The following is a 101,631-nucleotide window of genomic DNA, read 5'->3' as shown; positions in this document are numbered from 1 at the left end:
AAGAGAAAATAGACATACCATAATACAAAAGGGGCTAACACCCACTTTGGGGCGGATGAGACTGGGGGCGACAAATAGGGACTAGATAGGGGCGATTACGGGTGGTGATGAGATGGACAGTGGTGAAAGGTAGCAGGGGGAACATTGGCGATGGGTGAGGTGGGGGTGGACAGTGAAAAGTGCAATTGTTGCGTGTAGCGAGTGGGAACATCAGCAATAGGAGAAAAGGGGACGAGACATTGGTAACATGCGGCTAGGAGAATGACAATGGCAAGTAAGAGGACAACGATGAGGAGGAACCAACAGTGGACAACACCCGACTAACATTGATGGTGACAAGGAAACATGATGAGCGAGAAAGAAAGGAGGTAGAGGAGACTAGTGAGTGGCAAAGAAAAAAAAGAGAGAAGGAGATGAGACGAAGGGAAAGAAAGCTTTAGAATAAGGAGAGAAGAAAGAGTAGGGATGGAGAAAAAGATCTATTGATGATGAGTGCCAAATTATAAAATTGCAGCAGAGCTAGGGCCGATGCATTGAAGACTTAAAAAAGATTTAATTTTCATGGGGAAAACATGAATATTTTATTAACTAGTGATGAAGATTTGATTAGAAGAAGGGTTAAGTTATAATTTTCTTCGTCTTGAAAATAATAAAAGATATTAAAATAGAAAAACCAAATTTTATTAGATCTCCTGCCATCCTGCCGTCGCAGTAGAGTTTAAGTTTAGATAAATACAGAAAAGGAGTAGTTTTTGTCAAAAATGAAGGGGCTAATTTTCCGAAAATGTTTCGGTTTCTAAATATATCCCCAGGACGATTGTGATGCGTTGAGATCCGTCCGACGTTGATTGGATACAAAAGTAACTCGTATTCGAAAGACATCGCATCATCATCAGTGGTCCAGGGAGCTTTCTCTTGCCATCTGAAGTCTGAACAAACATTTGCTATATCGCGTGTTCCCTTCGCGGTGTGGTGGCCCACCTCTATTTATACTGTCTGCTGCGCTCGGATCTCGCTGTCCTCCTCCGTCCCTCCTCTTCTCCCGCGTCTCCCGTGGTCTTATTCTTCTCCCCGCTGCGCTCACCCTCGTCCCGATCCTTAGGAGTTCCGGCGGCGTCGCCATGGGCACCAGCGATGCGTCCCCACATCGGAGCATGGCGAGTTCCGACCACCTTCGACACGTGGAATCGATGGCCCAGCTTCCGTCGGGCGCCGGAGAGATCTCGCATCTCAACGCCGTCGTTTTGGGGGAATCCCTCGCCTCCGAGGAGAACGACCTCATCTTCCCCAGCCCCGAGTTCTCCCAGCAAGCCCTCATCTCCTACCCCGACCAGGTCAACGCCTTCTTCCTTCATTCCTATCGTACTTCCGTTTATTTAGTTGCGATTTGGTAGAAAGATTCGATTTCGGAATCATCAAAGTAGGTTCAAGATTTGAGCTTTCCCTTCCTCTGGGGTAAAGATCGTCCCCAGGAAAATTTGAAAAAAGAAAAAGTTCAATGACGGAGAGAATGAATTCAGATCGGTGGGGCCGATGATGATGTGATCTGTTTCTTTCTTGAATCAGTATCGAGAAATGTACACCAGGTCGATCGAGGATCCTGCCGGTTTCTGGTCAGGGATTGCTTCCCAGTTCTACTGGAAGGAGAAATGGAACCCAGAAGTCTATTCGGAGAATATTGATGTGAGCAAGGGAACAGTTAAGATCGAGGTGAGTTCCGCATCACAAATTTGAATTTGTTAGTCCGGACCAATAACAGCAACGATTAAGGAAAGCAGAGGTTGATTCTTGTTTTACTCTGGTCATTTGATAGTGGTTTAAAGGAGCGACCACAAACATATGTTACAATGCTGTGGATCGAATTATTGAAGCAGGGAATGGAGGGAAAGTTGCTATGTATTGGGAGGGCAACGAGCCAGGTCAGGATGGTCAATTGACCTATTCTGAGCTATCGAAGAAGGTTTGCCAGGTATGTCTAATTCCCATATTTATTTGTTTTGCTTCTGACCTGACAAAATTTATGTAAGTAGAGATGCTGATATGTCAGTCATTCTTTGCGGCAGCTCTCCAATTACTTGAAACACATCGGAATTGGCAAGGGGGATTCTGTGGTGATTTACTTGCCTATGTTGATGGAGTTGCCCATTGCCATGTTGGCATGTGCCCGCATCGGTGCTGTGCATTCAGTAATGTCCCAAATCATACTCTGGATGTTCTCTTTAGGGCCCACTTATTTTTGAAAGAGATGATTTATTGAGCTTTGTTCAGGTTGTGTTTGCGGGCTTCTCTGCCGAGTCACTTGCACAAAGGATCATAGATTGCAAGCCTAAAGTTGTCATTACTTGCAATGCTGTGCGAAGGGGCTCCAAGCCAATCTTTCTTAAAGAAATAGTGGACGCTGCTCTGCTTGAGTGTGCTAAGAATGGAGTCCCTGTAGGTATGAAAGTAGAACCTGGTTTGATTACAAGCATAAGGACTTCTATTTGTTATTACATTTCTACATTGGAATAATTGGATCCATTTTCAAAGTGTTCATCTTCTGAAAACTTCTAATTGGATATATAACGCTATGCAACTTCTCTTACCATAACTTTTCTCATTTAGAGTATAATTGGAATCCTCAACTCATTTATGTTGTTGAACATTAGTCAATGCTGAAAGAAAATAGCAAATGTTACTACTTGCTCTTCATAGTTCATATAATTGAAGGATACTGTTTAGGCATCTTCTACTAAAATGTAAAAACTTGTAGTACCATGCATAGTTTCTTATATACTTGGCCTTGCCGTGGCAGGCATTATATACTAAGGTCTTGTTTTCTTGTTTCTTATCTCTATATTCTTGAGAAGTTACTTGTATGTTAAACCACAAAACTTGGGAACAAATAAATCTTTCACTTCTATAGGTGTAACTGTGACTCGTTATCTCCCTGACCAGGCCTTTGTTTGACATATGAAAACCAGTCAGCAATGAAAAGAGAAGACACAAAGTGGCAGGCTGAAAGAGATGTTTGGTGGCAGGTTTGTATATTGCTCAACAGGCTCACCTCAATATTTTTCCTCCTATTTTCTTGGGAAGGATGTTCTGTTCAAACTTCAAGGTCCCCCTCGCAAAGTTATTTTAGATTTACTGGACCACATACTTGTCACTAAGTCAGATTAGACAATTGGATAACTGAATATGCTACTGTTTTGACATATTCATGGTTACCATCCTTCAGGATGTTGTCCCTAATTTCCCAACCAAGTGTGAAGTGGAATGGGTTGATGCAGAAGATCCACTATTTCTTTTGTACACAAGTGGCAGCACTGGAAAGCCTAAGGTGTTTCTCTTGATCTCTTTTAATTTGTTTCCCATTTTTCTGGTCAGATATTGATTATTTATGCATATACAGGGTGTCCTGCACACAACAGGGGGATACATGGTATATACTGCAACGACATTTAAATATGCATTTGACTACAAGCCAAAAGATATATACTGGTATGCTGTTATTATTTCTTTATTAATTTATTTTTTGATACTGATTGTCATATAAGCACCACTTTAAAGGAGGTACCTGGTAAAGCTCGTCATGCTGTAACAACCTTGTTCCCTTGTACTTCTGGCGTCAGGTGCACTGCTGACTGTGGCTGGATTACTGGACATAGCTATGTTACATATGGTCCTCTTCTCAATGGTGCCACCATTGTGGTTTTTGAAGGGGTACATGTCTATTGCATTTTTTGAATTTGGGGTAAAATTGTGTCTTACTACAGAAAATAAATGACTTGTGCTGACTTCCACTTCAGCTCATATTTTGATAAAATTCAGTGACCTCGCATATTTGCAATTTTAAGCAATTGTTGTTTGTTGGCAGAATTGCATGAGTTTACTGTTTGAATTATATGCTCGCTCTGACCTGTTCTTTAAATATTTTTTTGCCTATTCTATGTACTTGTTTTATGTATTCACATCTTTGTGACATCTTGTGCTTTGTACTTGAAGGTTCCGAACTACCCAGACTCTGGCCGGTGTTGGGACATTGTTGACAAGTATAAGGTGACTATTTTCTACACTGCTCCAACGTTGGTCCGTTCCCTCATGCGCGATGGTGATGAGGTAGGCAGTTTGGCCTTCATATGGAGCTTTTCCCTAACTTGCTAAAATAGGATCTGCCAAATATGATGAGTCAATTGAAACAAATAATCATGCCAATTATGTATGTAATAAAGTGGCACTTTTATTTAATTATTGGTATATGATATAATTTACACTATTGTGCTTGTATCTAGAATATTCTCCATTACCTACATATACCATCACCTTCATTATTTGATGCTGTTCTACGCTTCTCTTCAGGTGTTAGCTATATGTTTTCACACTTGGTCTACACCATGCTATACTGTAAACTTCTGAAGAAAAGGGAAGATGAAAATAATACTCCGATCATGTCATGATTTTCCTCCATACAAGACTCCAAAATGGACTCACAAAAATTTCTGTTCTCTTCGATAGTTTGGGTTCCCTCACAGTCTGTAATATAAGCAGAACCAACTTAACTATGTCTTCATTCTTGCTCAGTTTCTGCATAAGCAAAACCCTGTGTTTAGGTTATAGCTTGTGACAACTGTTACAAAACTTGACCTCTCATTGTCTATCCTGATTCAACCTACCGACTCACTTGACCTAAACTCAACTTTAGTTTAACAGCCATATGCTGCATAGAGACATAGACAATGTAGATTGACTTGAACATACCCAATAATCATCAATAGATTGACCTGAACATATTCAACAATCAATTGATCATGACTTCGCTTGCTATCACGTCCTTTGAAAGAAGAGAAAAGAAAATTTAAAATGATGATCTTGGATTAGAATATGAAATAGAAACTATAATTTGTTTAATTCACCAGAGTCCCTTGAGGTGAATGAATTTATCTCCTATTTTCTGTATGAGACAAAAATACAATGTCATCTTCAATTTTTTTCATTAATGTTTTCTGATGTAAAGCTTGATTCTAATTGTTATGTAATAACTTTTTTTTTTTGATATTTGACTTTTTTGTGCAGTTTGTTACTCGCTATTCTCGTAAATCTCTACGTGTTCTAGGAAGTGTAGGAGAGCCTATCAATCCTAGTGCATGGAGGTTTATATTTTTCTTCTTGAAGTTCTATATGAGTATGCAGATCTATTACTTACCTGGAGAAGGATCCTTATGTGCTTCTCCTGTATTTTAGGTGGTTTTTTAATGTTGTTGGGGACTCACGATGTCCCATATCAGATACCTGGTGGCAAACTGAGACCGGTGGCTTCATGGTAAATGTCTGACCTGTTCATTAATGTAAAATCATGCCTTTTCTCATAAAATAAAATATAAGCTATCGTAGCATATGTGTGCTATTCTTGCCGGTTTGGAAATATACGCTGTTCCAGTCCTCTGTCCTGTTATGTTCTTTATGATATCACTATCTTTATTTGTTTTCTCAGATTACACCTTTACCTGGTGCTTGGCCACAGAAGCCTGGTTCTGCAACCTTTCCCTTCTTTGGTGTTCAGGTATATTTTGACATAAAATATTGTAAATGTTTTCCTTTTTACCTTCTAACAAACATAGGCAAGCTTTCCAGCCAGTCATTGTTGATGAGAAAGGGAATGAAATAGTAGGTGAATGCAGTGGGTACCTTTGCATCAAAAAATCTTGGCCTGGGTCTTTTCGAACTCTCTTCGGTGATCATGACAGATATGAGACAACATACTTTAAACCGTTCCCTGGCTATTATTTCACTGGTGATGGTTGCAGCAGGTAAATTTCTTGACAAGATCAGTAGGTGTATGGCATCTGAATATTTTGTCAATCGACCTGTGATCAGATTGTGACTCTAGTTTTTAAATGGTCAGGCTTCTTACTTACTGCCAATTCCCTTGATATTTTTCAGGGACAAGGATGGCTACCATTGGCTCACTGGAAGAGTTGATGATGTCATCAATGTCAGGTAGTACATGACTATATGTTTTCTCCTTGATTCCACGTAGTTTTGGGTTCTTGGGCAGTTTCATACTTCCAAAGCCTTTTCATCTTATTCCAGTTGGATTTACTTTTGACAGTAATAGATTTTCTTTGCAGTGGACACCGTATCGGCACAGCAGAGGTAGAGTCTGCCCTGGTTTCCCATCCCCAATGTGCAGAGGCTGCTGTGGTTGGTGTTGAGCATGAGGTAAATTTCCTTTCATCTCTCTTGTGCTATTCCTCAATTTTGTTTCTATTTGGTAAATTAATTAACAATTCCGCATGTCCCAGGTCAAAGGACAGGGTATTTATGCTTTTGTTACTTTGGTGGAAGGTATTCCTTACAGTGAAGAACTCCGAAAAAGCCTCATATTAGCAGTACGCAACCAGGTAAATTTTGCTTATTACTTGTCAGCCTGTTGCAACTTGCCAGTAGTCCTGCTTAGTGCTTACTGCTTACCATGCAAGGGAGGTTATAAGTGTTGGCCAATCTTGTGTTTGGTCAAAAAGAAACAATGCAAATCATCTATATCTGCAATAGTCCATGGCTAAAAGACTCTCAATACAACAGCTAGATCCTTTATGGATGTTAAGCAGTGGCCAAACTTTGTGTGGTTCACAAATAGAAAGGATTTCTGTTTCTTTAACAGTGACAGTAGGGAAAATATCAAGCTATAACAGAAAATCAATCTGGCTAAGTTTATTGTACTAAGTTACAATCTCATACCATTTGACTGTACACCTTATAGAAATTGTGTTGGTCACAATTTATATCCGTCTAGACCTGCCTAAGTATAAAGCGTGCAAGGCAGTTCATTAACATGTACTGCACCAATTTCTTCTAAATATCACTATTTATGTATTGTAGTGAAAATTATCATGGTTTACTATGATTCATGGTGCTGTTTTACTGCATTTCTATAGTAGTCAGTGATTTGTAGTCTATACAAGTTAATGCAAAACTAAGGTTGGATCAGAACATAGATCTACAATAACCAAGTGTTTAATTGAGAAAATAGAAAATAATTTATGGCGGACAGCATTGTGAACATTGAAGCCTAGTGCAGTATGATGTAGATGCAACCTAGACACTTTCTTTTAATAATGGCAGGATAAAAGGAGTCAAGAAACATATTAAGAAATAAAAAATGTAGACTTGCGAGGAATATTGAAAACCTAAACTTACAATCTTTTTCACTTGGGATGGCTATTAGCTTATGTTTCGTGTGTATTGCTCCAATATTTCTCTTCTCTTCCTCTGGCTCTTCCATACTTCTCCAGTTTTCATTCAGGTCCACTCAATTTTTTCACGAACAATTCTAGAGTCAGCACAATAAACTATCTACCGAGATATTTAAGTCCTTGTTAAGCTGACTTTTTCTAATTGTCTGACTAACAATATTGAGAGCTAATCAAATCAGTGAGATATTTTGTAACACCTGTAACATATGAGTCTGAAAGATTACTAGTTTCATTAGTTGTAAGATGAACCAGACCATTGATGGAACTTCAGAGGAGCTTGTGATGGGCATGCCCTTTCTGCTGCTGATAAAGAACATGGTTGAATCTTTTGTAGGAACGTTATGATGGGTGTGCCCTAAATGTCGTTCTGAAATAAAATTTTCCTTTAAACTTGCTTTAATTAGCTTGGCTGAACACATCATCTGGGCATACCAAAGGAAATGACTGCATAATTTGCTTCTTATCCAAAAGAAGAAAAACAAGAAGAGTTGAAAAATGTGGGATCAATTCTACTTAGCCATGACTATAGTTACTAGCAGGAGTTGGTAAAGCTGAGCTTAACCTGAAGAATAGATGATCTAAGATACCATGGTTCTTGTTCAGTGTTGGAGAAATATTTAATATACAACCTCTGGCATCTATAGATATTTCAGTACCTAATGGAAATTGTAATTTTTTTTAGATGTGGCAGGAATTTAGGCCAAATTTGAGTGCAACTATTCATTTTATAGAATTTAATTGCTTTGCCAGATTGGTGCATTTGCTGCTCCTGATAAGATCCATTGGGCACCTGGACTTCCTAAAACAAGGAGTGGAAAGATCATGAGGAGGATTTTGCGCAAAATTGCTTCAAAGCAACTAAATGAACTGGGTGATACAAGTACTCTTGCTGATCCAAGTGTGGTGGACCAGCTGATAGCACTCAGTGATTGCTAGCATCATATTGCAAACTTTGCCCATTATATCACTATGTGCTCTATTTAAATGCCGTCGGAAGTGCTTCTAGATGTTTAGAATCTTAACTTGCTTCACTTTATTCCCTTGCTTACATGTTTCGATATTCTACATGTGCAATAAGTGGTATCGTCAGGTTTTTGGTTGGATTTCATTTGGTTCAGTTTTTTAGGGGCCGTAGAAGAATCTAGCAACTCAGTGGTGTATTTGAGAATTTTTCGAGACCCATTGTCATACAATCTTCCATAAATTTAAATAAATTTGTTGGCAAGAGAAATAATGAGTAAATTTTCGAGAACAATCCTTGTTTTAGAGAGGGGGAGAGAGAGTTAAGGAAAGACGTTCTGCAACTTGTATTAACTATACAACGGTACTAACTGAGCCCTAGGCACTGCAACATAAAATATCGTTTACTTATGGTATACAAAATGAGGCCCAGCCATTTTTCAACCTTCAGAATTTGGTTCAGACCTGGGCCTCATGATCATTATAGCTGTGTAAAGGGTGAGTATAGTAATTGAGCATCCCATGTGAGCCAAAGTGCATCATATGCTGCCACTGGCTGCATCTTGCACCAATCATCAGAAGGATCAACCTCCAATACCGATGACCTTCAACTGTTCAAAATAAACGCCATCATGGGGTCAGACCAAGAATTTCATATTTCCTTTGATGGTGGGTGTGGGAAAGACCTTTCAGCTTCAGCTAAGTAGGAGGAACTCACTAGATTGTTTTGAGGCTTCCTCCAGTAGAATCCCTGAATCATAAGAGGTAGGATGTTGCATGCCAGCAGAACATAGATCATCAACGCATGTATTCCCATCCACTCCACGACAAAGGATGGTCGCCGATAGCCATAGACGTCGACCTGCACAACATACAAAAGCAATCAGTTTGATGATCTTGTGACCTAAGAATTTTGATTTCTCTCCTGCTGGTGATGACAAGCATACGATAGATAGCTTAATTTAAGAAAACAGACCAGCACATAAGTTCCAGCCAGGAGGAGTCCAGCAGCGCCAGCAGTGACACAGGTGTAACTAAGTGTGTATAACGGTTTATTCATACTCATACCTAACATAAGAAGATAAAAGTACATTAGAATGGAAAAGTACATCAGTATATATTTGAATCAGTAGGAGATAACCAGCTTCATACCGTAAAAGTCCAGCGAAAAGGCTAGGACTAACAAGGTAAAGGAAGGGATCATCCAGTGGAAGATCCTGTCCTTGTGATCCTGCAATTTTGGTAGAGAAAATTAATCTATCATTATATTAAATGTTTCCTGAGTTAAGGCTTTTCTTTTTTCTGTAAAAGAACTTGATGTGAAAGATAAACTTTGAAGGATGATACCTTAAAATGTACAATAACATGTCCAAATTGAAGCCCGATCAAGCAAGTAACTATTGCCATCATGGAGCTGAGATGCCAGCATATAATGCCAATTCAGACAGGCAGAATTTTAAATTAATTATGACAGCACTACAAGAACATGAGACAAGACCTGAGGAGCCCTTCAGGATCAAAAGGTGCTTGACACCATGATGGAGCATCTGGTGGAAGTGGGCCATGTTCTGGTGAATTTATGCTGCATTGCTGTAGAGAGAGAGAGAGGGTGAGAGTTATAATCTGTGAACGAGAAGAAGAGGGGATGAGAGATTTAACCAATACACATCTATCCAACCTTTGTCCGTAAATAAACTGGCCTCTTATGAAGATGTTGGAGGCCCAAAATTTTACGGTCAATCATTCCAACAGCATTGCAAGCAGGTCCTGTCTCACCTCTGACACCACATTTCACCTGATGAGCATTACTCATATTAACTTCAACATTTTCACCTCTCATGAATATCACATCCGAAAGCATAACTTGAAAAAGAACTAAATTTCGTTATATATAAACGAACATACTAAAAACAGAGTTTCTTGTTCAACATGATTTTAAGAATGCTAATATATGACATTCTGGAGGACTAGCATTCTTACAAAGAAGGACTTGTCTGTGAATCTTTCTCCTGATATCTGGTACTCCCAATCCGGAACATATAAACCATATAAAAGGACCATATAAGTAGTTGTGAGTATCAAGCCAACCAACCTACATGGAAGTGAATGCAATAAGCAGTGATGTTTATTCCACAAATTGTTATCAGAGAAACCACTGGAAGTTCTCAGGAGAATACATCCCAAAAACAATTAATGTGAACTTGATAATGGTTATAGTTTTACTCACAATTGGCACCGGTATCCCCTCAGTAAGGCATATCCAGAATCTACATCATCATTGGTTTTGAGCCAAATTTCACAAACTGCTACCGCGAGATAGGCTATTGCAATTCTCTGCAGTAAAAGAACCATATTTCAGCGACATTTCAACTGATAGTATTAGAACACAGGAAGTCAGTCCTAACAAAATAAAGATCATTTTGCAGTTTCTGAGCAGAAGCCCACAAGCACAATGGGTGCAGACTAGAGAACACTGGGCAATCTATGTATCAAAAGACAGGATAATCATATAATAATGAGAGTGAAAAGAGGATTATCAAATTTAATAAATCAGTATGCTGAAGGAAAGCAATCATTCAGAGCTAATGTTGATGTTAGTGATATGCATCAGACCATATATAAGAACCAAATTATCTAGCTTCTAATCATGAGGGCGGGAAAAAGATCCACCTGCAGTACACCCATCAACCTTATACTTGAAATATCAACTCCATAAGTTAGATTGTGAAGGCCATGAAAAAAGCCACCTGGAAAGACATGAACTCAAGAGTGTTAAACAGGTTGAATGGAGCTTAATACTCATATATAGAACAATAGAAAAAGATCAGCAAAAGATCTTATACCTTGGAGGACAAGACCTAAAACAAACAGCTTAAGTGCCCGAAGTATAGCCTTTTTAGTCGCTAAACACTTGTTTGTCACTCTCTGCTCAAAATGATAAACAATTAGCCTTTTACTGCTCCAGTTTCATGTGCCACCATAGCGGTTATCATATATTGTGAATTTGATCAAAGTCAAATGATAGATATTAAAGAAGTTCGAAATTGTTTATCATTTGATATTTTGATTTGAAAAGCTTACCTTGTATGCAAGTGCTAGGGAAACTCCAACTATAAATAAGAAATATGGCATGACGAAATCAGCAAGGGTTACACCATCCCAGGGAGAATGATTGATTTCAGGAAGAAATGCACCAGCATCATCGACAAGGATCATGAGCTGCAAAACAAAGATATCTAGATAACCCACTTGAACTTGCTAATTGCAAAATATAATTTCTCAAGTAATTAAGAGAATAGGATCATTGACAAACAATATTGAAAAATAATATTCCAAGGGAGCATATCTTTTTCCCTAACTGTAGCAACCCAAAACAAGCCCAACCTCACATGACGAGTAGAAGGTAAAGATGAAACCATGGCAGTACTCCAATATAAAGATAACATGTTATCCCACTCAGTACCTCCAATAAAAATTTAACCATTTTGATTTGACACTCCTAATTGGAGCAAATAGCATCAGCAAAAACTAAGCTGTTGATGTACATATATCATAATGTATTGTTATATAATGTAATGTCTGAGGGACAACATGGTATCAGTCTTAATTTTTTTTTCTCCCTCTCCTATAGCTTTCTCCCCTTGGCGGCGACTCTCCTATCCAAACGATCTCTCCTCATACAAATATTGCACTTGATGTGCCTTCTAGACCCATAGTATGGTTATGTTGATGCTGCATGCTAATTTTTGAGTTTGATACTTTTTTGGTAGCTGTTCATCCAACTTATGAGTCTGGTTCTTATTAGAAAGCTACTGTTCATCTTGAGCGGCGACGTGCTATGGCTAAAGAGTTTCAAACTTTTAAGTATGCCCAGACACGAGATGTTGTTCCTAACTTTTAAGTATACCCAGACACGAGATGTTGTTCCTTTACCAAGTGGTGTTGAGCTCATCAGATACAAATGGATTTATAATATTAAGCGACAATTTGAGCAGTACAATGCTCATCTTGTTGCTAGGGGTTTTACTCATGAGTATAGACTACATAATTGATTATGAGGATATATCTAACCCTATTGCTTAGAGGACTATTGTTCGTACTCTTTGTAGTTGTTGCGGCCTGTCGTTGGGCCTTATTTTGGAGAATGTGAAGAATGTATTTCTTCAAGATGAATTTTCTGGAATAGAATATATGCCACCTCCACCTAACTTGTTTGTTCCTTTATTTTATGTTTGTCATACATTGAGCTATTTTATGTGCTTAAACAAGTAACTCATGCTTGGTTTGAGCAACTCCATCACATAGTCACCTAAGGCTAGTAATTTTGAGAGTAATATGATCACTCTATTTTTGTGTGATTATCACCATAGGGGCAGATAATTCTCATACTCTATGCAGATGATATGATTATTAAATGATGATGATTTGACTTCATCAGCAGACTAAGAAATCAAGGTGGACTGTTCGGTACCATTTCCTAACGAGTATTGTTAGTTTTCTTTGTATATCTTCTACAAAGAAGATTGTCTGATCTTTTCACTAAATCACATATTTCTCCTTGTCTTACATAACTTAATAGCAACTCGTGCATTTGATCAATCTTGAGTTTGAGGAAATGTATTAATGTACATATATCATGTATTATAATCTTATGTCTGCAGGACAACATACCATGTACCATGAATATATATATATATATATATATATATATAATGAGAACAAATGAGTAAGTTCATTCACCGTCACATAAGCAACAAGCAAAAGAATAATATGCCTATGTTCAGCCTTTTTAGTATTTATTATAACCTAGACTTAGAACAACGAGAATTCAGGATCTTCTTTCGTTCTTCTTCCTTGTAAATTACCATGTCTTTGAAAAACAGCAATTGTTGATGGTCGGTTAACAGTCAACTTCATCAGAGCAACAAGAAGTTGATCTATTCTCTCCTGGTACCATATATCCCATTCCAATAAACCTTTCATCACGAAAGGACCATATTTTACACTTAAAATATCACTTTCAGAATTATATCAGTAAAAGGAAAAATACTGTGCATACGGAAGCCTCTATGAACTTGATAAATGTGGCAGCAACTTGATGGTGGGTGAGAGAGAGAAATCGCCAAGAGGCAATTAAGGCTGGGATGCTGTCACGGAATTAAGTAAGTAGAGAGTTTGAAAGAGTAGTCTAGTGTCTGCAAACATAAAGTATTCCCCTGTTTCGTCTAGCTCCAATTCCTACTACTACTCGTACTACTACCATTGATATCTGATTGGTTGGTCACATGGACTGGTAAAGAACTGACTAATCCTTGTCGCAGTAGGTGAGCTCATCCCAAAACAATGAAACATCAAAGAGATGATTACCTCCTTGCTCGGCATCGCCATTTTAGAAACTACTTTATCTTTTAAAGTTAGTTGGACAGGAAGCTGTCCGAGATGACAAGGCCCACATACATAGATAACATGCACGCCAACACAACCCAACCAAACACGGCAAAAGTAAAGGACACACCCTGCCACCAGGGATCGAGCTGGATTTTACACGGATCATAGATTATAGACACCAGATGCCAAACCCTCCTCCTCCTATAGGATAACTAATATTAGCCTACATTGGCATATAAATAGCCAGCCTCGTAGAGCCCCGTCTCTCTCGAGTTCTTTATACGCCGGTAAAATGCTTAAACTGACTAATCTTTTACTTATAAGACCAACCTACAAGAAAGGCGCTTTTCGCGCTAAATTTATTTTCATCTTCTATTTTAATGTTTTATTAGCGATCTTAAAACATAGACTTCTTTTAATATTAAATTCAGGGTATAGTTTATTTAGATAAATAAAATTTGGTGGAGTATAAGATTGGACCAAAAAAAAAAAAATCCTCACCAGACACCGCCAATATAAAAGCGAACACCAGACAACTTTCCGCGGGAACAGACTCCAACCAAATCAGATACAGACGTGTCAAGTACTCCAAGTATATATATATATATATATATATATATATATATATGCAGCTAAGCCAAATTAATAAAGAGCTTTAAAGAAGGGCACCCTGTGCTGAGACTGAGACAGAACTTAATTGACCAATTAATTATGTGAGTGAATGACTGAATAGCTCAAACATTGAACATGTCTCTGATTAGTCAGCAGTCACTAGTATGATTTACTTTACACGGGAGCAATTAAAAGCAACCGTCTGTCCCTAGACCCTGCTCATCTACGCCTTCAGGAATAGGGAAAAGAACAATTTTAACTTTTGAGAACCCGGAGAAGTGGCTCTCAAGCTTAGCTATAGGCGCTATAGCTACGCATTCATTGTCTTCGATCTATAGTCAGGAGGACTAAAGGAGAAGAATGTGGCATTGCCCATTGCAATACATTTCAGCACGCAAGTAATTCCATTCACCAATCCAATTCGACACGTGCCACATCATAAAGCAAATAGCAAGTTGGGGAACCACGTGCCAAACGAATAGTTTCTTTTCTTGCGGCAATTCAGGCTTATTTATTATTATCGTCCTAAGTTGGAAAAGCTATTTAGAGGTTTTACTAACACAAAATTCAGTTTTTAATTTATAGATTCTATAAAATATATCTTTCAACAACTAAAATGGGTTTATATGCAACATCTTAACATCTAATATTTCATATTTAAAATATAGATGTGGTGTATATATATATGTATATTAAAACACGTGAAACCAAACCTTATCTTGATCTCTCTTTTTTTTTATAATAAACAGTTAACCTAAAAAGTGTAAGAAAAGGAGAAAGGAGTTGAAATCTCCTTGTTTATTGTGGACCACCTTAAGGCTTGACTTGCGTCTTGTGCGCCACGAGGAACCGCAGCCGTCCACTACACCGACGGATGGGAAAAAGAAGCCTGAGTGGTGACATCCGCATCAGGTACTCGATTGCAACCGTCTGCCACATTTCCTACTCTTACTCTTCCATTGCAGATGGGTTAAAAAGAGAAGGAAGACTGAATTCCACTTCAAATTCGACACGGGAACCGACAACTGGACATACATCTGAATTACTTAACCAAATCATAAGTTGTGCAAGTATTTGGTATCAACTTGGTTATATATGTGGCATGCTGTGCTGGAGAGGCTTATCTCTCCTTTTGAACCCACTACTTGATTTTTGGCCAACAATTAGATTCGCACCATCGAATAAACAAAAACAAAAACAAAAAAAAGCCATACCCCCCCCCCCCCACTCTTTGTTTTTTTTTTTTTTAAACTCTAAGAAAAGGATAGGGGGGATTCGACAAAGAGTCTCAAGGTCTCTCGGGAATCAGCATTTTGTTAGATATTTGTTTATGCGAGAAAAAAAGTTACAACCTTTCTCCACCCATAGCCAGAGGGGAGAGAGATATTAAACATATGACCTAATGGCGCCATCATTATTGCAATTAAGAGGGAACTTTATGGCATTCGTTTTGCCAGGTGTGGGTATGAATCCTAAGACGTGGTTGTGTAATCTATATTCTTTAGTTACTTGCTTCTTACTACTGCGAGCATAAGAGGTGGCCTAGAGACAAATTCAAGGGACCACTGGACAGATGGAACTCGATGCCAGAAAAGGAACACTCTGATTACGCCCTCTCACCAAAATAAATCCAACTCAATTTCATCTAGGGGCTAATAAAGACAGATCGAGAAAGATAAATAATACCAAAACCTCACAGGCAATCAAGGGAAAAGGGAGGGCTAGAGATAATGTGCTATTAAAGTGCCCTCCGATCTTTTACCAGAGGCTTTTGGCAGCTCAAGCGCACCCGTTCGAAAAGAATATTTTTCAATCAGTAGAATATTAACAAATCATTTAGGTGCGTGCCGATATGATCCAAATCGAATATGCACCACACAAACATATAGTCGTGTAAAAGGATACGATTCGTCTAAATATAGCATGCAACCACAAAAGAAGGCAGATACAGTAGACTGACCTTCCAATTGCATTGAGTCCAAACTATCCGAGTTAACAAATTTATTCTCAGAACTAGATGATTTGTAATCTACATAGGTGCCATATAAGCACGTAAGAAAATCACTTTTAAAGACAGCAATTTTATTCAGTAAAAATCGTTGATTTGGTGAGTAAAATTTCAATTTTGGTACCTCGTACCCGTAGTAAAATTAGGTTACTGGGTAAACTTAATTCGGCCAGTCATTTATATGCATTTACCCATTGCTATTTGGGCATACCCAAAATCGCGAGAGCGATTTATATTAAATAAAATCGTTTACTTAGATGAGCAATTTTTAAAAGCTGTATAGATTATAATGCAGTGTTATCGATGTAGACTAAAAGTCATCTAATACCGTGAATAAGTTTAGAGTTCACTCATGACTTCCTGAGTAGAATGTTGTGGTGAGGGTACTTCAGATAATGAAAAACGCATGGTATCTTTTTATGTGCTAATCTTTGTGTCAAGTATGAAACTGACAAAATGCAAAAGGAAAGGTAAAACACAAACTAAGGGGAAGAATAATAACAAATGCTAATATAGTTAGAGGCAATGCAGATATAATCACGATAAGATTTGAACATACCGCTACGGTGATTCCGCGGAAGACGTCGAGCGAGACGAGGCGTTGCTGTTTTCCATCAGAGGAGGTGAGAATGGCGGCGGCGGCGGCGGCGCCGGCAGCGGCAGCGGCCTTGGGGATGTCGGATCCCGATTTGCCGGATTCGAGGTCCTTGTTGGGGGAACCATCGTCGACGACGCTGCCCTCGTCGTTCTTGATGAGCTCGTACGCCCCCATTCTCCTCTGCCGAGATCCGCGTAACAGCCCGAATCACAAGATCAAGATCAAGGGATGGGCCGACGCATTTGGCGAGGGAAGAGAGAGCGAGAGCGAGAGCGAGAGCGAGAGAAAGAGAAAGAAATGAAATGGATTTATATGAGGTAAGCAATAAAACCCTAAAATAAAAAATAAAAATAAAAAAGGAAGGTTTTGGTCCCTAAACGCAATCGAATAGGAGGGAATGCACCGAAAGCCTAAAGAAGCAGAAGGGTCCGTCTCCCCTTCCGTAGCTCCTCCGCCACTCACCCTCTTTCATTTTTATAGCTCGCCCTCGCATATTATCATATTGCTTTTGGTGATTCTATTTCACTGGATGCTGTTACAATCGGCAGAGCAATGATCGTATATTTATTATTGTGACTCAGGAATGACAATAAAAATAGCACCTCTTTTGTCTACAAACTTTCGTCCAAAATAAAATTAAATAAGCACCTCTCTTTAATACCTTTATTATTGACTCGTTACCTACTATTTACTATCCCGTCCGGACTCTGGACCTAATTTGAAATGATTTGAACCAGACGTTACTAAATCTAGATCCCATTCACCTACTGCTACTCCTACCAACAGTCTTAACAAGGATTGGGATTCGGGATGGATGGTAACTCCTCCTATGGACTATGGAGTCCGACAGTAAATGTGACGCAGACATGAATTTGTGAGACGGGGACAATTTAGTACGTCGTAGTAGTAAACCTGCACCTCGGACGTTCTTTTTTTTAAAATTTTTTTTTAAATTAATTAACATGTCACCGAAGTTAGTGTATAATTGCGAAGGATGCGGTCTCATTATAAATGTTGCATTAGCCTTTACATGCATCAACTTTTCTCCAAATATATATTGTGACTCATGTTTGACCTGTATTGAATCGGTGAAGACGATTTCGCAGTCGATGGCCAATGGCGTTAGAGAGAAGACACTAGGCTTTTGTGCCATGGCCTGCAAAGTACGAATTTCTTAATCAAGTGCTTAGACTTTTACGCTTCAAGAAATGTGACATGCTTCAGGCCACTCGTGTCATATTCAGAATGGTCGAGGAGCAATGAGGACACATCGTGCCTTCCACCTTCAGTTCTCAAATCTCAACCTCTCCTCACTGCAGATAAAAGGGGAAAAGAGAAAAATTAAGGGATAAGAATATAGTGGTAGATGGCCTTGACGCTTGTGAACCGGTGAAACCCAACCAAAACACACGTACATACAAACAGGACTACAGGAGACCCTTTTATTCGCTTTATTGGGTCGAGCCAATTTCCTGCACCACTACTCCATCAATCACAAAAGAAATTGGTGGGGCAGCATTTTGGGTGGGAGTGGGTCACATAAATTTAAAAAATATATTTAATATTTTAATATATAATTTTATTAATAGCAACAAGGTATGATATCCTCATGTCCGTAAATTTCACCAACATATTAAATTGTCTCTAGTGGAGTTTATTTTCTGATAGTTTTGTGTTATTAATTATTGTCGATGTTCTTGAAAATATATGTTTCATTATTCACTATTTTTTATGTATTTTTCTCTACTTAGTTATATGATCAAACATAAACCGGTAGTCACAACAACAAATAAAACATAATTGTACTAGTTAAATAATTTTTTTTTTAATTGTTACCCCTAATAGATGCCGTCTTTTTCCAGAATTTTATTTTTCATTACATTGAGATGTGATATTTTGTTTCCAACCGGTGATACCAGGTAGGGATAATTTTTCTGCGAGGTGCCACGAATTAAAAATTAAAATTAGAGAGTACAGATAATTGCAAAGGTATAAGTGTGTTTGATGGAGGAATATCGACCTAATGCCACACAAAAAAAACGAAAACAAAAGGATACAAAGCAGTTCATCGAACAAAATCAGGATATAAATACCATCTTCCTGGCTTCTGAATCTCCGGATAGGTTAAGTTCAGCAAGATCAGGAATGACATGACAGGTCACGCTTGATATTACATTATATTTCTCCAAAGATGGAAATGTTACAGGTGAAAGTTAGTTCTCAAACAGTAATTTAATTGATACATAAAACGGTCGTGCGGCAACAGAGTACATCTCAATCACATAATAGTAAGCCAGCCAAAAAATAAACTTTTTGATGTAGTGTTTCGTCGTGCCGTGAGCTTGCAGAGATGGGCTTCCCCTTAATCAACAATCCTTTTACAGAACAATCCCCTGTTTGTTTACACCATAATTATCACCTTACCAGGTCAGCAGTCAAAATGCCATCCAGGGGTAAGGGTATTATTGGTTACCATGCCATTGCCAGGGTAATCAATATTGTCACTTAATAATAGTACACAAATCAATGATTATGTAGAATCCTTGTGCAACTTGAATCCAAAAACCCGAGGCACATATTTCTGGACTGCCTTTGCAGGTTTGGCAGTAGGATATGTCATCAAATACAGGTGTGGGAATGTGGTGCCAATGTACGAACCATCCATATCTGACGAATAATCAAGGAATTATAATACAACGATATGTTTTGAGAAAGTATATCAGTATGTATAAAAATTGGCAACCTCTAAAATGTAGCCAAGAATTGAGTGACATCAAGAGTGAGAACTGATAAATTTAGATGTTAGCAACCATATGGAGTAAATGTAGCAAAGCTCATTATGAAGTTCTTAGAGTCAGTCAGAAAGGAGAAAAAGAAGCAGCCATATAGCAATTGTTCAAAATATACTATGCTCGACTTTTAAGGAGGACAAACATTTTAAGAAATGTTTCGCCTCACATACTTTTTATAAAGCAATAATAGTTCCACATAACCTACGCTAAATTTAATATTGCAAGAGAAACATTTCCATACCCAAGAGAGAGAATAGCCAGATGCAATCCAGGGTGTGCTCCAAAGATAGTAATAGGAGCAAACATGAGGTACCCGATTACATACGACAATGCACTGAGATACTTCATGGAAAACCTGAACAATTACCAAACTGACACCCCACTAGGGACTAACACAGGCAAAACATGTTACCTTTTTTTATCATTGCAGTCAAATCAGAGAAACTTCCAATTCAACTGAACTATAGGATTGAAAATCCTTGTAACTTATATGGATAGTGAGAAAATGGAGCATCATAAGATGTACACATCCATTCCCTTTGCATTCAGAATTTTATACTATCATTACTATTGAATTGTCATCAAAATCTAGTTAGATTCATACTTTTATTAAATAAAACAGGCTCTGAAAGTGAATATTGAAGATGCTAAAAAGTAAGTCTTATTAGTGAAAGAGTTGATACCTAACAAAGTGGAAAAAGTAATCTCTGCAAAGGTTGAATAAATAGAACTAAAAAAGTGAACTTAAGAGTAACATAGGAATCATTCTTTCTTCCTACCACTATTGAGGTGTCTCCTCAACAACATTCCTTTCACTTCTAAACCTTGTCTTAACTCAAAATTTCACACAACTGGGGGCGTGGGGGGCAACTTAGATTTATGTCAAGTGATTATAAGAGTCTTTAAAATAGCATAGAAAATATCTTATGCATAGGTTGATGAAAAGTCTCAGTCTTCAATAGAGATCTGATGACTAGACCAGTGCACCAAAAAAACAAAACAGAAAAAGAAAGAAAGAAGATGAATCTTAAGTTGATAAAAGCATAGTTATCAGAATCGGATTGGATAGGGTAGAAATTGATAAATCAACCACTAAATCGGTTCAATTTTATTATCAGACCGAATAAGTAACTAAGGGATTAAACTGGCCAACCCAGTAGTTGAACTAGCAAGTTTGGCGACTAGCTGAGTATCTTTTGCAAAGTTACCTAATTATCCTTACTTTTTAGTCATTCTATTCTTTCTCGAAAAAATAATTGTCCTAAATTATTAAATGGAAATGTCTCGTTAATGACATATTTCTCTTTTAAATTTTTTGTGATTCTTAAATTAGTAAATGGATTGCCTTCTATAATTTTATTTAATTTATATTTCTTGCTAATAAACTGTATTTATGTGTTGAAGATATTTAGTTAATAGAATATTGTTGTGCTACTATTTAGAAATTGATCAATATGTTGCTGTGTGATATGAAAAACAATAGAAGACAAAGGATTATACAACAATCCGACCGAGTGAACCAACGATGCACCACCGGTTAAATCAATAACACAGTGACTTGACTTCTATCTCAGTCAATATTCAATTCAATTCTGATAACTATGGATAGAAGACTAGCAAAGCAAGGGATATGATTTTTGTAAAATTTCACAAAACATACCTTCCATTTCCCTAGTCAAGTAAGCCACGAGACTTAAGCCACGAGACTTAAGCCACTCGAGCAAGGAACTTCTTTATTGTTAGGGGATGTTTAGAAGAGGCAAAAGAGTAAAAAGAGCATCCAAATAGAGGTCAATTTTCTGCAAACAACCAGAGAAAAGAATGTATACCTGTAAGCAGGTTCAACGTTCAAATGCTGAAGTGAAACTATTAAGCCATCAGTTTCTCCAAGGAAAAAAGCATCTGTCACTTGATCCAGCTTCTGTGATAGGCTATGGACCCAAAAGGACAAGGTGATATTTTCATGGAACAAGCTACAATTTAGTAATTGCTGTATAATGTGTCTCCAAACACCAACATAGCTTGCAAAAGAAATGGAATGAACAAGCAGGACTTTCATCCTTAAAATACATAGAGAAATTCATATAGTCCTTTGTTATGCAGCAATGACCATCCTAATCTCGAGAACAAAAGAAAGATTTTCTTTTCATGAATCTGAAATTTTCTAAGAACACAGAAGAATTATCTGGGCTCAGTATTTAAGGTCTCCACATTTCAAGTTTGTTAGGATTCATGTGGAATGGATGAAGGAATTTCATGTGGGAAGGGTGAAGGATGATATAGGCAAAATTGTTGATTTTGGGGTTCTAGTCAAAGATTAGAAAAGGACATATTTACTGTAATCAAATATCATCAACAGTGTTTCTACCTTTTGGAGCCCTAAATATTATAGGACCTTGGAAACTAAAGGTTTTCAAAATTAGGTTAATAGTAAGTAGATTGAAAATGAAGAAGAAAAGGGAGAAAATAGAAATAAGATGAAAAGAGAGAAAATTCTAGACTCCTTGTAGCTTTTGGACAATTTTAGGACAGTTTGTCTTTACATCAATGGATCGATGGAGGATAGGGACCACAGAGAAGAAAAGGGTCCTGATACTTTGTTTCTTGAAACAATAAATCATACATACAATATTTAGGAGAGACCTCCATCCAATTTTTTGATAAGTGATGGATAGAACTCCTTAGGAATATCAAAATTCCTAATTTAGATAGATAAAAAGAGACTCAATTATCATAAAAAACCTACCAACCACTGATAATTGTCTTAGAGCATCTAAATTCAAGCCTAATCAAGCTAGAATATAAAAGTCCCAAACCAAAGAAGAAAAAGAAAGAAAATTCTGGCCTGGCTCATAATTTTAGAACAATGTCTTTCAATCAATCAGTTAATGGGAGGGCTGGGAAAGCAAAGAAGAAAAGAGACCTGATTTTTGTTTTCTTGAACCAATGCGACATGCACAATTTAGGAGAGACCTCCATCCAATTTTTTGATATGCGATGGATAGAACTGAGATACTGTCTACCATAAACTAAGAAACAACTAATCAGTTGTCCCAGAGCTACTAAAATCAAGCTTAACCAAGGCTGAATATAAGAGTGCAAAAGGCACATAAATATGAGTGAAATAAATAGCAAAATTTCCTATATATGAGACACATAAATGTCTCAAACATGTGAGCTTAGCTAAACGCTAGGCAGGTACCTCCAGCACCTCTAACTGAAGTAATGGCTTGATCATGTACTTGATCAGCACAAACTCATTATGCTGGAATAAAATTGCTGCTCCTGCACTAAAGTGGCTCCTTGGCTCACAATATTAAAGGTCATATTTTAAATACCATAAAGAACTCTGGTGAGTTTCTTGTAATTAAATTAATTAGATAATACTAAATTTTATATCTGAAATGAGATTTTGCAATTAACGAATAGAATAATTTTACTTAGACATTCTAAACTAATGTCAATTTTCACATACATCCCCTGAACTTTTTTTAGTACAGATACTCTCTAAACTGTTGAAAATTTAACCCATTAGTATCTACGAAAAAGATGAAAAGACAAAAATACCTCTCTACGTTAACATTCCTCTTTTTTTTTTCTAGCCCCCAAGAAAATAAGGGCACAAAGGTAAAAAATATAATCATGTGTGAGTCACGTGACAATTTATGAATGTAAAATATAATAGAAAAACTAACAGAAGAACGATTTTAGAGATTTCCAATAGCTTAGGAAGTCTATATGTACCAAAGAAAAAGTTTAGAGAATATACGTAAAATGAGCAATAATTCGAATGGTCTAAGTGAAATTATCATTTTATGAATTAAAAAATAACTAGATGAGGGCAAGATTTATCTATGCAATGAGCTTATGAAGACAGCCTAAAATTTTCACACTTCCACATTTCTAACTAGCCTCACAACTCCATCATTAAATACTAATAATACTAGAAAGGAGTCTTAGTATCAAATACGACCTTGTCAATAGATACTAATAGTTATACCTGTCCATGAGAATTTGTTGCCTGATCATAAAAAATTAAATTTACCATCATGCATTTTACAATGAAAGAAATTAACTAACTGACGATCTCATTAATGAGAAAGTTAGCATGTAAATCCACAGATAAAATGGATTAACATTTGAAGGATATAACAGCTGATTTACCCTACGGAATAACAGATTAAATATGTTCAGCACTGTATAGAAGGATACTGCTCTGGTACTTGCATCTTGGGAAGTAAAGATCCTCACATTTTGGGCAATAGATCTTTACTGAGCCATTACGGGGAATATCTGATGTACCCACTGGCAAGCATGGTTGTCCCCCACAAAAAACTCGAGGGCAGCGACCAAAATCTGCTCTCTTGTACTTTTCATGCTTAAAAGAAAATTATGGAAACAGAATATAAAGGTAAAAAAACTATAGACAATTCATATGATAAGATAACATTTTGACTTTTGACAGAATTATTTACCATGGCATTGAGACCCTTGCTGGTTAAGATATAACGGGCATGTATAAGGCCATATAGTAATTCTGCCGCAGATTCAATCTCACTATGCTCTTCACCGATCTCACCTAGAAAAGAATGCATGTTTAAAGGTACAAGTTGGACAATATAACAAGTGTAAAAAACAACTGAGTTCAGAGAATCATCACTGACAAGGGTACTTCACAAAACTTAATAACAAACATAGTTATTATTCAAAACTTATAAACTTATGATTGAACAAATGAGACATAAAATGGAAGGTGATAATTATATCACATATACGGGAAATATTTTAAGAGCAAAATTTTCTCAGTGAAAAAAGAATTCAAGCAAAGAGCAAGGATATAAATCAGTGTACCACTCAATGAGTCGTTGTCCAAAATCATGTCCAATGCATAATCATAACAGGCAACTTGACCTTGAAGTCCACATAAATTGAACTCATCTTGTATGTAGTCCTCGTCGACTTCACAAAGGAGCTCATTTCCTCGCAAGCCACAGAACCAAGTAATCCATGAGGAATCATCTTCCTCTGAAGTGCTAAGATCTGTTTCCTCGCTTCCTGTATCAGATATTTCTACACAGACGCACAAGTAAAATTAGAGCGAATACATAATATCAGAGCACTTCAAGAAAAGGAAAAAGTATTCTTTGAAATGCATAGATTTGAAGGGATCAGCAAGAAAAGGAAAAAGAAAATCTAAGACAACAGTACACCGAACTACTTCAGATGCAACTAAATCAGTTGATAACTACAAAAGTATTCTTTTCAACATAAAATTGCATGCTAGTAAGAAGTCAAATTTCCTATAGTATTCATATCATACATCTAAACTCATCTGCAACTATCTCGACAATTCTTGGCCTTTTGTGTATTTCCATCCAAGGAACTTTTACTGAATCACACTGGGATTAAAGTTCTCTATTGACGTCAAAAATGTTAAAACAGAACAGTGAGCTGGACGAGAAGAAATGAGTTCCAGCATAATCAACCACTAGTAGCACTATTTATTAAGCGGGCTTCGGAGATTCATAGTGATATAGACAAGGGTTTCACCTGGAGGAGGCTTGGCATCCTTGCTCTTCTGTAACGCCGATGCCGAGGCAGCAGTCCCTTGCTTCTTACCAGTAGCTACTGACGAAGGAACTCTGGAAGATGCCTTGAGAGGCTCAGCAGAGGCCGCGCTATAGCTAGGGTTAATGTTGGATCTCGTCGCGCCACCGCGGGAAGCGGAACTGGGCTTCAACATCTCCATTCTCTCGGGTATTGCTATCGACTCCTCCACTGGTATAGAACTATAAGTAGGAAAGGAACCTGACCTCGCCCGGTCAGGACGACGAAGGATATGAGAGAGAAGCCAGGGGAAGAGGGCACGCCGATAGAGCCATCCAGTTCAGAGCCCCCTCCGGACCCTAACCCTAACCCTAGCCGCCGAGAGGGAAGGGGGAAGGGGTTGCCGGGGGGTCGTAGTTGGGATCTAAACGAACGGCGGATACTACGAGAAGAGAAACTTTTTAACTCCGTCTATCACCTAATCTCCATCCATAACCCAAAAAAAGGAAAGAAAAGGAAAAAGGATGCCAACTAGGATGATAGTAGCAAACAAGAAAAGCAAAAGAAAAATAATACAGTATGAGAGCATTTACATTTACTTCATTTTATCTCGTTCTCTAATCTAAAAATTTAGGATTAATTTTAATTGCACAAAGGCTTTGTATTATCAATCGAAACATTAAAATTTTATTGGTTGGACTATTATTTTGTCCTATCATACTTAATCAAATTATAGAGGATTGGTTTAGGAACGGAATAGAGAATTTAATGTGGATTAGTACTCTCTAAAAGAGGTCATCATAAGAAAATACTGCAAAATCTTTCTGAAATCAGAACAAAAGGTTAATATTCTACACTGTCAAGATGGCCGAGTTGGTCTAAGGCGCCAGTTTCAGGTACTGGTCCGAAAGGGCATGGGTTCGAATCCCATTCTTGACAAGTAAAAAGAGGCTTTGTTTTTTTTCTGTTTTCGAAAATTATGCAATCTCACCATAACAGTGACTTTGGAGTTTTTTTTTTAAAATATATTTAATATTATTTAATATCGAATCCAAACTATTTATGGTACTAGGTCTCTCTCTCTCTCTACGTATGAGAGATTGTGCCAGCTGACCTGCCAATAGAGTTGATCATCTAGCCTAATTTGCCTATGCTTGGGCCAGCCTAAATTGGGCCTGAGCCTGAATTGGCAATGGGCAGCATCGGCCAAACCTTTGCCTACCCGGCCCAGTTCGGCCCAAAAGCCCAACTGATAGCCTATTGCTCTCTTTCTCTCTATATATATCGACCATAAGATAGTTCTTAAACTATAAAATCAAAAGAAGCCAAGGGCTAAAATGATAAACTAACAACTAATAGAACGGAAGAAAAATTTTCTCTTTCTTCTTTCCATGCCTCACCACCAATTCTTCATAGACACTAGTCGTCATCCTCCTCCGGCACAGTCAATCGGTTGCTTATGCCATCGCTCTAGAGATCGCTCACCTTCGTTTTCACGGTCAAGATGAAGAAGGGGCTTGGGCTTAAGTCGTCGTCTAAGAAGTCTTTTCCAGTGAAAAAGTCCGCCACGGTTGGTAAGCTAATGAGGGTGTTAGGTGCAAATGAGGTTTCAGTTTTTTTAAAGCAAATAGACTCACAAATTTGGAGGGGTTCGCTCTAAATCTCACCCAACCCAACCATTAAGCTGGGTCTAGAGATCATGCCGACGAGTGAGTACTCCTCTAGGAAGGGGGGATCGGTGAACCCACTCCTCGCTTCGGTAGAGGAAAGGCTTGGGGAGGCGAGCGATGGGTTCTTGAGGTAATCAACGTAGTTCTCAAGGATGTTGAAGACGATGTTTGACGACTGCAGTAGTGGTGGCTGTAGAGCACGACGTGGAATGTGTTGTCGTTAGCGTAGCCCGTGGCGACAAGGCGTGGGAGGCGACAATGTCGAGGTTCTTAAGACCAACTCGCCTAATAAGATCAGTGAACCCCTCCCTACTCCGACAGAGGAAAGGCTCGAGGAGGTAGGCGATGGGTTCTTGAAGTAATCAACGAAGTTCTTGACGATGTTGAAGACAACTTCGGATGACTCACAGTAGTGGCCGCTACAAAGCACGACGTGGAGGGCGTTGTCATTAGCGTAGCCTATGGCGATAAGGGATGAGAGGCGACATTGTTAAGGTTCTTGAGGAGGAGCTCTTTGATATGCTTTTCTATACAATACCTACACTCGAGCTCATCATGCCCACAAAGGTAAGAATTAAGCCTAGCCCGCCTAGCTCGCTATCTTATGAGCCTATTGGTGATAATGAGCTAGAGTTTTCTAGCCTTAGCTGGTGAACAGAGTACCAAGCTTGGTTGGCCTAATAGGTCAAGCTCGTCCTGTCCAATGATATAAGAGACGCTAAAAGCACGAGCATTGTTATGAGAGAAATAATAGGGATTGTTAATAAAGGTAGGACCACTCATTGGAGAAGTAAGAGAGAGATGAACAAAGGAAGAAAGAGATTAACAATAGATATCTTTCTCCTTTGGAGAGTCCAGTCTTGTAGCGATTTGCGATCACTTGATGGTGCTATGACATTTGCACAATTCAACTATCAATATTTGAAGCTCTAAGTTTAGAGGTAGGTATGTTAGTGATTCACACAAATGAAGACATCGCATATCTCATTTTTTATGCCACTTAGAGAGCGACTATGTGGACTCCTACAGGAAGTCATAAATAGAGGTGTAGGCTTGTGAGAGAGCAGGTTGGTCGGGCTGAGCTTAAAGGACGGGTAGGGTTTTAGAGGCTAGGTCGGGCATGGTATGGCCGATGGCGATGGCTGAGGATTGAGAGCTAATGGTGGTGACTATTCTCCTAGCTCCGCTCGATCGAAGAGCTCTTCTACAAGGGTTAGCTCCTACACCTCTAGCTCTCCCCGAGGATCTCCATGCTCTGCACCCTCCTCGTCCTCCTCGACCTCCTCATCTTTCGACACCGCCACCTCCTCCTCTTCTCTGCTAAAGATGGTGGTAGTGGTGGGGAAGCATAAGAGGGAGGAGTAGAAAAGACACCAATGGTGGAACCCTATGCCCAAATCAAACCCCAATGAAATAAAATGGCATAACCTTTTTCTTCAATGTACAATCTCTATCAAACCCAATGGTAGGGAGCCTATACCTAAAGGAAAGAATAAGCAAAATTTGTTGAAATAAAACACCGTGGGATGATGTCATATGGTAGTAACCGAGTCCAGTGCCTGACCTGTCCGGCAATGATCCAGAGCAAACCGATGGTGCACGATCTCTAGAGACTGGAGGTGAGCGACGGAGGAGGCCGAGGGCGATCTCTGGAATGAAGAAGAAGAGGAGGCCAGCCATGAAAACCCTCATTCTTCTCTTCTATATTTTGTCCATTTTATTTTTTATTAATCATTCTACGAATATTGCTATAAATAGAAAGGTATAAAAAAATAAACTAGGGGCTATTAGGTCGACGACCTATCAGGCTTACAAGCAACAATATACAACAAACTTATGGGCTTACGAGCGGACGGACGAGCGGGTAGACAGTGTTGGGTTAAGTGTGGGCTTCTAGGTCGAGTTGAGCGGACAAAGAGCTAGCCCATGCCACCCATTGGCAATTCGGGCTCAGACTGAGTTGGGCATGTGCGAGTTGCCATATGATCATAAAGATGCTAAAAATTTTAGTGATTCCAAAGTCGTTGGAACCAGAATACTTTAGCAATTTTAACAACATCGACCTCCTCTTGATTTGCCCTTTATAGGGAAGGATTTTGGTAATTTTTGTAGGTTATAATTTTAGCAGCTAGGCACTCTCTCTCCTATGTGGAGAGTGAGAAACCTAAAACTAAAGGACCTGTTCACTTATGGAAAAAGACCAATTTTAAAATAAGTATTCTAGTTTTAATACTAGAAGAAGAGAGTTAATACTAGTATAAATTATTCTATTATTTAGTTAAATGCTAAAATAAGTGGTAATATTTACATTTGAGATGACATAAAGTTGATATTAAAATATTAAAGCATAGTATATTTATATTGAGAATTGTTGATGTTTTATATACCAAATAACAAAAATATCCTTGAATGAATGTAAATAGTAATAATAATATATAAATTTCTAAAATTATAATATTTTTTACTAGAAATGTAGACTTAAAATATTTTATATATCTACATAAGGACAAATACAAATTTATAAATACGCGGCAATGTGAATATATAACCATGTAGTGAGTAATAGTATAGACATATAGCTATATAGTATGTGACGGTGCAGATATATAACTATGCAGTGCAAGATAATGCTGACATATAGTCATGTGGTGCATGATGCGAATATATAACTATGTAGTGCGTAGCAATGCAATATTTATATAGCTTGAGAACTTCTATCATTGTACTGCATTGCATTATGAATATAATAATATATCTATATGATATAACTACCTTTTAAGATAAAAAAAGAGATGAGAAAAAAAATCTCAACAGTAATTAAAATGATGTATAATTAAATGGTATCTAATCTAAAAACAAAATAATAATTACAAGTTATTATTAAATTATTTTTTAATTGTATAAAATAAGATAAGAAAAAATAATAAATTAATATATCAGAAAAAACTAAGTTGCTGTTTAAAAGACTTTATTAAAAGAAAACTATTTCTATTCCACGTGTGAATAGAAGCTAAATAATTCGAACCCACTGTTAAAGTAATATTACATAGAAAAAGTCTTACTTTGGTACACAGAAACCGTACCACAAGAAATGCTAGTTAGCCTATGTATACAGCAGGTTTGGAATATCACCTCCACTTAGAACAAAATTTACACATCCCAGCTGCCTGTTCACCATTTGAGTTAATAAAACATTCATACAGGAACTGGCTTTGCTCATCAAAGCAGAAAAGAAAGTGAAACGAAAAGAAGAAAAGAACAGATGCTTTGCTAAGGAACTAAAGATCATCCTCTCTTGACAATTTAACCCGACTACCCCGACAATAAAAACCATCTATACTAAGAACAATATCCTTAATAACCAAAGAATCTTATCATGATTGAGAATGTCATCTTCTGGAAAATGTATATTATCTTCTGCTACCAAACTGAACCCCATCTTCCTTATGGTGGTCGAACTTGTAGTCTTCTTTACTTCATCCTCACTTGACTCTCATCTGATCTCCAACTTTCATGCTTCGATGTTTAACAGGAGAATCTCTATTCTCAAAGCTACATGGAAAAAGAATATTAGGGTTAAACTTCTTCGGACAGATTTTCCTTATCTCAGTTGACAGCAATAATAGGTGGGATAATATTTCATTTTCATCCTTGTTTTGAAGTGAACAAAAAGCAAATAGTTCATAAAGTTTTCAAACATCAACACACTACAAATTGTCCTAATCTCATTTCAAGAAATAGAGATTACCTTTGAAAGTCCACATTGGAGCTATAATATAATTTTCCAGGTTTATATTGCTCCAAATACCTAGAGAAAAAGATGAAGAAATGCAAATGTGAAAACATTCAAAAGTTACCTAAAGACACAAGAAGATTACCATATACTGTTGATGGCTTTGGCGTGCATGGTCAAAAAGACACCCGGCTCAATTATTCTATCTACCAGGTTTCTCCGCAGTCTGCATACAGAGGTAACATCTTTCAGTCACTAAGACTTCAATATGTATATCCAAGAATCAGATTTCTCAATGTCAGGTAGTGCTATATGCTTTGATTTCTCTTCTTTAATTCTAGAATGCCTTGCATCCTATGATATTTAAATGCTTCTGTTAGGAGCCCACAATTTATTCTAACATGCACAGCACAGCAGTAACTGCCTCACCAAGAGAAGGAAACTGTGAGTTATCATGCTAAATATTTTCACTAGAGAAGAAGTCATCACGCCTGGTGCACCGCAGAATGGTCAGTGCCACATCAGGGCAATGACGTTTCAATAGAATTTGTGCGATCTTTGGATGTATTTCTGGGTCGGCAAACTATGGAAGAAGATGGCCAGTTCCTGCTGTATAAAATAACTAAAATATGCAGGTTAATCCTAATCAGCATTGGAATTTAAAACAAAGATCCTAAAATACTTGCAATAGTAAATCATACCCCTTGTTATGGCATATACCTGAAAATATATAGCAAAGTTACTGTTAATAAAATGAAAGATTTAAATAACAGTACTAACAAAACTTGTCTATACATCCACTACAAAATACCTTTCAAGGTAGCTAATGGTTCTAATTTCACGTTAATCGGATGCTTGAATAAAAAGATATAATTAAAATAGTGGAGTAAGGTCAGAATGGGGTAAAATGGTAAACATCCAATGTTGCGGCAGTCGTCAGAGGGTGGTGCACGGCCGTAAGATAAGATGGCTGCTGGAGGTAATGGTAGCTATGAGTTGGAGATAGAATTCAGGTTTCTAACTTAGATCTGCTCCTAGAAAAATAAATGACTATGATTAACTTCTACTCCTAGATTATCTTACTCTTACTCTTAAAATAAATTCAAGACTAAAATAATTTCTCAATGTTTAAATGCTTGGATTAATAAACAAAAAAATTCAGTTACTATTATATGGAGATAGGATACAATGAGTTCTACTCGAACTTAACCCTAAAAGATTATACAACTCAAGCTAGGACTTGTCTTAGAGGCCTACATGATTTAATTAAACTTGCATTAATGGCTTACATAAGCATAAATCATTTAAAAGATAAATATGCTCAATCCATCGGAGTCCAATATCCTCATGATATGATTTGATCTGACTCAATTCGCATCATTGCTCATAGTGCTTCTGCTTCTATTCTTTAAAATTTAGTACTTAAGTTAATTAGGCAACCTTACTCTTCTTCAAGTTGTGAGAGGACTTGGAGAACTGATTCTTTTATCCATTCAATTAAAAGGAACAAAATAACTTCACAAAGAGCTGAAGATTTCGTATATGTGCAAATTAATCATTGCCCTCTGTCAAGTCTTCAGATTATTTAAAAGAGGAGAACAAGATGCGGGACATTAGGAGAGATTCTTATGATTCTTTTGATGGTGCAAAAATATTAAAGTTTGTCTATCTCTTAATTAATGAACCGGATTTGAAAACTATGAAGATGAATGACCTACCTTATGTTGCCTCCTTACTTCGTAATGATCGTTAGCTTTTAAACTTCTATGGTACTCAGTTACTTAGAAATATTTTATGGCTTGTATTGATAATTCTTATGGCATTTTAGAATTTGTACACTTACTGATTATCTTTCAATCTCTTATTATCTCTAAATTCTTATGAATACTTCTCATGAATACTTCTGACTACAAACTTTTGTTTTAGATTTATCAGTAAACTACATATATTTAATTTACTTTCAATTTCATTCTGTCATGTCTTATGTTGTGTCCGTGTCCGTATTTCATTGGTTAACAGGAGTGCTATACAAATTACAAATTATCCTATATTTCATGAACGAACCAAGCACATCAAAGTTGATTCTAGAGTAATTAAAATTTAAGTCTTTGGGATTGGGAAAAAAATGACTATAGTCTTTGCTCTTCCATGATCACAGCAACATAGTTCTCTCAAGAACATAGTGCATAGAAGAGTATATTTGATGAGTGAGTACTATTTTCATTCTAGCAGGTTTGACAAAGCCCAGTTTTCTGCTTTTCCATTGTATTTTCAGTCAGGTTTGACAGAGTCTAGTTTTCATTTAAATGTTCCAGCATTCTGGATCAACTGTCAGGTTGATGTTTCTTTCTAAACAGAGAGCCATAGAAACAAACAACACATTTTTGTTTAATAAAATTCTAACCAATTAAACCAGCAGACAGCAACCAGAAGACCACAAACCAGCTGTGAACAGTACATGGATGAGTAAGGAATGAATCAGCAGAAGAAAACACTGTAGAAAAAATTCATAATAGTTCTACAACTGTTCATTAGTTCTTACTCTAATGTTCTAACAAGCTCTTAAAATATAGTGGTATAAATGATGCACAGATGATAACATCATGTACAATTGCATCATGTCCATAAATCAAACAAACAGTAGGAAAACAAGAGCAAGTATATATTACCTGTGGAGCCTCAGATATATGATCATCCAGTATATTCAAGTACCCAATGCCTAGTTAGTCCAAAGGTTGCAGAAAAATCATCGATTAGATATTGCCACTCCCTCTTAATATATAGTGGTATAAATGATGCACAGATGATAACATCATGTACAATTGCATCATATTAAATCAAACAAACAGTAGGAAAAACAAGTGCAAGTAAATATTATCTGTGGAGCCTCAGATATATGACCATCCAGTAGATTCAAGTACCCAATGCCTAGTTAGTCCAAAGGTTGCAGAAAAATCACTGATTAGATATTGCCTTTCCACGTCCGGTCTACTCCAAAGTCGATCAAATAGATAGTATAGCAATTGAAGGCAAATTAAGGAAACATTTGGAAAAATCTATAGGCAACAAAATTTGTTCTAGATAATTATGCCGAAGGGTACTGTTGCTTGTTTAGAAACCACCATATCAGACCATGTAAGTAAAGCACATCAGCGACAGCTCGCAAATTTTGAGGATATCCATTTCTGTTGCCCTCATCTATCTTTAGACAAGAAGAGTGATTGTGAATTTTCATCCTGTAAAGGTGAGATATCAACATCGTCTACTCCAGTGTATTGAAAGGTGGCGCGGATTGCAGATGGTCACTCCACTGACTAACACCTTGGCAGAAGGCAAACACCAAGACGGTGTAGTATTTAAATATATAAAAAATTAAAAATAATTATATATGATATACACTATATTCTAATATAGCTAAAAATTAATACTAAGATTACAAGTAGCTAAAATAGAATCATAACTAATCCTTTTTTTCTCATTTAACAATCACTGAGATTCTAAAAAACCTAGAAAATTGAAAGATCCCCATACTACCCTTTAGTACTACTTCAAATGCATTTACTTATAGTAGGGGTAAAATTGGAAACATAGAAAAAAGCTTGAAAAAGAGAGTAGAGAGTGAGAGATAGCTTAGCATCTCGTCGCCGGAGAGAGAGAGAAAGCCGCAGTGGAAGAGCGAGAAGGGCAAGGGATGCAAATGAGCTTGTGTTGCCGCCACTACTTAGGGCAAAAAAGGAGGATCGAGTGAGAGAGAAGATCGAGGAGATCAATATCATTTTTTTTTTAAGTTTGCTAGAACCTGACCCGTGTCTATCGACCTGACTCGTGTCTAGCGAGCCGTTGGGTACCAAAGTGGCCCGCTTCGAGCATTAATGCGGGCAGGCCGCATTGCTACTTTGCGGGGCGGCTAGCGGCCGCCATTACCGCTTTTCAAAACACTGGTCTACTCTTCCCTCAACATTACTCTGCTTTATTTTAAGATTTGCCAATGGTGCTCAATGAAATGTCTGGGATCATTTGAGTCAAAAGAATCTTCATAACTTTTTGAATAGTCAGACCATGCTTGCTTTACAGCTTCTGACTTTCTTTCAAGTATATGCAAGTTCCATTACACAAGATTAAGAAAGCATGATTGTAAACCTCCACATAACTGATGACAAATACAACAAAGCATGACTTTCAAATGCAGTAGAAACAGATTGAAAATGCAGAATACATCATGAGAATTATCAGAATACTTGACTAATTTCCAAATACTAAAACTCTGCAAATACTTCCAAAAATAAAATATCACTATATTAGTTTCTGTATCAGCAGAATAAACATTTGATATGAGTATAAAGTGATTAGTGACATTATGCATGTTAAGAAAAATTAGATAAAGGAAAACATCCATGAAGGGTTAAAGGGATTAACCTTTTTCTGAGAAATTGTGTTTCTCCATCAACACACCTGACCAAACACCATATCTTCTGTTATTCCTCACAATCAATGAAAATGAAGTAATTAACAAACCCAGAAGCAAAAGACCGAACAACTAGAACTTCAATTTTCAGGTTTAAATGAAACCATGAAGTGGAAGGTGCGTAAAAAAAAAATTATGGGCCCTTCACCAAAAAACATTACAATTAGCCAAACCCATGAATGTTCCTTTGTCAAATTTGTTAGAACTTCAATTCACTTTTATCCAGAAGGAGTGTAACTATGACAGCATAAAGAAAAATAACGAAGTACATAACACACGGTAGAAAATGTAGAAATATAAAAGATAATCGTTCTTCCTCCATGAATCTAATCCAACTAGAATAAAAAGTTTCCTCTTCTTCCTCCATTCCTACACCCTAAAAAACTAAATCTATGACTCCTTGACATATTGTTGAACTAGTTGGGTTTGCTCAAATTGCGATGCTTAAATTGCAAAAATGATTGCCAAAACCATAGCATAGAAACAGTGAGCTTCACATGTATGATGCATAGATAATACCTTATTCACAATGCGATAAGCACGCATACTGACTCTTTGGAAAAATGACAACCAAGAAAATCCTACTTGAGCGGATGAGTGGTAGAAACAAACAACAAGAAAGAGAAACACTTTCATCCATTTTCGTCAAGCATCTCATCAACAAATTAATTAAAGATCAGGATCAGGAAGGATATCAGTTAGATATGAAAGAGCAGAGTAACAAAAAATTAATTACCAGAAAGCAAAAGTAGCTAATTAAGCCAAAACCCCTGCTCCTCTCAACACACAGTAAAAGGTAAAGAAGAAAAGAATATATAGAAAGTGATAATGCAATCGGGCTAACGAACAGGTAGCAAGGAAGGATCGACGTCTAATCAGTTGCTGTTGGAGGGCAGAGTTGATGAGGTGGCAGCAGAGATACTGTTGGCCTTGGAAGTGGGGACGGTGATGGCTTTAGCAGAAGAAGATGTCGTGGGCCTGAAGGCTCTCATGGGGCTGGCGAAGGCCCAACCCCATCCTCGATTGCTACTCCGAACGTGGGGAGTCGCACTGGAGATCCTAGTGCTGCTGCTTTCGAGATCGGCTGTGGTGATGCCAAAACCTCCCAAGAATCCAGCGCACTTCACCCTCCGCTGCTGCTCGTCATCCAAATGGAGGATGATCTTGTTGTGCTTCGCCTCCCGGTGGGATTCCACCCTCCTGAGGGTGCAGTCGCCAAATCCCGTTGACAACCTCTCCAGAAAATCCCCCGAGAAGCTCCGGCTCCCGCAACCCACCGATCTTGATCTGGACACCTTCCTCCCAAACGACGGGCTTTCCGCCTCCGCTCCTCCTCCGTGGTCTCTCTTCGGTGTCTTTGCCTCCAACTTATAAGCTACGGCTGCCTCCAACTGTTGCTGCTCATTCTTGACGTCTCGATCCGGCAGGCCGCCCGAGGAGGACGAGATGGACCTCCTTCTAGTACTGGCGTTGCCATTGTTGTGGGCCGAGGAGGAAGAAGTGGCGGCGGAAAAGGAAGAGGAGAGGTAGAGGAAGGACCAGAAGCTCTTCTTCCTGGGGCTATCGAAGGCAGCGGCATCCGCCATGCCGCCGTCCCCGAGCGGCCTCGGCGCCACCGATTTGCTCCTCTTCAATAAGAGGCTCGCCGAGGAAGAGGTCACACTAGAGGTTGAAAGCGTGCTGCCGCCGGTGGCCTTTTTATTGTGATGGCTGCTGGTGGCGCCGAGGAAGCGGATCTTGCTCCGGCTGGCGACACCATTACCGGAACGAGCTGGGCCGGGGATGGGTGCGTCGGAGCGGAAAGAGTGCGGAGAGGATGGCGAGGAGGAAGGAGGCGGATGAAGGGGGAAGAAGGGGCTGGACTTGGAGGAAGAGACAAGCTTGCCCAGCTTCTCTTGAAGACAGGAGGCACATATTCCGCCGGGGTTGTTCCTGTATGGGTGCTCGCTGCAATGCATCCCTTCCCCAACATCATCCCCACCAATCACCGCCACCCCTTTCTCTCCCATTTCCCCCCTATTCCTCTATTCCTACCTCGCTTAGCGGTTTGTGTCTTAATTTTTTTTTTTTTTTGCCTAACTCCTTCTTCTTCTTCTTCTTCTTCTTCTTCTTCTTCTTCTTCTTCTTCTTCAGATCCTAGAAGAGGCAAGAGAAATTATAGATGAACTAAAGAACCAAACCAGAGATGAACGGAGAACTCGGTGAAACGCAAGGGAGATCCAGGAGCTAGAGAGAAGAGAGCAAAGAAGGATAGGTAGTCTTCTTCTCAGTCTTTGTGTGTGCCTGATAGAGAGAGGTCAGAGGAAGCTTGTTTGTTTCTATTCTCTTTTCGCATTTGTTAATTGTAGCTAGCAAAGTTCGAGACAGATAACCACGTGGAGAGCAGGGTCATTTATGCACATTAGGTATGCAAGAACCGTGCGGAATGCAATGGACCATGGAAAAATGTCTCACCCTAACTTAAAGTACAACCGAGCGGACGGAGGGCGTGTATGTTCACCCCTCTTGTTGTTTCCCAGACCCAGCAGATGCATTGACATTTGTCACGGATGCCTCTTCGTAGACCCACTCAGCATCAGCGATAGCTATACATGATTGCAGTCGGTGTGTATGTGCACTCTTCTTCTATTGTTCTTTCCAAGCAGATGCATTAACATTTTACACCGATGTCTCTTCTTCGTACACTCGCTGACCGATACCTATGCATGAATGCATTCTAATTCTATTTTAGAATTTCTACGAGACAGTAGGTCTTTTTGACCGAAATAGACATCATTTAAACTTTATTTACTGAAATAGATTATATATTAAACTTAATATTAAAAGCGGTCTACTTCCCTGATGTTCTAACTAGAATAGAATACAAAACTGTTAAACATTTTACTCAGCCAAAAATAAAATGCTGATCATGCCTATATTTTTTAAGTAAAACGTTAATATAATAAGTACTTTTATTGAAAGAAAAAAAAATGCTGAAAAATTCAGCACTTTACTAGAAATAGAGGATACACATAAAATATTAAATAGTTAAGCATTTAATTATTAAAAATACTAAATTATTTAACATCTTATTAAGACACTGAACTATTTATTTTTGTATATCACAAGTTTTCTAATTGATAGTATATCACATATAATACGTTGCTATGAAAATGAAAAAAATAATATAATGATTTTGTTTGTAGCTTAATTGAACCGCAAACGAAAAATGTAGAGGTAAAAGGATTAAAAAAAAGTTTATAACATCATAACTTTGTGCTTAGTTATTTATTTTAGTCATAAAATATGTCGTTGTAAAGACATAAAAAAAATCTAAAAGTTGGACGTAATTATTCCTCACAGCCAATGACACTCAGAATTGTGAACTGACACTCAGAATTGTGAAAAAAAAAAGACGGTAACTCTTTCAAATTTTGTTTCTAAATTATTTTTTAATTTAATATGATAAAACACAACTCCTTAACGTGTTTTATGTAGAGCTACAATGATATAGATCCATTTTGATATTAAGTTGAAGGTATAATTTATTTGGGTTTATAAGTTTGAAAAGAAGGCTAGTTTGGTCAAAAACTCAGATAATAGAGCATTCATATCAAAGTTTTTTTTTAATTAAAAAGAGGAGTTGCTAACTTTAGCTAAATTTTATAATGCTTCCTAAGAAACCCAGCTACCGAAAGATTAAAAAGAAGGATGCAATCCAAATCTGGCGGACAATCAACCTCATCTGTTACAAAAAATTACTTAATCTATCCCTATGAGCTGCCTAATCAGCAGTAAGATTAGGATCCCTATAGGTATGCACAAAAATATAAAATTAAAAAAGATATCAGTTTTCTACGCTGAACAATAATGTTTCTAATGCACCAAGGAATTTCTTCAGTCTGATTGATTGTAGTGATGACTAACTTAGAGTCACCCTCAAGATTGAATTATCAAGCTGTCTAGAAGCAGCAAAATCCATAGCATATACAAGGGCCAACGCCTTAGCTTTAAGCAATGAGTTACAGTCCACGGTTTGCGCACTAGTAAACATCAGAGAACCCAGGTGATCTCTGGCTATCCGACCCAACCCCGTCTCTTTGGCTGCTGGCTTCAAAAACACCATCCACATTTATTTTAATAATCTCATCCAAAGTTCATAGTAAAAGTTTTATTTGAGGAATTGAGATAGTTCTTAGAAATAAACTTCATTTTATTTGACTTTTAAAATTTAAAATAATGAAAAACACATAGAGGATTAAAAGTACTATCATATAGTGAAAATGGGAGTCCTGTAAATTGTTGAGTATTGTATATGGATAGATTCACCTACCTACATGTATCTCCCCAAATCTTTTTTTCATCGGCGGACCTCACTCCCTCACCTCTTTCCCCTCCTTTAGAGATCCCTCCCATGGCTCTCGGCCTCCCTTAATGACTATTCCCCTCCTTAATGACCACATTGTCCCAAACAGAACCCCCATTCACTATCTTGTTCGATAGCTCGTCATGGACAAACCCTTCAACATTGGTGGCCTTAAGACAACACTCACCAAAACTTGGAGTTTGGAAGCTTGAGTTCACCGATGCTAACCTCTCATATTTTGTTCTCTCATTTGAGATGGAGAGTCTAGTTTAGTGGCTCATAGTCAGGCTACTGAGATTTGTTTGTGTTAGCCCTGTTCCTCCCAAGTGCCTCGGCAGACGAGTAGTGTTTCAACTTCTACGATTTTTTTGGTTCAATTATGTAGTTTATTGCTTAAATATCTCTCTCATTGCATGACGCTTCAACTCGCCTTCAGAGTAGGTGAGTCGGCTTTCTTAGACGCTCATGACACATCCAAATAGTTAAGATTTATCTGGTTGAGAATTAAGGTCGACATCTCTAAACCGTTGATTGTTTCCCTTCTAGTTTTCTTATCAATGAAATCATTAAAGAGATCTCGATGAAGTTCGAACGTCTTTCAAGGACTTGCTCCTTCCGTGGTATAGAGGGGCACAAATTTGCTAAATGCTCCATCGAAGGGAAGTTGATAGTTAAGATTAATTGTGCAAGATTATCCTTGCCACATCCACCTGAAGATAGAATGCCTTCTAGGTTCTAAAGCCTCATTTTTACTACTTGGGCACCTCGCTAGAGTAGTCCATCGATAGGAGACTGCGACTGAGAGGGTCTTCCCTTTCCATAGTAGTTCACTCTCCATCTACTCCAGCCATTCCAGACAGTGAGATCTATCACTCTCAACCCCCATCGAATTGTGGCCAGGCTGACACGTCAAATGCTAAGCTCCTCTTATACCCTCTATTAAATGCCTTGTTGTGGTGCTGAAATCTAATGTTGCTCCGAAGTATGCTTTATATCTAAGCATGTGACAATCTTCATTGTCAAGAGAATCACCCCAACAAATCTCTTAGCCCAGACGAGATGAATGCAATATTCTTTAATAATTTTGGCCTACCATGCAGAATGCTATATGTGTTGAGGTGACCCTATTCTTTTCTAGTGGCATAATGAACTTTGATCTTAACCAAACCTGCATCATTCTTATTCCAAAAAAGGAAGCTCCCTTCACTGTCGGTGACTTTCGATTGATTAGCTTATGCAATACCCTCTATAAGCTTATATCTAAGCTCTTTGCCTCCTAGATCAAGTTGTTCCTTGACAAAACTATTACCAAGTCATAAAATGCCTCCATCTCTAGTCACTAGATCCTTCATAATAATCTCTTGGTGTAAAAGCCGGTTAGCTACCTTAGGAACACACCTAGTCTTCTTGACTCTTTCTTGTTAAAAGCTAATTTATCCAAAATATTTGATACAATCAAATAGAGCTTCACTATGGATTGCTTCAAATTTTTTATTTCCCCAATCAATTATTTAAGTTTATCCCCGCTCGTATTACTACTTCTCTAACAAATAATTTCTTTGTGCCCTCTTGGAGTCTTAGGTAGGTTGCCCATTCTCGCATTACCTCTTTATCCTGAGCTCAAACTTCCTCTCTCTTCTCCTTCGTGAAGATCTCAAACTGCATAGGTATAAAGGCATCAAACTCGGAAGAGGAGTCCCTCCTATTTTGCATATTATATATACAGATGACCTGTTACTATTTGGATAAGCTGGTGTTGGTGAAGCCTCCGAGCCTAAGCAGGATATTAAAGCTTAATGCATGGTTTTGGAGCCAAGCTATAAATTATGAGAAGAGTGTTATCGATTTCAGCAAATGCACTATCTCCTCCCAGTGAATGAAAGAATTTTCCACCCTCAAGGTGAAGGCTTTAACTGATGAAGACCAATAACCGAGGAACTCTCTATTCATCCTGATCGATGGTCTCTGCTTTCAAATTTATTGCTAAGAAAGTTCAAAGTAACTCTTGGGTGGAAGTCTAAGTTTCTCTCCCATGCCAGCAGACTCAACCTGACTATTCTGAGTGCAATTTTAGTTTATTTCATATCAGTTGTACTCTTCCATAAATTGCTCCTCTCAAATCTGAACCGTCTCATGTGGGATTTTTGGTGGGGTTTTGAAACATATCTATCTTAAAGCTTGAAAATCTCTATGTAGACCCAAATGTAATGGTGAACTCAACATTAAATCTCCTTAGGTGACGAATCGTGGCCTGACTAAGCTTAAATGGTGTCGTTTGAAGCACAACACTAGCTTCTGGGCTCTTCCCTTAAGCTAAGACATTATCCTAACTCATCATTTTAGCAGGTCAAGAAAAGGCAAAACTCATCGTGGGTGTGGGTGTGGGTGTGGGTGTCGATCACACAGATTCCTTTGTGGTGGCTCAAGATGGCTTGTGGGAAGCGGATTCTCTATCTCTGTGAGTTAGAATCCTTGGTTTCCTACTTTTGATCTATTGAACATCTCTCTTCCTTTTTATATCTCAAGAATTAATGATCTAACCTCTAACAGAGAATGAAATAAATACTATGTCCATTTTAAATATCCAGATCAATTCGGCCTCCTCGACTGGGCAAGATCGCTTAGTCTGGTCTCTGTCAACATTGGGTGAGTTCTCCCTCAAGTTTGTACTTTCTATCGTAACCAATGATGAATGTTCGAGTTCTTCCTCAAATGACTAAAATTATGGAAAATGGTGGGGGCAACAAAGGTTCCATTTCTAGAGTTAAGATATTATTTTTCGAAATGTCTCTCGGATGCCATCTCGGTCAACTCTAGAATCCATCATCACCTTCCTCATCTGGACAGCTGCTGCCCTATCTGCTCTTTTGAGCCTAAAATATTTCATCATCTGTTATTTGGTTGCCACTTTGCTCTGGCCGGTGTGGTTTGTTAGTCTTCATGGTTCTAGGGTGGCATTTCCGTATCTTATGCTGGAAAAGTGAATATTATATGTTGGTGTTGACTTGGACTAGAAATTTTATGATCTAGTATTCTCCATCTTGTGGTCGCTTTAGAAGTCTGTAATGCTTGGATTTTTAGGTGAGAGATCTTTGCATGTCAAATATGATTCGTATGGCTTCATCTTTGACCATTAGCGCCACGAGCATTCTTAGTCAGCCATCATCATCATGTGCATTAGATCCATTTAGTCCTTCTGAGTGCACTGAAGCCTGAAGATGACTTAATTTGGCAGGTGGATTTTTCTAGGCATGACGGTTTATCTCATGGTGTTGGCATCTTCGTTTGTTCTCATCTTGACAACCTTCTTCTTGGCAAATCAATCTTTTTGGAGCACCGTGAGAGTCTTTGATGGGTGAAGAAGCTCTTGCTCTTTTATGCGGTCTCAAGGAGTTAGTTGCTTCAGCCAAGGAAACTCATGTGGGTTTTCAGTGACAGTCTTAGGGTAGTTAATGCCATTAATGATCATCTGAGTGTTGTTGATTGATCTATAGCATCAATTATATACAAATGTGATCTTGGGTGGATTATCTCTCCCTTTTGCTAAGACATTCTTTTGTGAGTAGCGTAAACAATACATCTGCCCGCACCATAGCCATTGTAGCTTTCTAACAATATATAACTATGTAGTGGGTTGATTCAGCTCATTTTTGAGATGTAACTTGCTCTAAGAACGAATGACCCGTGGGTTTTCTCCTTCAAAAGGAAAAAAAAAGAAAAGAAAAAAGAAATAAATACATGCGTCCCTGAAGGATTATACTCTTTTATTCTTTTGTATTTTCTGAGAAACAACATTACCTTTCATTAATATTATGTTACTTTTGGAGCTCACGCTGGAACAAACCAACACATATTATTGAATTTGCCTTAGGAATTGGGGACCATGCACAGAAAATCTCCACGAATAAATGAACAATGCTGGTGCTAGGTACAATAAAGATGTGCATTATCAATTATCAAACAAGAACCATGCCCCTGAAGTGAGGAAGTCCAATCGATCTTTTCGAAGGCCAGTATAAAACTAATCGTTAACCTTAAACCCTAGGGATAACAGTGACTTTGGATCACAAATACCATTCACCATAAGAAAATCCAGTTAGCCTATGTATACAGCAGGTCCGGAACATCACCTCCACTTGAACAAAATTTACACATCCCAGCTACCTACCTACATGTTCACCATTTGAGTTAATAAAACATTCTTACAGGAACCGGCTTCTTTACTCATCAAAGCAGAGAGAGAGAGAGAGAAGAAAGAAGGGATGCTTCACAAAGAACTAAGATCATCCTCTCTCGACAATTTAATCTGGTCACCCGCCAATAAAAGCCAACTAGACTAAGATTAATGTCCTTGACAACCAAAGAACCTATGGCTCGTCTTTTGCTACAAAATTGAACCCCATCTTCCTTACAGCGGTCGAACTTGTATTCTTTCTTCATCCTCACTTGACTCGTCTGATTTCCCCATTTCATGCTTCGATGTTTAATAGGAGAAAAGGAAGATTAGGGTCAAACTTCTTAGGGTTCAGTTAACATCAATAATAAGGTGAGATAATATTTACTTCTCATCCTTGTTTTGAAATGAACAAAACGTAAATAACCCACCAAGTAATAAAACATCTACACACTACAAATTGTCCTAATCTCATTTCAAGAAATAGAGATTACCTCCGAAAGTTTCCATTGGAACTATAAATAAAGTAATGTTCCAGGTTTATATTGTTCCAAGTACCTAGATAAATCAAGAAGAAATACAAATGTTAAAAACCTTCAAAAGTTACATGGGAAAAGAACACCACAAGCTATATATTGTTGATGGGTTTTGACGTCCATTGTCAAAAAGACACAAGTGGAGGTACTTCTCTTCATCAGAGTTCCAAGGCAGCCCAAAGCATTCTATTTGCAGGTTATTCCGAATACAGAGGTAACAAATATCAGTCACCAAGGTTTCAACATGATATATCCAATAATCAGATTTTTCAACGTCAGCTAGTGCTACATGCTTTGATTTCTTTTCTTTAACTCCGAAGCAGTGCATCCAATGATATTTAAATGCTTCTGTTAGGAGGCCACAATAAATTCTGACACACACAGCTCAATATCTGCAGAAGAGAAGTCATCTCGCATGGTGCACCGCATAATGGTCAGTGCCACATCAGGGCACTGACATTCAATAGAAGTTGTGCTATCTTTGGATGTCTTTCTGGACCAGCAATCTCTGCAAGAAGACGACTGGCTTCCTTCTGTAATAAAGAACCAAAATATGCAGGTTAATCCTAATCATATTTGATATTAAAACAAACATCCTATGATACTCGCAATAGTAAAATATACCACCCATTATTGTAGCATATACCTGAAAATAGCAGAGTTCCTGTTAATAAAATGAAGTACATTTGAACAAATGTATGAACAAAATTTGCCTATACATCCCACTACAATATACAATTTAAGGGCAAGATCCATCCGGCAAAAAAATGAACTATAAGGCAGTCAAAGAATTATATATTTACAACAACTAATGTGGATATACTGGATAGTGCACCAAACAGCTCTATTACATGCACAGTTGACTAAAAGTAACCAGATCCAACCTCAAAGAGACTATGACCTAAGTTTGGAATGAGATGATGGTCTCCTAAAATATCACAATTCATAGATGTCTACTATTTCATATTAGGTCTAGCTCAGCTTGTTTGTTGAAATTCTGCTGTTTGGTCGAGACTCGAGAGGAACTCATACACTTGTACCGACTGTAATTTTCTGAATAGTGTGAATTTGTTCATCATTTCAGCATGGACTCTTGTGCTAGTATTATACAAGACGTTTCTTCAAATAAGTGTCATGCAATTCTTGGTTCACTGTATTAAACTCGATTGCTTACACTTGTGCTCTCTTATAAAAGATTTTGCCTCTAATATAGAGGGGCATTAATGTCATTGCATGTAGATAGTCCACGGTCCACCCCTATGTTGGAAGGACTGGATTGCATCTCCATTGCCCCGTAGTTTATCCGGTGTAACCCCAAAAGTGGACGGGATTAGATGGTGAGTGGCTAGTAATCCCATTGTATTAGCAAGCCCATGGGTTAAGCGTACAGGTCACTAATCAGTAATCACCTAATCAGTTATTGAGAATGTGGCAAAAAGTAGGGATATTTGGTTATATTGTTCTACGGAAAACATGTTATATTAATCTTAGATCTAGATTGGGTTTAATGAAAAAGGGTTGGTAGTTACAATTAACAAAATACAATTTAGATTTTGATGCTTTCAGAGAACACAAAAAATATGCTTCTAGGTTGTTTAGAATTTTGGGATCTGCCATGGGCTTGTGTCACCCGCCATTCGCCAGGTACCATCATGGCCACTATCACACCCACAATTGGGCTGCAGATCTTGGTTGCCACATGGTCGTTTGCCTCTAGGTAACCATGAACACCTTCTGAGCAGCGGGAAAAAAGAAAAAGGAGTGAGGGAGGATCCAAATTCTGAGATAGAAAGAAACAACTTTGTAAATACGAATATGAAAACACAAAGACTAAGACTTGTATATGATTTTCCAAAACAAAAGGGTAAAACTTCATAACCAAATGAGCAGTACAGTAAGTAGCTTGTCTTCCGACTTAAGTAGTATCAATTGTGCGGCTCCAACGCACCTAAGAAATTGCAACTGTACACACGGTGACATGCCGATTCATGGACAGACTTTTATAACGTTATGCTCCAATCTACTAATAAGTTATTTTATTATAGTAATTTATTATTCTCTCGCATCTTATTTCATATAATTTTTTTTTTAAATAATTTAATAATAACATATAATTACTGTTTTACTCATAAATTATACATCACCTCAGCTACAATTAAGATTCTATTTCTACGTTATCTCTTCTCTTATTAAATACCTATCATATCAGCTATAGTTTATATTTTCTTTCTCATTTTCTCTTCTTTATTTTCTCTAATACATAATTATTTTTATATAGAGCGGAGCCCCTCGTTACCTCGTAGTGCCTTTTTATATTATCTAGTGCATGATTAATTTACACAGAGTACAGACTTATAACCCCGTATTACTTCATAATGCATATTTATATCATCAGTGCAGGATTATTTTACATAGCACAGGCTTGTAACCCCGCATTATTCATAGTACTTATTTATATTGTTTAGTGTATGATTATTTTATATAGTTTAGGTTTATAATCTCGCACTACTCGACAGAGTCTCTTTATGTCCTCTAGTGCACAATTATTTACATAAAGTGCATGTTTATAATTTCGCATTACCCCCATAGTGTCTCTTTATATTCTCTAGTACATGATTATTTTATATAAATTGCGGACTTATGACCCCGCATTACACTATAATACATAATTATTTTCTCATATTGTGGATATATAAAGTACTTTAAATTCACGGTTATAATAAAAAATAATATTATTTTAGAAAAAAAATTATTTACTACTACTACTTTAATAAAACATCAATAATTCCCGATACAAATTTATTATTTTTTAATATTTTAATAGTAACTTTATGTCACATCAAATATCATATTACTCATTATACTAATATTAAACATAGTATTAACTCTCTTATTCTTTAATTAAAAATTAAAACATTCCACCGTTATTCTACGAGTGAAGGCAGGATAATATGTTTTGACTCTTAAACAATTTAATATCCTAGACCATTTGCCGAACAAGAGTAACTCCCTAAAGAGTAAAGACTGAGAGTCTGGCTAGAATTTAAAATCGCTAGATAGTATATACTTGCAATATTAGTAGAACTGTTGGTGGTATTTCAGTCCTTGGGATTCGGGAATAAAAAAAGAGGAATATATTCTTTGCTCCTTGATCACCACAACATAGTTCCCAATCATGTTTTGACGAGTTGAGTTTTTCGTTTAAATGGTCCGACATTCTGGGTCAACTTTCGGGTTGATGTTTCTTTTAACAGGGAGCAACCAAAATAAACAAGAAAAAATTGATTAATAAACCTTTAAACAATTAAACTAGCAGACAGAACAACAAGAAAACCATAAACCAACAATCAACAGTATATGAATAAGAAATCCGAGAGAATCAGTGGAAGAAATCGTAATAGTTCAACTGTTCATCTGTTCTTACTCTTAATGTTGTAACAAACTCTTGATATATACTGGTATAACTGATGCTCAGAAGAAAACATCATGCATAATTGCATCATGCCCAAAAATCAAACAAACAGAAGGAAAACAAGGGCAAGCAAATATTACCGGCAGAGCCTCAAATGTATTATCACCCAGTAGAAAGAAAACTATGGATTCAAGTCCTGAATGCCTAGTTAGTCCAAAGGCCGCAAAAAAATCATCCAGTAGATATTGCCATTCCACATCATGTCTACTCCAATGTCGATCAAATAGATAATATAATAACTGCAAGCAAATTAAGGAAAAAAATTGGAAAAGATTCTATAGCAACAAAATTTTGTACAAGATAATCGTGCAGAAGGATACTATTGCTTGTTTAGAAACCACCGGATCAGATATTCCATGTAAAATTAGTACAACAGCAGCAGTTTGCAAACTTTAAAAGGACATCCATTTCTGTTGGCCTTATCTATCTTAGACAAGAAGAGTGATGGTGAATTTTCATCCGGTAAAGATGAGATATCGACATCTATCTACTCTTTCCTTGAGGTAGAGTTTGGCTGCTTTGGGATCCCTATATCTGGAATGTATCTAAAACAGATACATTACTCTGCTATATTCTAAGATTTGTCAATGCTTGCTTAATGAGAAGTCTGAGGCCATTTAGACCAGAAGAATCTTTGCCGTTTTTTGCAGTCAGGCTATGCTCACTTAAAATGCTTCTGACTTTCTTTCAAGTATATGAAATTTCAATGATGCAAGATTAGGAAAGCGTGACTGAGCACCCTCAAGAAACTCATGACGAATACCACAAAGCATGACTTCCAAATGCCGGGAAACAGATTGAAAATGCAGAGAAAATATCAGAAAACTTGAATAATTTCCAAATTCTAAAACTCTGCAAACACTTCCAAAAATAAAAATAGCACTGCATTAGTTTCTCTCTCAACAGAATAAACATTTAATATGAGTCTAAAATGATCAGTGACATTATGCATGTTAAGAAACATTAGATAAAGGAAAACATCCATAAAGGGTCAAGAGGGATTGGCTTTGGCTTTTGCTTCCTGGGAAAGTTGTGTTTTTCCATCAACATACCCAGACTAAACACCATATTTTCTGTTATTTCTCTCAATCGAAGTAACTAACAAACGCAAGTGAAAGATCAAACAACTATAACTTCAATTTTCAGGTTTAAATGATACCAGAAGTGAAATGTGTGTAAAGAAGATTATGGGCCCTTCCACCAAAGACTATTATAATTAATTGGATCCATGAAAGTTCCAGTGTCAAATTTGTTAGCTTACCTGTATTAAATGGTCACAGTGGTCATCATAAACGTACAGCTCTTTATAATTGTTATCCTTAGAAAGATCTTCGCTGTCATACCATTTTTCTTTCTCCTACCCCGCTTCCTCTTCCTACTTACTTCCATTAATCTCCAACATTCAGGTGGATTATTATTAATTTATTATCTCCCCAACAGTCAGGTAGGCTCTCTATTTCTCTCTTGCATGTTGTTGCTTTCCTTAAGCCAATGTGCCTTCAGACTTGGACTGAACTACCAAGACAATGGACTGAAGTAATTAGCTTTACACTAGTTCGGCCAAATAAATAAACTAGGCTTATAATCAACTCAGACTTTGATCTCCATTCAGATTTCCCTGTGCTTTGGACCATTATGGTCAGATTTACTTTGGATTAAAATACAAGAAAAAGATTGATTTGATTTGTAAGTCACTGAACATAAGCACTTTAAGCATTGTCCTAAATAGTTCAGTAGGGTTGTAAGGGTCATTTAGTATATGAGAATATATCGAGTCACTCACATATTCTCTTCTATACATACTGCCAAATTTGACTAGCTGAAGCTAATCTTGAGAAAAGAAACATATATATGCAGGATCTAATAATAAGATTCATAAGGTACTGGCACAATAAAGACGAAGATATGATCCCCAGTCTTGTCTTTTTATTTCATCAGCATGTACATATGTAGCAAATAAAGCATGTTTCTGAATACCGAAAATAGTGAACAGAAAAAAAGTTATTTTCAAGCACTGTTATAGTAGCACTAGCAAGAGTGTGCAGAAGTATACCAGCTTTGCATTCATTGTCCTCTCCAAGAGTTGATGCAAGTCATGAACTTGAGCAGCAAAAGTTTCCCTAAATAACAAATCTGTAACTTTAGGAACACTAGAAATGCCAGTTAATTGCATGGCAAAATTTTGAAATAAACACAACCTGGATTTCATTGCTTTGGCTCCAACTTCATCTGTACTTTTGTCAAGACACTCTTTTTCTCTTAAAGTAAAGGAAAAAAAGAATATACAAAGATGATGTCAAGCTAAGAAAATATTTAAACCATTTTAGGAAATGCAACTCATGAAGTTCCGAGAATAGGTTCTAAAGCATTCTCTACTCATCCAGAAGAAAAGCAAGACCTGGATCACCTGACACAGCATTCTTATGTCAAGGTAAAACTAAAGAATTTATTGAAGAAGGAAGAATGTAAAATGTAAGCAAGAGTTACTGAGTATCTGCAACATTATTTCCTTACTAATGGTAAAGGATACAGTGGCAAATCAAAGAGACAAGATTATTCTCCAGTGCAACATCAAACAGAGAATTTATACATTGACTATCAGTCATAAGTCATAACATGATTCTACTCTCCTTGAAACATGCCATCTTGTTTTTCAGAGATTATACGACCATCTCTTCATTACAGTAGAGATGGAATCGCACTCCATTTCCAGCCATAGGTATGAATGTTCTACAAATTGGGCATACACCACATCTGACATCATTCTGTGCATAAAGAGGCATGCCCACATAACGTAAGCACATATTGCACATAACATCCACAGCTACTCAGATCTCTAGTTGCCCATCAGCGCTTAAATTTTGGCTTCATTTCATAATTCAATTAAATCTAAAGATGCCAAATGCTCCAATTCATGCTAATGTTATTAGCACAATTATGTTTAGCATGTATCTCAAATCTATAGACAATTTGAGAAGCATAAGATTGGAATTCTTGAGAATTCAAACTATGAAGAATTAGCAATAAATTTACAGATCAAAATGCAACCACTAGCAAGATAATGAATTTACTAAAAATAAGCAAGAATGAGTACATCTATATTCTATATATGGTTTGGCATAGATAAAACAACATTGAAAAAAAATAAGAGTATACAATGAAGATTGGCACAAGTCAAGTCTTCTACAAAGCATGGACATCAGTAACATGACACAGAACTTCGGTAGGGAAGCACATGGGACCGCCTAGTTAAGACTTGAGAGCCAATAGAGGAGGCTTTATATGGTCTGTGAAATGATGTAACTATTATCAACTTTTATAGGGTATTTCCACACTTAGCTGACTTTCTGTTACTTATATCGAGTACAGCACAAATTTTGGGAGAAGATAAAGAGGGGGCAAGTTATATATTTGAAGCAAGGCAAATGAATTATGAACTGACAAGCTAATACCATCAGTCACAAAACCTCCTTTCCAGATTCAACCTAGCTTCTATCTTGCACATGGTCTCTCCGGTATCCTCCATGGCTCCCTTCCACATCAAATTGTCCCTCAAGAACCTCCAATATGGGTAACAGCATACATGTAATATTTACGATGCTATAGCTCAAGAAGTTGCTCTCATCTATTCTACCCAGCAAGCATCATTTCTTCAGGACCCCTCATATCAGTCAATTGACGGTTGTTTAGCTTAACCACACTTTACCATCTTTGGAAACTGTTCCCAAACTACCATCCTTTTCCTAATTTCTATATAGAAACGCAAGCTAAGTCAGGCAACCTTACTTCGCCGTCAAACCCTCTCATCTGTTATTTAGTTCTACGGAAGAAAAACCATAGCCTTATCAGCTACATTCTTCCTCCATCTTTTCAATTAGTAAGGAGAGGACCAAAGGATGCCTGACACTGCGGCTGCTCATCCAAGCTTCTTTCTTACTCAGAAGCAGTCTAACTATGACAACATAAAGAAAAATAACAAAGTACATAACAAACCGTCGAAAATGTAGAAATATAAAATTAATCGTTCTTACCCAACATGAAAATGGCCTTCCTAAACCCTAAACCAAATCTATGACTCCTTGACATATTGTTGAACTAGTTGGGTTTGCTCAAATTGCGATGCTTAAATTGCAAAAATGATTGCCAAAACCATAGCATAGAAACAGTGAGCTTCACATGTATGATGCATAGATAATACCTTATTCACAATGCGATAAGCACGCATACTGACTCTTTGGAAAAATGACAACCAAGAAAATCCTACTTGAGCGGATGAGTGGTAGAAACAAACAACAAGAAAGAGAAACACTTTCATCCATTTTCGTCAAGCATCTCATCAACAAATTAATTAAAGATCAGGATCAGGAAGGATATCAGTTAGATATGAAAGAGCAGAGTAACAAAAAATTAATTACCAGAAAGCAAAAGTAGCTAATTAAGCCAAAACCCCTGCTCCTCTCAACACACAGTAAAAGGTAAAGAAGAAAAGAATATATAGAAAGTGATAATGCAATCGGGCTAACGAACAGGTAGCAAGGAAGGATCGACGTCTAATCAGTTGCTGTTGGAGGGCAGAGTTGATGAGGTGGCAGCAGAGATACTGTTGGCCTTGGAAGTGGGGACGGTGATGGCTTTAGCAGAAGAAGATGTCGTGGGCCTGAAGGCTCTCATGGGGCTGGCGAAGGCCCAACCCCATCCTCGATTGCTACTCCGAACGTTGGGAGTCGCACTGGAGATCCTAGTGCTGCTGCTTTCGAGATCGGCTGTGGTGATGCCGAAACCTCCCAAGAATCCAGCGCACTTCACCCTCCGCTGCTGCTCGTCATCCAAATGGAGGATGATCTTGTTGTGCTTCGCCTCCCGGTGGGATTCCACCCTCCTGAGGGTGCAGTCGCCAAATCCCGTTGACAGCCTCTCCAGAAAATCCCCCGAGAAGCTCCGGCTCCCGCAGCCCACCGATCTTGATCTGGCCACCTTCCTCCCAAACGACGGGCTTTCCGCCTCCGCTCCTCCTCCGTGGTCTCTCTTCGGTGCCTTCGCCTCCAACTTATAAGCTACGGCTGCCTCCAACTGTTGCTGCTCATTCTTGACGTCTCGATCCGGCAGGCCGCCCGAGGAGGACGAGATGGACCTCCTTCTAGTACTGGCGTTGCCATTGTTGTGGGCCGAGGAGGAAGAAGTGGCGGCGGAAAAGGAAGAGGAGAGGTAGAGGAAGGACCAGAAGCTCTTCTTCCTGGGGCTATCGAAGGCAGCGGCATCCGCCATGCCGCCGTCCCCGAGCGGCCTCGGCGCCACCGATTTGCTCCTCTTCAATAAGAGGCTCGCCGAGGAAGAGGTCACACTAGAGGTTGAAAGCGTGCTGCCGCCGGTGGCCTTTTTCTTGTGATGACTGCTGGTGGCGCCGAGGAAGCGGATCTTGCTCCGGCTGGCGACACCATTACCGGAACGAGCTGGGCCGGGGATGGGTGCGTCGGAGCGGAAAGAGTGCGGAGAGGATGGCGAGGAGGAAGGAGGCGGATGAAGGGGGAAGAAGGGGCTAGACTTGGAGGAAGAGACCAGCTTGCCCAGCTTCTCTTGAAGGCAGAAGGCACATATTCCGCCGGGGTTGTTCCTGTATGGGTGCTCGCTGCAATGCATTCCTTCCCCAACATCATCCCCACCAACCACCGCCACCCCTTTCTCTCCCATTCCCCCCTATCCCTCTATTCCTACCAAAACCTACCGCGAGCTTAGCTGTTTGTGTGTCTTAATTCTTTTTGCCCAACTCCTTCTTCTTCAGATCCTAAAAGAGGCAAGAAAAATTATAGATGAACAGAAGAACCTAAAACCAGATGAACGGAGAATACGGTGAAAGGCAAGGGAGATCCAGGAGCTAGAGAAAAGAGAGCAGAGAAAGATTAGGTAGTCTTCATTCTCAGGTTTTTTATATTTTGGTGCCTGCCTCTGCCTGATAGAGAGAGGAAGCTTGTTTGTTTGTATTCTCTTTTCGCATTTGTTAATTATAGCTACCAAAGTTCGAGACAGATAACCACGTGGAGAGCAGGGTTATTTATGCATAGGTATGCAAAGATGGAACTATATAGAACGGACCACGGAAAAAGTGTCTCACCGCAACTAAGTACAACCGAGCCGAGGGAGTAGAGGCAGCGGCGTGATGACTTATATGAGTGATGAGCACCCGCACCCTCTTGTTGTTTCCTGAGCAGACGCATTGACACCGATGTGTCTCCGTAAGACCCACTCCACTCAGCGACAGCTATACATGAATGCATTCTAATTTGCTCCTATTGATTTAATAATTAATTAATAATCGTTATAATCTTCACCCGCCAGGCGCCAGCACAAAGATATCTCCTTCAACTAGATCCGATCTCACTGTGAGAACATTTCCTTCTCTTTTTTTTGCATTTTTCTCGTTTCCAAAGAGCCCAAAAATATTATCCTTATAATTTCTCTGAGATAATAGGGCATTCACATCAAAATTATTGGAAATATGCACCTAGCAACTGTCAAAGTATGTCAATAATTGATAACACTTAAAGATTGTAATAGAAAGAAAACTTTTTTTTATCAACAATCCGTAGACCAGCTTAGTTCATTTCATAAAATCGATTACAGGTCCCATAAAAGGGGGGGGTGAGTCCAGATTTTACAAGATTCATATTGAAAAGCATAACCCGCTAGACTATGTGCTTGGAAGTTATTGGATCTGTCAGTGTAGAGAACACAGAACCCTTGGACCAAATCTGATCCTCCTCCCTATTTACACCGTGAACAATCAATAAAGAATCCTGATCCGTACCTTCTTAGAAGAGTAATCAGAGTTGATCACTTTCAAGACTTCTAGTAGGGCCAGGGTTTCACCGTAAATAGCATTAATGCACCTCTTAAGAAAAATATGATTTTACCTAGCAGCAGGAGTTGGGATATTCATAGATAAGAAGAGATACCAGGTTAGCGGGGCCTTGCATAGGCAACAGCCAATGAAGCTTTTCAAAATATTACATATGATGTCTAAATAAAATATAAAATTATATGGATTAGATCAATGACATCATGATCTATATTTTTCGTATTATGACTTCCAATAGATTCAGATTCTATTTAGGAAAAACTATGATCAAATTTGATAGAGGGATACAAAATAAATAGATAGTATTAATTCATAGTTTGTTTTAGTTACCTTATAATTCTTTGTTTTATTCTATATAAACAGGCTCTTATGGCTTATATGAATGAATGATTATTGAATTTGCTTCTATCTCTGTCTCCCCTCTTTCTTATCCTCTCTTCTCTCTTACGTCTTTCATCTAGCCGACACCCTCCCCGCTCAAGGGCGATGCTCATTCTTTCTCCTCTTTCTTCTAATCGCAGAAACATCTACCCTCTGTACCATCTTTCTACTATCCACCCCGTTGCCATCACCTAGATCATCTCACCCCTACTACTGGCTACTGCACCTTCATCTTCCACTAGTCCACCCCCTTAGATAGGTTCCTATCACTATAGATTACCATTGTCTATGCATGCAATATATATATTTTCATTCTCAATGTATGCGATGTGTACATATGTTATACCTATTTTGACGATTGAAGTAATACCTATTTTGATCGCTGGGGTTATTATTTAACCCTTTAAACCTATTTTTGACATGATATACATGCTTTCCTAAAACATGGTTACCGAATATTAACACTTCTTTTGTCTGCTAAAATTACTATTTTACTTTTTAAATCTAGTTTTGACATATTATACTTATCTGTAAAGCATGATTAAGAAATATTAACGTCCATTTTGACTGTTAAAATTATTAATTTTTCCGACCTGGTTTTACTTAACATATTATACCCATCTGTCCTAAAACATGGTTAAGAAAAATATTAACACCTATTTTAACCATTAGAATTACTATTTTGCCTTTTAAATTTAATTTTAACATATTAAACATATTTTTCATAAAACATGGTTAAGAAATATTGATATATGTTTTGACCTAAAATTACTATTCACTGGGTATTGCTCATTGGTTATTGTTCATCAGGTACTGCTTATTGATGGGATGGATAGATTATATATATATATAGTGAGAGAGAGTTAAATGCATTTTAACAACTTACTTATGTCTAAAATTACTTCCTGTACTTGCTTATGATTAAAATGAGACTATTAATTTTTCTATTAAATTTGACCCTATATATTTGCCATTTCATCCTATGAGTGCACTCATAACACCTAAAGTTGATTAATGATTAATTAGCACACTTATAACACCTAAAGTTGATTAATGATTAATTGATAGAAATAGAAAAACTTGTATAAAAAATACACTCCACATAATATATCATGCTTGTTAAAACAAATAACTAAAATTAGTTCATGATGATAAATGGAAATTAAAAGAAAAGAGCTTCACATGACATCATGTTGGTCACAAAAACCCTCATAATATTTTAAATTTTACCATTCTAATAACTCCATTTCGGATTAATACAATCTATTTCAAATGTCTTGCAGCTCGTGCTGGCACACCCCGTCCACATGACAAATGCTAGTCAGCGACGGGAAAGCCAACCGGCATGACCATTTTTGCTTCGAAGCATGCTCGCCCTTGAGAGGCATCCTTCTCCGCAAGTTATACTAAAGCAATCCTGCTGTACTTCCATGCTTTTTAAAGCACAATTATGTTGTGTGAGGAAACCTCATCTCCAATTGACATTACAGTGTGCAATATATTTGCCAAATTGGAATCCTTGACAACAATGTCCTTATACACAACAAGCCTCTTTTCCTCCGCTACATAACAATGATAATGTTGCAACTCCAAAGTATAAGTTAACTTAGTAGAATTAGAATTACAAGTCCTTTCCAGGAGGAAGAAAAACACATGAATTCATTTTAGTGAAAAGATTAGTGTTGTAATAACTTGAAATATCGATTGAATAAACACTCTGCACAAATATATTTGTCATGTACCCAGATGCTACCAACGATGTCAATGAAAACTGTAGGTAGAAAATGGATCCAAGAACAATATCCACTTGTATCAAATCAAAGCGGTGAAACTCTACCTTCCACTATCTTTCTCTCAATTCGACTTATTCTTTGGGGAGGCCAGATTACGTGCGTCACCCTTCCCTGCACTAGACCCAACGGAATCTGCAACAATATTCCAGTATAAATCATGACTTAATAAGGTAATGTTATTCACTATCAATGTAATCTTGATTTATGCGAAAGTTAAGATAGGATCAAGGGCTAAAAGAAACGTCTGATGCATAAGAGTTTATTACTTTTGTGGGCTGTCAATCTGAGAAGTTTGTTGGGCTGAAGAAAGAAGAAAATATTATTAGCTGTGAGGATTGGGATATTTCAAGAATCAAGACTGAGTCGAGGAGTTCAGTTTGTAAAGGGTGCTCATTGGGCTGAACCTTACAAGCCTGAGCCTGATCAAGAGGAGAGAGGTGGATTGTACTGGAGCTAAATGGGATGAAAAAGAGGGAGGAGGAATGGAAAGGGGAATCCAGGGGCCTTTTCAGGGTGTGTGGGTGTGTTTGGGCTACAGGGAGCTTCAAAACCTAAAGTAAGATATCCACCATATCTATAACAGGTTTAATTGTTTAAACCATGATTTAGGAGTACTCCTAATTCCTAAATATCTCTAATTTTGAGTTAAATGTGACAGTGATCCTGATGAAACTTACAGGGCCAAAAGATCGCGAATCCCAACTGGAATTTGCATTATCACCTTCAACCCAGCAATGCCCTTCTGGGATCTTCAGTATCTCGGATGACTCTGGAACTTGGATCCAATCACCTGGTAAGGCAATCAATCTCTTCACAAATATCCGCTTATGGTCATATGGACTCCTGCAAAAGTGCAAATAATTAAGATTAATTCAAGGATCCTCATTAAGCATGAATAATCTGAGTCAAAATGCTTTATTTGTCTCCATCTGACCACTTGATTCTAATACTACTTATTTCCACACAATTGCTAATAGAAGGAAAAGGAAAAGCAGCATGGAGATTAATGGAAATCTGGAAATTGACCAACAGAGGATGAAATCGTAAAAGAGCATGCGACTAGCTTTCACAAGAACCTGCTTGGCAGTGTGGATGATTGCAGATTGAAATTAAAAAAATGATGTTTGGCAGAACTGCAGTAATTTATGCAGTGAAGATGCTGAAAATTTGGACTCACCCTTCAGTAAAAAGGAACTGAAGGCAGCAGTTTAGATGGGGACAGATATAGCCCCTGATGGCTTCTCTATGAAATTTAATCAATCATTTTCGGATCTGATTAAGGGTGATTTGATAGCTCCACTTACTGACTGGTTTAAGGGGTAAGGATTTACTGTCTTAACTATGCCATGATCTTTCTCATAAGGAAATTGGTGTCAAGAGAGTTTGGGAATAACAGACCTCTAAGTTTAATCAATAGCAATTTAAAGATTTTTATGAAGGTTTTAACTAACAGACTCAGCTCTGTAATGGAAAAGAAAAAAGAAAAAAAAGAAACAGAAAAAAACAGAATGCTTTTTATTAAAAATAGATATATTTTGGATTGTCTGGCTAGTGCCATAAGGTTCTTTTCATGCACCCAAAAAAAAAAAAAGAAAAAGAAAAAGAAAAAGAGGGCTTAACTTGCGATAATGTTAGATAGCATTATTTGGAAGAAGTGATAAGGGGAAGGGGTTTTAAGAGCAGATGGATCACTTGGGGGAAATCTTCTATTTCTTCTAGCTCTATAGTTGTGAACTTCAGTGATGCTTTGAATAATTACTTTAAATATAAGAAAGGGCTGAGGTAGGGAGACCCTCTACCTCCTTTCCCATTTCTGATTGCTACAGAAAGTTTAAACAGAACTCTAGAGAACGCCAAGCAGAATGGTCTTTTTTAAGTAATGAAGTTCTCAGTGGAATGGTGAATCTCAAATGTGCTGATTATACCTTAGTGATTTTTAAAGCAATGAGGTTTTAGTCCTAAAGATTTTCCTTTACTGTAATGTTTTCAGAGCATTTCAAGATTGACTATAAATTTAAATAAGAGCTCAATAGTTTACTTGGGAAGTGTTAATAGTGAAGTGCAGAAATTTGCTAACATTCTTAATATGTAAGGTGAAGAAGCTCCCTGAAAAGTATTTGGGTCTTCCATTGCATAAGAGTACTACTAAGAAGCAAGATTGGCTTTACATCACTGAAAAATTGAAAAGAAACTGCTGGGTGAAAAGCAAAATTGCTTTCCTTAGGTGGCAGACCAACTCTTGTGAACTCAGCGATTAGTTCTATTCCTCTATATTACTTATCCTTCTTTGTCATTCCAAAGTGGGCTGTAAAGAGAATTGATCAGGTTCGAAGCAGGCTTTTATGGAGAGCTAGGGAAAATGCTAAAGAATATTATTAAGCTAATTGAAGTGGGTTTGTAGGATTTACGTGGTTCTGAGCATTCAGGAGATGAATGTGGAGTTGCTGGCTAAATGGTCGTGAACGTTATTATTTTCAGAAAACCAGTTCTAGGCTGATATTATCTGTTAGAGAAATTACAACAAAATTAGAAAGGAGGATTTCAAATTAACACCCTATTTGGATGGAGATAATAGGAGAGAAGAGAAGACAAGGTTATGAGAGAAAATAATTTTCTTTTGGATTGGATTTTAGGAGAGAAAGGAAGAGAAAGGGAGAGAAAATAATAGCCTCTAATGGTCACTTTTTCCTCTCTCCAAAAATAGAGAGAAAGGGAGAGAAAGGAAGAAAAGAAAACATAAACCCTTTTCATATTTTAACATTTCAAATATGTCGTGCTATTCTATTATATTATTTACAGTATATTATAGCTTATGGATATTATAACTTGTTTATGTTTTTTTTTGTTGAAGGGTAATCATATGGATATTATAATGGCTTAATTATACTTTGCTCTACTGAAAATATAAATTTACCTATCCATCCTTACCTACCACCAACCCACATAGAGAGAATGAGAGAAACCAATCTTCTTCCCTTCTCATCTAATCTTCTCTTCTTCTCCCTTTCTCATCACATCTTCTCTTCTTCCTTTCTCATCACATTTTCTCTTCTACTTCCCTTCTTCTCTCTTCTTCCTCTTTAATCTGCCACTCTCATTTCCATACAGAACTTCCCTTAAACTCTTTCCTCTTAAGGATGCCAAGATACTCAAGCATCGAAGAACCCGTCTGCATTCCTCAGTTTCGGCAAAGTGTAAGAGATGAACTAAAGTTTGTGGTATATAGGTTAGGTGTAGTTCTCATGTTGACAAGGAGACAGAGGAGTTTATGCTCTGATTATAATTGGAATAGTCTCCTTCCCAATTTTTCTGTCGTATTATTTTTTGTGAATATCTAACTGAAATGCTTGGGAAAGGGATGGTTTGGAATCACTTCACGATAGCAGCTTCCTTTTTTATTGCTTACATAGTTTTTACAACATCCAATGGTAATTTTAAGAGTCATTTATAGATGGTAGATGCCATGTTTGCATATTTCTGTTTTGCTCCTTAGTTGCAAGAAGCCTAATTTGATGAAGTCCTTTCTTTTTGTATATAACAATAGATAAATTCAGAAGTGCAGATTTAACTAAAAAATGCTTGGGAAAGAAATGGCATGGAAAAAAAAAAAGAGGAAGTATAAGGAAGGAGATGACGGCAAAATTGTCCAAAATTATTTTTTTTGGTCTTCATGAGGGTAATTAAGTCTATCTGAAAATAATATAATGTTCACGTGCTTGGCATGTGAGTTTTAACTCATGGAAGGGTAACAGATGAGTTTAGTTGCAGCATTTTAAAAGTCTACAGGAGCATTTGTACGCTTTTATAATACAGAAGGCAAAGTGATATATAATCAAAGTACAGGGGGGCAAAATGTAATTAAGCCTATTATAATTTGTGCTAGGTTATATATATGATAAATGATATAATAATAAACATGCTCTCTTCTGTTATTTTTCGTTGTTTTCTTTTGATAAGCCAAACGGAGTAAACTTATTTTTCTTTTCTCTTCTCTCGATTACAACCAAATAAACTGAGAAAGAGTTTTTTTTTTTCTCCGTTTCTCTTCTCTAACCTTCCTTTCTCTCATATTCTCTCCATTCAAACAGAGTGTAGAAGTTTCTTTTCTGATCTATCCTCTTTGGAGGGGTGTGACACATAGTAGCCTTCCTTTCAAAGCTAGTATTCTTAAGAAAGTAGGAGATGGGAAGTATGTTAAGTCATGGACTGATATTTATTGGAGGGAGTGTTCCAATGCCACTCTTTTCCTATTGTTTGCAACAACCTAGGATGAAAATTGTTGTGATGAAGATGTGGGATGGTACTCAATCGGAAATAAAGTATAGGAGATTCTTTTAATACTATATTAATACAAGAGGAACAACAGCTGAGGCACATGTTAAACTCTATTAGACCTGACAGAAATTGGAGAGATAGAGTTGGATGGAGGTTTTGTACCGATAAAATTTACACTGTCAAATCATTATATAAATTTTAAAATAATGGTGGTACAATTGCTTGGGTGATACCAGGGTTATGGAGAATGAATATTCTTCTAAAGAATAAAGCCTTTCTCTTGCTAGCTTGCAACAATAGAATATTGACAGAGGATAATTTGGCCAGGAGGGATTATTCTGGTGACGCAAATACAGTTTCTGTAAAAAGGATGAATTAGCTAATTGCTCTTTTTGAAGTGTAATTTCGCTAAGAAAGTGTTGTGTAAAGATAAGTATAGGACCATTTCAAGCATCCTAGATAAATAGCGGACCTCAGGATACTGGGGAAGTGTAGAGATATTAAAGATGCAAAAAAAATATTTGGAAGATTTGGATGGCTACATTTTTATGATGCATATGGCCAGAGAGAACTTTACAAAGTGCTGCTCCTAAGAAGCCAGTGCACCTCTCTTTCACCACATTAATAACGTTTATAACTTCGACAGCACTAGGGTGGGAGGAGGCACAAAGGAGAGTCTGGAATTCAAGTCTATGTAAAGCAAAAGGATACTGTCAATCTGGATGACTGAGTTATTTTGTTTTGTCTTCTGTTCTGTGTTACATAATATACTTGCTTTTTTTTTGGCCATGGGTATACTAGTGTAGCTGGTGGTTGTGAGGTTTTGGTGGTGAGATGTTACTTTTTCTTGCCAGGAATTTTGTTAGTTGTTATGTCTACCAAATAGGTATATGCAGGGTTTTGGTTTTGCAAGGGAATAGATCCATTCTGACTTTCTTAAAATAAAAAAAAATAATAATAAAAAAAAACAACAACAACAACACACTTACTTGAATATTATCACGTCACCATGTGAGAATTTATACTTTTCAAGGCAGAGCCTTTCGGCCAATGCAAGATCACCTATTTCATGTTACTGGTCAGCATAAGTAAATGCAAGATCACTCACTCAAATATTAAAGAAAAAGCTAATCCATCCTTATCTTCACATAACTGAATCAGTCAACTGAGAAAAAAGTTACCTCTCAAAGATCCACCAAAGGTAGTGGAACTTGGTCGGCATAAGTAAATAGGACATACTCTTTCAAATATTAAAGGAAAAGCTAATTCATCCCTATGTTCAGATTACTGAGTCAGTCAACTGAGTAAAAGTTACCTCTCAAAGATTCAGGAAAGGTAGTGGAACTTGCTGCAAATGTCGGATCCATGGAACTACCCCTTACAGGAACAATGGTCAGGTACCGATCTGTTATGGTGGTACCAATTAAATAAGTTGATATAAATGTCTTTGATGTCTGCCACAAAGAATTCCATGTTCCCATCTCCAAATTTCTGCTTGAATAAGTGAAAAGAGATATTTCAGCATCCAAGGATAAAAATAAAATAAAATAGCACGACAATGAGTTCTGCTGCGAACTCATATGACTTAATCAGCAGGGTCCATAAAAAAAATGATCTGCACTGGCCAGCACAGCATGCAAAATAAACAAAAATAAAAGATTACCGAAATCTCAAAAAAGATAGATGGAAGCATAGCATGTAAATCAAGCATAAACACTTAAATAAAGAGTTGTCTACTAGTATATGCCTTTTGCTTAATTAGAAAGACGAAATCTGCAGCTTGAAGCACTCAAGAGTCAAGAGTATGAACCTAAGACTCTTCTTAGGTTGGGGTGGCAATTTTTTCCCCAACCTGTTAACCCATTACAAACCTTAGGTATAATCGGATGCATGTCATAAATGGTTGACCCGTCTAACCAATTTATTATTTAAGTTGTATTCGTATTTGAGAGCTTTAACCCTTTTGACCCAATTAACCTGCATAAGTTAAATAAATTTTGTCTACCAGACATAGTTACTGCCGGTGATCCATTTAACTTATTTTAGCTGGCTAGCTGCTGAATATAATAGCTGACATATGTCACCCTAAACCCTAATGCTTGCTGCCCCAAAGGCCCAAATTTTATTGAAATGGCCACTCCATCATAGCTCTAGGAGCTCCTCACCGGATCCATCCTCCTCTATCCCTCCTGAACAGTATTATATATTATGGCTTCTAAAGCACCTAACTGTTGATCGTTCCATTTACTCACAGCAATCACTCCATCCAGGAGCCATGGCAGCGTGGACGACTATTCCTCTCCCATATGGACATCTCCTTCCTCTATTTCTAAGGTTTGAGAGGGCATGCATCGAGAGGTTTGAACTCCCAATAACAACATGTTGATTCAACTACACTAAATTTCATTTACCGGTTGTTTTGTGTAACAATTTGTCATTTGCATATTTCTTGGTGCTTGAGCTATCGTTCTTGTCTACAATTAGTCATTGTGGCCCTACATAAAGGGGTGCATGCCGTTCAAGGATTTACCAATGTTTGAGAGCATGACCAGAAGCTACAAAGTCAACATCGCCATCTCTTTTATTCATCTGCAAAGTTCAATAGCGAGGAACAGGATGATACTCTTCAAGAGAATGAATGATGGAGGCTTCAATCACTGCAGTGGTCCAAGCTTGAAGCAAGTGTGGGATAGACTGGTCACTTCATTTCCTTCACCTTATTTGCCAAATTAGAGCATTTTGATCATGTATTTAAGTTTGATATGCTTGTATTTTGTGATCTATTTGTGAATCGATGATACCAGAGACATATCAGTGATGGCGGATTATTTTTTTAGTGATGATGACACATTAGTACTTTAACTTGTGGTTAGTGCAGTTCTTCTGAAATTGGCACAAATGCATGTAGTTTGTTGAATGTGGTGAAGGGTTTGTTATTTTATACTATGTTGATTAATTTTATGACTATAAATTGTTCAATGTAGCAAATTATGTCATATTCTATTGTGTGTGATTTTATTGTGTTAAACTGCTTATCATGTTTACTAGTTGTGTCAGTGGGTAACCAGCTTGTCTATTTTCATGTTGTCCATGTCATGTAGATGTGTCATATGAACACAACTCATTCATTACATGGGTTACACAACCCATGTAATAAACATGTTGTGTTCATCTTAGTATTGTTGGAAATTTTATGTGTTTGACATAAATTTTTATTAACTTTGAGCTAAGTTTTAAGTGGAGCCCACACATTATTAATGATGATTTAATGGTGGAATTAATTTAATTTAAAAAATAATTTCTTGTCATATATTCACTTAGTCAAATCCATGAAGAGAAATGAATGAAACTTGACTCTAAAGTGAGCATCATGACAATGAAAAATAAAGAGAAATGAGTTTAATACTATAATGGATATTTGAGAAATACTAGTATGGTATCTAAGTGACAAACTTCTTATGGGCTTTGCGTCCTAAAAATGGTACCTATTTTGTGGGCTCGGTGCGAACGGTTCGCACGCATGGGTCAAATCCAATTTTAATTTTTACCTGATATAGGTTCAAATCTAGTCAGGTTCGGGTCAGGTCCGATTGGTTGAACCCGAAGTCAAAGTGGTATGTCCCTTCGATTAGAAGGGTTAATCAGTTAGTTGGTTGAATCCGAAATAGTGCATCCCTGCACAATATAACTGTTAATTGGTTTCAAGACCGAAATAGTGCATCCCTTCACAATATAACTGTTAATTGGTTTCAGACTCGAAATGGTACATCCATTCGTGATCAGTCGCACCTTTCGTCGAGCCTATTTAATTCTATAAATAGGCTGTCAATTTGCTTAATTTTTTACACACTGAATTTTGGTTCATTCCTTTTAAGTCTGGTTTGACTCTTAAGTCTGCATTTGAGAGAAATTACAACACAGTTTAAGTTCAATAAGGAATTCGAATAGCTGCTTCCTTTCGAATGTAAGACAGTCGTTGTATTATGAGAGACCGATGTCCACTGTTCTAGAAACAATCGGTGAAGGGCAAATTGGTCTTAAGGAGATAGTGTCCAACACTAGACTCGACTATACAGAATTTTACATTCTGTAATCTGTAAGTTTATTTTATTTATTTATTTTCGATCGGGGTTTTTATGACTCTTTAGAATCAGATCGTTACCGCTAACAAGTATAAAATTGACCAACTTGCTCAAACCAACATGATGACAACCCTAATCTTACTAACGGGTTTTAGGCTTTTCATAGATAAAATTGATACTATCTAGAACTTGCCGCAAACACTATCCACGAGATAAAAAAAAATGTCAACAACAGAAGAGAATAGTGCTCAAAGAAGATTCATCCTCCCTACATATAAGCTAACAAGAGGTCATCATCTTGTCATTTGCCTAAATACTTGCACATGATCCAGAACAAGAATTGTCGCTTCGGTGGGCATCGGAAATGAGCAGTAACAGGTAGCAATAATATAAGTGACCAACTTCTATCAGTTTAGGCATCAATTCAGTTCAGCGTGTTGAAGAAAGAATGCATATTAAGCAATAACTATAATCTTGGAAGGAGGATTTTTTTCCTTAAGAAATGGACAAGACAGCCACGCCCTAAAATTAGAATCTGAATCTCTAGACAAACTGAACAATCTTAAAAAGCAAAAGGTAGAAATAAAAGAGGTCTCTGATCATCGACAAGAAGAACCTTAACTGATATGTCATCTATTACATATTAACTATAGACAAACTGAATAATTAATTTTATGTATTCATAGAAAGATGTACCTTGTGTGACGACGGAGATGCGATGGCGGCGAAGCTTGGTGACGGCGAGCACGAGGAGGGAGGAGGCGGATCTTGATACCGGCGGAGAGCCGGAGAGTTGATGGCGACGGAGGAGGAGTTAAAGATGGCAAAGGTAGGGTGGTGACTTCGGGAATTTCAGTGGCGGCTAGATACGGCTTTTGGTTTCGACGATGACTTGCGTAGATTGAGGATTGTGAAGATGGGAAAAACGGGTCGGATTTAGGCTTTTAACGGGTAAGATATGTAGTATAAGTATATTATTTAAATATTTTACGGGTAAAAAAGATATCCGATATCGATATCCATATCCAAATAATTCATTTATATTTGTATCCGTACCCAAATTGTTTAAACGCATCCAAATCAGTATCCATATTTTTTCCAAAAATTCTACCTGTATCTAAATTCGTATATAGTTTAGGTAGGAACTTTTAAATCTAAATCCGGTTTGAATCGGATTGGGTCCGACATATTTTCCCAATTATTAATATAAGACATCTTTAATCAAATTAGAATATTATATTTAGAAAATAGAATATTATAAGTAAATTAGTCGCTGTTGAAAATTTAGAATTCTAGAGTCATATGAGTTATTTGCACTAAAAACCCATTTGAATTTTATTTTTGTGAGTCAGACCCATTTTCGAACCCCCTCACAAATAAGAAATTTTCTATTTTCTCATTCTAAGTTTGTCCTTCAGTTATTTAGTGCCTCATTAAATATTGATAATTATTTTGGATTGAATCAGTTGATTCACATCACATCTATCCCAAGTAAACAAATCCTAATAGCACATCAGCTTTGATCCTTAAGATTAGATACTTGCCAACACAGCACTTATGGGCCGCCAACCTAAAGCCCCATGCTTCTTGGATTTGGTATTCTTTAATGAAGATAAGAGGGGAATTCTTTCCCCACCTATGCTGGCATGTGGGTATTGGTGAATCCATTTCTATTACATATGATTCTTCGATTTTCAATATAGATTTGAATGACAAAGTTCTTTTTTAACGGAATCAATAAGGTCAAACATCTCCGCAGTGACCACAAATGGGATTCCTTCTTGATCAATTTTATTTTCTCTCCGGACATAGCTATGGCTATTCGTAATATTGACCGTAGACCCGCTTTTAACCTAAATGTAGAAATGCTTCTCAAGATGCTCACTACCCCTGGGAGTTTCTCAACCAGATTTGGTTATGTCACTTTCGCTAAGGGAAGACGCTCATGCTCCTCTAAGACGCTCATGCTCCTCTAATCCGACAACATCCTCTTTTTAGAATACCATCTGGAATAATAGATCTACTCTTCCATGAGTTAATACGTTCATATGGCGTTGTTTGGTGGATGCCCTACCTAGTAGAGGTGTCATTAGACGTGGAGTCCACAAGGTTGAGGATACTTATCCCTTCTGCATGCAAGGCATGACAACCCTAGACCGTCTTTTTCATGGGTTGCAAGTTGGCTAGGGCAACCTAGTTTTCCAACAAACATTGCCTTAGGTTGGAGGGCTACTCAGACAATCTAATTAACTGGGTCCTCTATTAAAGGACAATGTCTTAAAGGATCTTATAAGTAATTCTTCTACGATGATATGGTGCTTATGGAGCTTGTAGAATAGGGTGGTCCTCGAAACTCAGTGATCTCTCCCTTGGCAATACTAGCTGAGATTGATCATCTCACCGACGACCAAGTCTAGGAGAATCTATTTCAATTTGCATGGGTTAGCTTTACTTGAAGGCTATCTGAATAAGCCAAATGGGGTGATTAGATGCTATGAGGAGAAGAGGCCCTCAAGGTGCTACTTTGTATGCAAACTATTTACAAATTTGAGAATATGTGAGAAAAATGAAAAGACAAGATTTCATCAGTATTTACGATCTAAAATTAAAATTTTCTCTAGTTTATCTAGTTAATAGATAAATATAAATTAAGAAATACTTTTACTTTTGCATGATAGTTGAAAGTAGCTCCCTAGTCCTTTGCTTTTAAAAATATTCATATTTTTCATTTCTCTTTCCATTTCTACGAAAAAATTTGAAATGTTGCTTCGGGTTATTTGAGCTGTAATTTTGATCAATCACCAACACTAACAGGTTATACGGTCACGCCCCTCTCTTGCTTAACTTTGGTCAAGATAAATATCATTAAACAAAACCCTAATAGGACTCCTTACAACTCCTAAATAATAATATAAAGATTTACTGTACTTTTTATCAAAAAAGGTATCGTTACCTTAAAAAATGAGCAAAAATGCTTTTAGGGTTTGCTTCTCGATAAAGTTTTCCCTTAGCCAACTTATCAGCAATAAGGTTTGCTTCTCGATAACATTGAGAGATAACCAAAAATTTTAACACAGGTAAAGGTGAAAAATATCCAAAAAGAGATGTCTTCATCGGCAAGGATGGTCCTTCTTTGAGTTGATTAAGGTGACGAGGCTCTGAGAGTCCGATTCAACAAGGAACCTGAGAGATTGTGGTTTAGAGCTTGCAGCAAAGCAGCTCGGATTGCTTCAGCTTCTGCCTACAGCGGATCTGCAGCTTTGTCTTTCAAGGCCCCGGACACGATGTGCAAAAGCCTTATATCAATTCTTAGGCAAATCATAGATTAGACAAAGAAGCTATTTTAATCTAATATATAAGTTGTTTAATTATACTAACTCTTTAAAAAAAAATGGATCATAATGACATAAATTATGAGTTTATAATGTTCCAGCACAAAATTCAATAAAAATACCCCTAATATTGATGGGGAAATTGAACTTAAGATTTTTGTCATAGCCATTAGATCATTTTGACTACGATGGTTGTCTAAGATCCGATTGAGAAATCTTTTCATTATCTAAGATCGGATCGAGATATCTTTCGGGCGATCAGTTCACATGGATTGTCAAGTGCGCACCAACAATTACGTATTTAATGATTCTAATATAGATTAAGGTTTATACTCTTTAACTGATGCATTCTGAGAAACAGCATTAGCCTTCACTAATATCATGTTACTTTAGAAAATCCTGCTGGAAGAAATCAATCAATCTATGACTAGGTCATGCACAGAAATCTCCACGAATTAATGCACAATGCCAGGGCTAGTGGAATAAAGATGTCCATTATCAGTTATCAAACAAGATTCACGCCCGAGGTGAGGAAGTCCAGTTGATCTTTCCTAAGGCCCGTATAAAGCCCACCATTAACCTTAAACCCGAATCCTATGAATAACAGTGAATTTGGATCACAAACCATTCACACACGAAAAACCATTTAGCCTATGTATACAGCATGTCTGGAACATCACCTCCACTTAAACAAAATTTACACATCCCAGATGCTCGTTCACCATTTGAGTTAATAACATTCATACAGGAACTGGCTTTGCTCATAAAAAGCAGGAAAGAAAGAGAAAAAGGAAGAACAGGACAGATGCTTCACCAAGGAACTAAGATCATCCTCTCTTGACAATTTAAAAATAAAAACCAACTCGTCTAAGATTAATATCCTTGATGACCAAAGAATATTATCGTGATTTAGTGTCATCTTCGGGAAAATCTAGCTCGTCTTCTGCTACCAAACTGAACCCCATCTTCCTTCTGGTAGTCAAACTTGTAGTCTTCTTCATCCTCACTAGACTCATCTGATCTCCACCTTAATCCACCTTTCATGCTTTGATGTTTAATAGGAGAATCTCTATTTTCAAAGCTACATGGAAAAAGAAGATTAGGGTTAAATTTCTCCGGACAGTTTTCTTATCTCAGTTACAGCAATAATAAGGTGAGATAATATTTAGCTCTCATCCTTGTTTTTAAGTAAACAAAAAGCAAATAACCCATCAAACCTTTACGCATCTACATATAACAAATTGTCCTAATCTCGTTTGAAGAAATAAAGATTACCTCCGAAAGTTTACATTAGTCTCATCAATTAACTGCTTGATAGTACCATCATTGTGAGATGTACTCCAACCCTTGTTTCCACCACCTGAAGTGACTCTAGGCATAAATGGATGTGAATTCTCTGCATGAACACTTAAGTCAAACAGGTTCATCCTGACATATTCCTTTTCACCTTGAAGCCTGGTATCCTCCTGTGTCAATCTCAAGGAGCTGGTGTTTAGTTCCTTGAAAGGTGCACACTGAGAAGGAAGTCTTTGTTTCAAATCAGCCTGCTTTCGCAGGCCTTTGACATTAAAAATATTCTTCAACTTTGAAACCTCTCCATTCTGGTCATTAGATGTTCCATCTGGAACTACTGAGTTCATCCTGGAAATAGGACTTTCTAGGGTAGCAAGAAGTCCGTGTTGGAGAATTGCAGGACCCTTGCTGCCAAATTCTGAACCAGCATTACTGCTGGGACTATAAAAGACTGTCTGATCATTAATCATTTTTGAATGAGAAGAAAGCTTTTCCTGCCGACCTACCAAAGAAGTCATGGAAGAAAATAAGGCAGGACTTGGTGATTCATTTGAAAGATCAGATGCAAGAGGTCCAGGAACATCATGGAGAGGAAATTGGCCATCCTCTCTCTCATTTGCCGAAATCACTTTCTGCTGTTGCACCTCAGGCAGCAACTGGAGGCATTTAACCTGTCAATGAAATAGTATAAACCGTAAGAAACTGGGAACATTTTGATATAAGCTCCAATGAATTTGCTTACTCCTAAAACTACATAATTTCCTTGGAAAAGAGTGTCTTGTGCATCTGTTCATAGAGTTGTACTCATCCATTCAGACAGAAGATTAATTTTTAATTGGTTAACTAAAGATACAAGAACTATCCCCATTAAGATATCACAATAGCAGAACGATTTGTTGCATTAATCAAAATGATGTGTTGCATTAATCTTTGGAGGGATTTTACAATTCATAATTCATATCTCCAGATCACAATATGATTGGCTATAAAGATCAGAAGCTTTATGCTTAGGATGTCTAGGATACTAAGATAATCTATAATAAATCTATTCAAGGATGTCAAGAAAGCTGGCTGGTCCATATCAACCAAGAAGAAGACAAATCTACATAATCCACTAATGGCTGTTGGAATCCAACAAAAGAGAAAGAAAAATAGTTAATCTCAAAATCTCAAAATATTCATTAAAATTCAAATTATAACATAATAAGTATTTATATAGGCAAACCCTGAAAAGGAGAAAAGATTAAAAACCTAACAAACAAAAGACTAAAATATCCTCATGTAAAAATCTTTCCCTCACACCTTCCAACCAAAGCCTTACTAGATGAGCTACCCTCCTGCGTCTGTGTGATGTTTGAATGTGGTATATGTACCGACTCTCCCGGGGTGGGAGAAACTCGACTCTATCGAGTGGGGCTAAGGACGGCTCTGGTAAAACTCCTAGCCTCCTCACGCGTGATCCTCGTGCTATCAGACTCTGAGCAATCTCTGCATCGGACCAGGTCCATTAGTGTTAGATATTACCTATTCATCCAAAATAGTATCTATTTTTTCTTTGTGTGGCTGAAGGACAAGCGACAAGGTCTAAAGCATGTATATTTGGAGGGGTGAAAGTAGTTGTATCATAAAGATAATTGGGGATAGTTACAAGAGGTTTATAGGCTTTTAAATCTTCGATATTAAAAGTGGAACTAATACCATAATCAGAGAGAATATGTATAACATAAGTATTAGGTCCTAACACATTTCAAAATCTAAATATGTCTAGCACTACAGGCTTGCAATGATATCATAAGGTCTAAAGGTTTACGAGCTTTATACCCATGGACAATCTCAAATTGACTCATGCCTATAGACCTATTATTGGAGTTGTTATATGTAAATTGCGCTATAGGAAGAATGGAATCCCAAATTTATTATGATGACCTACAAGACAGCATAAAAGATTTCCTAGGCTACAGTTGACAATCTCAATCTGACCGTCATTTGAGGATGATAAGCTATCAAAAGTTTCAGTTTTGTGCCTACCATATGCCACAATTTTTCAGAAAATAACTTATAAATCAAACATCCCAATCAAACACAATAAGTTTAGGTAAACCATATAGTTTTTTTATTAGATGGTCAAAATAGAGTTTCGCAATGTTTGAAGCATCAAAGACTTTAGCACCCAAAATGAAATGAACCATTTCGAAAAACGGTCTACAACCACAAAGATAGAGTCGTGCTTGCAAAAAGTATGTGGTAAACCAAATACAAAATCCATAGTCACATCTTACCACAGGTGATCTGGTATAGGAAGTGGAGTGTATAGGCCAGTGTTTTGTTTATGATATTTGACCAATTGACAAACACGACATCAACTAATTATCTTGGCTACATCACGTTTGAAACTCGGCCAATAAAATTGGCATTTCACTTCTTCAATAGTTTTATTCAGTCCAAAGGCTACTAACATGAATCTCCCAAACTAAAAAATCACATACAAATGTATAGGGTATGCAAAGCTTATTGGTCTTAAATAAATACGGGATAATTCTCTTTTCACCTCTTGGACTATTACCCTTTTCTACCCCCTAAACTATTGAAAGCATCTCACCCTCTTGATGTTGTAAACAAAATCGGTGAAATGACTAAATTCCCCCTTTACTTATAACGGCAGGAGAGTTAGTGGCTTAACTAATAAAATACATTTTAATTTTCTTTATAAGTTCCTTCAATTGCCCCCAACTCCTTTTCTTCCTTCTCCAGCAGCAATGGATCTACCCCAACTTCATCGAATTTGAGCCCAACTCAGCCATGGGAGGGAGGTAGTTGGAGTTGCCCTTGCCAACATCCTCCCTCTCTAATCTCTGAACCCTATTCTTCTTCCTTTCTCCTAAAAGATTACTTTTTTATACCCAAATCTTTAGATTGGATCTTTAGTGTTTTTTTACAATGGTTTAGATGGTGGGGAAGATGATAGTGATAGAGTATTTGATGGGAATATTAGAATCTTTGAAGGGGGGAGTGCGATAGTGAGAGTACTAGAAGGAATTAGAGATAACTCTGCACTGCAATCTACAGTGCTTCTTGGACTGCATGACTCCTACTGTGGCAACCCAAATAAATCCAAAGGTGTTCTTTCTCAAAGCCATCTTTTTCTTGTTCTTGTTCGTTTTCTTCTAATTCTTCTCTCTTTTCCTTCTTTTGTTCTCCTCTCTTTTCCTTCTTTTGTTCTCCTCTGTGTTTCCTTTCCTTTTCTCTTTGATGCTGTAGTTGATACTTCTCTTTTTCTACTTCACTTTGGTAGATCTACTTTTTAAAATCATTTAATAAACATCGCATTTTATTTTAGAGAATTTTACAATCTACCTTATATTTTACTTATTGTAATTCACACCCCGTCTTTGATGACTTTATAACTTAACTCCTCCTTTTTTTCTATAATTTTATTTAACTACGTTAACTTAAACAGTACCAACAAAAGAATATTCTATTATAATATACTAAATAATTTATAAAATACCAAAATTATTCATGTCTTCTTCGTCCTCTCATTCTTTTCCATCTTTCCCATCATCGTCACCACTTGATCAAGTCGCTCCATCTTCTCTGACGAACACTCGACCAAAGCAAGGATAGGTAGAAGAGGAGGGGGAAGAAGAAAAAGAAGAAAATGACGGAAATGAAGAAGAAGAAGAATATAAGAAACTTGGCATTGTCGCTCAGGGAGGAATCCAAGCTTCCTTGAGTATGGTGATGTATAAGCTTACTTGAGTATGGTGATGCATAATATTGTAGTAGGAGAGAACATCCACTCAATCTTTTCCACGTAGACCACAATATCTCCTAAAAACCACTGTATTAATTAAGTATGAGGACTTCTATCTGATATGAGCCAACACCGATTGGTTAGATATAAAAACTGATTAGTATTTGCAATTCACATATTAGCCAAAATGGACTCTCGATGGATGCATTGCAATGTTGCTTGTCTTCATCCTAGCCTCCTAGGAAAGGTTCTTCACAACCTTGTTAAAGTTGCTGCAGCATTGCCATCACTTCTGCTGATTCAGTTGAGGGTGACAATGGTACATGTATGAGTTATTTCACGTCTTAGTTATATGCTACCAATAACTGGATATCAAGCTGACAAATAACAAAAGCGGATATTATCAATTTCCAAACTAAGCTTAAATGAAATAAATATTGCTTCAAATATGCTTTAGCACAAGTAGCATAAGGTATAAAACCTATATTAAGACAACCAGATAAGTATTCTGTATTCAATGTACAAACAGTTTCAAAGAATGTGCAGAAGGCATTGATTAACTTACAACCAAGCCTTGCCTCCATTGGGCTATCAATCTTATCCTGGAAGCAATATCCTCACTAGCAATTTCCAAGGTACTTGACTCTGAGTTCTGAAGTGTATGATCAACTCGATATGCTTCTGAATATCGATAACGCTGACATGGAATGAAGCAAACATATGATATCATTAAGTTTCCTTATAAAAGAAGCCAGTAAAGAACAAACATACAATTTATGTGTATCAGATTAGAGTCATGAATCCAAGGTTACCGTTAAAAAGAAACAGAATAAGAACTATTATTTAAATTTCCAGGTTTATACATTAAAGTGTTCCAAAGAGGCAAATGCCTAGAGAAATCATGAAGAATTGCAAATGTGAAAACCTTCAAATTACCTGGAGATAGAACACCACAAGAAGACTACCATATATTGTTGACGGGCTTTGCTGTGCATGGTCAAAAAGACACTTGTGGAGGTACTTCTCTTCATCAGAGTTCCAAGGCAACTCAATCATTCTATCTACGAGGTTTCTCCGCATACAGAGGTAACATATTTCAGTCACCAAGACTTCAACATGATATATCCAAGAATCTGATTTTTCTATGTTGGTCAGTGCTACATGCTTTGATTTCTCTTCTTTAACTCTGGAGCAGTATATCCTATGATATATAAATGCTTCTGTTAAAAGCCCACACTCTATTCTGACACGCACAGCAGTAACTGCCTCACCAAGAGAAGGAAACTGTGAATCATCATGCCTAATATTTGCACTAGAGAAGAAGTCATCTCGCCCGGTGCACCGCAGAACAGTCAGTGCCACATCAGGGCACTGACGTTCCAATAAAACTTGTGCTATCTTTGGATGTGTTTCTGGGCCAGCAATCTCTGGAAGAAGACGGCTGGCTTCCTGCCATATAAAATAACCAAAATATGTAGGTTAATCCTATAGGACCTATACATCATTGGACATTAAAACAAAGATCCTGAAATCTCACAATAGTATTGCCTATACATCCACAACAACATACTCTATAAGGGCAAGATTATCAGGCAAAAATTTGAACTACAAGGCAGCCAGAAATTATTTTGGTATTTCCTGAACCAAAATGATGGATTTACAATAATTGATGTGGATATATAAAATATTGCACCAAACAGGCCCATTACAATTGACGAAAAATAACCTGATCCAATCTCAAAGAGACTGACCAAAGTTTGCAATGAGATGATGGGTTCTAATTTATCATAATTCGTAGGTGCCTACTATTTCATATTAAGTCTAGTACAGCTTGTTATAATTGTGTTGAATGGTTGAGAGGAATGTACTTGAATTGACTGTAATTTTATGAATAATGATTTTTTTGGCCTTTCAGCATGGACTCATTTTCTTCTAGTATCATACAAGACGCTTCTTCAAATACGTGTCATGTAATTCTTGGTTCAATATATTGAAGTCCATTACGCACTTGTGTTCTCTTATAAAGATTTTGCCTCTAACATATAGGGGCATTAATTGCATTGCCTCCAGATAGTTCGCCCATATGTCACATTATATCCAAATGGAGGACTCGATTGCATCTTCACTCTCTAGTAGTTTATCCAGAGAAATAAAGAAATAAATTAAAAAATTATATACCGGATCGTCAAAGTTTGTCGAAGCTAAATTTTTTCATAAGAGAAACAATGGTTATGTGGCAAACTAGGGTATAGATCTCTTTGTCACAGTTCACCGGTATATAATTTTTCTCTCCTTACCACAATCTCATAGTTTATCTATGCCACTGGATCAAAATCAGCTGCTCGAGAAAACGATATCTATTGGTCCTATCAGCCGCTCTTATCGAATCAAACTATTTTTTAATTATATAAAATTCTAAATATTATATAAAAATATAAAAACTAAAAAAATACTCACTAAAAACTATGATAATATTTGAGCTAGATTTGATAAATTACTATGCTTGTAAATTACTACTGTAGAAGCGAAATGAAGAGAGATCTATTTCTATTTACTATTGTTCTACAATAGTAAGAAAGGTGAGTTGAAAAATGGGTGAGAATGAGAGATAAGAGAAATGGAAAAAAATTATCCGAGTTCACTAGACTGCGGAGTACTCGAGTTGACTTGGGTATAAGGTGGGAAGAGAGAGTGAGATATAGAGACTAAAAGCTGAAAACATTAAAGAAGTCAATTTAGGACATCAATAACTAACATTCCCCAAGTCGGATCTATTTAATCTTTAAAATACTCATTCTGATCAGCTTAATCCGATAAGGTCAAAACTAGCTAATCCCAAACCGAAACTAGTCACTATAGTGGTTTCGAATAAGGATCGGGATTGGCTATGACCGATCCCTATCCATTTCAACAAATGTGTCTCGAGTTTGACTAAAATCGGGATCCATATCTTAAACTAGTTTAAGAATATTGGGTGTTTGGTTGTAAACTATGAAAAAGTAAAATTAGTGCTGCTTTTGGAGGAAAATTGATTATATATTAATGTTAATTGATCAAAATATGCTTTGACTCTTTAACTTTGAAGTATGTTAGTACCAAAATATTTTTATTAAATTTTTGTTTTTTGAAATAAATCAAAATGTTTGGTGCTTACAAAACTAAAGTCTGCATAATTGTGGGCTTAAGGCTTATAAGCCTACAACTATTAAAAGATGTTGTATTGTGTGTTATTTTTTAAAGTTTTAAAGACTTGTAAGGCTGCAACCACTAAAGTTAGATTTTTCTCTCTTATTCTCTCGCACTGAACTTTTTTTCTTATTTTCAATTTTGTCTCAATCTGTTAATACTTATTACTTAAATGTTACGCTACAATTAGATAAATTAACTGAAGTAATTATTGATTATGTTTTCATTGTTTATCAATAATCAGTTAATATGTTGAATTATATTTTAAACTTTTTTCTTAACCTGTTGAACATTGATTGCTAATTTATTTTCCTGTTGATTGCAATGCTTTAAAAGGCGGCTGCGGTGGGCCCAGTCACCTCACCGCCTAGTGCCTAGGCAGAAGGCGAGCACCAAGACAAATGGCAACACGATCTAGCATATTTAATATATAAAATATTAAAAATAATTATATATAATTATATATATATTATATGTAAATTTTATTAGACTAATTCACATTAATCAAATTAAATTATACTATTAGAATTCAAAACTTATACAACAAATATATTTGGGCAGCATCGACAAGCTCAGTAATTAGAGAAGAAGATGAGAGCCTTTTCTCCAGCAGCAAGATAGAAAGGATAACTAGGCCCCTACTCTGCCATCAGTCACTCTCACTCAACATCATTTCTCTCTCAGACTAGTTGAAGAAATTGGAGATCAGACCAAGGGGCCAAGGTTGAGAGAAAATTAGATAATAGAGAGAGACTCACCATTCAGCCAACCCTATGTGTCACTCTCCTCAGCCCTGCCCTCATGTGTTGCTCCCCTTAGTCCAGCCTTTGTTCGTCGCTCACCATCATGAGACGCACGTCATCAAAGTGCCAGTCACCGTCATGTAATGCTCGCCGACATACGCTGCTCGTTGCCCGCCACTTGCCATCCACCGTTGAGAGAGAAAGAGCTTGAGAGAGAAAGAGCTTGAGAGAGGAGGGATGGAGAAAAACTATGAATTTAAGGCTCGCTTGCCAGCACAGCCGCCAAAAATGCTTTTCAAAACATTGGTTGATTGTTAAATTTTTTAATATATTAAATGTTTTTGTAAAGGAAAATATATTGATATGTTTGATTAATAGTGAAGAATTACTGAATTAGTTTTTTAATTTGTTGATTGGATTGTTATTTGTTAAATTTGTTTGCCGATTTAAATGTGAATAAAGTAATAAATTGTAGGAAGTAATAAGTAATTAGTTACCGATTACTTATTACTATTTTTAATTTTTTTTTATTTTTAAATTAGTAATTAGTTATTGAATTACTGTCTTCTAAATTCTATATAGTTAATTAGTTATTAGTTTTTTAAATGTGAATTACTGAATCAATCAGGGTTTTGAAAAGCAATTTTGACTGCCACCTTGGCGGGGCGGCACACCGGCCACCCCACTAACCTAGTATGCGCCCATACTAGGCGTTTACTATTCCTTGGCAGGCCGATTTCACTTGGCAAGCCGACTTGTCAGGCTTTGCGGGTCGGGTGGAGAGAATAGATTGAGCAGAACTAGTTAAGTTAACAAAAGAATACCTTTCTTCTCCATTTGATCTCCAACAAGCCCTAAATCCCTAATCTCTCTCCATCCCTTCTCTCTCAAGCTCTTCCTCTCTCAATGGTGGACAGCAAGCGACGGGCACTGAGCGGCGTATGTCAGTGAGCATCACATGACGATGACCGGCGCATGACGGCTTATGTCACATGATGGTGAGTGGCGCACGAGGACTGGGCCAAGAAGAGCAGCAGACAAGGGCAAGGTTGAGGAGAGCGACGCACGGGAGTTGGTTTGGTCGGCAAGTGTCTCTCTATTCTCTCTTTATTCTCTCACTCTCTCTCTCAAGTTTGAGCTCCCGGTCAGATCAATATCTTCGGCTAAGCTAAGGAGAAAGATAATATTGAGTGAAATGAGTGATTGATGGCCATTTCTATCTTGCTGTTGGAGAAAATGCCCTCATATTCTTCTCTAATTACTGAATTTGCCATCGTAATAGGATGCTGCCTAATGCTGAATAGTGTGAATCTAATAGTACAATTTAATTTGAAAAATGTGAAGTAGACTAATCAAGTTTATATTAATATATATTATATCATACATATTATTTTTAATTTTTTATATATTAAAAATGCTAGACCACCTTGTCATACGCCTAGACACTAGGCGGTGGGGTGACCGTCCACCACCTGTAGCCACTTTTCAAAATATTGGAATTAATTAGAGGAAGTAATCAGTAGTTAGTTACTGATTATTCTTTTTATTGCAGGAAGTAAAACAGTAATTAGTTACTATTTTTAAATTTGAAATGTGAATTATCAATAATATTTATTTTTTTAACCAATTTCATTTATAGATAGTCGTATATGGCCATTAATTTCTTTCAAATAGGGTTTGTGGCTAGGTCAACATATCTGAATTTTTTGTGCATGTTGGCTCTAATGATCCAAAGTGGTAATATGGATATCTTCTAAATAAAAATGATACTAACACCACGTATTTGGAGAAAGGGAAAATCTAAAAAATTTGGATGTTGGAAGTAAAAAAATAAGTAACGGTCCTTTAGACAAATACACATCTATTGAATCAGAAGTTACAATTAAAGAGCAGAAAAAGATGGCACAGACAAACATAAAAGATACTTTTGCAAAAAAAACGAAGAGATAGTGTTATAACTATCTATTAAGAGAACTAACGCATGGTATTTTTCGAGGCATTAAAAGCCAAGGTTTTAAATATCGAAATCGAGATTGAAATTAACCGCCCCAAGAAACAATACATATCGATAGTATCAATTGCCTCCATAGGTCGATGTGGTATCAGACTATTCTAAAAATTATATAAAAAAATAAAAATTATTCATATATAAAGTCTAAAATCTAAAAAAGATACTAACTTACCAAAATCCATGATAAATTCTAAGTTGAATATCTTTATGCTTGTAAATTACTACTGCAGAAATGAGATGAATAGAAATATGTCCCTCTTCATTATTGTTCTGTAACAATAAGCGGGGGAGAGAGAGAAAGGGGGAGTTAAATAATGGGAGAGGGAGAAATGAAAAAAAAGAGAAAAATTGCTCACCCAAGTTCACTAGAGTGTGAAGTCGATACGGTAGCCATATGAGCTCGATGAAGTGTTGAAAAAGTGTGAGAAAAAGAGGAGTGTGTGTGTGTGAGGGTGAGAGAGAGGGAGAGTAAAGTTAAAATAAGCAACATCAATCCCCCCCCCGCAACAACATCCCAAGAGTATGGGTATTTCAATCATCGGGATTCAAGAAAAAGGACTATATTCTTTGCTCTTTCATCACTACAACATAGTTCAGGCACCTACCACAAGAACATAGTGCTTAAAAGTTAGAAGAGTATTTTCAATGAATGAGTCATGTTTTTGTTCTATCAGGTTTGACAAAGTTGAGTTTTTCATTTAAATGTTTCTAGGTCAATTGTCAGGTTTCTTTCTTAACATGGAGTAATCAAAATAAACAAGAAAAAATTTATTAATAAATCTCTAACCAATTAAACTAGCAGGCAGACTAACAAGGACATAAACCAGCAATGAACAATACATAGACAGTAAGATTCCAAGCAAAGAGGGAATCTGCGAGAGAAAACACTGTAGAACAAAATCATAATACTTCTATAATTGTTCATTAGTTCTTACTCTAATGTTTTAGAACGCTCTTAATATATATCTACTGGTATAAATGTTGCTTATACGAATAATATCATGCATAATTGCATCATGTCCACAAATCAAAGAAACAGAAGGAAAACAAAAGCAAGTAAATATTACCTGTAGAGCCTCAAATGTATGATCATCCAGTAGAAAGAAAACTAAAGATTCAAGTACTGAATGCCTAGTTATTCCAAAGGTTGCAGAAAAATCATGGATTAGATATTGCCATTCCACATCAGGCTTACTCCAATGTCGATCAAACAGATAGTATAATAACTGCAAGCAAATTAGGGAAAAACTTGGAGAAGATTCCACAGGCAACAAAATCTGTTCAAGATAATAATGTTGAAGGATACTATTGCTTGTTTAGCAACCACCGTATCAGATATTCCATGTAAAAATAGTACATCAGCAGCGGTTCGCAAACTTTTAAAAGGATATCCATTTCTGTTGGCCGCATCTATCTTGGACAAGAAGAGTGATGGTGAATTTTCATCTTGTAAAGACGAGATATCAACATCATCTACTCTTTCCTTGATGTAACTCTGCTCTATTCTAAGATTTGCCAATGCCTGCTCAATGAAAAGTATGGTGCCATTGGGAACAAAAGAATCTCTCGTATTATTTGAATAGTCAGGCCATGCTCGCCTAACTGCTTCTAACTTTCTTTCAAGTACATGCAATTTCCATGATGCAACATTAGGAAAGCGTGACTGAACACCCTCCAGAAACTGATGGCGAATACACCAAATCATAACTTCCAAATGCTGGAAAACAAATTGAAATGCAGAAGACTTCATGAGACAATATCAGAACTCTTAAAAGTTTCCAAGTTCTAAAACTCCTCAAAAACTTCCAGAAATAAAAGTAGCACTACATTAGTTTCTGCCTCAAGGCGGCGCAAGGCATTGCTGCAAATTCCAAGTCCAAGTTATTTATCAAGGAAAGGGGCTTTTTTTTCTTAAATAGTAAAAGCAGGCAGATAGTTTTCATCCAAAAATACCCCATTTCAGTCTATTTTATTTCACCCACTATTTAATTTTGTGAAGAAATAAGTTTTGATGATGACTCATACAAAGATTTTAATTGCTGCCATCTTATTATCCATTTTTTAATAACTCATGGAGAATTAGCACATTTTCAAATTAAAACTCTGATTAGATTTAACCTCAAGCACATTAGTGTTGAAGGCTAGTTAAATACACTTAGATACTTTATTGGTCATGTTTCCCATTCAAGAATAACATAAGAATATATATACAACTTTCTAAGGTGCAAGGATTATTTAAACATCACACCTGTTAACATAAACTAGAGATTGTGCTTCATCAGCTCATGTGGATTCCCTTGCTACACTATTGATCTGTTATTTAGCTGAATTATTCTTACTTGTTACGTCTGTGATCGGAAAGGCTGATCTATGTTTTATTCCTCAAGATACAATGGTCAGATGTGAAATATAGTATAATAAGCTGTAACTCTCAGTGAGATGAAACCATTTTTCTGTCTTCTTCTACCCTTCTTCCTCTTTCGTTCTTTCTTTTCTACACCTTGTTTGGATGGAGAAAATAGGAAAAAAAATAAGAGAGAAGAGTAAAAAAAAGTCGGAAGAGAATAATTTTCTTGTTTGGATTGAAATTTTTAGGAGAGATGTGAAGAAATGAAGAGAAAGGGAGAGGAAAAAAGAATCTAATTTCTCTCCCACTCTATTTGATGGAGAGAATAGGAGACAGAAAGTCAGGAGAGAATATTTCTCTCCTGTTTAGATTTAATTTTTAGGAGAGAAAAAATAGCCTCTACGGTCACTTTCTTTTCACTCCAAAAGTGGAGAGACGAGGAGAGAAAAGAATAAACGAACTATTTTTATATTTTAATATTCCAAATATGCTCTTATTCTATTATACTATTTAATTGATATTTTAGGATTCCATTAACAAATTTTAAAAATGATAAACATAAGTCATGACAAATCTAATTAGATTAGATTAGATTATGTTCAAACAAATTAATTACGATACCATAATAGTGTGCATACTCTCTTTGCCATGCACATAATCCAAGGCCTATTATCCCACAATTTATTTTTTCAGGAACATAAATAAAAACCATTTTCTTCCACAACGGCTCTCACTCCCATAGGAGGTTCTTATTCTCGTGTGGGTTTGAAAATTCTAAAAGTAATTACAATATTAAAAGTTAAAGTATTATTTTATTTATTTAAGGAGCTTATTCATTTGCTTGCAACTTTGCTTTTGTGTTCAAAAGAAATTTTTTTTTTCTTAGATTGGACGGTGGAATTTGTCAAGATTAATTATATTGTATGGATATAAGTATATAAATTAGACATCATAAAAATCCTATTAATTAATACTAATTTATATGTTGTAGAAGGAAAGCCAAGAAAATCAAGATATTGATTAGCTTAATAGGATTGAAAGCGACAAATGTCAATTATTCAAGTGATCTATTATATAGCATATTTTAGGAATGTGCGTCAATGGAACTCTAATTCAAAGCATCTAACATATGCTTACTAAACAACGTACTAATAATGGAAAATTTGTTTGAGAAGAACTATGGGTGGCAATCAGGTTGTGTTAGCCAGGTTCGGGTCAAGTCAAGTTTGGGTTGGTTCATGATAATGCAAATACTAACACGATCCGTTTATTAAATAGGTCATAATTTTTAAACACGAACATAACCCGAGTTATTAGGTGGCACAGGATATTCAAATTTTTATAAGTTATTCAGATTATAAATCAAATTTATTTGAGTTATAAACAGATTATTTTCATATTAAACAATAGGTTAATCGGGTTAAAAAAGGGTTATCATTTCATAAAATGGGTTGAAGAGTCATAAAGTTAATCTCCGTTTAATAATCGAGTTAGACATATTGACCCGTCTATGACCCAAATCCGATTAGACTAAACTCAAATCCATTTAAAAGCCGAGTTACCAGGTCAAGTTATCGGGTTGGGTCAACTTTTGCCACCCTTGAAGAAGAACCAATAAACCAACTAAGTACTAATGAGAGAAGTTGTGAAGTTTTATGCATGGGGCTCGAAGCATTTTAACATCTCCATAATATTCTTAGAACATGTGGCAGCATTCAAAATTCAGAAAAGTCAAAGGTAGAAGAGAAAGTTGCAATATTTCTTCAAATTTTATCACATAATGTGATAAATCAAACAATCTCATTTTTTGCTTTTGACGTTGTGGAGAGACTGTAGATCGTCATTTCCACTAAGTGTTAAGAGCACTAATATCTCTAAAGGACAAATTTCTTAAACAACTTAATGGTTCTGAAATGGCACCATAGATTTTAAATAACACAAGATTCTACCCTTACTTTAAGGTATGATTTTTTTGTCAAATTTCTGTTTTTCGTTATCCTATCTTACTAATGCATCAATATATTAATGTCAAAATTGTATTGGGGCACTTGATGGAACACATTGTCGTGTAAAGGTATTAAGACATGAAGCATCAAGTGTTTCATGGTAGAAAAGGTTATCCAAACCAAAAATATTTTAGCTACATGTTCATTTGATATGAAGTTCACAAACATATTGTCAGGGTCGAAAGGGTTTGCATCTAGTTCAAGAATAATAAATGATGCATTAGTCAGAGAAAATAAATTAATAATACCTCAAGGTAATATTAGGCTTAAAATTAACAATTCTTTCTTCTATAGATAAATATTATCTAGTTTACAAAGTGGAATTATCACACCATACAGAGGTGTAAGATATCATTTAAAAATACTCGAAAAGTGCACCTCAAAATCCCAAGGAATTATTCAACATTCGTCATTCTTCATTACATAATATAATTGAGAAAATATTTGGAGTATTTAAAAAACGTTTCCTTGCAATATCTAGCATAATGGAACCTTATATTGTATACTTAACGGGTATTGATATCGATCATGGTATTGAGAGGCAGCCGCAGGTTGCGAGCAATCAGCCCATCACTTAGTGCCTAGGCAAACACCAAGGCGGTTTAGCAATTTTAATATATAAAAATAAAAAATAATTATGTATGATATATATACTAATATAGCATTTATAAAATTTTAATAGTGCAAATCACAAGCATAAAATAATAGGTTACAAATTTATAATTCACAAGTATGTATACATATTTTATTAACATTTTAATAATAAATTACCACGATCTAAAATAATATTCATTAATAGTTGGTGGTTTCCAATGCTAACATGAGAGCATGTGGCCTTTTTGTTGCAGTTCTTGATTTAAATACATATTAGACATGATCAAACCGCTTCAAATTGTATCATTTTCTGTTTATGTTTTAGAAAAATAAGATAACTTATGGCAGATGCGTTTGAACGCAAGTGGAGAGCATTCGAACGCATGATTTGCATTCGCACATACATAGCACAATTTTTTGTCGTTCGAACGTCTAATTCGCATTTGCACATCCAGAGCCGTGTTTTTGGGCATTCGAACACATGACAAATAAGTAGTCATCGTAATAAGATTTGTTTAGGGTTTTTGAATGATTAGCTAACCTTCAAATATGTAGAAAAGCAGCCAACTTAGAATTATTGATTATTGGAACTTGTTTTGCATTTAGGCTTGAGCCAACTTCTCCCTCCTCCTTCCTCCCCCTCTGTATCCAACCCGAGCTCTCGTCTATGGCCAAGGTTAATCATCCGTTGTTTCTTCCTCCTCTCTCCAGCGACTAGCCATACTTGGAAGCTCCCTTTTTCCACATCATCTTGTTCAAGATACTAATTCATCCATTATAGCCATCATCATCTCTCATAAATCTAACCAAATAATCCACACCCCGCCATCTCCTGACTTTTGGTTATGTTTCCTTCATAACTTGTGATTTACTAGCCCGATCGAAGAGATTCTAATTGCATTCCTAACTTCCAGAGGAACAACATATCTGAATTTCATATCGTTCCAACAATTGGATCAATCCCTATTGTCTTCGCAAGTTTCATGTTTAGTTCTGTCTAGATTAACAAATCTATAGACAATCATCTTCCCTCGAGAGCGAGAGTGACCGTAACACTCTTTCCCACCGATCAATGCACAGAGAAAAAAGACAAAAAAAAAGTTAGTGGTTTCCAATGTTCAAGAGAAAGAAAAAAAGAAGAAAAAAGAAGAGGAGTAAGAGCCGAAGATGAGGCACAAAATCATTGTCCGATTGCCACCGTCGTTTGCTTGTCCCCGCCGCTCAATGCCTTTGATCCTTCGCTTGACACCACCGCATGCTGTCTCCACTAGCCACCACATGAGAGAGGGGCGATAAAGAGAGTGAGCAACGAAAGGGTTTCGTTTTTTATATGTAGTGGGATAGTGGTTAATTATTAGACCCGATATGCATCCGACCCGCTTCCAACCTACTTTAATAGCCGGCAGGCCAAAGCATCAACCCTCATTATCAAGCCACCCGACCCGTCTAGCGCTTTTTAGCACCTAAGCGGCCTGCAATGGCGGCTCGCCGCAAAGGCCAAGCCACATAATGGGGCGACTAGAGTGTTGCTCGGTCATAGCGGCCGCCAAAATCAATTTTCAAAACACGAATCCAGATAAAGATTTTATTGTTGAAGTGGATCAAGAAATTATTCATGGGGTTGAGCCATTAACGATGATGATGCAAGACAAGGAAAAATTATTAGAGACAGTGTAGCTGCAACATGTGGCAGCTTATATATAAACTACTTACTAGATTAGATTTTATCTTTTTTAGTACTTTCTATTTAGAAGTTGATTTTATAATTTTAAATTATTGTTAGCATTTCATATGCCTAATAAAATCTCTATTATATCTTCTTATTTATTATCAATGCTGAATTTTATTAATGTATATTATAGAAGAGCAAGAAATTGCATGTATCTTACAAACATCAACAACAAAAATTGCAAGAGTGCATGCAAGGAATCCATAAGATGCAGAGCCTAAAGTTTGGAAAGCACTAATTGAGGAACTATATAAATATAGCATAAATTCTTTTTTTAAATGTAAGAACTCACACCGATTGTAATTTTTTTTCTTTCTTTCTTATAGGCAAATCCAGCAGCTAAAAAAATGGATACTGAAGCTAAAAAATCATTATGATATATTGTTGCAGTTATTTGGAAAAAATAGGACTATAGATTCAGATGCTGAAACTGCAAAGGAGAAGGCACGACGATGAACTCAATTTGAAGGCTTTGAATATGTTGATATTGATAGTATTGGTTAGATGGTAAGGGAGAATGAAGTAACATTGAAACCTTATAGTAATATGACTGATGATTCTCCTTTACAATAAATGATCCTGAATTGAATGTACAAGGATCTTCTCAAGCTAGATCATCTTCAAAGAGCAAGAAAAAAAATGCTCAAAGAGATGATGAAGTGAAAGATATGAAGTTATAAACAAAGCAATTCATGATATTGCTTCGGCAATCAGAGAAGGAATTGCTATTGTAGAAAAATGGTGACCACGTGTTTATACAGAAGAGGTTTTCAATGAGTTGATTAACATTGGAGTCGATCATCACATCCATCTCCGGGCTTTCACATTTCTTATAGAAAATCATGCATGAGTTCGAGCAATTTTTGGATATCCAATTGAGGAATGAAATGAATTCTTACAACAAATGATGCATAGTTTAAATTATTAAACAACAATTTCTAATATTACTTTTATTTATTTTAAAGTGTAATCTTATGGATATTATAGCTTGTGTTGATTTATTTTAATGATTAAATAATAAATGAATGGTATAATAGTAAACATATTATTTTCTCTCCTTAAACCAAACAAAGTAAACTTTCTCTTCTCTTCTTTCTATTACATATAAACCATGGTTCCAAATTTCGGCCAATCCCGAGTGGGATCGACCAAAACAAATCGGGATTGGCCAGGTATCGACTGAATCGGTCAATACACGATCCATATTAGGTCGAGATCAACTCTCTTCTCTCACCCTATCTCTTCTCTTTCTAAGTTTTTTTCATTTCTTCTCTCACCGATGCCCCCTCTCTCTCATTTCTCTCTACTCTCTCCCTCTCTCTTCTTTTTCCTCTCTTTTTTTTCTCCGATCTCTTTCTTTGTCTGTCTATCTCTCGCTCTCTTTCAATCTGCAGTAACAGAGAGTGAGATAGAGAAATGAGAGATAAAGTGGAGAGTGAGAGAAAGGGAGGAAGAGATTGATAAGGAAAGAGAAGGAAGAGAGAGAAGAAATAAAAAAATCAAAGAAAAAAATTTACCTTGCGACAATAAGAGAGAGGGAGGAAGAGAGAGATTGAGAGAGAAAGAGGAGGAAGAGAAGAAATAAAAATAATAAAATTTGCCTTGTGACGATAAAAAAGAAAGTAGAGAGAAGAAAGAAAAAATTAAAAAAAAATAAATTTGTCTCGACAAAGAAAGGGAGGAAAAGAGAGAAGGAAAAAGAGAAGGAAGTCAACTCGGTATTTATTAAAGTTTTGAATAAGTTAATATAAATTTTATTTTTTAGACTCCAGTAATTATTATTTTCTTATCATTTTTCTAAATATTTAGAAATTTTCCCAAATTTTTAAATAATATTTAGAATTTATATGATTAAAAAATAGTCCGACCCGATACGGGCAGCCAATATAGCCGATACGACCTATACGACTGCTAAGTATCATTTTTCCGAATAGCTGATTCCGATACCGAGGTTTGGAACCTTGATCCAAACAAGACAAGATAAAGTTATTTTTTTCTTCTTTCTCTTCTCTTCTCTTCTATTCTCCTCTTCTCCCCTATTTTTCCATCCAAACAGTGCAAAAGTGGAGAGAAAAGGAAGCGCAGACTATTTCTATTTTAACATTCCAAATATGCCCTATTCTATTATACTATTTACTTAATCTTTTGAGATTTTATTAACAAATTTAAAGGAGAATAGTTAAATATTAGATATTATAGTTTGTGTCAGATATTATAGCTTATGGATATTGTAACTTATTTATGTTACTTTATTTATTTAAAGGAATAATCTTGTGGATATTATAACTTGTGCTGGTTTATCTATTAGATAAAGGGTATAATGGTAAACATGTTCTTTTATGATCTTTTTTTCCTTAAACCAAAAAGAGTAAACTTATTCTCCTCTCCATTACATCCAAGCAAGATGAAATAGAGCTTATTTCTATTCTTCTCTTCTATCCTTTTCTCTTCTCTTCTCTTCTCTTCATTTCTCTCCTAAACTCTTCATCCAAATACTCTCCCACCTTCAAGTAGAGGGTTATCATCTCCCCAACAGTTGGGTGGCTCTCTTCTTTACCCTGGCATTTTGTTGATTTCCTTAAGCAAATGTGACTCTAGAATTGGTCCCAACTACCAAGACAATGGACTCTCACTGAAGTAATCTACCTTACACTAGGTCAGACTTTGATCTCCATTCAGATCTTCATGTGCTTTTGGACAATTATGGCCAGATTTAATTGGGATAGAAGTTAACAAGAAGAAGAAGCTAGATGCCCTCACATATTGCTGAATATAAGTACTTTAAACATTGTCATAAAATAGTAAGGTAAGATCGTAAGGGACATTTAATGTATGAGAATAAAATAGAAGATTCACTCGCATATACTCCTCTATACATACTACCAAAATTGATGAGCAGAAGCTAATCTTGAGAAAGTTATGTATATGAAGGATCTAATCATAATAGTCATAATGAAGTTGACCAATAAAGATGAAAATATAATTCCCAGTTGTGCAATATTTTTCCTTCATCAGCTTGTGCATATGTAGTGAAGGAAGCATGTCCCTAAATATAAAAAATAATGAACAGGAAAAAGATATTTTTCAAGCAATGTTATAGTAGTTAGCTAGTCTGCAGAACTATACCTGCTTTGCCTTCATTGTACTCTCTAAAAGCTGATGCAAGTCATGAACTTGAGCGGCAACAGTTTCCTTAAATGACAGAACCATAATTTCAAGAACACTAGAAATGCCAGTTAATTGCATGGCAAACTTTTGAAATAAATCCAACTTGGATTTCATTTCTTGGACTCCAACTCCATCTGTACTGTTGTCAAGGCTTATTCCATTAAGAGTTAAAAGAGAGAACATACAATGCTTTCCTCAGGCTAAGAATTTTTATAAACCACTTTAGGATACACAAGTCATGAAGACCAGAAATTAGGTTCTCAAGCGTTCGCTTGCACCAGTCTTTGATGACTACTTCATCTAGAAGAAAAGCAAGAACAGGATCACTTGACACCGCATTCTCATCCATACAAATATCTGTAACATCTTGCATTTTGTCAAGGTAAAACTAAAGAACTTATAGAAGAAAAAAGAATGTACATAAGCGGAGTTACTGAGTATCTGCAACATTATTTCCCTTAATGGTAAAGGATACAGTGGCAAATCAGAGAGACAAGATTATTCTCCAGTGCAACATCAAACAGAGAATATAGACGTTGAATATCAGTCATGACATGATTCCTGCTGTCCTTTTCTTGAAACATATCATCTTGGTTTTTAGATATAAGACCAGCATCTATACATTTATAGTAGAGACGAAGTCGCACTCTACTTCCAACTGTAGGTATGGATGTTCTACAAATTGGGCATACATCACATCTCTGACAGCATTCTGCGCATAAAGAGGCATGCCCACAGGAGGTGAGCACATGTTGCACATAACGTCCACAGCTACTCAGATCTCTAGTTGCCCGGCAGCGCTCAATTTTGGCTTCATTGCATAGTTCAATTAAATCTATAGATGCCAAGTGCTCCAACGCATCCTAATATTAGAAGCACTATTAAGCCAAGCATGTTTAGAATGTATCTTAAATATTTAGACAATTAGAGAAGCATATGGTTGGAATTCCTGATAATTCAAACTGTTAAAGCATAAACAAAAAATTTACAATATCAAAATATATCCACTAGCAAAATAATGAATTTACCACAAATAAGTTACAATAAATATAACTATATTCTATATATCATTTCAGAAAAGATGAAACAACAGTGAAAGCAAAGTTTTGAAAAGCGCCCACAATATGCGGGGAGTCACCCCACTACATAGCTCGTATTTGTGCATGCAGTCTAGAATTTTAATGTTAAAAATATAATATATGATGCCATATATACATATGCAAGATTGTATTAGTAATACACTAATATGTGTAAATGCAGTAAACAAATAACATTATCACCATCAAATTACACTAACTCGCACTATTACACATCCACATCAATTCACACACTATTACACTAAATTCAAATAATCAAATCAGAGTATATTACACTATTTTCACATAATCACATTAATTAACATTATCTATGTGATTCATCGCGCAGTGGTTGGAAGTGGTGGAGAATGGTAGAGCCAGAGAGAGGGAGACAGGTAGAGAGAGGAGGAGGTGGTGGAGACCGGCAGGAGAGAGAAAGAGAGAACGTGACAAGATAGGAGGTGTGGGTCTGCCAGAGAGAGAGGGAGAGAACAACAGTAAGAAGGTACAAGGCAGCGGGAGATAGAAAGAAATGGGAGGGGTGTGTGTAGAGGAGACGGTGGATGAGAAGGAGAACGGCAGGAGGGAGACCACTAACCATCAAGAAGCGAGACACCAGCACCGCCGAGATAAGAGCCCACCGTCGAGAGGAGAGAGACCGCCGCCGCCAACAGGAGAGCGACGCGCACGGTCGAGAAGAACAAGGGAATCGTTGAATTGGGATTTAGGTTAGATATTTGGTGAGTGCCTGAGCGGTGTTTTGGTGTTTTGAAAAGTTTCAATGACACCGCTTAGTAGAAGTCGAGCCGAGACTCCGAGCTCAGATGAAGATTGAATTGAAATTAATTTCTAGCTAAACATAGAATAACCTTGAATAAAAATAATTTTAATTCGAGCTAAGATTTTGCAGTTTTTTCTTGTGCAGTGCCTCGACGTGACATGAGCGTGAAAAAGGTTTCTTCCCTGCTGGAGCCGATTTGTGCTCGTGGTCAGCTCGAGTCTAGGTAAGCTGATTGGTAAGCAGTGCAACCTTAACTCGAGTCTATTCAAATTTGAAAACATAAGAACAAATATAGTACCCGTCCCAAGTACACACCTAAAGCCTAACCTCCTATCATTATTAGTAAGTCAATTAGTACGTACGATTAGCTCCCCGATAAATACGACTAACTTTATAATTTTAATAATTATATATTAATTTTTTTGTATTATTAATAATAGAGTTAACAATAGCTTTTTCTCATCTCGCAAAATATTGACAAGCATATGATTGAATCTGTTTCAAGCCACAAGTTTGTGCAATTCATCTGTTGTAAGCTATGCAGTGCCTCCCTTATAGCAATTGCTTCAACAATTAAGGTTTAATTTGTAAGAGTCACATCTATAACTTGCAATGATAGTAATGTTATTAGTTTTGCCCCTCCCAATTTGAATCGATTCATAGAAAAGCCATTACAATTAACCTTGATCCAGCCTATAGGAGAGCATATTGGAGTAGTAGCTAGAGTTGGGATTGGTTTCATACATCTGACAGATAACTTAGCATAATAATAATTTGTCAAAGATAATGTACGACAGCCAAAGATCAGTCATGTTGTAAACATGCCAGCTTCAGAATTTCGGACCGGTCTATTCTTAGTGTCCTTTATTTTTCATTAATCTCTGTTGTTCATTTGGAGTATTGTTTCTTCTTGCTTCTCTAATATTTATGGACTTGTTTCTCAACTCTGAAATTCGCTCGTGGCAAGCTCGTGTCTCAAAAAGGAAGGATTTACAACTGCCCTTTCCGCACTAGCTGAAAATACTAGTTTGTTTTGATATTATTCCTTTTAGTATTAAGTCATAAATCTTATGTTGCTTGTGTGGGATATTACTTTTTTGCTGTATATGAAGTTAGACAAATTGGACGCCATATGAAGTAGGGTTTCCTATTGTATAACATATAAAATTTCAAAAATTGAGCCTCCAGAGAGAATGCAAAGATACCTCGCATCTCCTGATGCTCCTCCACTTTCTCTTGATCCCCCAATCAACGACTTTGCCAACTTTATGGTTATTCCACGGTCCATCTGTTTTGTCTTCAATTAATAGTATACACATTTTGACAGGCTCACATGATAATAACAAAACTATCAATTTGAACATTCTGGGCTCTTTTTAGCCATGAAGCAGGTCTTGCTGCATGAGGTGAGACATGGTAACTTATCTATATGATACCTAGTTGTCCTTTGCCTGGGTTCTCGTTTTTTTTTTTCTTTTTTTTGTGATTTTTTTTCTTATAAAAAGTATTCATTACCACAAAAATAGGTACAAACTATTAGGTATCCCTTCTTTACAAGAGACCTAGTTTTCCTTTGCCTGGGTTCTCGCATTCTTCTTGTGATAAAAGTATCCTCCTTAATTCTCTAGTATATTACTGTCTCTTCACTTTGGTTATGCCTCCACCTTTTACCACCTTTTAAGATCCTAAGACAACTTCATTCCAACCAATTTGATTCTGACTATTTATTAAATATGCCATGGGCTATCCAGTTTAATAAATCATATCATGTTCTAAACTACTAACTCGGGGCTTACCATATATTCTTGAGTACTTTCTTAGACAAGCAAGATCATAAATCATTTGAACTGAGATACACCCTTAGATAAGCTAATGGGCGCATATTATTGCATCTCTAGAAATATGTCATATTGCCATTTGAATTTACAGGTCGAGAAGCAGAGAATTCTCCAAGATAGTGTTGGCAAGATATTGAATCTAACTGATGAAAGCAACAGTAGAAAGGAGGCTCAGAAGCTATAAATTTCAAAGCAGTACCTGCAGGCTGCAGTGAACATCCCTACTCCAGCATCCACTAAGAATAGGTGAAACAGAATTTAACATTTATTCAGAGGCAAAAGATAGCCCATACTGCTCCAAACCCATTTTCTGAAATAAATGTTTCCCCAGGCGCTTTAAGGAAGCCTTCTAGCTCATTTAAGTTCTTTGATAGATAAACTCTAGCTAAGCCTTTTTATCTAGTATATTTCTCTAGAAATTGTTACTTAGGAGTAAATGCAGTATGATTCACTTGTTTTATATACTTATTTAGTACATCCGTCTTAATTACTATAGCCTGTAAGTATTAGCTCAGTATTTCCTATCAGGAAGTATGTTTATCTGAATCTTTTTTACGTCAATCGATATCGGCTAGTATAGGATTTAGAGAAGGATGAACTTTCCTGATTACATAGTTTTTACGAACTCTTGTTTTAAAACAAGTAGGTTTAGAAAAGAGAGTAGCACAGATTCAAAAACTCATGGGGATGCTTTACAGAAGGCACCAACAATTGAAAGAGTACCGTCCTCTATTCTTGAGATACAACGAGGTATGCAGTCCTTGTTTGTCATACTGACACAATTTCTTTTTTGAAATGGAATTGCATCAACTAATTGATCATTTACCGAAAACATAGAAAATAACAATAAATGAACTCAGCTTTATGAAGCTTTAATATGCAACTAAATGCCCTGTAGCCTTCTACATCCATTATCAGTATTCTAATGAAATTACTCCTTATAAATTCATTAAAATTATCATGTATAACTTAAGATATAAATACTCTATCAGTTCTAGAAAATAGAGACAAGGCTAGTATGAAACTTAACTTATATTTTCTGTAAATTTTTAACGCGTTAGTTAACTCTATTAGGCCTCATTTTGTTGTGGAATAAGGATAAATAATTTTAGTACACTGATGTCTATACTAGTTTAGTATCCAAGCAATAATTTATCTCAATATTAATTTACTAATAGATACTTCACTCATTTAATATTTTATCTTTACAACAGAATAAACAAAGTATTTTATATTTTACCTTTATATGAAATCCTTGCTATTGTCATACTAACATTTCCTCAAATTCAACTACCATGTGTTAGAGATTCAAATAAACAAAGAACTATAAAATAATAAAGGAGAATCTTCAAAGGAAACTTAAATTTGCATTGTTTGTATTAAATTAAATTTAACTAGAATTTAAGCAGCACTTCTATTTTTAATATTTAGAGGGCACATAGCGTCAATCTTACTATTTTAAAGGCTTAGAGTTTTTTTTTTAATACAAAGCCCTCCAAGCTTATTCACCACTTCATCCAGCCTATTGGTTAACATATACATCTTAGTGAATACCTCACAATTGAGTAAGCTAATAGGCTTATATGTCTCTACCTTTTCTGCCACAATCTTCTTTGAAATAAGACACAGCATAGTATAGTTCAGCCCATGAAACCTCAAATTTTTAGTATATCAATCAGCAAACATCTGCATCATCTCATCTAGGGTTGTCAAAATACTTGAGCTCAGCTCGAGCTCTAAACAAGCCGGCTCGGTTTGCTCAATTTTGTGGCTCAAAGAATAAAATCGGGCTTGATTACTGTAGCATATGATATACATATATATAAAAGCCCGAACCCGTCTCTCCCAAATCCCACCCTAAAAACCCTTATCGGCGACGCGGAGCAATTCCACTCTCTGCTTTGCACTCCGACTCTCTACCAGCACTCCTACTCTCCAACGCACCTACCGATGACACTCCAAATCTTCACTGGTCATGCCTCCATCGAACACCACTAGGCCACGCCAAGCTATTTTCACCCCTACTACTCTTGCCACGCCTCTACAATAAGTCCTATATTGTGTGAGTTACACGAGGTAAGAATATGATTTGTCTTACTTGCTTCTCCATTTGGCTAGATGCTCACATCAATTATGTGATCCCTATTGAAACTTTCATACTTTCGGTAGAATATGTGATCAACGTGTGGTCTCCCTTCACGGCCACTTCGTAAAGCCCATAAAACCCTTGATTAAAGTCTGGTGTGTTCAACTTTTTTTTTTCTATGCTCATGAAACTAGGGACAAAAATGGGTCCGATTATCGGATCTGATTAGGATAAAAATTTCTATCCATTTCGGATGCATATAGAATTTTTGAAAAAAAACCTGAATACAGATTCGGATACGAGTCAGATATAATTTTCGTATTCAGGTACAATATCGGATATTCGTTTACCTGCATATTTTTAAAATGATTTACAATTTTTAGTTTGCTTATTTAAATAGTGAATATTGATATTGTTACTAATGATGCGTGATAAATTATTTGCACAAATTAATTTTTCTAATTTTATATGTATTTGACGTACAATTTTTTTTAACTCTTAATATTTTCGTATTAATTATCTCTAAATAAAATAGCATAATTAGATTAAAATTTGATCAACATCGGTTTAAGATTTGACTATCTATCCGAAAATTATCCGTATCCATTTAGTTAAGATATAATTTTAAATTTTACTATCCACTCAATATCTGTATCTGAATCCGTATCTAGATTAAAAATATAGATTTGGATGTGGGTTGAGCACTATCCAGTCCATATTCGATCTATTTTCACCCCTACATGAAACCTTTTATTGAGCTACTAAGTCGAGCTTGAGCTTGATAAAAGCCAACTCGGGCCCACCTTATCCAGCTTATTTCAAGCTCGAGCTAATAAAAAATCTCTATCGAGCAAAGCCGAGCAAGGCCCAGCTAACTCGAAATCAGCTCGTATATATCCCTAATCTTATCCTAAAATTTCATAGTAAACTCAAGCATTCTGGACCCCCAATTTAAAACACTCAGATATCCAATGACCAGCAAAAACTACTTGGGCTACTGGGCCCCTCTAGGGACCGTGCAACTACATGTATATATCTAGTCTCTCATGCACGTGATATATTCATAAATAGCATCATATATAATCTTGATGTTCCGTATGGTTGATAGTTGTGAAATGTGAATAAGATATAGAGTGATATTTTATCTTTTTCAAACATTTTGAAGAGAACATTCAGTAACAAACTATAGGGCAAGTAAGATGATACAAGAAAGAAAGTTATGGTGATTCGAAAACAAAAAGTATTTTGAATTTTGAGCCTCTAAAATCATCGTGGTACCGTCGTAACAAAAAGAAAATAATTATCGAATTGGGTTGGGCTAGGTTGGGCGTGGTACCGTCGTGGCTATTTATGAATCGGCTCAATGAAAGTTGAAATCTAACATTTGATGCTCTTCTCTCCAGACTTTGGTGGTGGTGATAAAAAAAGAGAAGAAGAAGGCATGAAGGAGTTCCAAGTGGACATTTACAAGGGTTCTCACACTCTCTCCCTCGCCCTCTTCACTGACGTCACAAACAGCAGGTTTGCATGCCCTCTTTTTATTCCTCCTTATCGATCTTCTACTTATCTGCCCTCAATCTATTTTCTCTTTCCTCTGCTACAAATTGCTTTTATCATTCCTCTTTTACCTTTATTTGGTGGCCTTCACTTATTTTCTCATCTATATACTTATTTTGTTTATAGCACTTAGAGTTGGGTAGTGTAATTAATTATTGATCAGATTGCAATACTCCTAGTTGGTAGTCATGTAACAAATATACTGCCTTTCTTGAAAATGATTGGACTTTCAAATTGTAGAATTGCGACTTGCATATTTTCAACACTATTGATGCACAAGAAAAATGCTTCGTCTTTATCTGAAACAAAGGAATGTATATTTAAAGCTAGGCATTTATGGTCCCAATTTTTTTTTTCTGTTTCCTTTTTGATATAATCTTCGACATGACAATTGGTCTTAATTAATATGACATTTTCTGGTCTTCACAAGCCTAGCAGTAGGTTGCGAAGTACTCCAACATACTACATGCAACTCTTGTTGTATGGTTGTGAAAAAATTATGTTGCAAATCATTCTTCTGATCTTCTCTATTGGAAGAAATTTTACGGTCTAGGCTACTTTTTAGTACCATTAAATGATGTATTCTTTTACAGGGAACTCCTCGAATCTATGCAGTCTGGAAGGATGGAACCGGAAGTAGCACTTCTTAATTCATTACTAGTATGCGAATTCTTATTTTTAGATAACTTCTCTTGGGTTCAACCAGAAAATGATTTTCTAGCTTGCCCTAGCATAGGCATCGATGTAATATCACATGTATCTTTTCTTCTCAATGCCTTCTTTGAAGTGACAGATGTAGACTGCTAGCAAAGATTTTGCTTGACTGTACATGTGACAATTTTTTGATGATGTTTCTACCATAAATAACAGATACCAGATGTTTTCCCCATTTTAGCAGCAGCTCATAAGGCGCTTCTATCCAAATTAAGGGAGTCGCTGACAACTCGTACTCTTCATTCAGAGCTTGTTTATAATTATGCTGGATCTAAACATGTACCTATTTGTTTTAGTTTTTACTATATTTTATATCCAATTTTTTGCATATTATTGACTCCAAATTGGATATTATGATAGATAACAGAGTCCCTGAAGCGGTGTGGAATTTCTGATGACACAACCTACATCCTTGTAGCTCGTTTTGATGCATCTCATGATGAGGTAGAACTCTCTAGTAATGAATATTCAATTCCTCAATTGCATGTCTTATATAGATATTTGATGTTGCGCTCTTCCTGAATCACATTTCTTGTGAAGCTCTAAAATATAAATGATGTGGAAACAAGAATCTTAACAATTAGAAAGCCTGCTTGAGCTACTCATGCTTCTTGAATCAATGTGAAACAGTCACCAAAAAGAGGGGGGGAATCAGCTTGTACATATTTATGCTTGAGCTACTGTTACAATAAATAGTCTAATTGCATATATGGGACTCCACTAGCTGAAAATTTTAATTGAGACAGTCCTCACTAGTAAACTGGAATAGTTGAACAAACTTCGACAGCTATCAGTTAAATTTTCTTTTAATGTTAGTGAAAGTATAAAATTTATGTTCTTTGTAAGTACATAAATTTATGATGCTCAGTGCTCAAAGCGGTTAACCTTCAAATTATGACATCTCACTTTGCAATCATCAAAATGGAGTCACTACTCCTCTCTTCCCTGTATAATTTGACAAGACAATTCAAGTTTGCTGACACTCATAATAGCTTGAGTTGTTAAAGTTACAAAGTCAAATGGTATATTGAATGTGATTCTTCCTTGTAAGATGAAAAAAGTGTCGAAGCTCATTAATGGGAAAGAGATCGATCTGGTAGAGTTGGAAAGAAGAGCTAACAAAGCGCAGATTCTAAAGGTATGGATATCATTTAACTTTCTTAATGTTCTTTATTTTTTCCTTTGTCCTTTTCCTTTTCTAAATGTAGTGATCCTTGCATTTAATTTTTTTCAGCATTACAAAATATCTTCCGAGGAGTTGGCAATATCGTCAGTATCTGATGCAATCACTTGCAGGATCGCAGCTCGAGATGCCCTTTGAAAAATGAGAATCAGATGTCTCGAGTTTAAGTTTGTTTCTATCATTGTGTCTGTAATTTGATACTTTATGGTTCATGTGTCGACCCTGTAGTTCACAACATCAACTTCTTGAGTGTGACAGGCTATTTTCATTTTTCTTTCTGGGCCATAAACAAAATATTTCTATCAGTAGAATGGAGAAAGTTGATGGAGTTACCCAGGAAGAGGATAAGGGGCCGTTTGATTGGATTCTTGCGGCACTGCAGAAGGAAGACCAGCTCCTGGAAACCGATCCGATCCTCAAAAAGGTAGAGGAGACCAACGGCAGGAAGCCTTCCGTCTCTGTTCCCGCCAAGAAATCCGGTGGATTCTGAGGTCTCTTTGCCCAGAAATAAAGTTTTAAGTACAGATACCTCTGAGAAAGGGACGGAGAGAAAAGAAAAAATTTAAGGCAATCTGTCGCAAGCTCGCACAGCTCTTTCTCCTATTAAACAACGAGACATCAAATTTTAAACTCAATCCTTTCTATGCTCCGATGATTAAGTATGCTGCTTCTCTTGTACTTTTCAAATTATTATCACGACGAATCTCTTTGTTAATTTGGCCTAAAAAATTTGAGAATTTCCAGCCTTTTAAAAGGTTTGCTCGAAGAATGTTGTATCTCTGGATCTCGCCGGAAGATGTCACTTTGTTGCTGCATGCCTGCATCTCTGGATGCATTTTCAACACGCAAGATTCAAGGTTGCGCAATGACTCGCTACAATCTATTGACCAAACTCATATCCATTACCTGCTTTACTCCTTATAAACTCAACTTGTCGTTTATACGGAATAACGTCTTGCGGAGGTGATTAGAATCTATCCAACATCTGTCTTTGATGGATTCAATAATCAATAAGAAACTTGCAAGTAAAACCTTTCCAGGTAGACATGGATAAGTTGTCTCCACCACCAATTTGCGACCAAGGGATCAACAGTGACATGAAAAATAGTAAGCTTAGGATATATTTTGGCAAACTAAAAATATGGATCCGGATATGAATTGAGCATTATCCGATTCGTTTTCATCCCTATTTCTACCAAAACTTAAAATGAGTGTGACTTACATATTTGATTTTAAATATGTGGGTGTTTAAGTAAAGTAAATAAGCGCTTTGAAATTTTGTTCAAATTTTGTTAACATAAAATGTCGAACATTTTATTATTTTTTATGTCAACTTGTAAGATGGCTGTTGGCATGGTAAAAATATGTGTCTTTTGATATTAAGCTTACGAGTTGTCCAATTTGTAAATGACATTTTAAGGAGAGCTTATGATGTACTTTAAATCCACGTCTAGAAACATGGAGCCATAGGAGATTAGTGGCAATTATGCAATATCTCCTGAAACCGGATAGCAAATTTTGACGAACAACCTTAGCTATCGCGAGATAGCAAACACACACCTTATCTACTAATGGGGCAACGATAGTCGTAGTGTCTCCAAAATCGCCTGTGTTTTCCACAACCGTCTTGCCCTACCACCTTTTATAAATAAACAGAACTCTTGCCCACTCTTTTCTTTCCATCATGCTTTGTATATTTCTCCTCTCTCTCCTCCTCTCTCCTAGGGTTAAGATTTGGGATTGGGTGAGGAGGGAAGAAGATGCGCAAGGGGACGAATGGAGTGAGGCAAATCAAACGGTTCTTGATGAGGAGATCCTGCTTGAGACCTCCATGCTACACGATGCGGCAGACAACCTCATCGTCTTCTCCAACACGGGAAAGCTCGATTATTACGTCACGGATGCCAGGTTTCTCCCTACTCTCTTCTTGAATCCGTCGTTCTTGTTTATTTCTATGTTTAGATGGTTTCTTCTTTCTTCTTTGAGTTCAGATAGGGTGGCATGGGAAGATAGTGAATGGGTGTTACTGCTTTTTTTTTAGTAACGCAGATATTTTTCATGATTGTATTAGAAGGCGATGTCGGATTTAAAGGTTTCTTTAGGGTAGGATATGGATCACAAGATAGCTGTCGATCCTCACCGCCTTCTACTTTTTGAATCGTTCCTCTCCGAACAAAGCCTTAGACGTTCTTGTACTATCTCGTGAAGCTCTATTTGATTATAGAGACTTCTTGCAGTAATTATTCAGATCTTGTTTCGTGATTGAGTGGAGGTGCAAGAAGTCAGTGAAGGGGAGATGCTGCTCTGTTTTAGCAATCCAGGTCTTTCCTATAATTAGATAGAATGCAAATTTTGTTATTTTAGGGAAAGATATGGATCTGCAAATACCTCTCATCTTTCATCCAATCTTGGTTACTCTCTATAGTTGATCTAGGACATCCCTCTCTATTTTTCCTTGATCCGTTGCAGGTCTCTTCCTCCTGTAGAAAGCATAAACATATCATCTAAACTTCTTCCATAATGGAAATTTTTCTCTTTTGTGTTTTTCTGCTTTTGGATGTCTGATTAATTCTCTTATTTGCTGTTATTTGTCTATTGGAACTATAAGTAGTTTAATGTGGAAAGTAAACATTGAAAAGCTAGTTGAACCGAATAAAATTTATAAAATTGTAATATGCATCCTTTAATTACATTTTAGCATGCACTCCAGAATATATAGCGATAAATCATGACAGACTTTTCTTAAAATATCACCAGTTCTAGTTTGTTGAGATTACTGGTAAATCCATCCCCAATTTCATTTTCAAGTGAACTACTCCATCAATTATGATCAATCGTGGATGATTATCATGCTATTCTTAATGAATGGAATTCATCTTGGTCCTTGGATGAAACCATGATTTGATTTTCTGTACACTTTCTATATGAATTACCTGGAATCTACATTTATCTTTTGGGGGCTTGCATACATTATTAGGCCAAACACTACTATAAAAGTGATAAACATGAAGTGTATCTTTTGCCCCTCTATAATTTCATCATCTCTAGTTGATTTACTATGCAGATTAGACTATTACTTTTGATTGTTTTTGGGTCAAGATGTCCCTTGAAGACATTTTCTGTGAATTATACTCTTTTACCTTTCATGAATCATGTACATCTTGTTCTTGTTAATCCTGATGATCAAATAATTTTAGATTAAACTGTGACCAAACTGTGATCAAATCATATTTTAGGGTTTAGGGTTTAGGGTTTAGGATTTAGGGTTCAGGGTTCAGGGTTCAGGGTTCAGGGTTCAGGGTTCAGGGTTCGAG

The 101,631-nt window shown here is 36.7% G+C and overlaps 8 protein-coding genes, 3 long non-coding RNA genes and 1 other non-coding gene across 71 annotated transcripts; 5 read left to right on the top strand and 7 right to left on the bottom strand.

Annotated features, from left to right (window-relative positions):
- Positions 1-903: 903 nt before the first annotated feature.
- LOC140798299 (acetyl-coenzyme A synthetase, chloroplastic/glyoxysomal-like) lies at positions 904-8,338 on the top strand. The gene is made up of 18 exons (XM_073152111.1): positions 904-1,334; positions 1,567-1,710; positions 1,814-1,969; positions 2,064-2,186; positions 2,269-2,437; positions 2,938-3,020; positions 3,221-3,322; positions 3,395-3,483; positions 3,615-3,705; positions 3,988-4,101; positions 5,056-5,132; positions 5,224-5,302; positions 5,474-5,542; positions 5,614-5,789; positions 5,923-5,979; positions 6,111-6,201; positions 6,285-6,383; positions 7,986-8,338. The coding sequence occupies exons 1-18, from the start codon at positions 1,122-1,124 to the stop codon at positions 8,169-8,171; spliced, it is 2,118 nt and encodes a 705-aa protein (XP_073008212.1). The 5' UTR covers positions 904-1,121; the 3' UTR covers positions 8,172-8,338.
- A 180-nt stretch (positions 8,339-8,518) lies between these two features.
- LOC140798300 (uncharacterized) lies at positions 8,519-17,428 on the bottom strand. Of its 2 annotated transcripts, none has more exons than XM_073152113.1 (13): positions 16,763-17,428; positions 11,277-11,414; positions 11,039-11,120; positions 10,866-10,942; positions 10,423-10,529; positions 10,176-10,287; positions 9,874-9,990; positions 9,694-9,785; positions 9,543-9,609; positions 9,348-9,426; positions 9,172-9,263; positions 8,914-9,057; positions 8,519-8,806 (listed from the first exon to the last, which is right to left on the bottom strand). In XM_073152113.1, the coding sequence occupies exons 1-13, from the start codon at positions 16,973-16,975 to the stop codon at positions 8,780-8,782; spliced, it is 1,347 nt and encodes a 448-aa protein (XP_073008214.1). In that variant the 5' UTR covers positions 16,976-17,428; the 3' UTR covers positions 8,519-8,779. The 2 variants fall into 2 exon arrangements, with proteins under 2 accessions (XP_073008214.1, XP_073008213.1); XM_073152112.1 differs by having other exon boundaries at positions 8,882-9,057; positions 16,763-17,334.
- A 1,519-nt stretch (positions 17,429-18,947) lies between these two features.
- LOC140797400 (putative casein kinase II subunit beta-4) lies at positions 18,948-25,719 on the bottom strand. 2 transcript variants are annotated; one of them, XM_073150801.1, is made up of 5 exons: positions 25,144-25,719; positions 24,445-24,663; positions 24,069-24,172; positions 23,806-23,971; positions 18,948-19,468 (listed from the first exon to the last, which is right to left on the bottom strand). In XM_073150801.1, exons 1-5 carry the CDS (start codon positions 25,340-25,342, stop codon positions 19,332-19,334), a joined length of 825 nt encoding a protein of 274 aa, XP_073006902.1. In that variant the 5' UTR covers positions 25,343-25,719; the 3' UTR covers positions 18,948-19,331. The 2 variants fall into 2 exon arrangements, with proteins under 2 accessions (XP_073006902.1, XP_073006903.1); XM_073150802.1 differs by having other exon boundaries at positions 23,806-23,962; positions 25,144-25,661.
- Positions 20,717-23,799, bottom strand: LOC140797401 (uncharacterized). The gene is made up of 2 exons (XR_012110641.1): positions 21,423-23,799; positions 20,717-21,324 (listed from the first exon to the last, which is right to left on the bottom strand). It is a non-coding gene; the product is annotated as an uncharacterized lncRNA (long non-coding RNA).
- Positions 25,720-25,998: 279 nt separating the features above from the next.
- On the top strand, positions 25,999-26,079 carry TRNAL-CAG (transfer RNA leucine (anticodon CAG)). The gene has a single exon. It is a non-coding gene; the product is annotated as a tRNA-Leu (tRNA).
- Positions 26,080-29,929: 3,850 nt separating this feature from the next.
- On the bottom strand, positions 29,930-37,017 carry LOC140797522 (uncharacterized). 50 transcript variants are annotated; one of them, XM_073151057.1, is made up of 8 exons: positions 35,528-37,017; positions 34,960-34,995; positions 33,213-33,262; positions 31,245-31,263; positions 30,973-31,165; positions 30,689-30,769; positions 30,559-30,618; positions 29,930-30,362 (listed from the first exon to the last, which is right to left on the bottom strand). In XM_073151057.1, the coding sequence occupies exon 1, from the start codon at positions 37,015-37,017 to the stop codon at positions 35,884-35,886; it is 1,134 nt and encodes a 377-aa protein (XP_073007158.1). In that variant the 3' UTR covers positions 29,930-30,362; positions 30,559-30,618; positions 30,689-30,769; positions 30,973-31,165; positions 31,245-31,263; positions 33,213-33,262; positions 34,960-34,995; positions 35,528-35,883. The 50 variants fall into 50 exon arrangements, 49 of the variants coding, with proteins under 49 accessions (XP_073007158.1, XP_073007131.1, XP_073007134.1 ...); XM_073151030.1 differs by having other exon boundaries at positions 30,689-31,165; positions 33,213-33,864; XM_073151033.1 differs by having other exon boundaries at positions 30,689-31,152; positions 33,213-33,864.
- Positions 37,018-37,199: 182 nt separating this feature from the next.
- Positions 37,200-37,675, top strand: LOC140797526 (uncharacterized). Its single transcript, XR_012110678.1, has 2 exons — positions 37,200-37,304; positions 37,395-37,675. It is a non-coding gene; the product is annotated as an uncharacterized lncRNA (long non-coding RNA).
- Positions 37,676-45,539: 7,864 nt separating this feature from the next.
- On the bottom strand, positions 45,540-53,615 carry LOC140798243 (uncharacterized). Of its 8 annotated transcripts, none has more exons than XM_073152033.1 (5): positions 51,951-53,615; positions 49,734-49,793; positions 49,589-49,655; positions 47,616-47,774; positions 45,540-45,797 (listed from the first exon to the last, which is right to left on the bottom strand). In XM_073152033.1, the coding sequence occupies exon 1, from the start codon at positions 53,221-53,223 to the stop codon at positions 52,090-52,092; it is 1,134 nt and encodes a 377-aa protein (XP_073008134.1). In that variant the 5' UTR covers positions 53,224-53,615; the 3' UTR covers positions 45,540-45,797; positions 47,616-47,774; positions 49,589-49,655; positions 49,734-49,793; positions 51,951-52,089. The 8 variants fall into 8 exon arrangements, with proteins under 8 accessions (XP_073008134.1, XP_073008128.1, XP_073008132.1 ...); XM_073152032.1 differs by lacking the exon at positions 45,540-45,797 and adding an exon at positions 50,066-50,300 and having other exon boundaries at positions 47,462-47,774; positions 49,734-49,785; XM_073152027.1 differs by having other exon boundaries at positions 49,589-49,942.
- A 2,627-nt stretch (positions 53,616-56,242) lies between these two features.
- On the bottom strand, positions 56,243-65,840 carry LOC140797217 (uncharacterized). Its single transcript, XM_073150499.1, has 5 exons — positions 65,616-65,840; positions 62,153-62,328; positions 61,827-61,899; positions 57,240-57,405; positions 56,243-56,694 (listed from the first exon to the last, which is right to left on the bottom strand). The coding sequence occupies exons 2-5, from the start codon at positions 62,316-62,318 to the stop codon at positions 56,587-56,589; spliced, it is 513 nt and encodes a 170-aa protein (XP_073006600.1). The 5' UTR covers positions 62,319-62,328; positions 65,616-65,840; the 3' UTR covers positions 56,243-56,586.
- Positions 65,841-68,878: 3,038 nt separating this feature from the next.
- On the bottom strand, positions 68,879-90,898 carry LOC140797617 (E3 ubiquitin-protein ligase HOS1). Of its 2 annotated transcripts, XM_073151212.1 has the most exons (10): positions 90,757-90,898; positions 89,558-89,945; positions 89,314-89,448; positions 89,041-89,216; positions 80,545-80,955; positions 80,306-80,464; positions 74,235-74,747; positions 73,864-73,995; positions 69,527-70,215; positions 68,879-69,332 (listed from the first exon to the last, which is right to left on the bottom strand). In XM_073151212.1, the coding sequence occupies exons 1-10, from the start codon at positions 90,757-90,759 to the stop codon at positions 69,167-69,169; spliced, it is 2,772 nt and encodes a 923-aa protein (XP_073007313.1). In that variant the 5' UTR covers positions 90,760-90,898; the 3' UTR covers positions 68,879-69,166. The 2 variants fall into 2 exon arrangements, with proteins under 2 accessions (XP_073007313.1, XP_073007314.1); XM_073151213.1 differs by lacking the exons at positions 89,558-89,945; positions 90,757-90,898 and having other exon boundaries at positions 89,041-89,221.
- Positions 90,503-93,252, top strand: LOC140797618 (uncharacterized). Its single transcript, XR_012110691.1, has 3 exons — positions 90,503-90,898; positions 91,084-91,162; positions 92,869-93,252. It is a non-coding gene; the product is annotated as an uncharacterized lncRNA (long non-coding RNA).
- A 1,334-nt stretch (positions 93,253-94,586) lies between these two features.
- Positions 94,587-99,032, top strand: LOC140797616 (uncharacterized). Its single transcript, XM_073151210.1, has 7 exons — positions 94,587-94,853; positions 96,267-96,384; positions 97,014-97,080; positions 97,291-97,413; positions 97,495-97,578; positions 98,186-98,272; positions 98,369-99,032. Exons 2-7 carry the CDS (start codon positions 96,305-96,307, stop codon positions 98,453-98,455), a joined length of 528 nt encoding a protein of 175 aa, XP_073007311.1. The 5' UTR covers positions 94,587-94,853; positions 96,267-96,304; the 3' UTR covers positions 98,456-99,032.
- Positions 99,033-101,631: the final 2,599 nt, after the last annotated feature.

The sequence above is a fragment of the Typha latifolia genome, chromosome 11 (genome assembly GCF_019914945.1).
Source record: "Typha latifolia isolate L0001 chromosome 11, TyphaL0001v2, whole genome shotgun sequence".
Classification (NCBI taxonomy): Eukaryota; Viridiplantae; Streptophyta; class Magnoliopsida; order Poales; family Typhaceae; genus Typha; species Typha latifolia.
The sequence above is the reverse complement of the archived record's forward strand: the minus strand, read 5'-3'. Positions and strand labels throughout refer to the sequence as shown.

Coding starts and splice junctions, on each gene's coding strand:
- LOC140798299 (XM_073152111.1), top strand. CDS start 1,122: ATGGGCACCAGCGATGCGTCCCCACATCGGAGCATGGCGAGTTCCGAC. Junction 1,970..2,063: donor TATCGAAGAAGGTTTGCCAG/GTATGTCTAATT, acceptor TCTTTGCGGCAG/CTCTCCAATTACTTGAAACA. Junction 4,102..5,055: donor TCATGCGCGATGGTGATGAG/GTAGGCAGTTTG, acceptor TTTTTTGTGCAG/TTTGTTACTCGCTATTCTCG.
- LOC140798300 (XM_073152112.1), bottom strand. CDS start 16,975: ATGGGGGCGTACGAGCTCATCAAGAACGACGAGGGCAGCGTCGTCGAC. Junction 11,121..11,276: donor CCCTAGCACTTGCATACAAG/GTAAGCTTTTCA, acceptor CATTTTGAGCAG/AGAGTGACAAACAAGTGTTT. Junction 9,786..9,873: donor CAGTTTATTTACGGACAAAG/GTTGGATAGATG, acceptor CTCTCTCTACAG/CAATGCAGCATAAATTCACC.
- LOC140797400 (XM_073150801.1), bottom strand. CDS start 25,342: ATGGAGATGTTGAAGCCCAGTTCCGCTTCCCGCGGTGGCGCGACGAGA. Junction 24,664..25,143: donor GGATGCCAAGCCTCCTCCAG/GTGAAACCCTTG, acceptor GCGTCTGTGTAG/AAATATCTGATACAGGAAGC. Junction 19,469..23,805: donor AAGATGCAAGTACCAGAGCA/GTATCCTTCTAT, acceptor ATTATTCGTCAG/ATATGGATGGTTCGTACATT.
- LOC140797522 (XM_073151012.1), bottom strand. CDS start 37,017: ATGGGAGAGAAAGGGGTGGCGGTGATTGGTGGGGATGATGTTGGGGAA.
- LOC140798243 (XM_073152027.1), bottom strand. CDS start 53,223: ATGGGAGAGAAAGGGGTGGCGGTGGTTGGTGGGGATGATGTTGGGGAA.
- LOC140797217 (XM_073150499.1), bottom strand. CDS start 62,318: ATGGGAACATGGAATTCTTTGTGGCAGACATCAAAGACATTTATATCA. Junction 57,406..61,826: donor GGTGACGTGATAATATTCAA/GTAAGTGTGTTG, acceptor GCACTTTTGCAG/GAGTCCATATGACCATAAGC. Junction 56,695..57,239: donor ATTCGCGATCTTTTGGCCCT/GTAAGTTTCATC, acceptor ATATTGTTGCAG/ATTCCGTTGGGTCTAGTGCA.
- LOC140797617 (XM_073151212.1), bottom strand. Junction 80,465..80,544: donor TGGTTGCTAAACAAGCAATA/GTATCCTTCAAC, acceptor ATTTGCTTGCAG/TTATTATACTATCTGTTTGA. Junction 73,996..74,234: donor TTGTGGTGTTCTATCTCCAG/GTAATTTGAAGG, acceptor ATTCCATGTCAG/CGTTATCGATATTCAGAAGC.
- LOC140797616 (XM_073151210.1), top strand. CDS start 96,305: ATGAAGGAGTTCCAAGTGGACATTTACAAGGGTTCTCACACTCTCTCC. Junction 96,385..97,013: donor ACTGACGTCACAAACAGCAG/GTTTGCATGCCC, acceptor ATTCTTTTACAG/GGAACTCCTCGAATCTATGC. Junction 98,273..98,368: donor ACAAAGCGCAGATTCTAAAG/GTATGGATATCA, acceptor AATTTTTTTCAG/CATTACAAAATATCTTCCGA.